Below are 144,179 nucleotides of genomic sequence, written 5' to 3'. Positions count from 1 at the left end.
GTCTTTCTGGTGCCTTTGTGCCATCAGTCAAGATATTTGGTTTTGTTTTTTGAATATTGGTAAGTAGAATTAAACACTAAATATTGCTGGTGGGAGGTGGTAGAGGTGGGGATCCAAAAATAATTCTCAATTCATCCCTGCCTTCATTCACTGAAGAGGAGATAGGAAGAATAGTTATAATAATCATCATCATAATACAGTAGCAAGAGCCACTCTTCTCCTTTTCAGGGGGCCATAAGGCCAAAATTATTTTCACAGTAACACTACGCTACTGTTTGCCTTTAAACTGTGCTGATACTTGCGTTGATTATGCCAAAGCAAGGGTGATGTAGCACAAATTAAGACCATGGAAACAAAGTATACTGATGATAATTGTATTCTTCACCAATATTCATGTGCAGGGGGAAGAAAGTCAGTTTCATTTAAGAAAGTCCTTGGTGAAGCAGTAAAAATATTAATTTCATTAAATCTCAACCCTTGAGTACAAGTCTTTTTAATATTCTCTGTGATGAAATGGGAAGAACATTTAAAGCCCTTCTGCCGCTTTCCAAAGCATGACAATTGTCTCAAGGAAAAGCGATTGTGTGATTGTTCAAGGACCGCCATTTTTACCTGAAAGAATAAGGGATGGAGTATGGATTTTCAAAGTTGGCTATTTGGCAGATACTGGCTTGAATATAAATGAAGGGAGCTTGTGGCCTCAAGGAAAACAACTGACAATATTTATGGCCAATAATAAAATTAAAGCTTTCAAGCGACAGTGCCTTGACAGCTCCCCAATACTTCAAGAATGTTCTGATGAGACTGATGATGATGCTAATAAATGTAGGGTTTTGGTATTTTATAGTGAAATGTGTCAAAGATTGAAAGACATGCATAACTCTGAAAAATAATATTTTTCAATGCATGCCCATACAGGACTTTATGTACTTGTGGATGAGTGAAAGATCCATTTAAGTGGAAATTAGACCACTGGATTTTAACTCAGCAGAGTACAAAACATTGACTTCTGATTCCATATGCAACTGACCTTTAAGAAACTACTACTTGTTGCATTCCAGGTAGTACCAAAAAATATCTACAGTTATATGAAAAGGCCATTCAAATGCTTTTCCCTATTTCAGTTACCTTTTTGTGTGAGTCAGAACCTTTATTCATCTATATTTCAACAAAAGGCAGATTGAATGTGGAAGCAAATATGAGAGTCCAACAGCCTTCTATTAAGTCAGATTTTAAAAAGATTTGTTAGATTGGAAAATACAATTATTTTTCATTAAAATGTTAACTGTTATCAATTTGTAACAAGCTTATTATTTTAGAAATCAATTAATATATAAACTTTTATAATAGTCTCAGTTTTGATTTTCTTATATGGCAAATATTAATACATACATAGAGCCCACAAAAATCAAAGCTTTTGGAGGATCTTCGTAATTTTTGAGAGCCTAAAAGGGTCTGAGAATAAAAAGTTTGAGAACTGCTGATCTAAGGAAATAAACAATTATATGAATTGCCCTTGAGTGTGTAAATTGGCACAACTTTTCTGCAGGGCAATTTACATGATGAAAGCTATTAAAATTTGGGTAACCGTGACCGACAATTTCCACCTCTAGTAGTTAATCTTTAGCAAAGAGTTGTAGATTGGCACAGGTATTTATTTATTAGAATTTTCATCATCGTATATTCTATAAGACCAAACAGCATCTGTAAATATCCAGGAGATTGTTTAAATAAATTTTAGTATCCCCTTAAGATGGGATATTATGCAACCAAAAAACATGTTAAAATATGTAAAAGAATAATAGATGGAATTAAAAATGTTAGGAATACATTAAATTTAAAAATAATACAAACAGTATCTATCAAATAAATTACTTTGAAAATCTAAAATGAAAACTCTCTCCTTCCTCGTATATTTATGTGCTATATTTCTCTTCCTGCATATCTGGAAATGTTAGAAACAAATTTGTGGGGGCTGGTGGGTAATGGTTTATTCCTAGTGTTTTCTAGAATCTTTTGTATTTTCCTAACATTCTACAGAAAAAAAGCATTAATTTTATCAGAAAAAAATGTTTATGAAATGTGGTGGATGAATGATGGCTTTTGGGTTTTTATTTCTTTTATTTCAGTATTTTATTCCTGAGCTTTGATAGAAGAAACTACGGAGAACATGTGAGCCTAAGGGGAGAGGAAGAAGTACTGGGCAGTAGTGGGGCACTGGGGAAATCATGTGGTAGAGGGGAGGCTAAGCGGATCAGCTCTTATTAATGACCAGCTCGTTTTATTAGGTACAGGGTTCAAAATATGAAATTGCCTTTTTTGTAGGTCAAAAATGGTTGAATATCAGCAACTCAACCTGAATAACCCATTTGCTATAATAGACATTATTATGCCCATTATACAGTTGAGGAAATGAAGATCAAGGTTAAATAGCTCGCTGTCAATAACAGAATTCCATGCTTTTTCTAAAACAGATTTTCCTTTCTTCAAAGTTTTCTTTAGACCAGCTTTAGGGGGAGATCTTCTAAATAGGTATATGGGACATCTTCACAGGCCAGAAGATTACAAATAATTTCTTCCTAGAAAATCTCTGTCTACCTATCTAATATGGTGGAAGACCCCTGGGTGCACAAGGTGATTAAAAACTGTTTGACCTACTCTTAATCAATAATTAGTTTAGCTATTAGTAGAGTCAATCAAAACAAAACATCTCACTATAATACATGTATTATAAATAAAAACCAGATACATTTTCAAGAATCCATCACCCATTCTTTTCCAAAAATGACTTTGAGACACTGCTTGGATGGGAAAAAATTGGAATAATCTAAGAAGTTCAACATCTACACCCCCTTCCCAAAAAACCCAGCTAAAATAAAGCAACAAGACCTAAAAATGTCAACCATAGTTGTGTAATAGAACCAAACAGGAGCCCTATTTAAATAAAGAGGAAAAAAAAATATTAAAAGGAAAAGAAAGCTGGAGGGAAAGACTAAAAGGAGAAATACTGCTTAAAAAATCAACCCAGAATAGATTCAAGCCCTTCAGAAAAGTCTAAAAGACAAAAATCAAGAATAGGCAAATGCTACTTTAATATGAGAAGGTATAATTCAGAAAAAAATTTGAAAATTCAGAAGCATACTGTAAGTGCTAAGTTGAAGAAGACCCAGAGTAGAGGTGACCTTACGAAAGGAGAAGCCAAATGAGGCTGGATTAAGCTGCCCTGAGAGCCCCTGGGTAATTATATTTGGACATAACTTATCCTAGGCATAATCAGGAAAAGCAGGGGCTGAAAATAAACCAGGGCAGATATAGATGAGTGGAAGTAAATGAAGGGGAGGTATATTTGTTTTCTTTTTCTATTTTTTTTTATTATTTTTTAGAATATAATTTATTGTCACGTTAGCTAACAGTATATACAGTGTGCTCTTGGTTTGGGGAGTAGATTCCCATTCTTTGTTGCTCACGTGCAGTACCCAGTGCTCCTCCCAACAAGTGCCCTCCTCAACGCCCATCAACCCTCAGTTTGTTCTCTGTATTTAAAAGTCTTATGGTTTGCCTACCTTCCTCTCTGTTTGTAACTATTTTTCCCCTCCCCTTCCCCCAGGGTGTTCTGTTAAGTTTCTCAAGTTCCACATATGAGTGAAAACATATGATATCTGGTTTTCTCTGACTGATTTTATTTCACCCAGCATAATGCCCTCCAGTTCCATCCACATTGCTGCAAATGGCAGGATTTCACTCTTTCTCATTGCCAAGTAGTATTCCATTGTATATATAAACTACATCTTCTTTATCTATTCATCTGTTGATGGACATTTAGGCTCTTTCCATAATTTGGCTACTGTTGAAAGTTCTGCTCTAAACATTGGGGCACCTGTGTCCCTACGAATCTGCACTCCTGTATCCTTTAGATAAATTCCTAGTAGTGCTATTGCTGGGTCGTAGGGTAATTCTACTTTTAATTATTTTAAGGAACCTCCACACTGTTTTCCAGAGCAGCTATACCAGTTTGCATTCCCACCAGCAGTGCAAGAGGATTCCCGTTTCTCCACACCCTCGTCAGCATCTGTTGTTTCCTGAGTTGTTAATTTTAGCCCCTCTGACTGGTGTGGTTTTGATTTTTATTTCCCTGATGATGAATGATGTTGAGCATCTTTCCATGTGTCTGTTGGCCATCTGGATATCTTCTTTGGAAAAGTATCTATTCATGTCTTCTTCCCATTTAAGGGAAGGTATATTTGATTCATGCCAGCATCCAAAATATGGAGCCAGCTTTGTTCTATCAATGTGAAATATCAATAGAGACATTCTTTGTTTGGGATATGGTAGATCTGACCATTCTCAAGAATTAAGGAATTCTTAAGGGAGAAAATCTCTCCAGGAATTCCAATGCATGATGTGGGTTTACCATGCTCTCCAATGGAAGCTTTTTATCTACTTGAAGAACAGCATCTCATGGAATAAACATTTAGTCAAGAACTGATCTGGTCTCCCAGTACCATTTTATGAACATGTAAATTCAAATTCAAAGAGGTGAAGTGACTTTCCCAAAAATTGTGAATGATTCCAAATTAAAATTCAACTCAGTTCTCCTGAGTGTCAGCTCATTTTTTGTTTATGTGTTTTCATTGAGTGGCATGTGGGCAAGCCTGCCTTAAACCAGTGCTTTCTCATTTTAATTTCATTTGTATAAATCAGCTATGATATGAAGGAGGAGTGGGAAAGTTACTAGTAGAGAGCATTGCTGTGGGGTGGCTTGTATAATTCTATCTAGGAAAGAAAGAAGTTGGAAAAGCTTTAGGGTATGCCCTTAAGATGATCATGAGTATAAAAATAAAAGTTGTAAGGGAGTTACTGATTTATTAAAGCATATGAAAGGGGAATCGTATACCCATGGTAATGCAGACCCCAAATGGAACTCCAAATAATCAATAAAGTGCTCTTCAGGACCCTGCTCAGATGGTACCTACAACTAAGTGTGGGATAGAACACTAATGATGTATGGAATATCTTTATCTTTTGGACACTCAACTAACCTTGATTTGAGCCTTCAGTTTCACAGCTGTGAAATCTAGTACCTTTCTAAAGATTTCTGCAAATTTTTATTCTCATAGAAATGATTCCATGCCAGCTAGTATCCCGAATTTATCCCATTCACTTTTTTTCCATAAGAAACTCAGTCATACTCATGATTTCGTGACGTTAATAACTTTAACGAACACTTACAAGATTTTGGGGGGAAAATCACATTGGGCACCACACAGCCTTCTACCATTTTCCGGCACCACTCGTATTCTCTCCCCCCTTCTTAGAGCCCAGCCTCTAATCACTAGAGTGACCAAATACTTTATTATTACCCAAATCAGAACATTTTGAAGTTAAAAGAGGACACTATTAATAATGCACTAGAATGATAACTATAAGCCTGGACTGTGTAGGAGAAAACAAGATGCAGGTTTTCCTACCAATATGTACCCCTTACCCACTATGAGCAGACATATAGGAAATGCAGTTCTGTCTCCTCGGCTTTGAGGCTTTCCTGATTGGACTGGTAAAGTTTCCCCTGGACCCTAGGGTACTCCAAAGAATAAATTTTTCTCTAACTCATTATAGTTGTTTGATTCGTTAAGTTATTATTAATGGATTATCTCTCCCCTAACTTTGTGCTTCCCATAACACTTTTTTTTTTCTTTTAAAGCAAAACACAATTAACCTCAATATAATCCTTATGCACACATCTATCTTTTCCACTAAACAATAAGATCCTTTTGGGGCAAAGACCATATCAACTTCATTATAGCAAAATATTCTAATTGCCTCCAAATATCTGTTTTCTCCTTTTTTTCCTGTCATACTAGAACCTACGTTTTAGTTAAGCACATGGTTGCCCACAATTAAAACCGTCTTTCTCACCCAGCCACTTTTGTAGCTAGGAATAACCATGTGATAAAAATGTATGCGATGGAATAAGAGGAATAAGAGTCGCTACTTATGCATGCACTTTGGGGGCATCCCCCCCTCCCCCCGCCAATTCATATTCCTGCTAGGTGGCATATAAACTCAATGGTGTAGCAAAGACTGCTATTAGTCACCAATTATATATGTGGTCCTCTACATTTTCCATCCTCTTGTGCCAATAAGGTGGGATTATGTGACCATCTCTTATCATGTGATTGAAGCATGAGTTGTGTCACTTCCAGAAAGAGTCAATTAAGACCCAATATGTTTTTTTCCATTTCTCTTTTTCTACAATAAACTTGGAGGCCACTAGTGCCAGATAAGTAGCAATGAGAAGGGCCACTGGACCCATATGAGGCAATTCAGATTTGGAAAAAATCTGTTACTACAGCACAGGCTGGCGGTATTTCACTAGAGCAGATAATGAACCATCTGAATGCCATGCAGTCAAGTTCAACCTTGGGGGTAACAGAGTCGTGACATAGAAGGATCTGGCCCCCTGACATTGTGGAGATAACATGTCACCTCTGAAGTGTTTACTCCTAAGATTTATGTGGTAAAATAAATATTTATCTGTTTAACCCACCGCTGATTTGGGTCTATTTTGCAGCAGTCTAGTCCATTCTCAATAACATTTTTGCACTTCTCATAGGGTCTTGTATGGCATCCCACTTATCAGACATACTCAATTGAACATTTGGTGAATTGACATGGAATAGACGAGGACACAGTGTGAGAAGATAAAGGGTATCTAGGCAAAAGTATATGGAGGGGCAGTCCACTGACGAGGAAAAGCTCTTTAAGCTTAAACTTGTAGACACGATTTCCTGGCACTGCTGGGCACACCAATTGAGAAATGGAGTCCTAAAACAGAGGTGTCCCTCCGTCATCCCATGGGTCTAATCACACCTACAGATGGGGTTTTTTGGCTTGCACTACGCTTTTTTAAAAATCTGAATTGGTTGCCAATGTTCATAAATAGAGTTTACATGGAAATCTATGTTTCTGACTTCTTTTGGAAAATAAAAAGATCTGGAAAATTGGGGCATATATGGTAACAAATTGGCTGGAACCATCGGTGCCCCTTTTAGTCAGGACATGAGTAATCAGTTCATGATGACTATGACATTGTCTCTTTAACATTGAGGCTATTTGCCAATTGCCATCTTTAGCACAGTGCTTGCTCTCTTGCTTTTTAAAAGCTTGATATGCTTCCATATGCAATCCTACAAATAACTACCTACACTGCAGCACCCGCCCTAGACACTTGCTTTAGAGGCAAGATCCTAGGGCACAAGAGTTGGACAGGAAGAAAAAAAGGAAGTGGGAGACTAGAGAGAGCAAGACTGCCAACAGAGGGACCTCAGGCAACAAGAATTGTGATGGCAGAAGGCATTTATGTGAGCAGGTGTGATGAGAGGACAATGATCCCAGTAGGCATATGACCATCATATTCTCTGCCTGTTCTCGTAGCCCCACCAAAAGATGAAGGGGCCCCCAGGCCCCAGGTCTAATGTAACAACCATATGCTGTTGTGCTCTTTTGAGCCCTGCTCCTAGATCTTGATAGAATTCTTGACAACCTGAATGGTGATTGGTGCTTCTCCAAAGACTTGAAAGATTGAGAGGAAAATAGATAGTCTCTTCGTCTCCCCCCACTCATCTTGGTTTCAATAAGAAATGTGAAGATGGAAGATGAAATACAAGCAGAGACAAAATGAGGTTGTAAATCAAACACTTTTTTACTTCCCTTGTTCAGAAAAGCTTGTTGAGTGCTTAAGAGAGCAAGGGAAAGAGCAAGATGTGGGGAGGGAGGGAGGGAGAGACGGAGGAGACTCGCTTTGAGACAAAGGGAAAAGTTGTATTGTTATATTTCAGTTAATCTCTTGATGTTGGTGGGTGCAGAGCCCCAGATGTTAGAGCTAATGCAATATGCATTAGTCCATCACATTGGGAAATCTCTAGTCCCTGCAACAAGGAATTAATAAATCTAGTAATTGTGTCATGTCAGTAATATAGGCTTGGAAAAAAATTGTGCAAATTGTTTGATAAATGTGCATGCCCAGATAGCATGTGTTTCTGAGGCCTTACACAGAGACTGACCCAAAGGTTGCTCTGGAATTACTTCTCTTCCACTCTGCCCTCTAGGAGGAGCTGGTACGAAACAGAATGGTCATTTATTGAGTGTGGCATTGGCATCTAATTAATAGCATACAAAATCGATTCTTTATGCTTTGTTTCTTATCAAACCCATCCCCAGAACACGAGTTCTCTAAGGCAATTAGAAATAATCACAGGCTTGCCAAAATGTTCTTTTCTATTTTCTAAACATTAAAATAAAAATGTGGTTCAATTTTAGCTGTTAAGGGGCTCAGGTTTTTTGTGTGAATTTTTTTGTTTGTTTGTTTTTAATAAAATGAATGGCCAAGCAGTGGTCTGCAACATCAGGACTCTATATATGTATCCAAAATGATGTATGTGGCATTCTTGTAAAACATTTCTGAATTTCTCTTTTGATTTTTCTGCAGCATGCAGAAAGGTATAAAATTAAAACTGATTGTGTCACATCATCATTAATTCTTGTACCTCTTCAGAGTGCTAAATTCTACACAGAGGTAAAGATGTGAAAGAAGTAAAAGAAATCCAGGAAGTGAAGAAAGTCTGAAAAGAAAGTATTTTGAGGACAGAATCAGATTTACCACAATTACATCAATTTATTTGCTGCTAGAAGATTCTGTGCCACTTATGATGACAAGTTGCGTAGGCTTGAGAAAACCAATGACAACAGAAAGTTATGTCCCTGTGTGTACCCAAGATGATTAATCTCTTGGAGGCTGAGGACACAGCCATTTGATGGTACCACACATCACAATCAACACAAGTGACTATTGACTATATCTGCTTGGATGAATCCTCTGGCAAGACTTTCATGCCAGTCAGAAAGCCACCATGTTCACATTGCTATAAATATGCCTTCTGTCATCAATAAGTTTTGGAAGCAAAAATCCACAGTCTTCTTAACATTAGCTTGACTTCAGTTCTTTTTCTCTAGAATGTGGACCCAAGAGGGCAAAACATTTTTCTCTTTTGTATCAATCCAGATAGTTTTATTTGTAGTAGTTTGTAGGGCACAGTGTTGAGGCCACTTCCAGCTGCAGTGCTATGACTGATTAGCCATGCCTAACATGAGTAAGGAAAATGAGCATTGTCACGTTTTGTCTGGGTGTTTGCCAGCTCTGTCCTAAACTCTCTGCTTTCCACTTTCCAGAGGAATCTGCAGTTAAGTCCTAGCTATCTCCTTCACAAGACTTCCTTTGGTTTGCAACATCTAACTGTGAACCAACAACATTTTCTCATGCAGGATAGAGTTTAGAGCCTCTTCTGCTGGACTGATTTCCTTAGGTCAGGCCCTCATTATTCCATAATTACTGTGCCTTGTTCAAACTACAGTTTTCAGTTTCTCCGATAATGTGAAATGTGTTAATGTATCTTTAAAATTAGCCTAAAAATGAATGAATGAAATCTGAGTCTGGAAAATAATTTTAACTCTAATGTTAAAGCCTGACTAGAGCCGGAAAAAAATGGCAGAAAAGTGGAAAAGGCAAGAAAGTGAGAGAGGAGTTGGCTGAACTTTACATGTTAAGTGACAAGGGAGCCAATAAGGAATTTGACTCTAAGAGTGAAGAGGAATTTTCCAATCTGAAAGATATATTACATTAGTCAGGGCTCTCCAGAGAATATGTGCATGTGTGTGTGTGTGTGTGTGTGTGTGTGTGTACGGGGAGGGGAGGGTGGAGAGGGAGAAGGAGAGACAGGGAGAGAGAAAGAAGGAGAGAGGTAGAAAGGGAGAATGAATATAAGGAATTGGCTCATGCAGTTATAGAGGCTGAGAAGTCCCACGATCTGACATCTGCAAGCAGAATACCATAAAAACTATCGGTGTCATATTCCAGTCTGATCTTGAAGGCTAACAATCAGAAGAACTGATGGTGTAAGTCCTGGTCCAATGGTAGAAGATGACCAATATCTCAGCTCAAGCATTCAAGCAGAGAAAGCAAACTCTCCCTCCCTCTGCTTCCCACAGTGAGAAGGACATCTTTACTCAGTCTGATTCAAATGCTAACTTCTTCTGCAGACATCCTCACACCCAGAAATACCTGTTTGGCCAAATATCTGGGCACCTCACAACCTCGTCATGTTGACACATAAAATTAACCATCACCATATTAAAGGAATAAATTATATGCTGGGGAGGGGAGCCTAGATATAATAGGAGAAAAAGAAATGGAGTAGATCAACAGCCTGGAAGAAGATATATGACTTGGGGTGATTTTAAAACATGTCTGCAAATGACTGGATACTTCCATCCAAAGTTAGAGTCAAATCATTCATCATTGGAAAATGGCTGGCCCTAGCCATGTCATTAAAACTGTCCGGAGCTAGCTTGTGTAAGGGGTTCAGCTAGCTCTCAGTCTCACTTTCAACATGTGTGTTTAGACCCCTGATCCATAAGGTAAGAGATCATGCTAGAGAGATTATGTCAAAAGACTACATGAAGGGGCGACTCAGTTGGTTAAGAGTCCGACTCTTGGTTTCAGCTCAGGTCATGATCTCACAGTTTGTGAGTTTGAGCCCTACATCGGGCTCTATGCTTGTCAGTGTGGAGCCCTCTTGGGATTCTCTTTCTCCCTCTTGCTCTGGCCCTTCGCTGTTTGTGCTCTCTCACCCTCTCTCTCAAAATAAATAAATAAACGTAAAATATAGAGACTATATAAAGATAGAGGAAGAAGGTAAAGAAGCTCCATCTGTTCAGCCCCCACTTGAAAAAGCCACCAGGCAGCCTTAACCTTCAGACATGTGAATGAGCAAGGCTTCAGGTGTCCCAATCACCACTGTATACCTTACAGAGACTCCAAGCAAGAACTGCCAACTGAGCTCAGTCAATTCCAGGCCCATAAGAGATAATAATGACCATCATAACAAATATTGTCATTGTTTTAAGCCGCAAGGTTTTGAAATGCTTTGTTACACTCTTAGGAGTGTAACAGAACTGACCCTTTAAATCAATTTTTGTTCTGAGCATCTTTCTTAACACCAGGGATAAGAGTAGGCCATCTCTAAATGTCTTTGCGATTCTAAAGTGTAGTGGAGAATATAAGCCAAAGTTGAAGCTGATGTGAATGGACAGTATTTGAGGGAAATTTTGGGATTAGGTTAACCCCATATGGTGTCTCTTTTCCTTCCTGTCCTTCAAACTATACACTTCTCTGTCCATAGTTGCCCAGGGAGGAATGGCATGGGGCTGAAACCACGGAAGACTTGGCTCTTTGTCTCCCAAACCCAAGCCTTTCAGAAATCACATGCACTTTTGAGAGATGGAAGAAAGGAAGTAAAGTAACATGCAGTAAGAGGCAGAGGATCTTGGGGAAAAAATACAGGAGCAAGAGAGAGATCAACCATCTCCCCCCTGACACATACACACAAATATAAGGAGATTCCTCTGGACTGAGGTTGGGGTGGAAAGAAAGGAAAAAAAGATCTGAAGCTCATGCAAGCAGGGAGGGCTGTGTGCAGTTCCTTAGCAGCAGCCTGAGGAAGCAGTAAATCTCCAGAGAAGAATGATATGTCTGGACAGTGGGATTCTGGGAGGACTTGAAATAGAGCTTCAAGTCCCAAACATGGCATGAAGCCCCAGAGAATTACCAGGCAGGAAGAACCTGAACATCAAAATAAGTTGACATATAAAAAATGAAGAGATGTGATTTTTCTTGTCTTCCTGAGTCTGTGAAGGGTGATTCATATCCTACACTGGGAGTTAGGAGCGATCAGAGATATTTCAAGAACTGATGAGTTGAGCTTCCAGGATTTGGAGAAGTTTTTGCCTGGTTTGGGAGAGGAGAGAGTAGTTTTCTTATAAGAGAGGGTTATGGGAAAAGTTCATGGGGAATGGCGAAAAGAAAACAGAGCGTGTTTTTGAAGACGGTCAGTCCCCTTGCCAAACCATATAGGTTCAAGTGAAGGCAAAAAAGAAAGGAAGGTGTGTGTGTGTGTGTGTGTGTGTGTGTGTGGTGTGTACACGCATGTGTGCTTCATTATGGAACATGAAAGCACAAGCCACACTAGTCCCCATTTTACAAAGGGCCACACAGTGTGGGGAACTGAGATCTTTTCCCTGTTACATGGATAAAATGACAAACTTTGCTGCAAAAAAGAAGTGGGAGGCAGCAATCCTGAGGGCCAGCGGGTGTTAGCAGCAGTGACAGGTGAGGTGACCCCATCAGCAGCTTTTAGAGCCGTGTACTAAATAAGAGGGCAGAATAGGGCAGAAGATTCAGGAAAGATTCTTCAATTTTTCATATGAAAAATTTCCAAAGATCTCCAGAAACATTTAGAAGCTAGAGTTTTTTAAGGTCTGCACATTGACATAAGATACCAAGGATGTATTATATTTGCCATAAAAATGACATGATATTATCTTTACAATGACAAAGTCTTAGAAAACTCAGGTTCCAAAATCATTTTTTTAAATCTAGAATGCATTCTAAAATGATTCTATGATCTAATTGGTAATAACTAAGCCTCTGATAGACCACTGTGCAAATCTAATTCTATGATTCTGGGTAATTGTGAAATTAAGTTTAGTCAGAAAGCTTCATTTCCCTCTATTTCTTAAGCCATGATCTAAATAAACACTGCCTTTTAGAATTAATCTCTCTTTCCCACATACACTTATAGAAGTGTGATTGTTTCTCTATAGCAGCAATTATCACAATCCGATTTGGGTTACTCTGTTATGTTTGTGGCTGACTCCTCACAAGATCGTGAGCTCTGGAAAGGCAGTGACCTTGCACTTTTCATTATGTACCTCTCACAATTCCCCTTATAGAGCATTGTGTTCAATATTCATTCATTCATTCATTCATTGAAAACAAGTTTATGGAATACTCTGTTGTGCCCTGCGCTGTGCTCAATAAATAGTTCAGGGAATTGAAAATGATAAGCCTCTCATTTGTGGTAATGAAGCCATTTGGAAAGCTAAGGTGTTTCTCCAAAAATATTTTTTAAAGGAAAAGTAGTTATTAAAAAAATCTGTCTGATCACTTTTACATATTTTATTTTGGACACTTGCCTCTAAGTTCCTAAGAGAGATGAACTTAAGATGTTCAGTTTTTGTGTAACTTTGGTATTTGTATAAGAGTAATAATAAATTTGTATATTATTTTGAAGTCATTGCATTTTTATAACTGTCAGTAATTTTTATATGATTCGAATCTTTTCTTCTAAGTTTAGTAGGATTTATCAATAAAGCTGTCTGGGTCGAACATATAAAGAGTTTGGTACCCATCACTTCAGTCCTCACAACAAAAATGCTGAACAAACTAAAAATCAGCAACTGTTCTTGGATCCATCAGAAGACTGAGACCACATGACGAACTGCTGCCCCCAAAACTGAAGGGACAGACAGGGAGAGAGAGAGAATTACAGCCTATTGGGAACAGAAGGCACTGGATCCAGGGACTAATAGGAACATATAAATGGCAATTGATCAGTTGCTGGAGGCTAAGCATGGACTAGCTTAAGAAATAAAACTTCCTAAGAGGCAAATATTAAGGGTCTCTCCACACTTTTAGGAGTTTTACCTTAATAAGCCCCACCAGCTTCTTACAGTGAAGATGAGAGACCAATGTCTGATGCTCTAACAAAGGAAGGGGGAAAGGAACCATTTTTGAAAGATGCCCAGATCATTCTGTTCTCTTTTAACAAAGACCTTCCTTCAAACAAAGCTATTTTACCAGACCCCAACGGATAGGGGGCAAAGGAAGTGCCCAGAACAATCCCTCCAATTTCTCAGATGGGAGGAAGAAATGCACAATTCCAGGGCCATCAAGCCTTTGTATCACAGCAAAGGGAAAGGAAAAGCCGACAAGTACTTGTAAAGACCACGGGCCAGGGGCACAGGCCTACTAAAGACCGAGATCTAATAGGGTCACAGAACACTCTCCCTTCGCACCTTACTGTCACCACAACAGGACTCCTTTATCATAACAGCGAAGGAGAGCAGAAAGAACTACAATGCTCAGGGTTTTTTTTTTTTTATTAAGTTTACATATTTATTTTGAAAGAGAAAGAGAGAGAGAACAGGTAGAGGCACAAGAGAGGTAGAGAGAGAATCCCAAGCAGGCTCCACACTGTCAGCGCAGAGCCTGATGCAAGTTTCAGACCTATGAACCGTGAGATCATGACCTGAGCCAAAATCAAGAGTTGGACACTTAACTGACTTAGCCACCCCGGTGCCCCTTCAATGCTCAGATTCTATTTAAAAAGGAGTCTTTAAAGAAATCCGAAGGCAACATAGGACACAAAAACAAGGACACCAGAGAAAATTTAACCTCTGACACTTGCAGAAGCAGCAAACAGTAAAGGCAGTCTAGCTTCTAGCCAGATAAATATGATACCTGACACCAAAGGTCTGTTTGCCTCAGCTTTTTAACCAATACATCACGTCCAGCTTTCAATAAAAAGTTGCAAGATAGAAGTTTAAAAAGGTAAAACAAAACAAAACAGAAACACAATCTCAAGACACAATGCAAGCATCAGAACAAGACTCAGAAATGACAGATTTGGAAATCATCAGACCAGGAATTTAATATTACTGTGATTAATATACTAAGGCCTCTAATGGAAGAGTTAACAATGTAGGAGAACAGATAAGTTATGTAAGCAGGGAGATGGAAATTCCAAGAAAGAATCAAAACTGCTAGAAATTGAAAAAAAAAAAAAGCAACAGAAATGAAGAATGCCTTTGATGGTTCATTTAGTAGACAGAAAATAGCTGAGGAAAGAATCAGTTACATGGTGTAAGATTTGAAGTTGTGTTAATAGAAACTTCCCAAACTAAGACAAAGACAAAAAAAACTATCTAGAAAGACAAAGTAGTCTTTAAAAAAGGGAACAGATATCCAAGAATGTGGAGAAAATTACAAAGGTTGTAAGACACTACCAGAAGGGAGAGAAAAATAAAAAGAACAGAAAATATATCTGAAGCAATAGTGACTGAGAATTTCCCAAAATTAGTAACAAACACCAAACCTCTGATCAAGGATCAGAGAGCACCAAGCAGGATAAATAGTAAATACACACACACACACACACACACACACACACACACACACACACTCTACACCTAGGTATATTAGATTCAAGCTGCAGAACACAAAAACAAAAACAAGCAAATAAAAAGTTTTAATAGATAAATAAGTAAACATTAAAAAAGGGGTACCTATTGGCTCAGTTGTTTAAGCATCAATGCTCAGGTCATGATCTTCCAGTTCATGGGATCAAGTCCCTTATCAGGCTCTGCACTGGTGGTGTGGAGCCTGCTTGCGATTCTCTCTCTCTCTCTTTCTCTCTCTTTCTCTCTCTCTCTCTCTCTCAAAATAAACGTTTAAAAAATAGTTTTGAAATCAGAGAGAAAAAAATCTTTACTTACAGAAGAAAAGGTGTAAGAATTATATCAGATTTCTTTTCAGAAACCATGCAAACAGAAGGAGAGTAAATGAAATATGCAGTGTTGGGGGGAAAAAACCTATCTGCCTAGATTTCTATATCCAGTGAAATTATCCTTCAAAAATGAAGAAAAAAATAAAGACATTCTCAAACAAACAAAACTTGGGGGAATCTGTTGCCAGATACAGACTTGCCTTGTAGAAAACGTTTAAAATAAAAAGCGTTCTTCAGAGAGATGAAAAATGACACAGGCAAGAAAATTCAATCTACATGGAGAAAGAAAGGGCATTAGAATAGGAATAAATGGAAATAAAAGAAATGACTGTATTTTGATAATTGATCTAAAAGGCAACTGCTCAAAATAATAGTGGCAATAATGCATTGGATGCTTAAAGCCTGTGGATAAGCGAAATGAGTAACAGCAGTGCTCTAAGGAATTGGAGGGAGTGTCCTGTTAGACAGTACCTGCAGTACTTGTGACGTGATCTCGTGTCATTCAAACATGGGCTTCGATTAGTAAACGTACATTGCCAGACTCTAGGGCAACCATTAAGCATTTTTTTAAAATGTGTGATTGGTATGCTAAGGAAAGAGAGACAATGAAATCATATAAAAAGCTAAATTAGGAGCGCCTGGCTGGCTCGGTCGGAAAAGCACGAGACCCGATCTTTGGGTGGTGAGTTTCACGATAGGTGTAGAGATTCCTTTGAAAAAAAAAGCTGAATTAAAATCAGAGGAGGTAGAAAACAATACGAAGATAATAAAGTAACAAAGAAAGAGTGATTAGTAAAAAGTGGTAAAAACAGGGTAGTCAGTTCATCCCACTGTATGAATAATCATTTTAAATGTGAATGGTCTAAATTCACCAGTTAAAAGACAGAATCTGTTAGTTAGCATGTATTACAAACAAAAACCAGACTCGGCTCAACAAGAAACCTATTTTAACTACAAAGTAATAGATTAAAAGTAAAGGGATGAAGGGGCCTCAGGCAGCTGGGTGACCTGGGTCAGCAGGGTGCCCCAGGCGGGGCGTCGGGAGTGGCCTCTCTTCCTGTGCACAGTGCTAGGGAGCCTGCTATGGCACCTGCTGTGCCGCCCGCTGCCCCTGGTAGAGAGCGCCTGTGCACCCGAGCTCAGAAGGGCCCTCCTGGACCCGGAGAGGACTCAGGGGAGCAGACAGGTTGCAGCACTGACTCACTGGGGTGGGGATATGATCCAGTGCTTTGAGAAGCTGGTGGGGGGGGTGAAGATCCCGCAGGCGCCAGAAAGCATCCCTGTTGAGCTCTACCACGACTCACAGAGGAAGACCTTCTAGCCAGCCCTCATCGGCTACTGCCCCCCTGGCGGCCATGGTCTGGCAAGGCTCCAGGGAAATCTGCACCAACTTGGCTGAGGCTCCTGACACCTTCGCAGACTTCAACATTCACTTCGGGGCACAACCTGAAGAATTGGCACAGGAAGACTGATGGGTGAAGCTCCCAGAAACAGCCTGGACTGGTCCACGAAGCTGTGGGAATGTCATTGATGCCAGTACCTCATGGAGGGGACCCAGAGAGAAAGTCTCTGTGATTCCGGAGCAGTGAGCTGGTAGACTGGGTAAAAGAAGGCCACCACAGCAACATCTACCCAGCTTGAGCCCTAAAGGTGCCCTCTGCCATCCTAGCAGCCACCTAGGACCAACTACCTCTGTTGACAAAACCTTGAGCCCATGCTCATGTTCTGCCCGTCTGTCCCAAACCATGTCCCTGTCTACCTTTTGCCCCACCCTTGCCCAGGGTGGTTTGAACCACCAACATCATGTGCCTTTCAACATCCTAAGTGAGCAAGGAATTGGACCAAATCCTTTCTGTACCAAAGTGCCAGACAACCTTTGAGGTATCTCCAAAAGTGATTGTATGACCACCCTTCCCCCCAAAGGGGGATTCATGGTCCTATGGGAAAAAAAAGTACTAATGAAAAAAGATATACCATGCTGTTAATCAAAAGCTGAAGTGCCTACCTCAATGGCAGATGAAGCAGACTTCAGAAGCAAGGATAATTTTCAGGGATAAAGAGTCATACCTAATGAAAAAGGGGTCAATTCTAAAAGACTTAACAATCCTTAATCAAAATATATGAGGCAAAAACTAATAGAATTTTAAGGAGCAATAGACAAATCCATTATAGTTGAAGACTTCAAAACTCTTTAATCAGTAATTGACAGATCCAGCAAGCAAAGGAAAACTCAATATTGTGGGTTTTTTTATGTTTTTTATTTATTTCTGAGAGAGAGAGAGAGACAGCATGAGCAGGGGAGGGTCAGAGAGAGAGAGGGCGACACAGAGTCTGAAACAGGCTCCAGGCTTTGAGCTAGCTGTCAGCACAGAGCCCGACTCGGGGCTCAAACCCACGAACCATGAGATCATGACCTGAGGTGAACTCAGGCGCTTAACCGACTGAGCCACCCAGACACCCCTCAATATTGTTAATGTATCACGTTTTCCCAATTTGATTTAAAAATTCAGTGCAATCTCAAACAAAAGCCCAGTAAATCATTTTGTGAATATTGACAAATGATTGTACAGTTTACAGTAAAAGGTAAAAGACACAGAATAACCAACACAATATTGAAGAGGAACAAAGTTAGCAGACTGATACTACCTGACTTCAAGACTTACTATCAAGCTACAGTAACTAAGTATGGTATTGGCAGAATAATACACAGATTAACATAACAGAATAGAAAACCCAGAAATAGATCCACAAAAGTATGGCCAATGATCTGACAAGAAATAAAAGCAATTCAACTGGAAAAGGATAATCTTTTTAACAAATGGCACTGGAACAAATGGATGTCTGTATGAAAACTAATATGGTACAGGGGTGCCTGGTGGCGCAGTCCATTAAGTGGACAACTCTTGATTTTGGCTCAGGTCCAGATCCCAGGACTGTGGGATCGGGCCCTGCATTGGGTTCCATGCTGAGAATGGAGCCTGCTTAAGATTCTCTCCCTCTCCCTCTGCCTCTTTCCTGCTTGCTCATGCATACTCTCTCTCTCTCTCTCTCTCTCAAATATAGAATAGAATAGAATAGAATAGAAAGAATAGAATAGAATAGAATAGAAAGAATAGAATAGAACAGAATAGAATAGAATAGAAACAAAAAAGAAAACAATGACACAGACGTTACACCTTTCCAAAAATGAACACAAAATGAATCATAGACCTAAATGTAAGGTAAAAATTTATAAAACTTCTAGGAGATAACACAGGAAAAAATCTACATTGGCTTTGAAGATGAATTCTTAGATATAACACCGAAAGCACAATCCATGAAAAAAAAAGTTGATGTCAACTTTCATTTAAGTGAAAATGTTCTGCTTTGTGAAAGACACTGCTAAGAAAACAAAAAGGCAAGACACACATTGGGGGAAAAAAAACACTTGTGAAACCTACAACCAATGAAGATTTTGTATCCAAAATCCACAAACGACTCTTAAAACTGAGCCATAAGAAAACAAACAACCCCGTTAAAACATGGGCAAAAGATCTGAATAGACACTTCACCCAAAAAAGATATACTGATGTAAAATAAACCTATGAAAAGATGTACAACATCACGTGTCATTTAGGAATTGCAAATTAAAACACCAATGAGAGGAGTCTCTGGGTGGCTCAGTCGATTAAGCAAAAGACTTTTGATTTGGGCTCAAGTTATGATCTCCTGGTTAGTGAGATACAGCCCTGTGGCAGGCTGGGCACTAACAGTGCAGAGCATACTTGGGATTCTCTCTCTCTCCTCTCTCTTTGTCCCAAAGAAAGAGCGTGTGATCTCTCTCTGAAAATAAACTTTTTAAAAAAATAAATAAAACAACAATGAGATACCATTACACAGCTATTAGAATGCTAAAATCCAAACACAGACAACAAGAAATGCCAGCAAGAATATGGAGCACAGAAATGCTCTTGGGAATGCAAAATGACATAGCCACTTTGGAAGAAAGTTCAATAGTTTCTTACCAAGGTAAACGTAGACTTACCAAAGAATCCAGCTAATGCACTCTCAGGCATTGATCCAAATGGGTTGAAAACACATGTGCACAAAAATCTGTACACGAATGTTCACAGCAGCCTTATGCAAAATTGCCATAACTGGAAACAATAAAGTCCTTTAAGAGATGACTGGATAAACAAACTGTGGTATACCCACATAAAGGGATAGTATTCAGCATATAAACAAATAAGCTCTCAAGCCACCAAAAGATACGGAGAAAATGTAAATGCACACTGCCAAGTGGAAGGAGTGAGTCTGCAAAGGCTACACACTGTAGGATTCCAATTATATGACATTCTGGGAGAGGCAATACTAGGAACACAATGAAAAGATTATTGTTTGCCCAAGGTTGTGGTGGGGAGAGACAAATAGGTAGAGCATAGGAGATTTGTAGGATACTGAAAGTACTCTAAATGGTATTATAATGACCGATCACTGGTTGCCAGGGTTTCCAGGGGATAAAAGAACAAATACGGGGAACACAGGAGATATTTAGGACAGTGATTCTATTCGGCATGATATGGTAATAGTGGATGCATGAGACTACGCATTTGCCAAAAATGTGAAATGCAGTCTTTTTATTTTTTTTATTTTTGAGAGACAGAGAGAGCACATGCGCCCATGAGCAGAGAAGACGTGGTGAGGGAAAGAGAGAGAGAATCGTGGGCAGGCCACACTCAGCGCGGAGCCCAACACAAGGCTCAATCCCATGACCCTGGGATCATGACCTGCGTCATGAGTCAAGAGTCAGAGGCTCAGCTGACTGAGCCACCCTGGCGTCCTGTGAAATGTATCCTTATCTCTTTGAGCAGACTTACCAAAGACTTTGTATTTATTGGTCTTTCCCAAGAATTAGCTTTTGGTTTAATGACCTGGCTTATACTTTTTTTTTACATGGTTAATTTTCCCTTTTCTCTCTTAATTTCTTCCCTTTACTTTTTTCATATTTTATTGTTATTTTTTCTACCTTCTTTAAATGAATTCATAATGCATTTCTTTATGGCTTCATAAAAATTATATTTAATATTAGACATTTTCAACTGAGTACCACTTTACAGGATATGGCCACACGCATATGTGTGTGTGGACACACACACACACATTGCTCTCATTATTTATTTCTAGATATTTATAATTTCCTGTTGGATTTCCTCTATAATCATAGTTATTTAGAATAGGCATAATTGTATTGTTTGTTTCCAGAAAACATGGCTTGCATGACTTTGGAATCAAGAAACTTGTTGAAATATACTTTAAGGCCTATTAGAGGGTTAATGTTGGGGAATGTTTCATTGAATTTTGAAGGAAATATAAATTATTTTTGCATGTATAAAACCTATAATCTATTTCAATTACTTTTTGAACTTCTATTAGTTTTAGTTTAATATGTATCAAAGTTATACTTTTGGGTGCCTTGAGGTTTGTAACTCAATATTTTTCTGATGAATTCTACTTTTAACCAACACAATTTTATCTCACTTAATGCTTTCACCTGAAATTCTATTTTCTCTGGTATTATAATTGGCATGTGCCTACTTTTAGTAGTTGTGAAATATATATTTTCTTGTCCCCTTTTAAAATTGTAATGGCAATATTGAAAACAAACACGGTCTCAGAGAGCTAATTACAAAACAACTTTTTCTTTCTCTCTATGCCTTTAAATCTGTTTTAAGGTGTCACTTTGAGACAAAGACTAGGCACACCATCTAGATTTTTATTTTTCTTCAGTAGTAAAATCTTTGATACTTCAAACCTCAAATACAGTCTGAGTTTAATAACTTAAATGTTCATTCCTGTGTAAAAGACAACTTTTAACCTCCTTAAGTTACCTCTCATCCAATTCAGTCCATGGGTTGGCAGGAAGCCTACCATGAGAGGGTGGGCTTTTCTTACTTTTTCATTCATTCATGCTCATGCTCCCCTACCTTGCTATTGATGGTCTCTCACTTGAAGTGGAGAAAACAGAGGCAAGGAAGTGGGGAATTTCTGACTTAACTAATATTGTTGTAGTGATCTGCCAATAGAACTCTGCCGGCTCAGAAGATGTTTGAATCTGCTTCTTTCTCTTCTAGAGCATGGTTGTGACCCTCAGGTACACGTTCTTTGATGTGGGCAAATCCAGCTCTGTTCTACCTGGTCACTTCCCCTTTCTTGGATCTATAGGCCTTCAGTGATATCTACAGTCTCTCTGTATCTGATCTGTCATCCCTCCAGGGTCCTTTTGGATAGAACCTAAGATTATTCCATGCTTGCTCTCTCTTTCACATGGCTCACAGTTAGAGCTGCAGGACACACTTCTGCATCCTCTTCTCTGATATAGGCTATACTACAAACCCTGCCCCTTTACTCTGTTCTGAAAGCATTTAACAAACCATTACATCTTGTCTTTTAGGTTTCTTAGAGTGGACGGACACACTGTGTCCCCTAAATTCTCAGAGGTCCACCTAGTAAGTTCTTCAAGTCATTGTCGAAGTCTTTTCCTTTTGTGGGGTGAGGTTCTCCAAAATTTCTCTACTTACTTCATCTCTAAATCCAACCCTTTATTTCTTTTTTATGAACAGAAGATGTAAGGGTTATATACCTGGATTTTGGTCACCTCCTTTGAAAATTTCATTTCGACCCAGAACCTCATCTTGGGACGTCTTAGTGATTTATCTTAAACTATTTTAGCATCTTGTTACATGATCTTTCCACATCATTTACTTTTAGGTATGTGTATGCCAGGGTTTTTACACAAAAAATTGCACTAGTCAACTCTGCTCCAATGTTTTCTAATATACATTGTTTTTGATGAGACGTGTGATGCCAATTAGAGTTCCATTTCTTTGTACAAAGTCTGTCTTTATCTTTCCAGAAACTTTACATGTTCTCATCAGCCTCCTCAATGTTTTTAAAATTTCATCCATGAAGTAAAATTACTGCATTTATTTTGCTTAACATGAAGTATATCTCAAAGGCTGAAAAATCATTTCTTTCTTTCTTTGGAATTACTTTCTACCTTTGGTTTCCTTAATAATTTCCTCTCCTCCATTCTTCCTTTTCCTTTTATTAGAATTTCAAAATTTAGATGGAATTTAAATTTATGGATTTATGGATTCTTGAAATTTATGGATTTTTATTCCATGAAAAATTAAACACACACACACACACACACACACACACACACACATAATCATATGTCATTTTAGGAGTCTTTTTGGGAGGGTTACCTTGTTGAATTACCCTGATTCATAAATACCTCTCCAACTATGATATTAGAATGCGAGTGGAATGTACTCCTGGACAGAGAGTGCCTGGAATTGGTGTTCTAATTGTGGAAGGTTCTACAGCCTTCCTGAAAGTTGCCATATACCTGGATATTCATCAGCTTCTCCCAGTCATTTGCTATTTTAACTTATCTTGCTGAATCAGGTCAGAAGGGAATAGGTAAGCTGCCCGTGTGTTCAGAACATATTTTCTCAATTTGTCATGCTCACCATTCTTCTTGTGTCCCCTCCTCCTACTGAATTCTTAGCTTTGAACTTCTATAAAACAACTGCCCAAGCTTCTCTATATGTCATGACCTTCAGTTACTGCCATGCATCTAATTCTATCTCCTTTCCATTTGTTCAGGAATTTCTTCATATTTCTGCTTCACTGAACACTTAAAAAATTTTTAATACAGTAAATATTTCTTTTAAAACTATCTTTATTATTTTCAGAAATGTTGAGCAGGAGGAAAGTTAGCTACCTGCTGTTTGCTATTTTAACCCAGTTTTCCCTGAACACATTCAAGTAGATGGTCTTTTAAGATGGATATTTGAGGCACCAAGTTCAAGACCAACACATTTCATTATTTTTAGTCCTGGAGTCTGACTGTAACACAATAAGCAAGATGGCCAAAAACAGAGAAGGCCAGCATTTGAAATTGACTTTGGCTGAGCCTGGGATGTTATGCTTGCTATTATTTCTTTTTGTCCAGAATAACTAAATAATTGCTTTCATAAAGTGGATAGTTAGTCCCTTTTAAAAATACATCAATTGAGTATTGAAAAGCCATGATATTTAAGGGATAAATTGTTCAATTGCATATGAGTAGTTGCATCAGCAAGTTGCATCCACAAAAAAAATTCTGATCTTCAAGAGGAATCATAAAAATCAAAATCATTTTGAGAACCCTCAGATGTTATTTTTCTCTACCAAGTGATTATACTTTTCAAAACATAATTTAAGCATTTAATGGTCAAAATAAAAAACACTATTCTAAGGCTAACTGGTTTGTTCTTTTGATGATTTGACCTTATATTGTTTAATAAAAATTTTTTCTAGGTACAGTAAAAATACACCAAATGATTATGTGCCACTGTCTGGGAGGATAACTTGGTGCACTGGGGTGAAAAGCAAATATCTATAAGTTAACATACCAGGCCTTGCATGGGTTGACTTTTATTGAGTCAGTAAAGATGGTAGAATTTCACCTTCCTTTCTTTCCCCATCATCATTAGGACAGAAGGAAGAAGAGATAAAATGAATAAAGTCTAACTCTCTTTTGTCCCAAATAGTGGGATTGATAATACAGATTTATGACTAGAACCAAAAGGTAGGCTTTTCTGTAAAAGACTTCATGACGGAATCAACCTTAGATTGTATCAGAATACTTGTAGGTGGGTGATGGTTCACACATTTCTAGAATAGAGAAAGGGAATGAAAGAGGGCAAATAATAAATGGGTAAACATATTCAGGGTATGTTTTTAGAGATTGTTTATTTCAGAGACCTTTAGCCAGTGGTCCACATACTATTAGTAAGAGACTTCTGAAAGTTTGCTACCTACTTCGATTTACATCCAAAATTTTCTAGATATATATGCATAGGTAGCTTTCATCAGACCCTCAAAAGCTATGCCAGAGTTCCCAGATCTATAGTTTTGCTGACATCAATGATCAATGACCAAGAATCTATAAGTCTGTAGAAATGTGACCAAAGACTGAACTACATTGGTCCCCAAGGGCCCTAGGCTTTTTGACATCAAGGCCATGCATTGCCTTGTTTTCCACTTTAAACCATTGTCTGACTCTAAAGATTTTCTGTTCCAAATCTATAAACATAAAACAATGTAAGTGATACTGTCCTGCCTATCTTTAAATGTAATATTTGATACCAAAACCTTAGATTTAGTAAGAGAATAAATCCTAGAAGGGAGAGGAAATAATCTCTGCACTAGCATTGTCTGTTTTCTATTTTACCTTGAAGGTTTTTATATTAACATTGCTTTTATAATTTTTCTAACGCTAAAAAAATGCTCTTGAAAAGTGCACCATCTGTGCTTTGTCTGATTAGCTGGTCCAAATGGAATGGATGTCAAATTCTGAGTTCCTTTTATTTTTATGAAAATAAAAAGAAGCTTCACTTCTAACTCAGCTTTATGAGTGAATCAATGAGAAGTCATCTACTGCATAATCTTCTCCCTAGAAAGTGATAAATATTTACAGTATATAATGAGATTTCATGTCAAAAATTGATGGTATTTATTGTGTTTTAATAAAAGCAGATTTGGAAACATTAGTTTTATTAAACAAAAAACAGAATATTGTTTTAAAAATTGCCATTTTCATATTTGCTTTTTCTGTGGAGACCTTATATACAAAGGCAGATTTTTAGCTAACTATATTACTATGGAAATCAGCTCCAACTGAATAGAAATAGTACAAAATAATGAAAACACTAATACATCTTTACACATTGTATTATTCATCTATCAATTACTTTCCCTTTTGTGGGGCTCACTCTTCCAGGTTTGGCTGTTTAACAGTCATATTTTTTTCTAATATTTATTCTCAATTTCGTTCCTCAAACTTGATCCCAAGAATTAACTAAAAAAGAATATTTAAAAGGTCATGTTGTCCTTTCCTGTGCAAATCTGGGAGATAAGGCTGTTACGAGCGCATTTTCTAATTTTTTAAGTAAATGTTAAGGGGAACATTTGGTTCTCTTCTGAAAAGCTTTTCACAAACAGGTCAAATATGTTACAGGTGGCAGAACCACAGATGCTCCTTTGCACCTTGTCTGGGTCCCCTAGCTCCTGAGGAAGTGGGTTCAAAAAGATTATCTCCCACCTTGGTTAGAGGATCATCTAACATTTTGAGTTTTAGAAGCTAAGAGCTCTCCTCCAGTGAAAAGTTTCTTAGAGATTGTTCTGGAGAAGGTAAAGTTTCCTACAGCCAGTGATGAAAATAGATGGCCACAAGTGACTCTCCATCAGAGATAATAACTCAAATGCTTTTCAGCATCTGGTATAACATAAGAGATGGTTGGTAACCACTGCACACTGGAAAGTACAGGCTCACACAGATACTAAGGTTTTCATTGTAAAACAATAGTGTGCTGGCCAGAAAAACAAAACAAAACAAAACAAAACACATCTGTGTGTTAAATTTGGCCAGTGGGATGCGAGATTTTGATCCCCAAGCTATACAATATGACAAAGTTTAGGGGAATGATTCTCTCCCTTCCTCTCTACACTTATTCATTTGTCGGCTGGTTGTAGTCTGATGTACTTCCCTTCCTCATCAGTGTTTTCCTGGCTATTATGTTTATCCTTTCACTGGGGAGTACTTTTTTCTAAATAGCTGATACATTCATGTGATTCAAAATGAAAAGAATATATAAAGTGATGTACTGTGGAAGCCTTGCTCCCACCCATGCTTGTGTGTCCAGTGCCCATCCTGATTCCCATCCCCTCACAGACAACTTCTGTTACTGGTTTTCGTGTTTCCACCAATGCCATCATCTTTGTATGTAAGCTAAATAAGCACACAAATACACATACTTTTATGCCTTCGACTATAGACAAAATGTTGCATGTTATACCTACATTTTTCTCCTTTTAAAGCCAATCACTTAAAAATCACTTTTGCTTTAAAGACAAGCATATTAATACATGCAAATATAAGCACGCACGCACACACACAGCATCTATCTACCCTGATGACCTTTATATAGATCTATACATAGTGTTTCCTGCTTCCTTTTAACAGCTGCGTTATATTCCATGGAAAGGAGATATATAGAGATATAGATATATAGATAATTTATTTAATCAGTCCAATACTGGTGGATATTCAAGTAATTTCCAAATCTTGTATATTAGAAAAATTGCTGCATGTCCTATTTTGCATGAATAACAATCTGCATTATTTTGCAAGTGTACAAACACATCTTTGAAATATGTAATAGAAATGAGATGGCTGGGTCAAAGGCAAATGTATTTACAGTTTTAACAGATATGGCCAATCACCCTGAGAAACCATACTGGTTTGAGTCAACATCCTTTCTTACCATACCTAGTCTCACCACCTCTGCAAATGAAGGTCCCATCGAAATCTGGAATATTTGCCAATTTAATGGTTAAAAAATGATATTCTAGTGTAGTTTTAATGTGTGTTTTTTATCAGATTGAGCATCTTCTTACGTGTTTTCAAGTCTTTTACATTTGCTTCTTTATGAAATATCTATATATCTTTGCCTCAGGTTTTAATAAGGTTATTAATGTTGTTCGCAATTTCTAGTGCATTATAAATTGGGGATATTAGTCCTTCATCTGTAAAGTCACTCAGATATTTATGTACATAAGTCACACTTTATTATTTATCTTTTATTGTTTCTCATGGTGATTTCATTTTCCAAGAACAGGTCTTTTTGTTGCTGTTGTTGTTAACACAATTGAATTTATCAACTTTTTTTTTTATGGCTTCTGGATTTTGAGTCAGAGAAAGGACTTCCTCATGCCAAGGTTATAATGGAATTAACCTATGTTTTCTTCTAGTGTTTTTATTATTTCATATTTTTACATCCAAATCTCCGATTCTTTTTGAATTTGCTATATATCACATATATAGTCTACTTTAAGGGACATTTCACTCAATTTTCATAGATTAAAGATCCCATCTTTATTATATAATGCATTTGTGCATGCACTTGGCTCTATTTCTGGAATTCTATCCAACTGGTTTGTTTTTCTATTATTCATAAATGCCAGAGTGTTTTCATATACAAAAAGGCTTAGTCCACAACTAGTGCTTTCCCATACAAAAATTCTCCTTGGTTATTCTGGTTTTTATTTTCTCCAAATGAACTTTATCAGCTCTTCTAGGTTTTCTTTAATGGATAGTTTTATTGGGATCATAGAAAATTAATTCATATGGGAAGATTGGATATATTTATGATATAGAGTAACCTACCAAGAATATAGTCTCTTTTTCCATTTCTTCAGGGTTTTGTGTATGTGTCCTTCAAGAGCCTTTTAATATGTCCTTTATATATATGCTACATATTTCTTGTGAATATTTCACTTTCTATTAATATTTCTTTGGTATATAAGTTTTTTCTTCTTTTATATAATCTTTATAAATTACATAAGAAAGCAATTTATTTCCACTATATGTAAAATGTGGCTTTGGAGCTGAGATAGATACAGGCAAAAATAGGTAGATATACAGACATAGGGTTATCATGTTAAGGAAGCTTACATCTATTCTTACGTGTTTATGGTTTTTCAATCCAAAATGAATGTTGACCTTTATCAAATGCCTTTGCAGAGGCTTAGTTATGATCATATTATTTTTCACCTTAAACGTATCAACATGATGAAGGCTATTAATAGATGCCCTAATATAAAATCATCATTGCCTCTTTTCAATGGAACCCAGTTCTTCTCTGGTATATAGTTTAATTGTTCCATTAGCTAATGTTTTATTTAGAATGTTAACATTGATGTGCATAAGTGAGCTTGTTCTTTGTCATTCTTTTATTAACATTTTTTTTTTAATGTTTTATTTATTTTTGAGAGAGAGACAGAGACAGTATGAGCAGGGGAGGGTCAGAGAGAGAAGGAGACACAGAATCTAAAACAGGCTCCAGGCTCTGAGCTAGCTGTCAGCACAGAGCCCCACACGGGGCTCGAACAAACGAACTGTGAGATCATGACCTGAGCCGAAGTCGGACGCTTAACCGACTGAGCCACCCAGGCACCCCCATTCTTTTTTGTACAATATTTTTTAGACTTTGATATCTGTATTTATTACAAAGCAACTCAGATTTTTTTTAAAGCTCTGGAAAAGTTTAAATATTATTAACTTATCTTCTCATTAAGTCTCAGTAGACTTCTTTTATGAACTTATTTGAGTCTGGTATATTTGAAAGTGGTTCTCCTCTATGGAATCAGTCCGTTTAAACTCTCTATTTCACCCTGAGATAAGTTTTGGAATATTTTGTATTCCTGAAAATAAAACATTTTGTACAGATTTCCAAATTTATTTAGATATTGCAGCAAAATGATTTTACTGAGCTTTAAATTTCCTGTTTCTCAGAATATTCTCCCTCTCTTTTAATACTTCTTACCTTTGCTATTAATGTTCTCTCTCTGTGATGAGATTAACAATTGATTAGTTTTTTCAATAGAAGCTTATAAATAAAAGCTAAAGAAATTTTTAAAGTAAATCTTAAAAAAATAAAATTTACTATTTTTCTATTTTCTAATGAATTAATTCATATTGTCATAGTAATGCCACATAGCAAAAAAGCACAAAATCTCCATGGCACTGTCACTGTTGAACTCTAATGTTGGCTGGGGCAGTTACTTTCCAGGCCTTGGTGGTTGAAGAAGCTATGTGCCATGTGCTGGATTGCTTGTGCATCTCTCTTCTAGGTTTCTCTCGTCTTCCTCCAGACCCTACAGGCTGCTTGATGCACGTTATTCTCAAGGCAATTGCAGATGCGCAAGAGTTTTACATTGTTGCACATGCGCGCTGCAAGCCTAGACTGCATCCCATCTACGGCACCCCGTCTGCCAAAGAAATCCACATGGCAGAGCACAAAGGCAAGAGGCAGCAGATCCTAGAGAGAGAGCTGAAAATGGACCAATACTCAGTCTACCAAACTTCCTCTACTTTTCGTAGGTTAATTTCATTCTCTGTCCTCTAAATTTTGAATTGGGTATCTCTTCATGACTCCATTTTTTTTTGTAAGCAAGCTTTATTTCCATTGACACTTCACTTGACATAATTTCAAAGTAGGTCTGTGCTCTAAGATGAGCCAAAGAGCAGAAATCCTAAATCTCAAAAAAGATTTTTTTCACACTGTTCTGAGTAGGGCGTTTTACTCCTTGATACCTTACCTATAGATACAGAAAGAAGAGATAACATCAACACACAAGAATCCAACTGTATGAAACTATAACAATATGCTCTTGGGTTATATACCACCCACCTCATTAAGGTTGTAATGATAATGACTGATTTTTTTCTCCTGGAAAGTTCAAACAAAGTTCAATGTCATTTGTTCTGTATTTGGTTTGGGTTTTTTGTCGTTGTTTGTTTTTTATTTTTTTAAGTAAAATATCACAATGTGTGGGAATGCTGCAGTTATTTCTCTTAATACACTAAAAAGAGTGGAAGCTTTTAAATTCTTCATGAGTCCAAGCTGAGACATGACTAGTACTGACAGGATCCATTCAACACACTAATTCCAAGGTTATCCACCATCGGCAAACTGGCACCGGCGACTAAGGCCACAGGCATGAATTTTCCAGAGCAGGAATCTTGTTTCCGTAATTTCAGCTAAGGTCCAGGTGTAACTAGGAAGACCCAAATGTTCCTCAGATCCCGAGACAGCTGATCAGCACCCAGTTCTGCTAAACCAATGAAAAGAAACCCACCAGCCATTGACGGGACACCACCTGCCTTTGCATAGCCAACGATCTCACCAGAAGCAACCCGTGACCCAGAGCCAAAGCCCATCCAATGCAAGGGCACTAGTGGGATGGAGTCCTTCTGCCTTGCTCTTTCACTCAGACCAGGCAGAAGAGTACACCAGGCATGCATCGAGCGGCTTCCCCGAAGCTCTGCACTGGTCCACAAGGGTGTACAAGCCCCTTGACCCCATTTTTTACTGAGGCAAGTGTTTCAGGATGATGAATTTTCCTCTAAACCCCATTTTACTACATCCCATAGATTCTAAAGTGTTTTTATTACCTTTTTTTATTAGACATATGATGCAATTTCATTTTTTATTTCCTCTTCAACCTAGACTTTAAGAAAATGCTATTACAAATTCCAGGTAAAAGGGACTTTCTGTTGTCCAGTTTCATTGTATGGTGATTAGAGAAGAAAGGACCTAAGACTCCTATTTATTTTTTTACAAAAATTTTTATAGTTTATTTTTATTTTTGAGACAGAGAGAGACAGAGCATGAGCAGGGGAGGGTCAGAGAGAGAGGGAGACACAGAATGTGAAGCAGGCTCCAGACTCTGAGCTGGCTGTTAGCACAGAGTCCGACGCGGGGCTTGAACCCACGAACTGCGAGATCATGACCTGAGCCAAAGGCGGACACTCAACCAACTGAGACCCCCAGGGGCCCCCCCTATTTATTTTTAATTCAGAATAGATTTAGGATTTTCTGGTGGCCCAATATATAGCCAATTGTCCCAAATATTACAAGGTGTATTCAAAAGTAATAAAGTACAAAATTACCTTATAAATTAGCTCTACCTTATTATTTATGTTATTTCAATATTCAATATACTTAATTATTTTCATCCACTCGATCTGACATGGACCAAGAGAGGTGAATTCATGTCTCCCACTAGTGTTTTTATGTCTATTTCTGCTTTTATCACCTGTAATTTATGCTTTATGAATGTTTGGTGCACAGATATTCATAAAGGTAATATGTCCATTGTGAGTTACATACGTGTGCACTATTAGGTTTTCTTTCTTAATACTGTTTGTCTGGAGTCTCTGGTTTATTTTTATTTGCTGGTCTGCCCTTCTTAATTCTTTTCTTTTTAGCCTTACTAAAGTACCTTGTTTTAGAGGAGTCTGTGTCATAGAGCAAGGAATTAGGTTGTATAATCCAGCCTGGAGATTCATTACTTTTAAAAACTAAAGTAAGCCTAAAAACAACAACTACTGCTACTACTACTACTAAATTAAGCCTTTAAAAAATAAAATAAAATTTTTAAAAAGCTAAGCCTTTTAACAGATGACTTATTGATATAAAAATTATGTTTCGCCTTTGTTCCATCGTATTATTGATTGCATTTTCTGTATCATTTTAAAGATGTTCTTTCATTATAAACTCTATTTCTTTTGTTTTTTGTGTATTGTTTGTCTACTATTCAAGTTCTGCGTTTTTTTCCTTTAGTTGTTAGCTTTATATTAATTTTATATTAGACCCTTAGTCATGTACTTCTTTTAACTACGTCTCTAAGTTCCCTACTATAAATAATGACTAAAAATTAGGATACTTCTTCCTTTTCCCTCTCTTCTTAGTAACTTTAGTTACTAAGAGTGTTTGTTTTAAATAAATTAAGTGAGGCCATAAATATATCTACTTTCTGATCTCACCTATCCAATTTTTGTTAGTTATATCATTTCCACATAATGAAGACATGTAACATTTATATTTCATTCTGACATCTCAATCTCCATACTTTTTTCTATGGGTAAATATATTCAGTATCTATTCCCTGCCCTTTTGACACCGTTTACCTAGTTACTTCTTCATTGGCCGAAATTCATTGTCTAATAATTCCTTCCAGAAGGACTCAATGGCACAATATTCTCTGAGCTCTTGAGTGGTCAGAACTGTTCATAGAAGAGACTTTATATATCAAATAAAATGTGGTTGGTTAAACAATCTTTGGCTTACACTCTTAAGTATCTTATTGCTTCTTATATTGAATGTTAACAAGAAGAAATACAGAGCTAGTAGTTTGTTTTAGGAGTTTCTGTTTTCTTCCTGGATATTGCTGCAGTGGTGGCTCCTTCCTTCTTCATTTTTAGAGTCCAAGTTGAAGTCCTGAAGTTAACCATCCTGGATCCGCTTTCCTGGTTTACAGGTATTCATTTTTAAAATGCTAACCTTGGGGTTCCTGGGTGTCTCAGTCAGTTAAGCATCTGACTTCGGCTCAGGTCTGATCTTATGGTTCATCAGTTCAAGCCCAGCATTGGGCTCGGTGCTAGCAGTGCAGAGCCTTCCTGGGATTCTCTCTCTCTCTCTCTCTCTCCCTCCCTCTTTCCCTGCCCCTCCCCGACTTGCGCTTTCTTTCTCTCTCTCAAAATAAATAAATAAACTTTAAAAACATGTTAAACTTTACTCAAGCCCTGTGATCCTAGAAAACAGAAAGTTTAAAAAAATTCTAGGAACTTGCTTATTGGAAAGAACTACCATTCTGTGCATGACTTAGGTATGACTCAGATTCCTCCTTATCTACCTGTGACCTGGCAACACAGACCTCCAAAAGTCCCATTCTTTGCTCATAAATTATTAGCTCTACTGTTTTGTCCTCACTGATCAGTGATGAATAAAACGCCTGCTAACTAAACTCTGGTTAATTTTCTCTCCCTCCCCCAGGTATCTGAACTTTGACCTATCTTCTGCCTTAGTCAGCACACAACTCCCTTAAATGGCCTGGATGACAATAGAGTGGGTCAGAGTAAAATATCCTGATTTATTGGCTGCTCATAGATATTTCTGCTCCTTCACAGGGACTCTTAAGTCTTGCTTTCATCCTAGGTGCCACTCATGAAAATTTGCATGGTTGTCATTTACATTCAAATCCTCAAATTGTCTGGTATTCGATTATGTCCCCTGGGATGAAACACAGAAGCAGATGAAGCCTAGAGAAAGCATAGTGAAGAACCGAGGGCCCCTTTGCTGTGGTCCATCTTTATCCAATTTCCCTGTGTACTCTCTACTCGTTCTTTGCCATTCTCCCACTTCATGAAAACGTTATCTCTGCTCGATGGCAAGAAAAACTGAATCTGACTGATATTTGAATTTTTTTAATCTCAAACCTGAGATTTTTGAAAAGCAAAAGACTTTTGAAAAGCAAAACTTCTTGCTTTCTCCAGCTTTACTGCATCCTCCTCCTTTCAACTAATCAGTTCTAAATGAGGAGTTTTACCATGCCTGCATGTGAGGTAAGGAAGGAGGAATAAAGGAGAAAAGGACAGAATAGAATCTCACTTGGATGTGAGTTGGGAACTGGTTTTATTCATATAATAGAAGTGTCTTGAGTCATCTACAGTCATGGCAAACAACTCTCAAGTGAGTCTAGGGGGCGGTGTCTCCCAGGGACATCCTGGGGCACCTCAAGTTCAGGTTTTATAGGCAGTAGGGTGTGGGGTGAACCCATCCCAGATCTTCTACTGAAAACATCTGGCCAGATGATTACCAGTTATTTTCTTCCTGTCATTCTTTTTTATTTTCTTCCAATACCCAGGATACAACTTACTAGCCACTCAGTTGTTTTCTGTTCATAATTTATTTTCCACCCAGAATTGCACAGTTCTCTTCTTTTATGACAGAAAATGTTTTTCCTCTCCAAGTCTCTGTTTCTTCATCTATAAAATGGAGATCATCATATGTCCTTCATAGATGTCATACGTACGACCCTATCATGAGAATATGCTGAGACTGAAGATCTGATCCCAACGTGAAAATCAGAAATGACCATATAGGTATCAGTTATAATCGTTGACAATATGTGTAATTCCCATTTAATAGAAATATTTGTAAATGAATCTGAAGAAACCTAAAAATTACAAAGAAGAAACCCACTGGGAATGGTAGTTTTCCTGAAGCCCCTAATATGCCGCCCTTCCTTCCCTGGAGTGGTACACGCCATGTTCCTGAATGCTGTCCCAAACAGGTACTCATCCAGCCTCACTTTGCAATCCAGTTATCATTACAACAATAGGATTAGGCTCAGCTGGCTGAAGTAGTTAGGGCTGCAATGTCTGTGTTCCGCAAAGCAATACTATCAAATGACTAACAGCTCAATGAGCAGCAGGGCTAAGGATAGCATCTGTACTTTGGGCCTGCCCCCTAAAGTCCAATCCACACTGGGAAATTCCTACCTCAGAGAGGGCCTGCTTCTTCTTGTCCTGGCTCTTCAGAAAGAGCAATCAGTGAGTGAAGGGGTTACTTTGTTGTGGTTTCTGTAAGTTTATCTTCAGCAGGAGCTGAGGAAAGGGGAAGGGAAGCTTGGACACCTGCATGAGGTTTCTGTCTGATCCTGGGTGAGGGATCAGATACCTCCCTGGCTATTTGATGTCCGTCACTGTGGCAAATCACTGACTCATTTGGTCCAACTGGCTGACGGAGCCCTGTGTTGTCAGGGAACCCAGTTCAGGGCTGTCTAGTCTGAGAGCAAAACAAAACACATCTTTAAATCAAAGGACAGAAGGAGAGCTGCAGTTATCGGCTGATTTTTTAAAATAAGGTTTTTCCTGCAAGCAGGTGGAAGGATGTACCTTACAAGGCTCCTCTGATTGGCTCTCAGCCAGTTGCGTGCATTTTTCACAGCTGGCATCAAGATAAACTAATTTTTTTACTAAATTGACCCCTATTACTTTCATTTTCATAGCTTGCAACCAATTGATGGGATACAATTTAATATAATGCAATTAATGTTGCAGCATCCTCCATAACAAAGCATCAAAAAAAAAAAATGAGATGAAATCTTGAAGTGCCCACCAGTACGGGTGGGGGAATGGATATTGGAAATATAGAAGACAACATGATGGTAAAGAAGAAAAAGAGCTCTAAGAAATATAAGAATTTCCACTGCCTATGCTGAAAAAGAGATTAGGAAAAATAAGACAACAAATGATCAATAATTACTTCACCAAGATGCTTCTAAACACTCAAGAAACCTTCCCAAAGGAGGTAACATGTGAGTTGGGTCATGAAGGAAGGAGGACCCCAAGCCGGGAAGGCACAGGAGGAAGCCTGAGCAGGAGCAGAGGTCTGTGAAGGAGCAGACATGGCCCCATGATCTGACGCCTTCCTTCACCACCACAGCCTGTCCCCACCACAGACCTACCACGTGCCATATTCAGTCATTCCTTTATATCAGTTTGGACCCATATATTTCCATTTAACTCAATAGATTATAATTTCTAGCAGTATTTATGTTGATGCTCAAATCGTTCCTGATTTTGGACATGAGTAGCCCCTTCAGTCTGGTCTTGGCATCCTTCTGTCAGATCTCCAACATTCTTTGAGTACTTGCTGACTTTCTCGAACAACTCATTTTGTATTTTTTTAGCCTAAGCACTGTAATCAATCTTTCCTCCAGGGAGCCCTGGTACTTTTTGGTGGAGAATGATATTTAGGAGGCCATAACTGAGTACTAGCTGTGGTCACTGCTATTAGTATTTCATTGCTTTCAACTTCTCTCTGTGTTCAGAGTTAGGAAAAACAACAAAAATTACAAATACACACACACACACACACATTTATTTCTGTGTCTACCTATTTATATATTAAAAACAATGAATTTGCCTGGTAATTCTAATTCCACTTCAACACTCCTGTGTTCATTCTAGCTGTCTCCCTTCCCTAATTATAACTGCAGCAGAGGAAAATCTGGCCCTATTATCACCATATATTTACGTATTTGCTCAGAGAACACACCATTATTTCAGAATTGTTTGTCCATACCACTGTGAAAATCTTTCCTACTACGTGGACTTCAATATTCTTTTTTTAGAGTAAAATTTATAATCAGTAAATATGCACATGTTAAGCGTACAATTCAATAAATTTTGGCAAATGCCTGCATCTATGTAACTCACAGTTATTAAGATAGAAGTTTCACCATTATAGAAAGGTCTCTGGCCTCTTCTGGGTAAATCCCTTGCCCCATGAGGTTAGGGTTTTCTATTCTTGAATTTCATACATATGAAATCATATAATGTTCATTCTCTCGTATCTGGCTTCATTTGCTCAGTAAGAAGATTTATCCATGTTGTCAGAGTCAAGAATTTTTCACTTTTATTGGTCAATATTCTTTCATTGTATGAATATATCAAAATTATTTACCTACACTTTGATAGGCACTTGGGTTGTTTCTAATTTTGAATCTGAATAAAGCTTCTATGAACATTTATCATAAAGTCTTATGTGGACACATATTCTCCTTTCTTTCGGATTAATCCCTAGAAGTGACATTAGTAGATCAAAGGGAAGATATATGTTCAACTTAAAAACAAAAACTAACAGGTTGTCAAGCTGATTGTACTATATTACACTCCATCATCAATGTGTGAAAATTCTGGTTGCTCCATATTCTTGACAACATTTAGTGTTACTGTTCTTTTTAAATTTAACCAGTCTGCTAATAAAGATGGAGTAGTACCTTTTTGTGATTTACTTGCACCTTCCTGCTAACTAATGACATTGAATTTTTTTTTTCATTTACTTCTTGGCCACATATATTTCTTCCTCTGTGAAGTCTGTGTTCAGATCTTTTTTCATTGAATTGTCTATCGTTCTTTCTCCTGCCAGTTGTATGTTTTGCAAATGATTTCTCCTGGAATACCTTCATCTTATGAAGATACTTTCATAGGTTTTCTTTTATAAACTTTGTAAGTTTAGATCCATCTCAAATTAACATTCCGTATGATGCGGAGGTTAAAGTTCATTTATTTCCATGTGGATATCAGGTTGCTCAAGTACCATTTATTGAAATCTTTCAGTGCTATTATGAAAAATCAATTGACTGTGCAAGTGTGGGTGTATTTATGGACTCTTTGTTCTGTTTTACTGAACTTCCTTTTTATAAATACTCCACTGTCTTTATTTGGCTTTTTTAATATCTATTTATTTTTGAGAGAGAGAGAAACAGAGACAGAGCATGAGTGGAGGGAGGAGCAGAGAGAGAGGGAGACACAGAATCTGTCAGCAAAGAGCCCAATGTGGGACTAGAACTCACAGTGAGATTATGACTGAGCCAAAATCAGATGCTTAAATGACTGAGCTGCCCAGGTCTCCCATCCCACTGTCTTTAAATGTAGCTTCATAACAAGTAAGTCTTGAAGTCAGGGAAGTCCTTCTATATTATATTATTTTTCATTCTCAAGATTGTTTTGACTATTCTAGGTTATTTGCACTTCCATATAAATTTTGGAACAGATTATCAATTTATAATATAAAAAATTTGGGGATTATGATTTGGCCTGTTTTGAATCTGTACTAAAACTTGAGGAGAATTGATATCTTGACAACATTAAGTCTTTTATCCATTAANGGGTGCTATTTTATTTTATATTTTTTATTTTTAAATATTTTTTTATTTTTTATTTTATCTTTTCTATAAATTTGTCTATGTTTTTTGTTTATTCATTTATTTTTGAGAGTGAGAACACACAAGCAGAGGAAGAGCAGAGAGAGACAGGGAGACACAGAACCTGAAGCAGGCTCTAGACTCTGAGCCATCAGCACAGAACCCAATGCGGGGCTCGAACTTATGAACCATAGATCATGACCTAAGCCACGCAGGTGCCCTGGACTTTTTATTTTTTTAAATAATCTCTACACCCAACATGGAGCTTGAATTTACAACCCTGAGATCAAGAGTCGTATACTCCACCACCTAAGCCAGAAAGGCATCCTGGACTTGGTGCTATAATAAGTGCATCTTTAAAATTTTTTTCCAAATCTCTGTTCTTAGTATGTTAGCTATGTATACTGTGAGCCTGCTAAATTCACTGTTAGGTCTAGTAGATATTTTGTACATTACTTAGGATTCACTACACAATTATGTCATCTGCAAATATTGACAGTTTTAATTTTTCCTTTTAGTCTCTATGCTCCCTGCCTTATTGCACTTTATTAAACTTCTACTACAATATAGAATAGAAGTGATGAGAGAGAATGTCGTAGCCTTGATCGTTTTCTTAAAGAGACAGTAAAACCTCTTAAAGAGAAAATTGTGGGGGCACCTGGGGGCTCAGTTGATTGAGCTTACGACTTCGGCTCTTCTTGCACTACCTCTCAAAAACAAATGAACATTAAAAAAAAATGTTTAAGAGAGAACGTGGAACTTCTCCTAAATTTTCCTGCAATCTTTGAACAGAACTCATGCTAGTTGCCTCTGTACTGTTCTAATATTAGTATATATGTTGCCAAAACAAGCATATATTTCTTCTGTAAGTCTGTGGCTTCCTTGAGGGCAGAACTTATGACTGAGACATCTTTCTAATTCAGGCACCCAGCATAATGCTTGAAACATGAAAGAATTCCAAAAAAGCATTAAAAAAACAAAGTTAATTAAAAAGAAAAAAGATTGCTTTAAGGGATAACTCGAAGAACACCATAGGACCTTATTTCCCAGACCTTGTTCCACCCAATACTAGTTCTGAGTGAAGATACCATGTGTTATTTAGAAAAAGAAAGAATTTTTTGACAAATACATTTGGGGGATTCTAGATTAGATAAGGAATCAGATTTGTCTATGTAATGGAGTAAATACTGTACAAAATTCTATGATATCCTGTGTAACTAAGTTCCTTTATAATCCCCATTTCTAACAATGAGTAGAAAATAATAATGTAAATTTTCCGGTTACAGATGACTCAGTCTTTTCCAGTTTGAGATCTTCTCACTTAGGTAAATGTTCACTCAGTTTAAAGTTTAAACTCTCCTTCAAGCAATTCTTCTCCTCCTGATGGTCTTGCACAATTTCCTTCTCAAAACAATGTCCAGGATTGGGGTAAATGATTTCTGAGCTTTCTCTTGTTGAATTCTGGTTGAGGTCTAGCCTGTTTCACCTAACTCTGGGTAATGACCTTTTTTCTGACTCCGTCTACTTCTTAGGTATAACTTACTGCTTGTTCTCTCAGCAAAATCAAAATCTTGAGAACCTCATCCTCATCCTCACTTACGGATATCATGGGTCTCCCTGGTTTCCATTGGCACTCTAAATCCTCTGCCGTTCCGCTACAACTTCTTTCTCCATTACTGTGTTCCATATGAGATCAACTTGCCATTGACTTTGGTGACCCATAACAGTTCCAGTCTCATTTCTCAACTATTTTCAGTTACCTCCACGGGAGCATGGAAGAAAATTTTCATTCCTTCCATGTCAGATATCTGTCAAGGGAAATTTAATTGGCAAAATTCCCTGCTGTTTTCTGCCTACATATGTGTACAGTGTTTGCTTCCCACGTTGGTACAAGAGGATCTAGGAAGTCAGTGTCCTTTCAGTTACAATTGGTAAAGGGAATGCATACACCCTAGGGTTTCAACTTCTCTTACAACTTGCCTGAGGTTTTTACCTCTCTTTTCTGGCATCCTTTGGATAAAGACCCATGGAGGTGGGGGCCCTCGATCTCTGACAGATCCAAGGTGCTTCCTTATCCTCTACCAATCCCTTCCAAATATCTCCTCTCCCCTTCATGAAAAGTATCATGATCTTTTCTCAGCCTCGTAGGCATTCTTCATACGCTGTGGTTTTCTGATTAACCTCTCAACAGTTTTTTGGTAAAATTTAATGATCTGTGATTCCATTAAGCTTGGATTTTGATATGCATAAGATCTTTTGGAATTTATAAATCCATTCTCCGTCAGTAAAGCTGGGATTTCAAGAAATTTTCTAGTCATGGTGTTCGCCACCCCTTTTGGAAGTTGAATATTGAATATTAACTCTTTCTATCCTGTAATTATTCTAATTTTGCTGAAGGCACTAAGTACTTGAAATTAAACAGCATGCTGATCATGGTTCGTGCAGAAGAGAAAAGGACATTATGATCATCACATTACTCAGGACTTCTCAAAAGCTTTTAATGTGCAGATTTTCTGACCCTACAAGCATGAAGGGTGTGGTCTATCAAATTCCCAATGTATTTGAACACAGATCATTTTCCTTTAAAGAACATCTGCCAGACCACTATTCCATTGGAAATACTGTGAGGAGTAAAAGGAACATGCACAACAAAGGCCAAGAGATTACTTCATTTGTCCAGAAGAGAAGTGATGAGGGTCTGAACTGGAGAAATGGCATTAGCCATGAGCCTGGAAAGGTTCCATAAGTATTTAGAAAATGAAATTACATGACCTGGTGAGAATATTTCTGGTAATGAAATAAAATTCGACATATTTCTACCTAACAATATGCTTTGTAAATTTTTAAATTTCACAAAAGCACCTGGATGACAACCAAAAGCATATCTATATGAAAGTAGATGTTTATGAAGTAGATGTGGAAAAGAAACATATTTCCTTTGGGTTGAATCTTTAAGGGAAATTTTCCTAAGGTGCCCAATTATGTGTACTCTGCCCAACTTAGTCCAGGAAATGTATTAGAAATTTGCTTTTTGACTTACTAAGACCTTTAAAAACACACCTACCAATGGAATAAGAAAGTTTGAAAAAAAAAATAACCAAATCAGTAGAGTGAAATTCTAGATCTAAAGCAGTTTCAATATTTTAAGCACCAAATATTTCTTAAATGGTTTTTTAAATTTAATTTATTTTTTGAGAGAAAGAGAGCGAGAAGCAAGGGAGGGGCACAGAGAGAGGGAGAGAGAGAATCCCAAGCAGGTTCCATGCAGTCAGCACAGAGCCTGACACAAGGGATGAGCTCACAAACCATGAGATCATGGCCTGACCCAAAATCGAGAGTTGGACACTTAACTGACTGAGCCACCCAGGTGCCCCAGAATCAAATACATTTTTTAACAACATGTTGGAATATCCTTCGTGAGCCTCCACTGATTTATACTTTTCACTAAGCTTAGTGTGATGTGTTTATTGTAATGTAATTTGAACATAAGAGGGAAAAAAAGACATATTTAGTCATAAACCATATTAATTAATATTACTATATATGATATAAAACACTGCAGATATTTCTGGCTTAATAGAATAGAACTGAATCATAAGAATAGAATTGGTGATTTCTTAACTGAAGACAAAGCCATATTGCTATGCTTCTTTTTAGCAAGGACAGTGACAATTAGAGAGAAATTGCTAATAAATGTTCCAGAAAAATTGGCCTATTCCTCCATAGCTTTCATTTAGCTAGAAAAAAAATTGTATGATAAAAATAATGATAAAGGAAATAAATTAGGGAATATGGCAGATTGCTGGGGGAAAAAATGAACATATTTATTTCCTTCTTTCTCTTATTCATGCCCCTCCCCCATGTGACCTTGCAGCTACTTGAATCAAAAGGTGAACTCTGCCTTCCCTCCATTTGCATCTGATCTGACCTTGTGACTTGTTTTGAATAACAAAACCCAATGGAAGTAACATCGTGACAGTTGCAAGCCTAGGCACTCCTCCTCTCTAGACAGGAAGTCTTCTCAGCCTCCCTGTGAGTAAATCTGAGCAAGCCGCTGGAGGATGAAAGGCCACATGGACCAAGTTGGAGCCACCCTAAATCAGCCAGCTCTGGTAATTAGCTGCAGGCATATGACTGAGAATAGCTGAGACCAGAAGAACTACTGAGATAGGCCCAGCCCAAACTACTGCTCCATAGAATTGTAGATGAAACAAATGGTTGCTGTTTTAAGCCACTAAGTTTTGGGGTGGGTTGTTATCCAGTGACTAATTCAGTGGTTCATGTTGTTTCTCTCCTGAACTATTTTAATCGCCTCTCTGTATTCTACCTTCTACTGTATTCCTACCCTCAGTCTACCCACATATTACTATCAACTTAATTTCCTAAACACTATTCTTACTCTATTACTTTTTACTCAAAAAATGTTCAGTGGCTCCCGCTTACGCATGTAATAGTCTCAACAACTTTAATCTGGCTATTCCATCCCTTTCATGATCTCTCCACAACTTAAGATTTGAATCTAAGTTTCTGCTGCTTTTCTCCATTCACCCTCAATTTGGTCCAGATGAGTTATAATGTCTTAACTCATCGATGAGACACCATTCTGATTGAATCTATTCAATCAGAATGGTCCATCATTCATTTAACACTCATCTTCCTCCATAGCCTAATGGATGGGAATTTCTTTCTCGAAAATTGACTCTAAGATAATTCAGGATATTCTAGAAACTAAAATACAAACAGATAATGTGACTGAGATTTGAGGCAAGCGTCCTCATTGTTTTCCACGTGTCTTATATTTCCTGCCTCTTGTCCCAGTCTAGAACAATTCCCTCTGCCTATATACTGCAGGTCTGCATATTAAAATTCTACCTATCTAAAAATCTATTCAAATGTCCCCCCCCCCCCTTAGAAATCCTTGAAAACCTTTCTCTTCACTGAGCCAAATGTAATCACTCCTACATGAACTCCCTGAGAAAATGACTAGAACCGCTCATGGCACTTGTCACTTCCTACTCTGTCCTGGGAACTTTTCTTCACTGCTTTGGATTGTCTTCAGGTTGAGGGAATTCAGCATTTATTGAATATCTCACCCCCTCTTTTTGCAATGCTAACCCAAAGTTGTAAGTGCAATGTCTATCGGGTATTACACTACATATTTGTTAAGCAAATAACTCAATGAAAAACACACATATAACCAACCTCAGGTTTCTAACACTTCATTATTATTCTGTCACTAAGTAACCATGTGGCCTTAGTCGGTTTACTTAACCTCCTTAGGGTTGAGGTCTCAAAGGACATAACCGATGAGATAATGCATGTGTGAATACTCTGTAAAAACTGTAAACTGTAAGGTCAGTTCGAACTATTAGCATTGTTTCCTATTCTGAGAAATGAGGCAGTTGAACCTGATCTGTTTTTTTTTTTCAAATGACCCATACCAGCAGCATGCCACAATGATATGCTTGCAAGTTGTTGCTTTTTCTTTAAGTGTGTTGGCTCAAAGTGTGAAGTGGCTTAAAAACCAGTTACAGAACCTGCCTCTTAGAAAGTTTCTCTTGGTATCTGAGGCACCAGTGGATATCCCTACTGCGGTTATTCCAGACAGCTTTTCACCATGTGGACATGTCGAGTGAGACTAGAAGTATTACGAACCAGTGCCAATCAGGCCTCTTCCCGGCATTCTGAGATCCAACGGTCCATTCTCACGAAGAAGAAGATAGGGTTTATTATGGCAATATAAGTCACCCGAGAGTTTAGTTCAAAACTTTTTTTATTACCTAAAACTTTTATTAATAAAAGTAGATTTAAAACATATTAAGAGTTCAATATTTTAAAGAATCACCTCTCAGAAATAGGCATGCAGTGATTGGTGTTGGCTGTAATGGTACATCATAAATAACATGAGGACTATAGAGTCTTGGGCCCCACATCTCTATATTGTGATGGATTTTCCAGTTCAGTTCAATAGAGTTCAATTCAATTCACTTTGATTCAATTTACATTTGTTTCAATTCAAGGTAGCATTAGGATATTGTGGAAGGAAGGTCGGCTGTATTTCAGATCTTAGAATTCACAGACTTCAACATCCACTACCATTTGTATGACATTTGGCAACTGACCCAATCTCTTTAAACCATAATTTCCTCATCTGAAAAGGGGATAATATTTGCCACCTCATAATAGATATAAAGTCCCAAGCACAATGATTGTATCGCCCTCCTCCTCCTTCAATTCATGTCAGTTCAATTTGACTTAATTCAACAAACATCAACTATTTATCAGCTACAATGCTGAGACATAGAAAGGAATTATCGTATCATCATTGCAAATGTGGGCTTCTGAGAAAGCTACGCAATTCAAAAGTTTATCCCTGGGAAAAGGCGTGTAATTTGATTAAGGAATGAGGTTGTAATGGACAATGATACAGATGTATTTAGTATAGAACACAAAGTGAAGGGATATTTGCAGATTCCACGGCTAGGAACACATTCAGGTCTTCAGAAATCTCAGTAAGAGACATCTCACTGTGGCAGGTACTAGGACCTTAACCAAGACTTTCCAATTCCAATAATGAGTGGACAGGAGATGTTAGAAAGTTTTCTATCAGCTCTGAGTGTCAGCACATTCCCTCACTTAGGAATTGAATTCCTCCTAAGCATTGATTAAGCTTATAGCATATTATAAATAATTTATAACATTAATATATATAACTCATTCTCCTGACTTTTGATTACAATATGCAAGGAATTTGAAAATGTTTCAGGGTGTTTTCAACAGAATATATTATGATATTATAATACGCAATCCCCAAAATCTCCGCAGCTAAACATATAGGGTTTATTACTTGCTCCTGCAAAATCTGTTATTTGCTGGGTGGTGCTCCCAGGCAGCTGTCCTCCATGTGATGATTCAGTGATCCAGGCTGTTGGTCTGTCATCTCAACAAACAGCTTCCATGTTTTCCACTCAAGGAGAGACGGAAGAGACTGAAAGATTGTGTAGGGGCTTGTTGCCTGCCTCCATCTCAGAGGGACACATGTCACTTCTGCTTATGTTTCATTGGCCATTATTAGTCACATATCCCTGACTTACTGCAAAAGGACTGGGAAACCCTGACTCTCATATGCTCAGAAAGAAAAGAATGACCAGATATTGATGCTTACTTTTGAATTTAGTGAGAAGATCACAAAGGAAAGCTTGACGTTTTCTCTGTGAAAATTTGGTGTTTTGGTCTACTTTACTTCCCCCCAAAATGAGTAAGTCTCCTTGAATTTTAGGAAGATAGTCTTCTCCCATAACCATGTCAGTGAACATGGCCTGAATGGAAGGCATGAGTAAATCTAAGTATTGCAAGGATGGACTTTCCTGGATCCCCTTTGTGGCCCACTTATTTCTGTCCAGCCAGACATCTTTCTCCAGCCACTGCTGCAATCACCAGTCCCACATGGGCTTTGATCAGCTCCACTCAGGTGCAACCTCACTTTGGGGCTGTGTCATGGACTGCCCACCATGCCCTGGATTTTCTGATGCTGCAACATAGGATCCCTACAGAATCCCACTCAGAATCCAGAAGTATGGATGAATGAAAGGATTAATTGACAGATCATTCCCTCTTGCACTCCCCAGGCAGATAAGTCTTAGACACATTTCATTAGGCTCCTCAGAAAGTCCCCTGGGTTAAGCACTGTCACATAGTAGTGGCCAATGTGTTCGTGCGTCCCTGTCTTACTGTTTCCTCTTATTGCATTAGGGGGAACCTGGGCAAAAATGGAGTATAACAGGACAATTTTTAAAACTTGAAACTCCTCTGCACTCCATAATGCTTAATGTGGTAGACTGGTAAGGAGAGGGTCTGGTATTGTGATTTAGAAGAAGAAATAGATATTTGGTCTTCATCCCCATTTCTGGCACAGAGTTCCTAAAATCCTTGGAATTTCCTATGTAACAAGAGCAGAAGGTGAGGTTGGAGCATGGACTTTATGCTAATGAGGTGACTTTTGGACCCTACCCAAGGATGAGGGTTGGTTGCCAGAACCAACCATGTGATTAGAGTTTAGGAATTTTCGGTTCCACTGCCCACAGAATAGGGCTGGAGGTTGAATCAATTGCCAATGGCCAATGATATAATCAATCATGCCTGTATATTGAATCTTCTGTAAAACTCCAAAGGACAGGTTGGAGAAGCGTCCTGGTTGAACACCAGGAGACTGAGGGAGAGTTGCATTCTCATAAAAGTCATGAAAGCTCCGTGTCCTTTCCCCATACCTTGTCCTCTGCATCTCTTCCAGCTAGGTGTTCCTGAGTTATATCCTTTCATTATAAACTGGTAATCTAGTAAGTAAAATGTTTCTCAGAGTTCTGTGAGCTCCTCTAGTAAAGTAATCAAACCCAAGGAGGGATGTTATTAGAATCTCCAATTTGTAGCCAGTTGGTCAAAAGCACAGGTAACAACCTAGGCTTGCAACCGGCATCTGAAATTGGGGAGAGGATACTTTTCTAGGACCCTTTAACCTGTGGGGTTTTATGCTATCTCCAGGCAGACAGTGTCAGAATTGAGTTGAATTCAGTTTAAACTGTAGGACACCAAGATGGTGTTGGGGAGATGCTAAGGTGGTGTGGGAGCAATTAACTCCCCCATGTTGGAACTGGTACCAGAACCATTTTAGTGGGCATTTTGTAAAAGATTATTGAAGCCCTGAAAAGAAAAGAGTGAAATGCCTTTCCCCTTGGCGTTCAAGGTTATTACAACTTGATGCATCAAGGCGGCCCAAGCAAGGTTGGTCAGCAACAGAAGACACTCAAGATCTCCAGAGTGAATCTGATCATAGGGGGAGAGGTGGGTCTTGGCTGTTGACTTAGGCCAGGAGCTAGCACAATGTGAAGGTGAGGTTGGAGCGTGGACTTTGTGAACTTGCTTGACACAGTCTAGCTGTGCATTTGAGGGCAATGCAGGCAACTATAAAAATGAGATCCCAGCTGTAGCAGTATGGGCCATGAGAGATGAGGGTTGCCCTGGGGAAAGGCACTTCTGCTCCCTGCCTTTTCTGTAGACCGCTGCTGAGCAGCAATATCAGGGTCAGTAAACATTGGTCATCAGATAATGGGCAGGATTTCCTGAGGCATGTGCTGTGTGTAACAGCAGATTCTGCAGTTCTTGCTGCCAGACTTTCTTGAAAGTAGCCTTGGGCCTAAGAACGGAGCAGAATATATCACCAGTAATATCAGAGTTGTGGCTGTGTGGATGGAAGAAGCATCCTTACCCCAAGGGAGGGAATTCACAGGAGTCCAGAGCGCTGGAACTAGATGAAGGTAGAACCGATCCAGGAAGAAGAGAGGTGTGTTTGTTATGACCCAGGTGCTATGGATTCCTGACAGGTTTCTCATCCTTCTGGTCACTCAAAGATGGAGACTGAATTGATTTCTGTGATAGCTTTGTGAGAGTTCAGATTTCTTGACTTTGGGCTACTGTGATTTTGTGCTGTGCTAATTTAGCTAAGTTGGACCCACATTCTCCAGAACCCCCCTCGCTTTACAGCTCCAGACTGCTGGTGGCCACCAGAAAATTCTGCACAAAGCTGGGAAGTGGAAGTGCAGATGCAGTTGTGATTATGCGAGAGGGCGGGCAGCAGGGCCAGCAGGAGTTGCAGCTCACGCACTTGTCACAGGTGCCGGCTCGCCTGGCTGGTGTGCGGCAGCGAGTCGGCCCGTTCTCCACCACCTCCTACCAGGTCTCCTCTTTTGGCTTCTCTGACTCCTACCCAAGACCCTGTCGACTCCTGTGAGAATGTGCTGGCAGCCTCTTCTGCAGGTGACACATCCACAAAGTCAGAGCTTAGGAGCGGCGTGACACCTCCCTGGGTTCCGCCTTGTCCACGTGAATTCCAACTTGCACTTGCCCTCCCCCGTTTCACAACCAGCCTTGCTTTTCCCCTGTCATCCCTGCTCGTGCCAGGCCCGGAACCAGATGCAATAGCCCTACATGAACTCTCTTACCAGTAACCAGGATTGTACATGGTAAAATTCCTATGACAGGCGCCTTATTGGATATCACTCCTGGTCAATTTGCCTCTGATCAAACACTGCCTGGCACCATGGCCAACATAAAGATTTCTGTTTTACAACTTTGGGCCAGAGGTGTGTCCACCTGTTCTGGACTGATTCCACTTGTGCTATGTACAATATAGGAAGAAAGGGGAAGACTGGGGTGGGAACAGCGGTCTGCAAGAGAGTTCTCCCGAAAATGTCCCCCGTTTTAACACCACAACACAGCTGAAGTCACACCATTAACTCTGTTCAGGGAAGGAGGAAGGGAAGAAAATGAACGAAGCAGGCAAAGGGGAGACAAGAGAGTAAGGGCAACAGCAAATCCCTCAAACTGCCCGTTATCAGGTGAGAATCAACACCCAACATTGCTAGATTCCATTTTCCTAACAAGCTGGAAATTCAAATTCTTATTCCAAATTTCCCAATTTTAAATGTCTGCAACAACAACAAAACCAAAAGCGGATGATTTTTTAAAGTCAATGTTTAAAGCTAACAAATCCTATCTATACGTCAGAGTTAGCCCACGGTAAGGGTGAATTCCAGAGCCAGATTTCCTGATTTCAAATCCATGTTCTACCACTTAACTACATACGGAACCTTGGTCAAGTTACTTCTAGACGTCGGTGTTTAAAGTATAAAAGAAGACCAATAACATTAATCTCACAGGATATCTATGAGGATCAAATGAGTTACTAATACATTTCTTTGTTTCTAAGCCATTACTGAATGTATGCTGAACCAATATTTTATGTGTCCCCAAGAAAGAAAAGATGGCTGCTAATTAACCTGTGATGTAGTAACTTCTTATAACTTAGAACTGTTGTTTTAGAATTATTGAAGGAGTTCTTTCAGAGTTCTTCTGACATAGATTTTTTTTTTTATCACTTATCATATATATAAAGGAAATATAAGTGAAATAATCAGGTTTGGTATTCTTAAAACCTCTACATTAGGAAGCTGACAACTAAGAATTAGCTTTCAACTTTGTGCTTTTCTACAAAGTGTCACCCTTGCTGCTATTAAGAACGTCGGTGATGTCGCACCTCTTAAAAGAGTTCTCCACCATCGTCTCCAGGAGCCTCTTCCAAGTCGCTGACACCCACAGAAGAGGTTTGATCTTACCAGAAGATGTCAAATGGAGAATTGTCAGACAACAGAAAGACTTGTGTTATTTTTTTGATGGTCCTTAAGTTGAAGATTGTTGCTAAACATTCAAAGGACTTCAGTTTTCAATCATTTACCAGGAACAACAACAATAAAAAAAATTGTGCGCCTACATAACTGCCGCTTGGCTGAGAGCGACTGTCAAAGTAGCACAGACGGTAAGACATTTACCTACATATTAAAACCTAAAAAAAAGGTATATTAAATATCGTCCACTAGAATCTTTGCAAAGCTATTTATAGAAGAGTATTTGGTAAGTAAAGGTAAGTAAAATCTAAATACAGGGGAAAAGCTAATATTATTACTTAAGTCTCAGTTCTATCATGAATTATCTGTATGGCCTTCCTTAAGACATTAATCTTTGCATCTGTAAAATAGGTATAATCTGAACTGTATTGATTGAATGTGACGGTACCTAAGTGAATGGGCAGTCATGCGTATAAGGTCATGTTTATATCAATTCAGTGGATCAGAGTCTCTGAAGGTTGGAAGAGACAAACTTGGAGAAAGAAAGGAGCACAAAACGGCTCACTGATTGGGTCTCTTTGGGAAGGGCAGACTGAAAAATACAGTTCCTTGGAAAAATAACAATAAAAAACCCATAATATTGGGGGTTTTTAAGTAATCTCTAAGCCCAACATGGGGCTTGATCTCACCACCACAAGATCAACAGTCTCATGCTCTACCAACTTAGCCTGTAAGGAACCCCTACCCATCATACTGATTTTGACCATAAATGTAACCTGTTGAAGGCAAGAACAAACAGGAAAACTTCATCTGGGCGGAGAGGAAACAGCAGAGACAACACTTGCCTATGTCAGACATTCCGATTCGGAGGTCTTAGGTAGCTTGAATCCAAATTGTTCCATGTGACCTAGGATGTCTGGCCACAGCAAGTTCCCTGCAAGAGCCACTGTTTATCATGCTGACGTTCTGGAACCCCATTTGTCCACTGCACCTGAATCCCAAAGTCCCTCCTCTGAGGGAAAAACAGTATCGCCTCAGCTTATTTTTCCTAAATTATATGAGTTCTGCCCCTTCCCCACCCTAAGTCCCTGGATGTATCAGGACTTGGGGAATGAGTCAGTGCCAGAGAGAAATCGGTCAGAGGAAGGGCCACCCCTCTTCTATCCCACCTTCCATGGTTACAGATGCTTCCTCAAGCTGCACGGGGCATTGTATATTTCATTTACAATGATTGTACAACAGCTGTATAATCGATGTTGTTGAAGATAGGAGTGTTGCTCAGAGTGCAGGATAAATGTCCACAGTGAGCTGCAAATGTGAATAAGAATGGCCCTGCCTGCATAGTAATTGGTATTATTATCAGAATGAATGGGAAAGCCACATATGGATGGATGGGTGGGCCTTTGAAAGGGTGCAGCATGAGAGACTAACGGTAGCGCTTATTTTCTCTTATCTATGTCTGTTCTCTCAAATAACCAGCCAGAGGAGATGGAGGAAAGGGGATAAGAAGTGGGAATGTAGTGGGGAAAGACGGAAGCTCTTTATCTGTTATTCCATAGCATGCCTGCTTTTCTCTGTCACTGCCCGCTCTTATTAACTGCAGCCAAGTAGATCACATATCCCTTTCCCTCCCCGCCAAAAAAATTCTGTTACAAAAGGATAGAGGCATAGGCTCAGGTGAAAGGGGTAGGGGTGAGAGGAGACATGGGGAAGAGAAACACTTCAGGTTAATTGGAGCTGAGAATATAAAATACTCGTCTTAAAGTGTGTGCTTCAGTTATGAGAAGGAAAGTGTCGAGATCATAATGTTTTCTGTGCAGGATTCAACACAGCATGGGTGTTTTAAAACAAGCGGTAATCATTTCTCATGGAGAAATTATAAGCTGCGGCTCCAGGCTCAGGACAAGCACATGGGAGACTCGTCCTTTTCATTTCTCCAGGGAGACACTAGGAGACACTTGGTAGTTAGCGGCTGAGTCCCTTGAACCAAATGGCAGAGTTACTGATGGAGAGAATTATGCAGTTCAATGTGCTCAGTGCTTTATTCATGTAGAAAGCAATGACACAGAATTCTTCTAGAATTCGGAAAAGTAGGAGAGAAGAAATTTTGGTTTGCAAAATCAAACTGCCTGGCTTCTAAAGAGATTGGGAAGCAAAGTGATCAACTTTGTAATCAGGGAATAGCACAACATTGTTTACAAGGATGTCTTTGGCAAAGCTGGCTGTGTTCGTTCTTTTAAAGACAAGACCTTCTGAGCCTGATGCAACAGCTTCTGTGGGGTTAGACAGTGCTTCGCTTTGCTTGCTCTCGTCCTGGATTCACCCATGTGGGATCTGAATCTCTATGAGTCCTCTGTTTAAAGATTCATTTTTACTAGAAATAATTTCTCTAAAGTAATAAACAATACACTGTATAATATCAAGTTAAAAATTCTTAGGAATAAATGCAGGGGAATTAGTTACAATTATTCACATAGTTTTTCAAAATGGTAGCACATGAGAAGAAAGAAGGGTCCCTCTCATCCTTTTTTTGAAGACCCATCTTTGTTTACTGCATCCCCAAGTATTAAGAGATTGCATGAACCATTTGCATAGGATAACTAACATATACCACATCATTTGCACGTCTGCAAGTACACGTGAGTAACCGTAATTACACGTGACACCAATTACTCTATTACTTTGTATTAAATTATAATGGAAAATTCCACTAGAGAATTGAAGCCTAATTGCATCTTAATTTGCATAATTTTGCATATTAATTACATCTCAGATGAATAATAAATTTCAGCAGATTTTTAATTTATGCATAGACACAAAAACAAGTGGAGAAATAATTTAGAAAAAAAATACCAGCAACTATTACTTAGGGCATTCAACTAATTTTGCTTAGTTTAGCAAAACAAAACTTGGTTTGTTTAATATAGCATCTTTAGGCTGATTGCTGTTTATTGCACAATATGTCAGTCTTGAAACATAGGTGCAGACATGGCTTTTCTTAATAAAAAAAGTGTTCAATTATAGCGTTTCAAGTTTGGGATTTTATATTTTGATAAAACTGTCTTGGGGATAACATCGTTTAGTTGGAAATATCTATAATTGTGATGTATTTTATTGAGGTTTAATTTCTGTTGCAGTTATTTTAAATGCAAGGTAGTATGAAAAACAGAATGTAAAGATATCTTGGTGAAGGAGATCGCTAATAAAATATGCCAACACTTTCTAATTTTGAGCCCATTATGAAGTCACCCAAGATTCTTTTAGCAATTTTGCATGAACGATTCAGAGTGAGAAATTCCAGGCAGTTTTGTTTTGCAGAGTATAACAGTTTAGAAGGATGGCTTTTAGAGATTACTACTATTTTCTAATTGTTTTCTTTGTTTTTCCTTGCCCGCATAGTAAACAGTAATAATTCCTGACTGCTAGAGACCTTGGTTTTAAATTTAGTACACCCTTCCTTCAGATTTATCAAATAAACAGAGGCTTTATTTCTCTGAACTAATTCATGCATTTTAGTTACATAGCCATATCTAGGCTCACAGTCATTAGCAAACACCGATTTTGTGTTCCTCAAATGACAGTATGTAACGGAAAATTCATTTCATCTTGCCTAAACCCAAGCCTTAATGCTTTATACCTGCTGCCGCTGTTCGAGGGGGAAACCCTGAATTCTGCCTCCACTAGGTCTAATACTGTGATCATTTGCCAAATTATACAAAAGAAGAGGATGACAACGTCCTAATAAATCAGGAAACTGTCAAGATTAATAATCTCAGCCGTCATCTGTTTTCGTGTAAAAGCCCTACTGGCATCAAATATTCTCCAGTTTGTTTTGAAGGATCTGTTGGTGCAGAGACTGTACCTGTGCCAGCCCGGCGCACGTGAACTCTAAGAGGCCAGTCTATATGTCTTTTATCACATTAATCTGGATTTCACAACTGTGCTGGTTCAAAAGGCTGTAAGCAGGAATTCTTTACCACATACGTTCCCCTTCTCTGGTTACCGATCACTGTTATTATTTGGTATCTAATACACAGCGCTTTGAGCTAAAGGTTTGGATTTGCCTTTGTGTCCCTGTATTTCAATATTTTCTGTTTGCATCCAAAAAAGTTTGCCTTGTTCTTAGTAAAAATAAAGACTAGTCAGTGCTTTCTCTTTTTACATGAATTTCTATCAGGTGCTTGACTCTGGTCTTGGGTTTCTGTTAACCAGGTTACTGTCCTGGGGGGTACCTTTGATTATTTGAATGTTTAAAAGATGAAATGCTTCAGCTATCAAAAATAGAACTGCGTGGATGATTGTATCTGTCCCTTTACTTTTTTGTTCAATCCTTTTGACCAGGTTCTAATATGAAAGAGATGTGAGCTGGATGAATCCCTCAAAAGACCCAATCCTTCCAACATTTAAACAATGGTTCCCTCTTGTGGCAACACTTGAGTACTGCTATTTAAGAGTGGGGGTGCTAAAAACCTCTTGCGGCATTAAAACAGATTACTATGAAACAGACAGTATTAATCTGCTTGCAGATAATATTTGGAGTCCTTCTCAGATCCCCCAGAACCTATTGTTGCCTATTTTCAGTCAGGTACAAGTTTTGGAATTTACTGAGAAAGAACAGCCAAGCAGCCTGATGCTTATTACAGGCAGTATTGGGGGGGGAAACCCACAACTTCCTTTTGAGGTATACTGCTCATATTTTAGGACAGTTTTGAGGGTGTTAATGTGAATGGTGGGAAAAAAGACAGTTTAGTCTTTCACTGAAAGCTTTCGAAAAGGATTTAGAACTTCACTATTCACTATTCATTATCTCCAGAGGGAACGTTGCTAGTGTAGAGTTAAATCTAGGCTATGCTTGCTTTTTCGGGCATTTTATTCTCAAAGTTCATCTGAGAGGGGAAAAATCTGACACTTAACCAGTTGTTCAAAGAGTCTTTCCAAGCACCTTTGATATATGCTTTCAAAGATTTATTTTGAGTCAAATTTCCCCAGAGGCCACCATCTTACACTCTCCAAATTACTGTGATAAAGAGAATTCTTCTGACACAGCAACTATAAACAGCTCACAAATGCTTTCTTTCAGTGTTAAGCTATGTTCAGAACAGCAACAGCCAAGAGATGTCCCTTAAGTAGATTTTTGTCTCAAGATCATGTTTAATGTAAAAGTAAAGTGTTGTTAGTAACAGAGACGAGAGGCTGTTCTTGGGTCAGATGACCATGAGTGTCTACAAAGGGTCGCAGCCATCCCCGTAAGATGGATGCGATGTTTTTTTAGTACACTTCGAAGTGGCGAGTAATAAAAACGCCATCTCTCAATTCTACTGTAAGGATCCTTTTTTAAAGAATGAAAGCATTCGTATTTGTCAGGCCATCTTCGAGCCACGGTCCTTGTCGTTCACCACAGAGTTTATTTACAGAGAAGTTGAACATGCGAACTGAAGGCTCAGGATGGAAACGTTCACTAGTGCTGGGTGTCCCGGGGAGGGGATCCAAAGGGAGCCAGTTGCCGAGAAGCAAGAGCACAGAGATCACGGAACGACTAAGAACATGTGACTGACTCTTCAGATTCCAAGTGAATGCCTCCTTCCCTCCCCTCCCCTCCCCCCGCCTACCCCAGGCGGAGCCACCAAGCGTCCAGTCTCTTGCCTTCATTGCTGAGGCAGCGCGGACACCACAGGCCACCTCTGCCCATTTTACTGACGGCCCTCCATTTTGTGCAGAGGTGCACAGGCAGCTCATTTTCAACTCTCCGCCGGCAATGTGAGTCACATAAGCGGCTCACAGAAGAGGAAGATTATATATTCAGGAAATTGGATTAGCCGCAATCTAATTTGTAGCTGGAACTCCAAAATTGAAAAGGACTTTTTTTTTTCAAATAGTGACCCCCCTTTTTTTTTGTAAATTGTGTTTCCCCCAGTGACTCCCTTTGCTTCCCCTTTCTGTCCTCGCTGGGGAGGGAAGTGCCCCATTTACACCTCCTTTGCCATGCTCCCCCAGGTCTGGTGTGCATCTCCCCGGGGAGTTAGTGCCTGGTTTCCTTTCTCTAGACTTTTTTCCTTTGCCTTTTTGTTCACTCTAATAGTATAAAACTGAATCAAATAATGACCATGAAAAGCTCACCCTACAAATGCACAATTATTAGCTCTTGTGGATATATATTTTTAACTCGCCATCAGCTGGTTTTTATAAAATATGTACCTTCGAACTCTTCTCTCTCACTGTGCTTGTTACTGTCTTTATCTCTGTTTCTCTCTGAGATTAGCAGTGTAATTCATCAGCACAGGATAAATACAAGATAACAACCCATTTGGCGTTTCACCTTCCATCTCTTAGAGGAACACTTAGGTCCTATTAAGTTTGCAGGACAAGTAAGGACATAGAGGGAACTGTACCATAGAGGCACCTAGATTCTAGATTTAAAGTTCCAAGACAATTTTCAAATATACTATTCAAGATTTGAGGCTGATGTACATTTTCCACCTTTTTAAAATTTTGCCAAAGAAGTTGTTTTAAATCTGAAAATAACCATATATTCTAACTATCATTTATAAAAGAAAAGATGCCTTAACAACAAAGGAATACGTAGAAAGAACATAATCTCAAAAACTAAAAAGGGCATCCCTTTCATTGGCTACATTTAGCTTTACAAAACAATCACTCCACTTTCCTTAGTTTTCTTCTTTATGCTTTCATCAATTAGATCAGTTAAACATCAATTTGCAATAGGGCTAGTCAGTCCATGGACCAGCATCTGGGACCCACCAGTTTGCCCACTTTGTTCCTGGTCAATGTCACCTCCTCAAGTGATTTCCCCTTCTTTTGCCACATCGCAATGAACAACTTTGCCATCCATGCTCTCATGATGTACTGTTTTATTTTCACCGTTTTATTTTAAATTTGGTTGGTTTTTAACTTGTCTCCATCTGCAGACTGTAAACACCTTGAGGTCAGAAATTCCTCTAATTAACCATTTTCTAAGAAGCACTCCATAAATTTCAGTGGCCACATAAACCCAGATCTAAAAGAAAATGATAAATGGTTTATGCAAGAGTTGATGTTCCCTCCTAAAGACCAACAACTCCTTATAAGCACGTAGAAAAAGGGCCAGAAATGTTAGAGGGGAGGGGGGAGCCAAAACGAAACAAAAAGAAATATTAGAAGGTGGAATTGATCACACCTGCACATGATAGCAATGAGGGCAAAGTGCCCAAGAAGATGGGAATTTCCCAAATTGTTCTTTGTTCAACCACCAAATCACATATGTATATATATGTATGTCAGAAAGTTTCTAGAACCTTCTTCTAATGAAGACCACAACCTAGGATTTAGATACAGGGAGGAAAGGGGTACTTCTTACTAGTCTTGTTCTTGGCCAAACACTTCTGTTTTTCAGATTCTCTTTGGCGAACTTGATTCCTGATGGCTGGGGTTCAGAGGTCCTGGGGGATCACGAACCTGTGATTTTGTAGAGTTGGAAAGTCTTTAGGAAATGATCTGTCACAACCTTCCCAATGTATGGAAGAGGAACTGAGACACAGAAGGACAAAACAAACTGGTCTTCTGACTTCCCAGCCGGTGTTTTTCCCACTCAAACTATTAGATTGACAGAAGGGAAAATCATGTGGCAATTTGTGCTTTTTAAAAGAGAATTTTTAGAGGTAATCTAATTATTTTTATATTGCATTAAGAAAGGCAGAAGGGAAGGAAGAGCAAGCCGCCAAAATCAGCAAGGTGAACTCTATAGAAAACCTGGTTTTCATCAGCTGGTCACAGCCTTGGGAGCCAGACGAGGGCCCAGAGGAAAATCCAGGGCTGATCCATTCTTGGCAGAAAACGGTTTTTTTGGGTAAGCCGCCCACTAGCCTTTTTTTCCCTCCCATCTTCTGGATAAAAATGAGTGTTTAAAAACTGTGCTAAAATTTTCAAAAACACCTTAAAAAGATTCCATTACTTAAAGTGATTTGGATAATTGTGTTCAATGGTAGCCATTATTTAAAAATATAATTAGTTGCTGAACTCAGAGAAGGAGGGAAATTTCTGCAGGTGTTTCTCATTATTTGCTATGCATACAAAATATCTGCATAAATTACCATTATTATTCCAATGTATACTAAGAGACAATAAAGCATTAGCAAGCAAAGAAGAACGCTGTTGACCCACAGACTGTGCGAGAGGCCTGGATCTGCCGTAATAGTGTGCTGGCCTTCGGAGCTATTGTTGAACATGTGCAACTGCATTCAGGATTGAAAGAAACAATTTTGCACCTGTAACAATATTACATATGGAACGTAACTCCATCAGAAAGATATTGAAAATGGAGGAGGGGGCAGGGAGAAACAGTCACAGAACAATGTGAAGGGAGCAGCATATGCTCTAATTGTCTCAGAAGGTTTACACGCACTGTAGGTGGGTATTGGGGATATTTTTGTGTGTCCATAGCCCCCCTAGAACACACAGATGAGGTTTTGTTTTAAGTGTGTGGTGCACTTCACACACTTCCTTTATGATATTTCTAGAGTCTGACAGCAATGTCATGATCAGCACGGGTCCAATAGAACTTTCTGTGCAGGAAGTTCTGCATCATAGAACTGTTCTACCTTTGCACAGTCTGATACCAGTAGCCATGTTTGGCTACCGGACACAGAAGATGTGATCAGTGCAACTAAGGAACTGATTTTTACACATTTAATAAATTTACATTTAAATAACCACATGTGGTTAGTGGCTGCTGAATTGGACAGCACAGGACAACTTAATTTCATTGAGTTGTCTTTGTCAATAAAGATAATAACTAATATCTTTTGAGTACTTATTACATACCAGGAACTAGGCTAAATATTATCTCATTTAATTACCACAACAAGTCTCTGAGGTCAGTACTATCACGGCTGAAGAGACTCAAGTCCATAGAAATTAAATTACTTATCTTGAAGTCACCAGACTAGCATGTAAAGGAGTCAGAATATAATAGAGACAGTCTGACTCCAGATTTTTCCCTATCGAACTGTTAAGGTGGCCTCAAGAAACATGCTGTTGAATTCACTCTACGTATTCACTGAATGGATGATAGAGGGAATGTGTCACACTGGAGGTAAAGATTAACCAGTGATCAATCCAGTTCATAACACTGACAAGATGGAAGCCCAAAGCAATTGTGTTCAAACACGTGTTAGCAAGCTTACAACCAAGGCCACTGAGATACATATGTATATGCTGAGTGGCCCAAACCGCATATCACATAGTGAGCACTCATAAAATGAAAAATATGCCTCTTCTGGGGAAATCTGATATGTCAACTGAGGAGGAAAACACGAAAGACAAGTCGGGGCCTGATCATTTGCTGACAAAGAGCAAACGAAAACACTAACTGGGAAATGAAGGTAAGTTACTGACAGCTGATACCTAATTCTGGTTTTTATTTATCATCCTTGCTTTGCATGAGTCACACTACCCCGATAGAGCCCAGCCTCTTGGAGTTAAAGAATTTACAAACCTCCTCATGCTTAAAACCCATGCAAGAAAGGAATAATCCTAAGAGGTTGCTCAAGGTAATAAGGAAAACAGGAAATTGGTGCAGCTAATTTTATCACTGTCATCTCGCAGGGGCCATTAACAAAAGCCTATGTGGAGTCGTGCTACCATAGTCTTTGTGCTATTCATGAAACCTTCCTGGGGGTATACACATCGACACATCTTTTGACTAAATAAGTAGACCCCTCTGGACTAGAGGGGTCCAGAACATAGAAGAAAAGTTTCACTTCTTAACTGTGTACTGGGCATTTTGTACATCTTATGTAGGTAAAATTACTCCCTTGGAACTTCAGAGAGGTTAGGTAACTTACCCCAAATCACACAGCTAGTGAGTCAGAAATTCCAAATTTGAACTCAAATCTATCAAATTTGAAAAACTGGCACTCTCTTTACTACTCTGACCTGCTGCCCACCATCATACACTAAGGTCTGTGATCCTGGCGTGAAATTCTGAATAGAATCCAGTCTTGTTTTTGATGTTCAATACAACCAGAGCTTAAAGACACAAACCAAATTCATCAGACTTGCATAATGACATGTCTTAGAATTCTGACTAATTCTGTTCCCTCCAATTAAATGAGACTCCACACTCTTTATTCCTACCCCTTGCCTTGTGACATCTCCCACAAAACTTTCCAATTTCCTAATGTTTCACAGTAATTTTACTGCTCACCTGCCACACCTTCATCTTGGGAACACGGTTGGTTAGCCCACCCACGGATTCCCGTAGCCATTCTTCTGTTTATTACACCCACAGCACTGTATTATGATTATTTGTTTAAATGCCCACATCCTCTACTCTGCTACTCAAAGGTGTGTTCTATCACAGTCCCTTTATGTGTTTTCAGTAACTGAGAAAGTTCCCGCACACAATAGGTGCTTAAATATGTGTTGAGTAGAACCAAACAGTAAGCTCACACAAACACCGTCCAAGATATATGGTTTTTTCTTCATTGATGATTCTATTGAATAAGCCATAACAATTCTATTGCTATAGCCATGACAATATCTTCATGATCGCATTTACATATTATTTTATAACTATTTCCTCTGACTCTGTTTCCCCAAAGAACTGAGATCCTGTTAAAGGTAGTATCTTATTTATATCGGTATAGCTCATATGTTAAGAGCACAGACTCTGGAGCCACTCAGCCTATTGAGTCCCAAGTGCCCCACCCCATCCTCCTTACCAGCCTTATGATGAATTGTACTTGGGTATTAATCTATAAGGGTCACTGAGTGACACGTGGAGAGGTCGATGCCGTTGAAAGAAACCAGGGTTACGGCGTACCACAAAGGGCCACAAAAAGGAACCACCCCATCCAGCCAGGAAGCAGAAGCAGGAATGAGAGTGGAAGCCTAGATCAGAGCTTTGACTTGGGTTTCTGCGGGAGAGGCAAGGCAGAGCAGAATAAATAGTTTAAGATTGGCTACTTTGAATAATTCCAGTAGGTTTGGGGCTCTCAGACTGCCTGGTCTCTGCCCTGGGATGATTCAGGACTGTGGAAATATTGGTTTGATGTGTGTTATTTAGAGAAGGAGGTGTTTGAGAGGATGGACTTGGGACGGGTTGGTTTGCATAGGAAAGGCGGTTCTACCTATAAGAGCCTTTGCTGTCATAAGAGCTGGCTTTCCCTAGGAAGCCCAGTCTCTCCCTAGCCAACAGGACTTTTTAAGGTATACAAGCATGGTAAGACTTAGGGAAAACAAACAAACAAGCAAACACATGATTAATACAGTGCGAGACTTTGGCAGGCTGCTCACTCTGTCTCCCTCATCTGTAAAATGGGGATAATAACACAGCATTGTAGGACTGTAGCAAAAAGTTAATGAAGTGTGTGACATATAGGACACGCTATAAGAATCAACAACGTTTGTCATGATAGCACCTCTCACATCCCTCCCACAAAGCAGGAGGTGCTTGAAGAGTCCTGAATGAATGAATGCGCGAATGAGCGAGGAAGGAAGTTCCCATGATTATGCACCTTTATGTCAGGCAACCAATATTTTCTATTTTGTAGAAACAGAAAATGAATCTGTGGGTAAAACTGGCACCGGAGCGGAAAGATGAATCAAATCTAGAGAAAGAATATGGTTCCCAGCCACTAAAGTGTGGCTGCCGCTTTCTTATAGTGCTTCTTTTAGTCCATCGATCTCTGTCTCAATATTTAAGGCAGGCATTTGTCTTTCAGGTTTCTTTTGGCATCACTGCAGTCGTCAAATGAAACATAATTTCTCCCATCCATAACCCAGTGAAGTTTAGTTGGACTTGGTACCACTACGCTCACTCCCAATTTTAAAAAGAAAATTTGCATCTTTAGACATCAGCAGCATCAGACGACCTAAGAAAAAAGTATGCATTAAGCTTCTAAATAGACTTTTCCTTTATTATCTGTATATAGCTTCTATCTAATGCAGAACGAAGCTACAGCATCCATCTCTTTCAACTGTCATTAAAATTCAATGGAATCCAATGAACTCTCCTTGTTATAAGCAGAGAATCTGGTATCAGCCTTTACTTCTAATGAACCTGGCATCTCGGATGCATAGACATTTAGAGTCAGACAACTGGATAATATTGAACCTAACCCCTCGATTTCCAAAGCAGAAAACAGATTCAAACGGCCCATCTGCCATTTCTTGTCAACAATCCTGGAAAAGGGGATCATTTCTATGTGTTTAGGACACCGAGAATAAGGTCTTGTTTTCTCAAATCAGCATTGTGGCGTGATGAGTGCAAACATTTTACTAGTATTCATACAAGAAACTTACCTTTGGTGAACAACGAGGCATGGAAATGTCCATCTAATGTACCCTTGATGTCAAAAGCATAGCGGAAATAACCCATATTATAACTTGAATAAGTAACCGATCCTCCTATGCAAAGATGTCAATAGCTATATTGGAAATAGTATTGGGTGGAGCCATGGGAGGCCCCAATTCGCTAACCTCTAGCTTGTGACTTTGTATAAATTATTATACAGGGTCTCTGTTTTCTTATCGGTAAAATGAGGACGTTAAGCCGGATGTTCAAGATCTCACATGTCGTCGTTTGATGAGAGAGATTACACTCAAACTTTAAGGTACTAATTACCGACGGGTCACTTACAGCAAGTCTGAATGTCAACACCATTTCACACAGACCCGGTATAGAGTGAAGCAGACCACGTGATAACCTCCTATTCACATTCTTTATACATTTATCATTTTTTGAAATCTTTTAAGGCTACTTCCTAAAACAAGAAGGCCAATTTAAAAATGACTTGAGTTACAGGTCTTTATATAGCATTCATTTCTACACACTTCAAGTGGGAAATGTTCGCTATTTAATTAGTCAGGTTCATGATTTAGTTTGTAAACTCAGAGACCATATCTAGGTTTTACATAATATTGATTACATGATCTGGGCTCATTAAAGGATAATAATTTAAAAATCACTTTTAAGCAGTAGCTTTCTCTAGCTAATTTCCTTTTCATATGAGTGCTTCATATTTTAATATATAACCCTTTCCTCCTATTTATTTATTTATTTATTTATTTATTTATTTATCTTTGCTCTAGAAAGCCAGGGAGAATTAATCTAGAATGATGACAAAATTAATGGAAATTTAAATGAAAGTGTAATCTTCTTGGAATTTCATTTTTGATGACATAATAATAGGCTTATATAGCACCTTTCATCTATGGACCTCTAAGTACTTTACAAACATTAGTTAATTCGCACAACAATCCTGTGAGGTTGGCAATTATAATCAGCCCCATTATGTAAATCAGGGAAGTGCAATGCAGAAAGGTTAAGTTCCTCAGGCAATGCGAAAACCCGTGGCAGAGCCGGCTTCAGACCACAAGCTTTCATCACATCCAAAGGGATGTCTAATTTTGTCACCTTTTCCGTGTTCCACACTAGATGTGAAAGAACTAATAAGGTAGGGCAAGGCAGAGGGGAACTTGACCTGAAATCCAAAAAGAAATGATAGTGTTGTGAATTCCCCCAGCCGTGTGACACTCCCGCCAGAAGACTGTGTGATATCCATTCATTCATCAGCAACATTTGAGGGAAAAAAAAATATGAACCCAAATCCTAATGTGCACATTGTTTATAACCCCAGAAATTTTTTACTGAATGTTTATTAGTCTTACATTGGTTGTTTTGTATGTTACCTTATTTAATCTTCATAACAACCTAGGCAATTAGTTAAGCGTTGCCGTGTAACGAAGTACCCTAAAAGTCAGTGGATTCAAAACGTATTATTCTTGCTCACAGATCTGTGGGTCAGCTGACAGTTGGTGCTAGAGGTTGGCCTTGGCCTCAAGCTACAGGTGGGGTCCAGGTCCACTCCATGAGCCTCTCCTCCCCTTCAGAGAGTAGGGTCTCTTACAGCATGTTTCTCTTATGGCCGGTGTACTTTAAACTGTTATTGCATCATACTTACAGATAACCCATCGGTGTAGACAAGTCACATGGTCAAGCTCAAAGCCAAATTATAGTGAAGTTCCTCCCGCCCTACACGAGGCCAGTCAAATTGCTTAACTACACCCAGTATCAGCGGAGTAGGAAAGTTGATTCTTCCCATTGAGGTGGTGGAAAAGTGTGAATATTTTTTAATAATCATCTAACCTCCACTGTAGTTATTCTTGTTCCCAATTCACAGACAAAAGAGGAAGCTGCAGCCAGGGAAAGCTTAGGAGTGTACATTTCCGTATTTCTCCCACCCTCTGCTCCTGCTGCTGCCTCCCCTCAACACCAAGTGTATTACAGGCTGCTTTCTCTGCCCTCAGATCCTCCACTCACAAGTGGTATAGAGCCACCTTCTCTCCTCTTCACTGGAGACTGATGATGATTTAAATTACGGGGCCACGGACCTCTCCATCTCTGTTATGGCTTAAGCAGGGACTAAATAGCCCTTTTTGATTCCATGCCTACAGTTCCTCATGGGACCAAGAAGCACTGAGGCCCTCCTCTTCCCTTCATCACCAGTGCATTTAAGCCATTAAACCATCCTGCAGCATTTGAAAGAATGCTGCAGACAATTCACAGAAAGCACCCTTTAGCTTTTGGATATATGAATTAATCATTCCAGCTAACTAGATACAGAGTTCACCTAAGGTTTCTGACCTCCTCAAGATAAATATTAAATGTATCCGCCTACTGAGTAGAAACAAAGCAAATTACAAACAGTCCCTGAGTCAAAGATCTGAGAAGGGATAAGAAGTTCAAATAGATCAGATCATGAGGCCAGGCAAGAATTTTATCACTGGTGTGAATATTGCACGTTCTCCACGCACAGTTGTCTCCTGCCAACACAAGCAGGAACACCAGGCAGTGTGAATGGGTGGGTTCAAGTCCCCTACTTTTGTGGGCTGCCACATCTCTGAACTCTCTTTATAGGCTCAAACGATCATGAACACAAGAGATTGTCTACTTTATAAGTGTGTGTCTACGGGTTGAAAAGGAGCTGGTAGCACTTAATATCGGTGAAACTATGCAATAGATAGAAGCTGCAACATTTTTTTTGTTGGATTTGGAACACTGATGTTCCAAATGTTTGGATCCATTGGATCCATTGATGGATCCAATGTTTCCATCTCAAATTCCATTTTGCAGAGCACAAGGATTCCCTGGCAGGGCTATAGGAGCAGCTGCCGGAGAAAACAGAGAGGCAGAGGTACGGTGCCCTTGGCCTCCTCTTACTCTACTGAAGCAGCTGCATTTTTATCTGCTTTATCAATTGAACCCCATGTACGATTACATTTGAATAAAAGCATTCTGCTGCTTTAAAAAAAATGGTTGGAAAACATTGGTTTTGATCACATCTTCCTCTGCTATAACATCCATTTTTTCTACACCCAAGAACACTCTTGAACACGGCCTTAACATTTATTTATTTATTTAATTTTTGGCCCTTAGTGTGCGGCAAAGAATGGGATTATCTTTGCCATGTTTTGGCCTTTTTTCCACAACATGCCCCATTTTATTTTGATTGCTTTAATCTTTTCGTTCTCTTCTCCTTATGTTCAGCCTCAAAATTGCTATTTTACTCCTAGCCTAGGGACAGGCATGTTTGATACCATTTCAAATAAATAATCTAGCTGGAGATTGGAGAGGAAAACAATGTGATCTCTCAGGTCTAGGAATGGTTGTGTTTCATTTAATTTATGCAAAGCCTTCTGTAGCACACTCCCTATAGAGTTTCCTTTGGAAGCCTGACCACTACCTTTCAGGGTAGTGAAGTTCTGTAGAGCACGCGGTCAGGATCAGCAGAACCCAAAGGGCTCTTTCCAATCACTTCCACTCCCCATCTCTTTTTTCTATGTGTCATGTACAGATGAGCAGAGAGACTGCAGATACACACAGGCTGCTCCCTGAAAACCAGAGCTCTTTTGTATCTATTTATACGTGGGTATGGTGGGATCCCCTGGACAGGCACAGCGGCTTCCCTGAGATTGCCACAGCCTTCGCTTTTAACACAATATTCCAAGCGTCCCTTGTTCTTACCATAATGAATACTCCCTCACATTGTACCGTCCCTCTGCTTCCTGGCTCTCTGACCTGTGCCATCACCGTTCCAGAGAAGGAGAACCGAATGTAATCTTCACTTATGTCAGATAATCCCTTGTCTTCTTTGGCACCATCCTTGATGGAAAATCTCTAACTCGTTTAGGCTATGGTGGCTTTTGATTTCATGAAAACATCCTTGCTGACCTGTCTTAAATGGTCTTTAAATTTGCAATCATGTTGAAATAAAATTCGTGATGGTTCCAAGTCCCATTTTAGGGTTGTTGAGAAAAACAAATTGGAATATCTCATTGTGAACCTTTGCTAGTGTTCAAAACAGGGGACTAGGGCGCCTGAGTGGCTCTGTCGGTTAAGCGTTGGACCCTTGATTTTGGCTCAGGTCACAATCTCACAGTTCGTAGGTTCCCTGTGTCAGGCTCAGAGCTGACAGTGGTGGTCTGCCTGGGATTCTCTCTCTCTCTCTCTCTTTGCCCTTCCCCTGCTTGAACTCTCTCTCTCTCTCAAAATAAATAAATAAATAAAAAAGCAGGGGACTATGTTGACCTTTAAATAAAGCATATTTACCTTCTATGTGACACAGAGATAAGATAGTTGAGATCCTATTAATATTTCAAGTTCTTCCTCTGGAACCACAGTATGGGTTTACGTCCAAATCCTGATTCTGAAAATACCACTTAACTCCTTGTCCTAGATGCCATCATGCCTCATCCACATCTGCACCCATATGTGATTTGTGTACCTAGGGTAAACTTTTAACTGCTAGCCCTTGAAAACCTTTGTCTAAAGGCTTTCTTAACTGACCAGATACCTATCCACAATTATGACAGGCTGAGAGCACAAAGAATTAATGCCCTTCTGGGAACACCCCCAAACTATGACCGATGGGACTTTGAGGCAAAACACTCCAGCTCCATCACCCTTCAGGTGGGATAACTCTGAGAGGCGTATGTTCTACACGGGCTTCCATAGACCCCCCCTGTGGGCTGAAGCTGCAGTAGCCCGCAGTGGTAGGTGATGTCAGAGCCCACCATTTTTCTGTTTTCTTCCCCTGCCTGGCTCATTCCCCAAATTTCCTACTGGCATCTCCTGGATTCACCTCCAAAATAAACTATTCACACTCAGATCTTTGTCTCAGGGTTTGCTTCTGGAGTAACTCAAACTAAAATACTACTATAAGCCTCAAATCTGTCATCCGTAAAAGAGAAGAAACAGTGACTCCCTCATGGCCTTGTAAAGATTAAGTGAAACAGTGTCTACATTAATCTTACTATTGTTACCAGCACAGAGTAGCCATTCAAGAAACTGTAGGTATCCATAGGAACCCCCCCCGCCCCCATGCCTCTGTCACCTGATTTCCTATCACTTTGCCCTCTACTCGCTCCAACCAGGGCACAGGGGTCTTCTTCTCCCTTACACGTGCCAAGCATGCTCCTGGCCCAGCATCTCTGGTACCCCCAGTGTCCTCTTCCAAATATCTATATGGTTTTCTCTATCATTTCCTTCAGACCTTGCTCAAACATGATCTAATCAAGAGAAGAGCTCCCTGACCATCGTCTATGAGGTAGAACTTCCTATATCAGCTCAATAACCCCCTGACCCCATCTTACCATTCTCCGGTATAGTAAGCACTTTCTACTGAAACAGAAACTGCGGAATGTCTGCTTTGTTCCTGGTATTTGTCCAGCATCTGTAACAGGGCCGGCCACCTAGAAAATGCAAAATACTTGTTGAATGAATGAATGAATGAATGAATGAATGAATCTTCACAAAATCCTAAATTTAATAAGTCTCTTAAAAATATTCTTATATTGGGCCACCTGGGTGGCTCAGTCAATTGAACATCTGACTCTTGGTTGCAGCTCAGGTCATGATCCAGGATCATGGGATTGAGCCTGCATCAGGCTTTATGCTGAGTGTAGAGGTGGTTTGAGATTCTCTTTCTCTGTCCTTCTGCCCCTCTCCCCTGCTCATGCTCTTTCTCTCTCTAAAATTAAAAGATAAAGAAGTAAAATATTCTTATATTGAGATATACTGATGAGGGGAATCTTACCAGATTATGACAGTGATATGATGCACTAGCTAATGCAGACTCTTAAGAGCCAATTATTAAATATTCAGCCATTTTGCAGCCTGTGTTAAAGTGTTACAGCTTGATATTGGCCATGATGGAAGTATTTGCACCACAGAGATTGGCAAATCCTATAAATCAAGACTTTTTATTTTTTGGAGAACCAGTTTACCAGGACACCACTGACAACAGCCAAGAGTCTGGTACAAATAAAAGCGCCTTCAGATTGGCTAGAACATAGCTTTAAAGAAAGGATACAGGATAATATTATTGAGCACTAACAGCATCCTTGTCACTGGGTTGGGCTTTATACATGTGTTTTATAAGATTTTTTAAAAGTTTATTTATTTATTTTGGGTGCGCCTGAGTGGCTCAGTCGGTTAAGTGTCCGACTTCAGCTCAGGTCATGATCTCACAGTTCGTGGGTTCAAACCCCGTGTCAGGCTCTGTGCTGACAGCCAACTCAGAGCCTGGAGCCTGTTTCAGATTCTGTGTCTCCCTCTCTCTCTGCCTCTCCCCTGCTCATACTGTCTCTCTCTCTCTCAGAAATAAATAAAAAAAATTTTTTAAAAGTTTATTTATTTTGAGAGAGAGAGAGAGCACAAGCAGGGGAGGGGCAGTGAGAGAGAGGGAAAAAGAGAGAATTCCAAGCAGGCTCTGTGCCATCATTGCAGAGCCTGATGTGGGGCTCAAAGTCACAAGCCATGAGATCATGACCTGAGACAAAATCAAGAGTTGGATGCTCAACCAACTGAGACACCCAGGTGCCCCATAAAGTTAATTTTGTATTTGAATCTCAGTAATCTCAGTTGAATGTGGGAGATGGGGTCATTCTGGGCAGGGGTCCTCTAAAGCACTTGTACCCTCTAACCCTTGGCCAGAACTCAGTCACGTGGTCTCATTCTAAGTATAAGAGAAGCTGGGAAAGGTAGCATTTGTGCAGGCTATGGAAAAAAAAAATATTCAGGTGAACTTCTTGTCTACCACAATATGGCTAAAACATTATCAGAGATTCTACACATAAATTCACTTTATAGGAAATCTCACCCCCCCCAAACTGCTGATAACAGCCTACTTTTGCTAGAAGTTTCTGTTTGCTGCTCAACTTCTTTGATTGGGAAAGGCTGTATTCCTTTCCTAGAGGTTCATTTGTCTGGCCTCCCACATAACACCTTGTGAATCTTAAAAAGGAAATCTGGTGGGAAAGACTCTCCTCCCTAATTAAAAGACAACAAGGGTAAAACTTCCCCATTTTTTCCTCTACTGATGTGACCATGCAGTGTGACCCCCCTGGAATTAGTACCAGCATCTTGGGACAAGGAAGGAAGACACAGCAAAAGTACTGAAGATGGCAGAGCCTGAAGATGGAAGTGATATCGTTCTTGATAACAACGAGGAGCCATTGAATTAATTCTGGAATGCACTACCTTGGGTCTCTTATTACTTGAGATAATAAAGGGTTTTCATAGTGAAATCTTTTTCAGTTACTCTTTACTATTTTTAGGGTACTTATGGTTTGATTCAACAGGCATTTATTGAGTGTCTAATTGGCACAAGGTGTAGCAGTTTCCACAGAAAGACAATTTCCATGCACTTCAAGATCTGCTCCATTATTTTACAGAATGCTGCCAAGGGCCTCTTTCTAAAAGGCAAACACATGCTCTCTCGTGTTGAAATCTGCCCAAAGATTTTACCCTTCAACCTTTCGGTCAGTCAGTTCAGGTTGCTTTAACAGAATACCATCGCCTGGGTGGCTTGTAAAAATCAGATCTGTGAGAAATGTATTTCTCAATCTGAAAAATGGAAGTCCAAGATCAAGGTGCCAACATAGTCCAGTTTTGGTGAAGGCCATCTTCTGAGTTGTAGACAGCTGTTTTCTCATTGCACCCTCACGTGGTGGGAAGAGGAGAAGGGAATTTTGGGGAATCCCTTTTATAAGGGCACTCACCCCATTCAGGAGGGCTTCATCTTTATGATCTGATCACCCCCAAAGGCCCCCCCCCTTCCTATCAAGCATCTCCTGCCTCACTGGGGATATGGATTTCAACAGATGAACTTTGGAGGATGCAAACATCCAATCTGTCATACTTTCAATCACAGGAAGATAGATCATGGTTTTAGAACTGCTAGAGTTTATTCTGCTGTTGCTAGCCAAGTTAGATAAAGGGACAGAGGAGCGGGTCCTTCGCTATACTGATGCCTTAACTCTAAGTTTGTATTTTCTTTTCTGTGCTTTTATTTCATTCTTGTTATTCTCGATCCCTCAGAAAGCTTGTTATACATAACACAGCTATATACTAGTGTCCTACACAATAAGGCGAATAATTCATTCAGATTTTCTTAGGACTTCTCCAGTTTTAGCCCAGAAAGTCCCACATCCCAAGCAAACCAGGAGAGTTAGTCACCCTGCTTAGGGAGTGGAAGCAAGAGGGCTGGGTCTGTGGAGGAGAGTGGGAACCTGATGGTAAAAGCAGATTGAAGTTGAGCTGAGAGTAGTTTTCCAGCTGGGAAGTGACAGACACCAAGAGAATGAAAGTACTTTCCCGGGATCCTGAGAGATGCAGGACAGGCTGCTAGATTTCTCCCTGGGACAGGGAAGTCAAATGGACTATTTGAATCATAGGAAAGCGAGTAACTTCAGAAAATGGAAAAGCAGAGACCTTGGTGTTGGCAGTTTTAAACCATTTCTGCAGTTGTGGTAAAATGCTGCTAAGAAACCCAGGGGTCACCGATAGCATACTATTAGGGCACCCTATGTACTCTCTGCGGATATATCTTGAAAGGCCTCCCTGTGGATGTGACTCTTGACCAAGTGGAATTTGACGTCTTTGAGGCAGATTAATTCTCCAACATCAGTGATGTAAAGTAGCAACTTCCAATGAGTACAATTTATAGTGACTTTCAGTAACTCCAAAAAGAGGTTAGAAACTAGGTAGAATTACGATAATTCTGATTTTAATGACTTCAAGCAATTTTTTTTTACAGGCTTTTCCTCCAAAGCAACTGCTATACCCTCAGAATATGTCTGACTTAAATCTCTCTGCTTCATTTGAATCCCAAGGATAAAATTTTTCCCATAAATCAATTCTGCATAACATGGTATCCAGCAGAAGAGGTGATTCTCCCAGATAAAGACATCCAACATAAAGGGAATGGTGATGATACTGGATAACGTTAGCCATCTGGGTATGGTGTTGGTGCATACCATTCTGACTACACAAATCTCAGGGTCTCTCCTGAGTAAAGCCAGTTTCCAGAATAAACAAGAAAAAAGTTACCTATAGGCACACGTGGAACATTCCTCAAAGCCCCACTGAACTCCATTACCTGGACAGCTTGGTGTCCAGGCAGGAAAATACACCATGCAGCTTCTTCAGTGATAGAGGAAAGAACTTTCTCTAACTTGTCAATAGAGTTCAGTGTTATTGGCTTCATATTCCTGTTATGGGACTGCGATCACGTATTTGCTGTATCTTCTTAGAAATGATATCATTGCTGCTTACTAGGTCAAAAGACCACTAACAGAAGTTTCCACCGGAATAGAGTGGCCCAAATGCATTTTTGAAGTTCATGTTAAGAATCTGGCAGTCAAAAAAATCTTGCAGTGAAGATTCTGTAAGGCAGACACTTGTTCCTTGGTAAAAAAGAAAAAAAATTTTTTTAAATTCTCATGCATTCAGAATTCAATGAATCTAACCTAGATTACAATCGTTACATTGTTTAAAAAATAACAAACTGTCAAATACGAAATGAGGAAGAAACTGAATAAACAGATTCAAGAGCTGAGTGTGTTTCAGGCCTCTGATGGCTTCCACAATCGCAATGAAACATCAAAAGCAGACCCACGGTCAATGGCCAGAAAACTCCCTGTTCTCAATTTCCTGGCTCTGAGATCCTAATGATTCTTGGATGCCATCGCTGGTCTCCTGGTCTTTGACTTCGGCGTCACTTCCCATAGAGCAGTGACATTATGAACACTGTTTGCAAATAAAATAACTAAAACTAAAGTTTCCTCTCCCACTACCAACGCAGCTATGTGGGACTCATGCCATGTGGTTTTATGCAGCTCTCAGAGATTCCTAACAGCAGCAGAGGAGACCTGGTAGTGGGTGGAAGCATGCACTGTGAGGTCAAACCCTAACTGCACTGCCTCCCACTTTGTGATCTTAGGCAAGAGGCCAGGACCCCAAGAGTAGCATCTATACACAGCATCTGCTGCACAACCCAACGGGTTGTCTTCTTCCTTATGCTGTGGTTTACATGTGTACATCTTTTTTCCCGACTCACCTGTGACAGCCTTGAAGTAGAACCTCTCTACCCCTCTGAGAAGAGCCTTCTACAGCAGAATGCACATAGTAGCAGCTTGAAAAATATCTAAATATAAGAGAAAAGATAAAAGACTAAATCATTAGGAGTCGTTAAATTATTCTGTGTTCCTGATCTTCATTGTATTTTATGACATGGAAAACAAGGATGAACATTTCTCAACCAAAATCTATTTATTGAGGCTCAGAATTTTTTTTTAGGCAGAATAGGGGGTGGGTGGGTAGTAAGAACTGCTGTGTTTGAATGTCACCCCTATCTCTTACTAGCTGTGTGATACTAAGCAAGTTCCTAATTTCTCTGTGCTTGTGTTCTCCTCTGCAATATAAGAACAATGGCAGTATCTACGTGATGGATTTATGAAGAGGATTAAGTGAGTTAATAAATAAAAAGTTCTTTGACTTGCGTTTGGTGCATAATAAGCACTTTATAAATGTCTGTTACATAAATAAATGTATAAAATCAGTATGCATCCTAGAAGTGATGTATCCAATCACTGTATCTTCTTCCGTTCCCCCAGCTTACATTAAATCTGTGTTATATCTTATAATTAATGATATCTAAAAATCAAAGAAATATAGTCATTAAGGAAAAGCAAGAGAGGCATCTCAATGAGAAAAATGGCTAAAGAAAATGGAGAGAGAGAGAGAAGAGAGTGAAAGTGGAAAGATACATAGGAGGCAAACTCAAATCCTGCCCACTACTCCAGTTGGTTGCTTCTTGAGAATGTCAGTGATCCGCCTTATGCACTTTGATAAGAGGATGAAGTAGCTGAGAACCATGTCAGGTATAGTTATGCTGTAGACTGAATATGTGTGTGTCCTTAAAATTCCTGTTGTCCTCCTCACCCCCAGTGTGATGATGTTATGAGGTGAGGTCTTTGGGAGGGGATTAGGTCGTGAGGGTGAAGCCCTCATGAATGAGATTAGTGTCCTTATAAATAGGACCCCAGAGAGCTCCCTCTGAGAGGACACAGTGAGAAGATGGCCTGTCTATGAATGAGGAAGGGCGTTCTTATCAGACGATAAACTGCCAGCATGTCAGTCTTGGACTTCCAGACTCCAGAAGTGTGGGAAACAAATGTTTGTTGTCTATAAGCCACCAAGCCTTTGGTATTCTGTTATGAGTCCAAACAGACGGAGACAAATTATTTGGCCCCTGAAGGATTTATTTACTATTCCCCTAGGCTCCTTCTTTCTGGTGTTGGTACTTTTTGTCAGTGGTGGACTACAAGGAAGGCCACGTGCCAACAAGGAGTGTGATAGAACCCAACTGTCTCTCTGTGTTTCTTCTAGAAACCTCAGTACAATTATTAAGGTCACCACATTAAAACAATGGATGGAAACCCTGCAAAAAGTAGGTAATACACCAGGTACAATTCTATTTCATATTAAAATAATCACAATGTTATCCTAAAAAAAAATACATATACAAAAAGAAGCAACTTCTCTTTTGAAAGTTATGATGCCTTTACATTTTGTTTCAGGGTCACATTTAAAATAATCTAGACCTTGCTTCTTAAATTATGTTCTATAGAAAAGTAGTTCCATGGAATGTTTGTTGTTGCTTTGGAGGTATCTTTTACCCTTTTCCTTCCATTGAGTTTTAATAATGAATATCTTTTAAAAAATACTTCTATTAATGCTTTAAAAAAAATCAATGGCAAAATAAGGTAAACATCATTTTCTCCCAAGGGGCATTGCAACAGGTATGCTTTGGAAAAGACATTAAAAGGGCTGACTTAAACAGAGTTTTATTCCCATCAATATGAACAATAATGCAATGCATTTGACATTCTGTACTTTTCCAAAATATCTTCACACGTATAGTAATAAGCGTCCATCACCACAGTCCCTGGGAAACAACAGGAAAGTCATTAGTACCAACGTTTTACAGATGATGAAGCGGAGGCATTGGAGGGCTTGATTATTTTCTCACTGTTATCGCATGCGGTATCTAGGGCATTTGGGATTTACGCCCCCTGACTCCAAGTCTTATTCTCTCAAACATCCTCTTACTCACGAAATACATAGACTGGTAGGTCACGTGATCTCTCTGTAGTTTTGCACCAGCTCCCATCCCCTTGCTGCAACTCCAGTGAGGCGTGACAGCATCTAGGACCCAGTACCCTGGGTCTTGGGTCCAGGGGTAAACCGGGAAGGGCTCTTTCTGAAGAACCCGCAGCCAAGAGAAGCAACCATAAGAGAAGCTGGAGCCAGCTTTTCAGATCGATAGACAAGGAATAGTACAGGGTTGGAAACTACAGCTGTGAAAGCCTGGGTGTTGCTGAGGAGGTGAGGAACAGGAGTTGTGTTGGCCAAAGTTCTCCTGCATTAGTTGGTGCGGCCACATGGCCTGCGGGTAGATCATGGCACGGCTGTCACAGTCAGCTAATGCAGACAAGGGGTATGATTTCTGCTTATCGGCTTCCAGTTCTGGAAGGCTGAGAGGAGCCTGGATGGGGCCAAGAGAAAGAAATCATGGAAATCCTTTGATTTCATTGCATTCTGAGTTTTAAAGGTAAAAGGCGCTCTTGGTGATCGTATTTGGTTCAGCCCAGCATACCAGGATAAGAAAAAAGACTTGGAATTCATTACCGAACACTCTTATTATGTAGGGGAGATACACCTTCTCATCATCCAAGTCTCCAAAGCTGAAAGGAATGTGCAAAGTCAAGTACAAACCGAGGCTTCCTAGGGAAGAGAAGTCTATTCAGCCAAAAGTCGGTTAATCTCATAATGTGTTTTCATGTGCTAAGTGATATTTCACTGCCTAAGTTGTCTGAGCAGCGCACACTGGATTGCCACCAGCCTCCAGAGCTGTGGGAAAAGAAAATGATAGCTTATGTATCTTGGTGGCTTATCAGGGAACATAGAAGAATTAATGTATTTATTCTTTCTTCTGAGATTAAATGTAATTGCTTTAAAAAGATAATCATGCTATTGTTTGAATTGTATGCATTTCTTATGAAGCACTAATACATTTTCCTGTAGTCTGACAAAGTATATGGTCTCTTATCCTCATTTCCCTGTGGATAAATACTTTGTTAATTAATAAAGTATTATATGAGCACTTAGTGTCTGCATTTAACAGTGCAGGGATTTCATTCAGATTATGTTAATAGATTGTTCGCATTATTTCTTGCATTAATTACAACTTCTTTCTGTGGTTTCACCGTAAGAGCATTGTCTCTGTGAATACAGAGGGCTTTTTGGATTATATTCTTGTTTGACTGCTGAAGTAATACTAGGAAAATATTATTATATTGAGAACTACTCACTAGGACTTGGATCAAAAGACAGAAACAGAAATTCAATTATTTCCAAATCTTAGAGGCGACACAATTAGTTAGAGTCTGTCTTAGTTGAATTAAAATCAAGCAATTTGGGAGTTTCTCTGGAAGCCATAATATCTTAGGAACAAATTTATGAAATTGGTATTCTACATCATGTTACCCTAGGCTTAAGAAACCAAAGGATTCCTCCTAGTAATTGCTACGCATGGAATTCAGATGAAGCGAATGTGTGGAGTGGGTATGAGGCTTAGGCCACAGATATGCAGCAAATTTCACTTTATTTTCCTTGAATGGACTTACTTCTGACTCATCCTGCTGCTGGGAAGTTTCCTCACAATCTCATGGCATGCCTCGCCCTCCTCCACCCCTTCCTAGTGTTATACAAAGGTTCCAGGGTCTTAGGTAACCTCAAGAAATGAGGAAGCCTCTCGGTCATCAGCTATCGGTTCATCATGGTTACAACTGAGGCATTAGGGGCCTAGTTGTCAGGGTCACTTCAGGGCTGACTGTTCTCCATCTGTGTGCCAACAATGTGACAGTTTGGAAGGCTGGGGACCTCTGGGTCCACTTCAGACATGCACCTCTGCAGTCATACCTCCAAGAACACCTCCCCTCATCAGTCTCCAGGGAGCCGCACCACCAGGAAACATGCCCATCCCCCACCGTCCTGTTCTCTGCCTCCACCTGCCTCTTTTTTTTTTTTTTTTTCCTTTCTGGGAACCATTTCCTTCCATCCTGCCTATTGCTTTAATACCCATTGACTGACTACTCTCTCTCCAGTTGCCCTCAGAAGCAATCTTAGTGTTATATTTTCTAGGCTTTTCCTAGTCAGGAATACGAGCTTCAGGGAACTGAAAATTTCTGCTAGGTCCAAAAAGCTCTGAGGTCCATTTGCTGAAGAATCAGTTATGTACCCAGAACCCAGAGGAGAGGAAAATGGAGGGCAAACATTATCATCTTGATAACATATCCTAGAACATAACTGATTTTCCAAGGAAGCACAATTTGATTTTTTTCATGTTTATTTATTTTGAGAAAGAGCAAGAGGGATAGCATGCGCCAGCTTGAGTGCAGGAAGGATGGCGGCAGGGGTCAGGGGGGAGCCCCAAGCAGTCTCCATCACGGCAACAGTGAGATCCTGACCTGAGCCCAAATCAAGAGTCAGATGCTTAACCAACTGAGTCACCTAGGCACTCCTGCAGTTTTATTTTTAAAAAGCTAAACTTTAGAAAACACAGTTCTGATGTCATCATTTCATGTAAAAAAAGAAATGGTTTCTAAAAATTGACAAGCTTGAATGCAGAATTTGCAAAGGCTCAAATGTGACGTTCTAGACGACAGTGTGATAAAACGTTCCCATTTGACATTTTATCTAATTGTATTTGTTTACAAAAATGATTAGGTTATTTTCATTTTATATTAGTCCCAGGAAGGGTAACTCCTGATATTAAGAAAGCATATTTTCTTTCTTCCCGTTTTATGCCCACACAGTGTCATCCTTGTCTCCTGTGTCTGCCTGTTCCAGTGCTGCCGTGGACAGTGTCTCAGTTGTGACCACCTCTCATCCCTTGTGTTCACACTTCTCCCATTTCTAGGGCCATCGATTTAGCAAATAAAAATACAGACAGCCATGTGAACTTAGACTGTCTGACAATAAGGCAGAATTCTTTAGTGTTAAGTATGTCCCGTGCAGTATTTGGGACATATTTATACTAAAAATTTCTTTGATGTTGACCTGAATCTCCAAGTTAACAGTTTGGCATTTTATCTGAAAACCCTACACATAGCCCCAGGTCATTCTCTCCTCTTTTTGTCTCCATTCTCTCCTGCCCTCCCCCCAACAGAAGATTGCTCCATTTAAAGAGCCATTGTAGTAAATGTGAAAGAATTTCAAAGAAAGGCCCTTTGGGTGAATACCTCTAAATCTCTGTTAAATTTCTCAACCTGTGCTCCCAAGCCCTAAATGTCTGAGAAACAGGAAACTGGCTTCAAGAGACACAATCTAACAGCTTGAGGATTCCCCCTGTACAGTAAAAATAGAGTCAAGAAAAGTAATTAAAGTTTAGGTCAGAAGAGGGGCGCCTGGCTGGTTTAGTCAGTTGAACGTCTGACTCTTGATTTCAGCTCAGGTCATGGTCTCACGGCTTATGAGTTTGAGCCCTGTCTCGAGCTCTGCACTGACAGTGCAGAGTCTGCTTGGGATTCCCTCTTTCCCTCTCTCACATTCACTCTCTCTCAAAATAAATAAGCTTAAAAAGAAAGTTTAGGTCAGAAGATAGTTTATGTCACATAAGAAAATTTATATCATTTATAATAATCAGGCATTCTGAATGAAGAACCCAAGTAACGCCATTTTGAGATTAAGGCCCCCATTAAGAGCAACCTCGGGCTGCACGTAGCCCCAGTTCCAGGAAAAACTTCAGTTGAAGCCACCCTCCGACCACCCTCAGGTCAGGCAATCAAAAGAAGCTAAAAAAGATAGGAGAAACATTCCTGTGGTCTGAGTCAGGGTCTGGGGACTATAGATAACTACTTTGTATAAGCTAGCCAATCACTCACCACTTGCCTGAACCCCACGTGGGCCCTTTGAACTCACCTCATAATTGGTCATTTTCAAAGGAGTCTCAAAGGTCATGATTGGGTCCTGCCAAAAGTAACAGACACCTCACAGATACTGAATGGTCAAAACTGTTGCCGTGGGTGCTGTACAAATATGATTGGTGCTTATGTGACGATGCTATTCATACAACGTGTGCACTGTAACACCTCCGACCCTTACCCCATAAAAACCCTGCTCACTGTTGTTCGGGGCTCCCCCCTGCTGCCGCTGCCCGGTTGACGGGGGAGCCCCTGCTCGAGCTTGCAATAAAGACCCTTGTGTACTTGCATTGGTGTCGGCTCCTTGGAGGTCTTTGGGGACTCACGATTCGGTCATAACACTGAAGTCATAAAATAAACTAAAAACAATTCCACAGTGCAGTTGAAATGAAAGGAGGGGCACCTGGGTGGCCCAATCTGTTAAGCGTCTGACTTTGGCTCGGGTCAAGATCTCACAGTTCATGGGTTGGATCCCCACTTTGGGCTCTGTGCTGACAGCTCGGAGCCTGGAGCCTGCTTATGATTCTGTGTCCCTCTCTTTCTACCCCTCCCCTGCTTGCACTCTGTCTTTCTCTCTCAACAATAAGTAAACATTTAAAATTTAAAAACAAAAGAAATAAAAGGAGAATTTGGATTTTACTCGATAGTGCTAGAGTTAGGATAGTAGGCTTATTCCTTGAATGGTTCTCTTTAGAAATCCTCCTTTCCAAATACGAAGACCCTTGTTACAAAGCAAGGTTGGCTGGGAGGCAGAGGCCATTGAATTTGTCAGTTGTGCTTTGACAAGCATTTACTGTAGTTGAAGGGAAGGTAAAGTAGGAATGATTGTTCCTACAGGAAAACATTTAAGCTTCTAAGCTGGGCTTCACGAATAAGAGCGCACGGACAAGTAGAGGCTTTTCTTTCATGGCAACATAAGAGCTGTGCAGGATACTGTCGTCTTTCTGGTTCAATAAAGTCTCCAAGATGCTTTCAAGTTGAACATGTTTTTAAGCATTGCAAGGATATTCCATAAATGATTTTTCTTAAGCTGTTGCTTATTAAATCAAATCTGAATCTGGCAAAGTAACAGCATGAGCCAGGGGAAAGCCAGTAGATGATGCATTAATGCAGCCTTGAAAATAATTTTCAAGTCTTACTCAGCAACAAATTTGGTTATGTCCTGCTTCATATGGAATGATTTCATTCCTTTGTTTTCCTAATTAGTTGACTGACCTTCTACAATAGCTATTTAAATCAAACATCAAGTTTATCAAAAGGGTATTCCTTATTATAATTAATTCTAAAGGATAGAAGAATACCACCTTCTTTAGCAAATGCAGAGGGAGGAATTCTAACATTCAATCATATTTATACAGAAAACAAAAAGGCTGTTGATTGAGTAGATCTGGGTTTAAAACTCAGCTCCATTATTTACTAACTTTGTGACTTTGGGTAGATCCATTCAGCTCTCTCAGTCTCATTCTTTAATTGTAGTATGAATAATAATGACTTACATATGACAGTTTAAAAATTAAAAATAATATGTGGAAAGTGCTTTGCAAATAATAATACCTACCATTTAATAAGGTCTATTAAGATATTCCGAGGCTCATGAAAGAATTGCAGCGATCTCTTGAGTAACAGCTCTCAAAGCATGTTGGGAGAACATTAATCCCTACAGATGGGTCTTAAAAAGGGATTCTGTTATCAAATAAGTTTGGAGAATGTGTTCTACAGGAACTACTAGAAATATTTTTTTAGACTCTGAGAAACTCCATAACTAAGAATCTGTTTAACACTGAGGTTTTCAAGCTAAAGAATCTAGTAACCTTTTATTAGGCATCAAGAGGAATTCCAGCCTTGGGTAAATCTTGCATCTTGCCTCAAACAAACAAACAAACAAACACAAAAAAACAAAACAAAAACTAGCAAATTTATGGATATTTGTTCAGCAAAGCATATATTTCTCCCTTATGTTGATCTCAACGTTGATACCTTTCTTTTTCACTAATTTTTAAACATACAGTATTATATCCATTTCAGGTGTAGAATATAGTGATTCAACAATTCCAGATATCACCTGGTGCTCATCACAAGCATACTCTTTAATCCCCATCACCTATTTAACCCATATCCCCCCATCCCGCCCCCCACCTCCCATCTGGTAATCATCAGTTTGTTCTCTATAGCTAAGTGTCTGTTTCCTGTTTTGCTTCTTTTTTTTCCTTGGCTCATTCGTTTCTTAAATTCCATATATGAGGGTAATCGTATAGTATCTTTCTTTGACTGACTTGTTTTGCTTAGCATTATACTCTCTCATTGCAAATGACAAGATTTCTTTCTTTTGTATGGTTGAATAATATTCCACTAATTGAATATTTTATATACATATATACATATATATGTATATACACACCACATCTTCATAATCTATTCATCTATTGATGGACAGGTACATTGCTTCCACAATTTGGCTATTGTAAACAGTGTTGCTATAAACATAGGGGTGCATATATCATTTTAAATTTGTGTTTTTGTGTATTTTGGGGGTACTGCAATTACTGGATTTAGGAGAGTTCTATTTTTAATTTTCAGGAAAAATCCATACTGTTTTCCAGTGGCTGAACCAGTTTGCATTTCCACCAACAGTGCACGAGGGTTCCTATTTCTCCATGTCCTCACCAACACTTATGGTTTGTTGTGTTTTTTATTTTAGCCATTCTGACTGGTATAAGGTGATATCTCATGGTAGTTTTGATTTGCATTTCTCTGATGATGAATGAGATTGTGCATCTTTTCATGTGTCTGTTGGCCATCTGTACATCTTCTTTGGAGAAATGTCTATATGTGTCTTGTATCCATTTTTTAATTGGATTATTTGCTTTTTGGGTGTTGAGTTGTAGAAGGTCTTTATGTATTCTGGACACTAACTGTTTATCAGATTTGTAAATACCTCCCCCACCCCTCAGTAGCCTTTTAGTTTTGTTGATTATTTCATTCACTATGCAGAAACTTTTTATTTTGATGTAATACCAATAGCTTATTTTTGCTTTTATTTCCCTTGCCTCAGGAGACATGTCTAGAAAAATGTTTCTATGGCTAAAGCCAGAAAAATTACTGTCCATGCTCTATTCTAGTATTTCTATGGTTTAAGCTCTTGCATTTAGGTCTCTAATCGATTTTGAATTTATTTTTGTGTGTGGTATAAGAAAGTGGCTCAGTTTCATTCTTTTGCCTATAGTTTTCCCAACATCATTTGTTTAAGAAATTGTCTTTCTTCCATTGCATATTCTTTCCCTTTGCACTAATGTTTAATCTCTAGTTCTAGTTATGAAAAGAAACTTGAATAAAATGTCATTTGTTAAAAATGTACCAATTCATTTCCCTCTGAAAGATTCTTCCTAGGCAACTTTTAAGTTTAACATTTTTGTTGTCTGACCTGATCCTGAACAATTATATTCACAACCAAGAAAACACATCGATCTGCTTCCTTATGAACAGAACGTGCTACTTTCCTGGATGCTGTGAATAAACATGCTAGATCATCTGTGCTTATACCCTTTGAGCCCCTGTCCTTATCATCCCCTCAAATCCCATCAAGATTCTGCCTTCACCCTCTCTCCACCTACACCACCCCAGCATTAAATATAATCCATGCTTTCATTTGTTTTTTCTCTCTTCCCCAACAAGGCTCCCCATTCCCGTGAAAACCTGTCCATAAGCAGCATTTCTATAGATAGCTGTACAGGAAGTGGAAGAACCAGCCCTTTTCCCTGCCTGGGTCCCCCATTCCCTAATCCATTCAGCATCTTCTTGACTACTCTGTTTCCTAAGGCCCCGCCAGAAAGACTCTCACCCGATCTATCCCAACACCAAAACTTCGATCCAGACATTTTTGATAACTCAGAAGCAAACTCTAGGTAATACATATACAGAGCAGTGACCTCTACACGGATGACTTGTCATATAAAACAATGACTTAATCTAGTAGTGGGCTGATAATACAGTCTTCCTCGTGTATTGGCTTCGGTCTTTGGAAGAAGTAGTCTATTGGTAATGACCCAGAAGCAGCCAATTTGCTCCCTTTGAGCATTTTGAGCATTTTCTACCTGGCCATCGTGCAATGAGCCTTGAGATCAATAGCGCCAATCCCACAGGCCTTGTGCAAAGTGCCAGTTGTGAGATGCAGCCAGAGAACTCATTCCGCAGTCTCAGTTCCTAGAACATGGAGCCATCAAACAGCCTGCTGGCTTGGCAGGGGCTGCCGCGGTGATGTCCAAGACCAGGGCCGTGGCAGTGAAAGGGCTGAGGTGTTTTGGCACCAGAGATGGAGAACGGTTTCTCGGCACCTGCCCACAGTATGCTTGCTTCCAGGTGCTGTGACAAACACCTTGGCTTTTTTTATGACTCTCTAAAATTATTCCTCAGCCCGACATAAGACCATAAAGCGAGAGGAATATGGATGAGCTCCCTGAATGGTGAAACATAAGACCCCTATTAGAGCAGAATGCAATGCATCTACTCATAATCAGTCTTTGGTTGTGCTTTCATATTGTTCGCTTCATGAATATAAAAGCTCACTGTAATAAAATTCAAGTGTAGGTTTTCCATCAAGTTTCAGCTTCCTAGAGCAGGAGGCTTTTGAATTAAAAGTCTAATGATAAGAATGAACGTGCATAGCACTATTCCAATACAAGCACTATTCAAAATACTTCACATATTTTTTATGTTTTATTATTCATTTTTGAGAGAGAGAGAGACAGAGTGGGGGGTGGCGGGCAGTACAGAGAGAGAGGGAGACACAGAATCTGAAGCAGGCTCCAGGCTCTGAGCTGTCAGCACAGAGCACGATGCAAGGCTCAAACCCACAAACTGTGAGATCATGACTTGAGCTGAAGTCGGATGTTTAACCGATTGAGACACTGAGGCGCCCCAATACTTCACATATATTTACTAGTTTAACCCTCAAAACAATCCTATGAAGTATATACTATTATTCCCATTTTAAAGATTAGAAATGAGGTTAAGTAACTCTAAATATGGAGACTGAAGCATCATTGACAGTGAGCAGTTACAGGGTCCAGAGCCCCACTGCTGTGAGGAGCAGGAGGCAAGCGGGAAAACAAGACTTGAGGTGGACAGGAGGAGACTGTGACACTGTCACTGACTACATCATAACTTTAACAATGTCACATTTGGCCTCAGCATCTCAATCTATGAGATGAGCATATGCTCATCTTGCCCCAGAGCATTTGAAAATATATTTGAAAACGTCGTGGAAATCTAAGACAACCACTATGAATAACACGAGAGTCAACATGAATAAATACCTGAAAGTTATGGAAATAGAAGAACCAGTTTGAGCCATGATTGCCCAATTCTCTGTGGGGTCCTGTGTCTCCTGCAACTATAGTCAGGTCATGAGTTACAGTGCTCTCTCTGGGACCATTCAAAGGACAGGGCTCTGGGAGTAAACGGAAGAAAGGGAGGTGGTCATATTATATTGAGAATTATTTCTCTAGTGAGGGCCAAATACTAGGTTGAGGCAATGAAATTGTTCATGTTCAACCATTTTTGACATAGAAAAAGGACAATTTCATATGGCCCATCTAATATAAGGCCCTACTGTACGGGGCTCCCAGAAAAAAAGCATGTTTGATTAGAGGGTAAGTCTGTTTAACAAGTCTAGGCTGAAATACTTAGCCCAAACCCATTAACCTACACCAAACCTACAGTAATCCTGAATACATGATAGCGAACTGTATTCATAACTGTGGAAATTGAAGGCCATCTATGTGATCACCATGAGAACAGGTGATGCACCTGGAAACCCACGGGTTTTGTCCCCATGCCCAGTGTTCCACAAAACTTGGTGCAACCACGTTCATCCTTGCCAGCAGGAAATTTTCAATGCAAATCTGCTAGACTCTTGCACAAAAAGCAAAATAAAACAAGACTAACAAAGCCTCTTCCTGGGATTTTTTTTTTGGAAAGACAGTGAGGTAATGTAATGGAACTCTAATACACTTCTACAACTCCTGTTGTAATTTGTGAGGTATCCCTACAAAACCAGATCTGGAGTCACTCCAGCTCATGCTGTCAGTTTGGACTAAGACAGGCAGTACAAATGGGCAGACTGTGTTTTTGATAATGAAATCTAGAAATTCGTTTGGAAGACCCTGAGCAATGTCATCAGTGCTTGTTTGATGCCGCAGTGCCATCAGCATGAAGTGGAACAGCTCTGTTTTAAAATGCCTGGCCAAAAAAAAAAAAAAAAAGCACATGTCTCTGCATCTCAGCAAAAGCAATAAACATCATGTTACTGTAAATTCCATTTTTTATAGCACAGATTAATAATGTATGAGCATGCATTTCTTATTGCCATTCCAATGAATTTCCAGAAGACTTTTAATTCTAAATGGAAAAAAAAGGTGTGTTTATATTTTCCATGCTGTCATGTGTGTGCTGTACATGGAGTAAGAGGTACAGACACATAAAGAGAAAATACAAATTGTGAGTCTTGGAAGAATCATCTTTCTGTCCGCAAGCATTTTTTGGTGTCTCTGGAGAGATCAAAAGTGTCACTGCACATATTTCAGAAAGTAGGAAGAGAACAGAAGCATGATGATATTATATCGTCCTGGGGGTTTCATTACTTACAACAAGTGAATCGTGCAGGTGAGTGCAAGGGAGTGGTCTCTCGGCACTTCTCCAAGAAACCTCTTAGAAATTAAAAAAAAAAAATAGCGTGAGGTTGACTCTGGAATAGCTGACCTAGAAAATGTTATTTATTCACATATCCCTACATACATTCACATAAGTGCATTTTCCGGGGAGCAGTTCACCCATACATGCACCTACGCAGACACACAAACACGCACAAATAGAATACAATAACTAAGACAGTCTTCCTTCAGTCAAGACAAAAGTTCTTACATTGAGAACTTCACTCTTTAGTCTATGAAGTCATTTAGCCTCATACATAGATGACAGATTGGAGATCGTGTTCAGGCAGCCCACCTGAAAACTCCTCTGCTTGCTGTGATTAAGCTTAGCCAGCTACCCCTTCTCGATTTGATCTTTGGACTAAGATCAAATGTAGTTTCGCCAGCTATGCAGTTGGGTAAAGAGTACTTCCTGTTCCTTACCTGGATTGTTGAGTGAGCTCTATAAATTCTACTTGTCTCTGTTTCTGGCTCCCTCTCTTCTTTATCATGCTATCCCAGCTTTTTAATACATCTTATTTTTAGATTTAGATAGCGTCTCCCTTCACCCCCTCCACTACACACACACACGCACACACACACACACACACACAATGTAGGTGGGCCTTTAATTGCATGAAGCCACTAGAATAGTCACATACGTATCTCTAGGGTCCATTCTTCAGAAATTGATTTTACAAAATGACCTTAGAGGGATGTACTAACCCTGCTGTGAGATAATTTGAGTTTTACTTGTGCTCACCTTATGTGGAAGATGGTGATAATTGTGACCTAATATTAATTCCTCAATCTCTTCTTCCTTATTCAGGGTGGCAATGTACCCAGCTAAAAATAGTCTATTACAACTAGAGATGGCCATGGGACATAATTCTAGCCAATAGAAGTGGTTGAGGCTTCCTGGGAAAGCTTAGATTTCCCAGTAGAGGCACCACTCCTTCATGTTTGACCTTCTTTCTTCCAGCAACAAAAGTGAGATGAAGGTGTGGCAGCAACCAGAAGGTAGCAAACATAAATATAAAAAGACTTTGGAACACAAAAATGGAAAATGCCTGGTTTCTTGACATTGTTGCTAAGCAGCTGGAAAAGACTTGGACTACTACCCTTGTATTTTCTATAATTTGATCAAAGTAAAACTTTATATGCTTAAGTGGCTGTAGTCATGTTTCCTGTTATTTGCAGCTTACCCTTTACCTTAAACGGCATACAATATTAGACAGGGTACTCCAGAGAAGAAGAACCAATAAAGATTAATTGTAAGGAATTGGTTCACTTGATTACGGAGGCTGAGAAGTCCCACAGTCTGCTGTCTACAACTCAGAGACTCAGGAGAGCTGATGGTGTAAATCCTAGTCCAAGAGCAGGGAAGGATCAGTGTTTCTGCTCCAACCATCAGACAGTGAGGGGAAATTATTCTCCCTTCCTCTGCCTTTTTGTTCTCATCAACTCCTCAGTGGATTAGATGATACTCACATTTGGGAGTGCAATCTACTTAATCAGTCTACTGATTCAAATGCTAATCTTATCCAGAAACACCCTCACAGACATACCCAGAATAATGGTGAACCAAATATCTGGGTATCCCATGACCCAGTCAAGCTGACATATAAAATTAGCCATCACACATACCTTGCACTGCTAACAATTTTAGGTAATCACGTGTTCTCTGTGGGTTGTTTTAGAGATTAGGTAAGTGCATGATGGAGCAAGATGGTCAAGAGCCAGTGCTTTCAGCTCCCTCCCTTCTGAGCAGGTGAACACTCGGCACAACTGAAGAACATTCCTCTTTATCCCCCCCACCCCGCAGCTTGTCCTTCCGTTCTTTCAGCTCTTCCTTCTTGCCTTTGTACAGTCTTCTTTCTCTCAATGCTTCTATTTTGCCTCAAAAGAATAAGGAGAAAAGTCAGAGAGACTGAACTGGAGGCAGAAATGTCTTAGTTTGGGTTTGTTAGTCTTGTTAGTTTTTGTTAGTTTTAGTTTGGGTTTCTCCAAAGCAGACCTTGGGACAAGGATATGGGATAAGTCCTTTATTTGCGAGGTGATTCTAGAAAACACTTGTGGAGAAGCAGGGAAGGGAGACAGGAAAGGTAAGACAGTAAACGAGGGGTGTGTCATTGTACAGGCAACCAACAGTGGGCAACTGAGACTTAGAGACATGGTGTAACATGCCTCAGTTACCCCAACATGTTCAGATACTAACCCCAGCAAGGTAGCTGGAGTATTTATCTACCAACTGCAGTCACTCATTGTTCGAGGGCTGTTAGGGAACGTTGGTTATTCCCTGACACTTCTACCCTGCGGACCAAACAGCTCTAGGCGAAGAGTTGTAAGGGCTTGTAATGGAAGCTCTTGGGTTGGTATGCTTGTGAATGATAGGTGCTGAGGGGACTTGCTTAATTAATTAATTAATTAATCCTCGCACCATTCAGATGCACTTTTTATGCCCCAATTTAAGGTCACTTTGTTAAATTAATGCTTGTTTGTGTTGATTGATATTCCAGGTGCAAGTTTAAGAAGAAAGAGAGAGAAAGCCTTACACAGTAGGTTTTGTGGAACAAACCACCGTCCTAGTTGCTACAGTTCATCCAAGATCCTAACTAACATACCAGGACTCTACTGCATGCTCCTAAGCTATCAAGGAGAATATATTGCTGCTTTTGAGCCATTTCGATTCGCTGTCATCTGAGACTGTGTATATAACAGTCATTGAAAGATCTGTGTTGTCCTTTCCGGTTACTCTGACAAATACTATAAGGTGGTTTGGAGAAGAACTGGAGAAATCGCTACTATATATCCTCGCTGTGTCTTTGCAGGGTTCTCCCTCAAAGGGATTTGGACTGTCCTTCCATTAAAGGGAAATAATGTCTCAAGGCTTTGAGAACTGCTCAGGTCTGAAAGCTAGGCCAAAACCTGTGATTTTCCATCATAATGGTTCTCATCAGCCTTCTTGTTCACTCACTTTTGATCTTTTGTGATTGTATTAGACAAACAATACTCTTGTGCTGGCTACCCTTCTATCTTACCCCCAGGCACAGCATGCTCTACATGCCACTGCCACACCTTGTAGCAGCTCAAGGCCCTCTGGGCCATATTGGCCTTGCTGCCCACCATGAAATCACATCCATTTTGTCCCTGGTGTTTAGTCCCCTCTGTCCTGGTTCCTTATTATTCCCATTGATACCAGCAAGCTCACTTCCGTACTGCCAAAGAACAGCCACTCTTAAACTTCTCAACGATACCAGTGCCTCACTCCCCAGTGCATTTCTTACCATCTTCATAATGGGGGTGTCCTCTGGACCTTCCCTGGGAATATAGTTACTTGGTTAGTTCACGAGTCTTATATATCTTACTTAATACATCCATTTAACACAACTTTATAAACTTTTAAATTATTACTCAAGTCTGAGCCAAAGTATTCTGACAACTCTGCCTCAGTTATTACCATTGTTTTTGGCTCTAAGGAGCCATCCTTTTATGGAAATCAAACGGATTATGAAGAAATACTTTCAACAACTATATGCCAGCAAATTAGATAGCTTAACTGAAATGGAGCAATTCCTAGAAAGACACAAACAAAGAAAACTAAGTTAAGAACTAGAAAATCTGATTTGACCTAAGACAAGTAAAAATATTAGTAATCAAACAACTTACCACACACACACACACACACACACACAACCCCAAACCAAATGGCTTCACTGGTGAATTCTACCAAACACTTAAAAAGAATTAATACCAATTCTTCACAAACTCTTCCAAAAATTAGAAGGAGAGAACTCATCACATGAGGCCAGTATTACCCTGATACTCAAACCAGAAAAAAATATCACAAGAAAACTAAAGACCGGTTTCTTATAGATACCAGCAGAAAATTCTCCAAAAATACTAATAAATCAAATCCAAAAACATATAAAACAGCTTGATAAAATAGGATTTATCCCAGGAATACAAGGTTGTTTTAACGTCAAAAATAAATTAATGTAATATACTGCATCAACTGAATAAAGAAGAAAATCACATAATCATGTCAATAGATGCAGAGAAAGCAATTGCTAAAATTCATTACTCCTTTAGGATAAAAACACTTAACAAACTAGGAATAGAAGGGAACTTCCTCAACTTGATAAAGGTATCTATGAAATACATTTAACATCATACTTCATACTGAAGGCTGAATATTGAAATACTGACTATTTTCCCCCTAATATCAGGAACCAGGCATAGTTGTCTGATCTAGCCACTTCTATTCAACATTGTACTAGGAGATCTAACCAGGGTAATTAGGCAAGAAAATGAGATAGAATGTGTCCCATGATCAGAAAGGAAGAAGGAATACTATTTTGATTTACAGATAACATGATCTTGTATATAACAAATCCTAAGGTATTCACTAACAAAATATTTAAGATTAATAAGTGAGTCCTACGGGTTGCAGCATACAAGATAAATATACAAAACTAACTATATTTCTAAAAATAAAAAATGTTTAAGAAGGGGGACACCTGGGTGGCTCAGTTGGTTGAGCATCTGACTCTTGATTTCTGCTCAGGTCCGGGATCAAGGCCCATGTTGAGGGTGGCACCACACTCAGCACGGAGCCCATTTAAGATTTGCTCCCTCTCTATTTCTCCCTCTGCCCCTCTTCCTCACTTATACTCTCTCTCCCTCTAAAATTAAAAAAAAAAATTAAAAATCTTAAAAATTAATTGTACTCCTATACAGTAAGCAGTGAGAAAGCAAAATTTAAATAAATAAAAACTATTTATAATAGTGCCCGAAATAAAGTAATTAGGAATAAATTTAACAGAGAAATTAAAAGGAGAAAGTGTAAGACTTACTCTCTGAAGACTATAAAACATGATTGAAGGAAATGAAAGAAGATCTGAATCAATGGACAATCAAGGATCAGAAGACTTGATGGTGTTAGGATGGCAGTGTTCCCCAAATTGATCTACAGATTTGACACAATTACATCGAAATGCCAGCTGACATTGTAGAAATTGACAAGGTGTTCCAAAAATGTTCCAGAAATGCAAAGGACCTAGAATAGCCAAAACAGTCTTACAAAAGAATAAATTTGGAAAACTCATGCCTCCAAATTTTAAAAATTTACTACACAGCTACAATAATAAAGACTGTGTGGTATTGTTATAAAAATATACGTATAAATCAATAAAATAGAAATGAGAGTGTAGAATTAAACCCTAACATTTTTCTTCAACCAAGGTAGCAAGCAAATTCAATGGAGCAAAAAACAGACTTTTAACAAATAATGTTGGTACAACTGGACACACACATGTAAAAACTATAGTTAGACCCCACCTCTCACCAACAAACACTAACTTAATATGGGTAAAAGACCTGAACTCAAGAGCTAAAACTATAAAACCTGTCTAAAAAAAATTTAATCTTAATGACCTTGAATTAGGCATTGCTTTCTTAGATATAACACAAAAAGCACAAACAAAGAAGATAAAATCGATAAACTATACAAATTAAAATGAGAAACATCTGTGCGTCAAGTATACCATTAAGAAATTAAAAAGAGAAACAAGATAGGAGAAAACTTTTGCAAATTTTATATCTGATAATAACAAGAGGATACCATTTCAAACCCACTACAATGGTTGTAATAGAAAAGACAGATAATAACAAGTGTTGGTAAGGATGTGGAGAAAGCAGAACGCTCAGATGCTGCAATGTAATGAAGGTAAAACAGTGCAGAATGTTAGTAGTCAGTCTAGCAATACGTCAAATGATTAAATGTGGAATTACTAGATGATCCAGCAATTTTACTTCTAGATATATACCAAGGAAAAATAAAAACATAGGTCCACACAAAAACAAATAAACAAACAAACCCACTTTGCATATGAATATTTACAACAGCACTATTCACAATAGTAAAAAAAAAAATAGAAACAGCACAAAAGTCCTGAATCAACAAAACATGGTATAGTCATACAATGGAATATTATTTGGCAATAAAAAGAAAGAAAGAATACGGATAAATGCTATAACACAAATCTTGCAACCAGTCACAAATGGCCACATATTGTGTGATTCTATTTATTTGGTGTCCAGAATAGGCAAATCTAGAAAGACAGAAAGGAGATTGGTGATTGCCTAATGGAGGCTTGGGCAGGGAACAATTGGGGATGATGGGTGAGGCTAAGATGATGGGAGAATTGTGGAGGGATGGTATTTGAAAGTTCATTGTGACAACGAATGCACAGCTGTGATTATGCTAAGCCCCAGTAAATTGTACACTTTATTTTTTTTAATGTTTTATTTATTTCTGAGAGAGAGAGAGAGAGAGGAACAGCATGAGCAGAGGTGGGTCAGAGAGAAAGAGAGGGAGATACAGAATCTGAAACAGGCTCCAGGCTCTGAGCTAGCTGTCAGCACAGAGCCCGATGCGGGGCTCGAACCCACGAGCAGTGAGATCATGACCTGAGCTGAAGTCGGACGCTTAACCGACTGAGCCACCCAGGTGCCCCAAATTGTACACTTTAATGAGTGTATTGTATGACATGGTACCATACACGTTTCTTTCTTTTTTGTTTTGTTTTGTTCTGTTTTTTCAGAGAAAGAGAGCAGGAAAAGGGAGAGGGGCAGAAGGAGAGAGAGAGAGAGAGAGAGAGAATCTTAAGCAGTGTTGGCTCCATGCTCAGTGCAGACCCTGAAGCAGGGCTTAATCTCACAACCCTGGGATCATGACCTAAGCAGCAATCCAAAGCCAGATGCTCAACCGACTAAGGCACCCAGGTGCCCCATGCAGTTTCAAAGAGAGTAATCACTACATGTCAGGTTCTCTATAAAAATGAGAAAAGTAGGAACAAATACACAAATACCTAAATCACATATATTTCCTCTGCTCAGTACAGTAACCACTAGCCACATGTGACTATTTAAATTTGCATTGTAGTTCATTAAAATTAACACAATTAAAATTTCAGTCTTTTAATTACGGTTACAGCATTTCATGTCTTCCATACCCACATGAGACTAGCAGTTCCATATTTCATTGTCCATATCTAGCACATACCCATAATTTCAGGAAATTCTACTGAACAACATTGGTATCTCTAATCTACATATCATAACTTTATTGTTACATGAGCCAAAGGCATTATCTACTGGTTTTCTATGATTTTTCCTAATAATAGATGTTATTTTTTTAATGTTCTTACCTTGAGAAAAAACTAACCCACATTGGCCCATTGCTGCCAGCTCCAATCTCCTCACCAAAAAGTCCAGGATCCCGGATGCGTATTTTCAGTAGCACTCCGGGTTGTGTGAGACTAAAGGTTGAGAAAGATGAGAGTCTCGGCATATTAAGGTCTATCTTACTGGTATGTAAATATTGGGTATTAATTTAGAAACAAAGGTGGTTTTGACAGTGAAGTGCTAATACTTCAACCCCATCTGAGGGGAAACACACAACTGACTGAATCAAAGGCATTCAAAAAGGAGGGGTATTTCCATTGCCGTGTCACTCAAGAAGAAGAAGAAAAGGGTGAAAGAAAGTATTCTATTGATATGTGTTGTCATCTGGGTTTGCTTTTCCATAGTCATCTGTGTGTGCGTTTGATTGTATTTTATGTCACCCTGGTGAACAATACCGCAATATGTCAAGACCATTAGAATTCAACTACAAAGGAGGCAAGCAAAGAGTTCTGGTTTTCATGTCGATCAGTATCATCTGCTTAGATTTGGAGGCCTTAAAATTAACTCAAGCAATATAAAAAAAAATACATCAGACACAATGCCGAACAGGCAGTCTCACAAAAGACTTCCTTTATAGCTCATCAGAGTAAATTTCTTGTCAAAATACTCCCTGCGCTAAGTAAAGGTTATCTATTCATATGAACACCTGACTTATGAAATCAATCAGGGCACAATAAGAAAGATGCTTGCTTTTTGCATGCATTCAAGTTGTTGCTTCCATTAACTTAACTTCCTAAAAATATATTTCGTTTTTTTTTTCAGTCTGCTCTGCATAACTCATTAACATCATAATCGCCAGCAATAATTGCCTGAAGTGAGTAAAGAAAATCACGAAAGATGAAGAGTTGAATTACCACTTAATGAAAGAAGAAAAAAAAGAAGACAATTTAAATCAACAGTCTACGATACAACCGCCACTCCCTTCCTTGAGAAAATGTATAGTAATTGTGTTTCGTGGAGCTTGTTGTGTTTATAAATGAGGATTCTCAGACAGTAAATTCTCAGAATGATTCTAAGGGCTTAATTGATGATGTGAATCAGATGAACTTAAGAATATTTGCTCAGCAAGCAAAAGATGCATTTTTATAACAAGTTGCAAAATAATACTATTTAAAATATTTCCAAATTATCTTTATGGTAATTAGAAGTCCTGGCCAAAACGAAGTGTTCCTCTTGGTCCTCAAAATGTGTGGAGGGGGAGGGCACTTGTGGGGATGAGCACTGGGTGTTATATGTAAACCAACTTGACAATAAACTATTTTTAAAAAATGTGTGGAATCGATTAGAAGTGTTAAATGTATTTGGGGACTTAATGGGTATCCATTTAAACCAATGCTTCTCAACTATAGTTCATGTTGACTCCCAGGAAACATGTGGCAACGCCTGGAGAAATCTGGAGTTGTCACAACTTGGAGTATGTTACTAGCATCTAGGGCAGCTCACAACAAAGAATTGTCTGGTCAAAAATATCAATAGTACCGAAGTGGAGAAATCCTGTTTGTTCATACCAATAAAAGGACCTAAAAGGTTATAAAAAGTACCAAGTAGAATAAAGGGATGATGTCTCTAGCGACAAAAAGAACAATAAGAAGTCTGACCAAAGCTAAAAAAATGAATGCAGTAGTTTACAAAACAGTAATGTATTTTACAGTGTGGTGAGCAAGCCGGAGCTAGGGAACGGGAGATGGGAGATAGTAACACATTACTCCAGCTGCCCTTACTGGCCGACCATCAACTCATGGTAATTTAAGGCTGATGAGTGTCAGATAATCAGCAGGCTTCGTTGTGATAAAATGTAATTATGATTGATCATTTTTAGAGTTATTTCTTGAATCTGTAAACATATGACTCACTATAAGAAGCAGGTTAAGTGAGTTGACAAATTCAGGTAAGTATATGTGTGAGAGGATATTAAAGGGGAATTTGGGGAGATACCTTAAAACAGTGTTTTCCTGGGGCATCTGGGGCGCTCAGTCAGTTAAGCATCCGACTTCGGCTCAGGTCATGATCTTGCAGTCTGTGGGTTCGAGCCCTGTGCCAAGATCTGTGCTGACAGTCAGGGCCTGGAGCTTGCTTCGGATTATGTGTGTATGTGTGTTGTCTCTATCTGTCCCTTACCCACTCATGCTCTGTCTTTCTTTCTCTCAAAAATAAGTAAACAGGGGCGCCTGGGTGGCTTAGTCGGTTAAGCGTCCGACTTTCGCTTAGGTCATGATCTCGCGGTTCGTGGGTTCGAGCCCTGCGTCAGGCTCTGTGCTGACAGCTCAGAGCCTGGAGCCTGCTTTGGATTCTGTGTCTCCCTCTCTCTCTGACCCTCCCACGCTCACGCTGTCTCTCTCTCTCTCCTAGAAATAAATAAAACATTTAAAAAAAATAAGTAAACATTTTTTAAAAATTAAAAAAAACAACAGCAAGTGTTTTCCAAACATTAGCATACACCAGAATCACCCAGAAGGTTTGCTAAAACAGACTTCTGGCTCCAGCTCTACAATTTCTGATCAGTAGGTCTAGAGTGAGCTCTAAGAATTGGCACTTTTACTGAGCTCCCCGCCCCCAGGGATGCTGAAAATGCTGGCCTGGGACCATTCTGGCAGTCACTACCGTCATTTACTGGATACTGTACCCAAAAATGAAGTGCAAGACAACTATGATGAAAATTATTTAAAGGAGGTGACTAAAAGCTCCTCCCCCACAAGCATCTGGAAGTTTAAAGATGAGGGAAGTAGAGGGCTTTAGAGAGACTTCTAAAATGTGTTCTGTGAATCCCACCCCCTAATGGGTGGTAGAATCAGGCTGGAGAGTGTGGGCACTTCCCATCATGACTCTGGGGAGAAAGCTTCAATCCAACCACTTACAGAAGTATCTTCCATACAGTTTGCAAACACAGAGTGGATCTCTCTCTCTCTCTCTCTTTCTCTCTCTCTTCCTCCTCCTCCTGCCCTGAGAAATCTAAATAGCAATAGAGACTGGCTGGCTAGCTGATCTGAAGGCAGGGACTATGCAAAGTGGCTACTGGATGGAATTAGCCTCCCCTGCTAAAGTCTGTCAGGGAAAAAGTCCGATGAGTGTCCCCCCAATCCTTCCCCCCCCCCAACCTGTACATCACATATGGATAAGAGCCTTCACATGGGTCTTCATAAATTGTGACCAAGAGGGCAGCGTGCCACAGAAAGGTACCACTGGAGGCTGGAAGGAAGTAAGATGTCAGCCATTTTCCTTCATCAAGGTGAGGACAGGCAGAAAATTTCCTCCAAAAATGAGGGGGGTGAGATATCTCCAACAACCCAGCTAAGTGCCTCCAGAAAGTTCATTTTAAATGTCTGCCAGGGACACCTGGGTCGCTCAGTTGGTTAAGGGTCCAACTCTTGGTTTCAGCTCAGGTCATAGTCTCACAGTTTGTGAGTTCAAGCCTCTTGGGCTCTGCACTGACAAGTGCAGAGTCTGCTTGGAATTCTCTCTCCCCTTGTCTCTCTCTGTCTCTGCTCACTACCCCTCCCCCATGCATTCTCACGCTCTCTCTCTCAAAATAAATAAATAAACTTAAAAAAAAATAAATGCCTGCCAAATCTCACAAATATCGAAATTAGGGAAGTAGAACCCTACTTGTTAGGTAGGAACTTTTCCCTTTAGGGCATCTCCCTCTCTCCCTCCAACTCTGAGAAGGATCAGAAGCACAGTTTGTCAAGTAGAGAATGTATAGAATACAGAGAAGATGCCACCTACACCCTTATCCCCAACTCCTGCCTTCCTGTCCACAGGAGGCCTGAGCAACTGGAGGAGGAGGTATTTTTAACTACGTAAGAGAGTCAACTTTTCAGTGACTAAACTGAGACCGTGTTTGTGATTTTAATTGACTAAAGAATTGCCAGCTTTATTGGAAAAGGACCAGAAAAATCAAGGGCCTGCACGAGATTTGATCGAAAGGTAGGGGAAGACTTTGCCTCCCAGGGGAGATTTAAAGGAGAAAGGCAAGCTAAAATTAAGGCTGCTGTTGCTCTATCATGTCCCCACGAGTGCTGTGTCTTCAGTAACGGTTATAAACACCGTATTTATCATACCTTCCCAAGGTCTCTCAGTGAGATTCCTGCTACATCCATGTCTGACCCACTGCTCCACATTTGTCCTCAGCTTCTTCTTTTGATAGAAGAGATCAAGGTTTATTTCATAAAGCACGGGTAGTTTTCAGCCAAAGAGTGTCTGATGAAGGGCTGTTTGAGTCCAGGAGCACCATGTTACACTCCACAACAGGTGAACAGTCCAAAGAATTTACCTGAGGTGTGTTTGACGGGGGTTTGAAATCTTTTAATAATCCTGATATTTGGATGAGCAACTGAGTAAATCATTTGGAGATTCAGTTTTAAGTTATACGGGAAATTGCAGAGCAAAAGGCACAGAGTATATGAGAATCCTAATGGATCCATGTTATCAACTGGTTACACCTTGAGTATTTGGGATTTCATTGTTATGAGCTGTGATAGGGCCCCTGATTTCTTTGTCCTCCCACCATATTGATGTCATGGATTGAGACACCATGCTGATTCGTCAAAACTAGCCAATGGTCCTCATCTCTACAGAATTATAGTAATCCGTGTTGGTTAGTATGTGCTGAGTAGGACATTTTTGTCAACTGTGGGTGTGATCTTTCAGAAAAGGAATTTGGCAACTGAATAATCAGGGTTCTACCAGAGAAACAGAGCCAGTACCATCTCTATCTCTGACATATGTGTGTGTGTGCATGACACGTATGGATGTCTGCGTGCATATAACACACATACATATGTGTACGAGACATACCTGCATATTACTTATGACATATACGCTCTGTGCAAATACCTATGAATACACAAACAGCTGACTTGAGTGACTGTGGGGACTGGGTAGACAAATCTGAAATCCATAGAGGAAGGTCAGACTAGAAACCTAGGGGAGGTGCCAAAGCTAGAGCCCACAGCCGGAATGTTTTCTTCTTCTGGGAAGTCGCAATTCTGCTGTAAGGCTTTTCAACTAATTGAATCAGGCCCACCCAGATGATTGAGGATAATCTCCTTTACTTAATATCAACTAATTGTAGATGTTAATCATATCTACAAAATACTTCCACAGCAACACCTACGTTAGAGTTTGATTGAGTAACTGGGCACCAGAGCCCCACTAGGTTACACACGAAACCGGCTACCGCAGCAACATTATCGAGAGGTGTAAATAGCTTCCTACCATTTGACCCAGGATTCTAGCTCCTGAAATATGTCCTAAAGGAAATAAGCAGGGATGTGTGCAACCTTTTATATGTATTAGTGGCTGACTCCAATTACTATCATGAACCAAAGCTCTGTCCCACGAGTCAAAGATGCATATGCCTGACCCCAGCAAGCAGCTAATCTGGCACATTGAAGCCAAGGTTATTATTTAATCATTGACTAATAAGTTGCGTTTTTAATGAAAAGCGGAAAAGGGTTAAAAGGTGTTAAGACTGCATATTGTGGCTATTTACCTCTTCCCACTGTAACATTTCTCAAAGATTCTAGAGTACATTTTACACTCTGAAAAATAAACATTTTATATATTTTTAAATAACTGCAAGAGACATTTAAAGCACCAACAAAAGCAAAAACAACATTGTAATTAAACTAAGTACAGCACTCTGAAAATGACAACATAATTTGTAGGCATCACAGTGTTATGATTTTAATGCCTAACACACCACACAATGCCTAATATTAGGGAATCAAAACTGGGTCTTAGAGAATTGAGCTCAGACCCCTGAGTTCCACTATAGGATGAACCAGTGACAACCAGAGCAGACAGTACAATGAAGAGAACTTTCTGGTAATTAGTGAAGCTTGCAGAGAGTCTACTGCTCCTTTACCCTGGGGCCCACCAGGTCAAAGGCAACAGCAAAAAAATATAAANTGGTGTGCTCATTAATGATAACATCTTTAGGCCCTTTGCATTAATCTAGAGGGAGCAAAACTCTTCTACAAACCAATTTCCTCACATCTGCTAACATCAAGAGAGTTTATGATTGGTCATAACCCAGGATATTCATTGGATCAGGTCATATATATAAAGGAAGAGGGTGGCTACCAATTAATTGTATGAGCCCAGCTCCCACCCTTTATCTTGACCTTCCAACCTCACCCTTAGAGAAAAACTGGTCTAAGGGACAAGTCATTTGTCTTTTGAACTTCCTTTTATATTCCCTGTGGCAGGCGGAGTAAATTCTAGTCCTTCTTGGGTTGAGTACTCACTTGTCCTGTCTCTCTCTCTCTCTCTTTTCAGATTTTTCTGATCACATCTGTCACAGATTTTTAGGTTTGAAGTTGAGAGTAGGGAAGAGAGAGGTTAGAAGGTTCCTCTTAGACCCTAAGCTTTAGCCCCATTCTCTGGTTTAGCTTTTATGAGATAGCCTGCAATATGGTGTTGAATATTCACCCATAACCCTTAAGAAGGCTTAACACTGGATCTTTTCCTTACCTTTTATTAGTCTTATATGTCCATGAGATTCTGGTGGTGACCTCACGTCACCACCATTTCAAGACTGGGTAGAACAACAGACCCTTCCTCTATGAATTCCAGCTCTTCCTAATGACCTTAATGTTCTATTCTAAATTTCAAGGTGAAGCTTCTCTGTTCATAATCTTGGCTTTTCTGAGTTACCGTTTCAGGAAGCTGTTCAAATCAAGCCCTGGTATCCAATAAGGGGTCTCTTCCGGCCATATTTTAGTGTTTACTTCCTTCATTCCTTCACGGTTTTGGTGAGGAATACCAAATACCCTGCTTCTTTATCTATGGTAGGCAGAATTATAAGAGATCCCCAAGACTTCTGATCTTTAGTGTAAAAGTCCTATATAATCCCTTCCCCTTGTGCATGGGTGGGTCCAGTGAATATGATGGATGCCACTGCATAAGTAGTTTGCATTATATGCCAACAAGTCTGAGATTTTTAGCTATAAATCACACCTCACTGATTTCAGGAACATCAAAAGTGAAATTATCTTCAGTGAGCCTGGCCTAATCTAGACCTTTCAAAAGAGAATCTAAGAGTAAGAGAAAAGCAGCAGCAGACAGGCTCCCTGTTAGCCTTGAAGCAGCAAACTGTCACTCTGTAAAGAGGCTATGTGGCAGAGAAGGCTGGGTGGCCTCCAGCAAATAAGGGACCTCAGACCCTCAAATGTAAGGAACTAAATACTGCTGACAATCCCATAGACTTTGAAAAGAGACCAAAGCTCTAGAAAGGGATGCTTCTCAGTCAACACCTGGATTGCCTGATACCCCGAGCAAAAGACCATTGTAGCTGTGCCTGGACTCCTGACCCACAGAAATGGTGAGATAACAACGCATGTTGTCCTAAGTTGCTAAATTTGTGATATTCTGTGACACGGCAATAGAAAACTCATATGCATCCCCAGGTTGTTGTTTTTACTACAAGTGTGACTGAAGACTGAAGTCCTGAAGATTGCACATGCAATTGCAGGGTCAGCCAGAAGTTCTCTTAGCACCCTCTTCTCCAGCAAAACACACACAGACGCATCCCCCATTTCTAAACTGCCAGCATCTCTTCTGCTTTGCGAGGAGATGAAGCTCATTTCAAGCTCCTGCACCAGACTGATACCTGCCGACCACCTATGGAAACTTTTCTCTGAGTCCCAAGATAAAACGACGGTGTCCTTGGGGACTCGCAGGCTCAGCTGCTGAAGTTGTTTCCATTAATTACAGCACAAAGAAACCTCTTGAATACAGTATTGTGAAGTTTGTTTTGAAAATCATACTGCTTTTGAAAATTACCATTCATTATGCTTCGTAGCCAAATTATTTTACTTAGGAGCAAAAATGCGGTTTTTCTACCAGCTGAAGGGTTCCTCCACAATGAAGCCAGAGAATTATTCCTTGAGCAAGCCTGCCTCTCCTGCAGCTAAAGTCTTCTTGCATTTTTTAGGGGAGAAATGGACAAACCGCATGTAAATGGAAAAGTAAATCTGTGAAAGCAAGAGCAACCTCCCTTTCAATTCATTTCTATGAGTATCTTTTTCTTGTTTTGCTTGGAAAATGGGAAACAATATCATGATCTGTATTTTGGGGGTAATAACTATATAATTCATCACTTCAAATTCTAAATCTTTCTCTCTGATCTGTAATACCTCATAGCCTCTATAATAAAACAATCAAATCAACTCAATGTGTCTCCAATATACCATACTCTTGTGACATTCTTGTTCGAAGTCATTTTTTGGCTCCTTGACACTGTAGTTTCTTGATATATGCAACACCATATTTATAGCTAGGAATTGTATTTGCTGGAGAGTGCAATGATTTGTATAGTGATTTGTGATGTGTGTCCCTGAAAGCAACCATACAGAAATAAACTGCATTATAAAAACCACATTTGATGCCTCAATCAAGCCCATTCATTATAATTTTGAAAAATCCAACATGCACAGGTCTGAGTGACTACTTTGCATTTATCAGCAGTTTTGCATCCTCATGGATTAGTGATTTATAAGTTTCTAATTATTTTCTAGGCCAAATTGAATACCAATAATCAAAGAAGGACTACTTAGTTTTTAATTATTAAAGTAAAATACCTTGTCTGCTTACAAGGAAATGAAATCACTTTTTTGATCAGAACCCTTGCATGGGTACATAAGCACTGAAGTAGGTTATTTATTGAAGATGGTTAAGCTTGTTGTACATATAAATGAAACAGATAACTCCTTTCCCTTTTTTGCTTTCTTTTTCTACTATCGTGGGATAAGAAATGAGGAAGTACCATGATTCCCCTTTGCAACTCTGATCATTGCCTTAGGTATTTCAGGCCTCACCAGGCGTCTTGAGCTGTGTTTAGGGGACAATAATTTTGAAATGGCCAACACAGCCAAGTTTTTGAGAATAGAAAACATAAACTTATCTTATTCCTTCTTCATATTTTCCTCATTCCCAAATACAGACCATTGTGATATTGTTTCTCTTTCTTTTGCCATGCCTATGAGATTGTAGGCTCCATGAAGTTGAAATGGTGACTTTCCTATTCACTGTTATATTCCCACAGTTTAGCAGAGAGTTGGACATACAGTAGGGCCCTTACAAATATTTGTGCAGTACATGATTATCTCTAAGCATTTAGAAATTTGTGTTTCTCTAAAATCAGAAATGGATTAGATAAACCATGCTAAGACTGAAATTTCCACCACATCCTTAACCAATCTTTGAGCACTAAGCTATGCTAATCCAGGGATGACCCACAGGAAGCCAGGTTTAACAATAAAAATAACCATACATTTTTTAAAAAAAACTTAGCAGAGATAGCCATCACCGCACTGTAGGGAATATAGACTCTATATGAATAGTTTAGAAAATATCATTAAACAAGTAAACAAGTTAAAAAAAAAAAAACCACCTAACATTTACAATCCCTGTGAGAGGTGGAAATCAGAATCTAAAGTCTACAATATATTACCTAAAATGCTCAGTTTTCAACAACAACAAAAATAAAAGGCTTGCAAATAAATAAGAATATGTAACCAATATACAGAAAGATACGATCTCTGTTTCAATAGAAACTCTATCGAGGGGCCCAGTCGCTGGACTTAGCAGATAAGGAAAAGTAGGTATTATACATGTCCAAAAGCAAAAGGAAACCATGTTCTATTAATTAGAGGACAGTATGATAACAGTGGATCAACAAGTATAGAATATCAAAAAAGAGAAGGGAATTATACAAATTAACCAAGTAGAATTTCAGGTATGGAACAATAATTGATATGAAAAATCCCTAAAGTAGCTCAATAGAAGATTGGAGCTAGCAGAAGAAACAATCAGCAAACCTGAAGTGGATCAATAAAAATAATCCAAGCTGAAGAACAGAAAGAAAAAAGAATGGAGAACACAATGAATAAAGCCTCAGATACATGGAACAGCATAAAATATATTAACATATATGTAAAGGAGTCTCAGAAAGAGAGGAAAAGGGGCAGAAAAAGAAATGAAGCAATCATGGCTAAACATTTTCAAAATTCTGTTACCAGAAAAGAAAAAAGCATTAATCTACATATACAGAAATGAACTTCAAGTAGGATAAATACAAAGAGACCCACACCTAGACGTATCATAGACAAAGTCAAAGGGGAAATCTTAAATCGGCTAACACATACACATTCACACCACCCCCCACTCATCACAAACAAGAAAACCACATTAAAATTACCAGATGACAGGAAAAAATGAAGCAGTGTAGTGACATTGAGAGTACTTAAAAAGTAAGACTATCAATCCGTAACTATAACAAGAAAAACTATCATTCAAAAATGAAGGCAAAATTAAGGCATCTCCAGATACAAACAAAGACTGAAAAAATTCATTGCTAATCAATATGCATGACAAGAAATATGAAAGGAAGTCCTTCAGACCGAAAGAAATGATACCATATGGTAACCTGAATCCACACAAAGAAAGAAAGAACACCAGTAAATATAATTATGTAAGAAAATATCAAAAAAATTAAAATATACTTACATATAAGTAAACATATAGGATAGACATATATTTTCTCTTTTCTCTACGGACTTAAAAAGGAATTGCATGAAACTATTACTATAAAACTATTATTGGGTTTATATAAAGATGTAGATAGATGACAATATCAGCATAAAGGAATAGGAAGGGAATAAATCTGTGTTGAAAAAGTTTCTATATCTCACTGGATTTGAGGCATAGGACGGGGACTAGAAACGAAAGAGTCTCCATGAGCTGGAAAATGGTCACTCAGGGACCAAACTAGGGCAGTGGCAGTCAACTGGAGACTATTTGAGCAGGATAAAGAGATAAAATTACCAAATTTCGTAAAGGATTAGAACAAAGAGATAGGCAAATGGGAGGAAGTATAGGTTAAAGGAAATTTAAATAAGGCAGAAAGGGAAGAAGGAGTACCCATGAACATAATTGGAATAGCGATGCTTTATTGTAGATTCTTTAGATTGTGTTCCAGCCTGAGAATTAACTAACAGCCAGGTCTGTGAGGAATGGAAGACAAGGCAGGTTAGTTTTGGTAAGCCTGAACTCTCCATCTCATTCCATCTTAGTTATGACAGTGGGAAACCATATCTGAGTAAGACATGAGGGTGGTGAGTCGCAGCAAGGAGAGGAATAAACACAAAAGATGCCAGGCTGGAGTGGCATTACATGAAAGCTCTTTGTATTTCAAAATATTGTGCATCACTGGCACTATTAATGAGAATGATTCTACTTCAACTCAGTGTCAGTTAATGTCTTAAGAAAAACCCAATAAATAGTGTGATGGTTTGATGATGAATTAAAAAAAAAAAACTGGTAACGTTTCAGATTTGATAAAGACACGGGAAGGAAATGAGGAGAAAAGATGAAGAAATGCAATTCAATTGGCGTTTGAGAAGAACCCAGGCTTCCATCTGGGTGTACATATCACCTTCACCTTTGACTTTGCTCTGTTCTGTCCTTCTCTATAGGCTGAGTGATAACCTCAGGTTTCCTCTCAGTATTAACGATTATTTGGATAGATTCCTGAATTTATGAGAACATTTTAAAACCTCAGAGTACATTTTTATTAGATCAAAGAGAGAAATGATAAATTTTCTCCTATATTCCTGAAATTTTGATTGGATCCCTGGACCTCTGATGCCCAGACACATAAGTTAGTTAAGCTACTGGAACCCAGAAGTCCTGATTCTTCCTTTGGTTTGCAATTTCTCACCGCACACACAGTTGGATTTGTGTGAATTACGTCAAGCAATTTTTTTAGATTAGAGAAATTCAAAGAATAGGTAATTATTATGGAGTCTGGAAATTAGTTAATGCTAGGATTAATAAAAATGGCAAGCAGTATCTCCACAGAATTAATAATTTAAGAAAATTCCTTTTCCTGTTTCTGTGTCTTCTTATCTCCTACCATCTCTCTTCCTATTCCTTCCCTCTTCTTTGTTTATATGGGAAAATACTGCCTTTTGGAAAGTTGCTCTGATTATCATTAAGAGCAGAAGTCATTATGAAGACCTGCTCAAACAGCTATGATGTGAAGCCTCTCTTGTTAAAACACATAACCCCAAAAAGGAAATATTGGCTGAGAAAGAAAAGAGCTCAGCATGGACTGTGGCCATTGACATGATGAAAATCAGCAAACACTCTGGAGATTTTGTGACTCACTCATTGGAGGAGACCCTATTTCTCAACAGACAGTAGACCTTGTCTACCTAAGGTCCAAATCTGCCTACAGTAACCATAGTTTTTGTGTTATAATTTGTAATGCGTTACCTTACTGAAACAGTGTGAACGACCCAGAGTACTGAAGTGGGAAGAAGTAAGCTAGCTTATGTTGAAGAGCTATTTTGTGCCATTATATTATGTAATTGAATCCTTTCTATTATTCTGTAAGTAAGACACAATTATCTACATTCTGTGGCTGTGACCAAGGCTCACAAAATTTAAATGACTTTCTCAGGATCATACATATAAGCCCAGAATAGATTAAGGAGCAGGATACATGGTCAATTGCATATGGAATCAATCTGTATCCAGTACTAAAACATTACCTAAGTACGTGGAAAAATTTTTTGACAGCTAATCCAAGTATTCACATTAAATTCCTTACCATCACTTGGGTAATATAATTAGTCCTATAGGACTGAAGGAGAGAAAAGCAACAACAAGGGTATGAAACTCTTCATGGGTAATGATCTCATCCTTGTGGAGTAAATGCTGACCACACAGTAAAAGAATATTTTTTAAAGTAGGGCTGCATTGTCAAGTTTTCTAAGGACCTTACTTGTCTCAATCAAGGGCTGCATTATTAGTTTTCTAAAAACCTCACCTGTCTCAACCAAGCCCAGTGACCGAGTGCCACAAAGCAGGTGTCCCAGGATGCACACTCGGAAATGGAGTTAGCAGTCAGACAACTTATAAGGGCATCTTTTCAGGACCAAAACCTACAAAAAGGGAAAAAAGATGGGCTGAGGGGTAAGCTATAATGCAGATTCAACTATGGCCTTGGCCAACCCCTGGGGGAGTTCTGCAATTCAGCCCTCCATAGTTGTTCTGATCCGAGGGGAGATGGCCAGGTCTTTACAGATTTCTGTCAGTCAGCCATTGGATGATACCGGTCAGCTGCCCCAGGAAGGAGTGTGACCTTGGGCAAAGGGTTACCAGGAGTAATTTCTGGAGATAGCTGACAGCTGAAATCTCTCATCTGGCAAACTCCCAGCCACTGGGAAGAAATGTCCCTCATTCCTGAAGAGATTTCTGGATGGGTCATCACAGTAGCAGCTACATGTAACCTGTTGATGGTTAGGCCAGTCTTCAAATTCAGGCCTATCCGGCTCTAAGCACATGTTTTGTCTCTTACGTTAGCATACCTGTCCAAATGCACAAGGAACACTGTTCATGACTACCAAAGTTTTAACCTCTCTAACTAGGCTTCAGAGTATCTTAAAGAGCAAAACATGCTCCCAGTTGCTCAAAACAATGTTTGGTTCAACTGCAATAATTGTGAATTTGATGTGGGAAGGGACATTCTCCGGTGTGATATTTTCCCCAGTCTCCCAATATAGTGACGTAATTCAGAGAAACCACCTTGGGATGCAGACACAAGAACAGGTACAGCAAGGCTCTGTTATAGGCAGGCCACTCTGGAGCCTTTCTTGACCCCTGGAAAGTTGCTCTGCAGGGAGGAGAGTTGGGTCCCTAGTAAACTCCCCCTGGCCTTTGCTTCCCATCCTGAAAAACGGGTTCGCAACTTTGCAAAGAAATATGGTCAATGTTGCTGACCAGAGGCTTCTGTTTTCCTCCAAGAGGCGCTAGATATCTGGAGATCCACTGCAGGGAAACCAGAGTCAGTGAACTTGGCCTTCTCCTGGCCAGTGAGGAGTGAGCTGAAAGGAAGGAGTCAGACACTATCCAAATCATAAGTGGAGTTTTAGTTTGGGTTTGTTTACAAGCAGAACCTGAGACAAGGACTTGACTAAGTGCAGGCAGAGGTTTTTTTCTTGCTGGAGAGGGTGGGGTGGGCAGGAAGGATGCAAGTTATCACACTAAGCGAGAGAGAAAGGTAAGGAGGAGGAGGTAGGGAGCGAGCTTTAAAAGGTTTCTGTTAGAGCTGGTTATTGCCCTCAGTAATTAGGACTCAATCCCGTGAAGCCCTCTTGAGAAAGCTTTGCAGAATGCACCTCAGAATAACCCCATCGAAGAATGGGTGCCGGGGGGATTTTTCTAGTGGTTCCAATCTCTTGCATATAATGGTCTCCCCTGAGGAAATGAATCTCCCCACACCTCCAGGGCAAGCTCCCTTGGTTTTAGAGAAAGCGCTGAATAAGCACCATGGAAAACCCAGGTGGGACACTGTCAGCATGCACAGAAACTGTCCTCCACAACCGCTGCTGACCTTGGACATGGACCGAGGGGATGTTGTGTGGGACTCAAAGGTGTCCCTACAGACAGGGATTGTCTAGGTAGATATCTGGATGGATGGCTGAGAGATTAGCTCCCATAAAACCAAGAATGAAAAGGTGGTCACCTTGGCTGTCAACTCTAATCTTGAATGTTTCTGCTCTCCATGCTCATGGGACCTTCCTCCTGCTCACATTTAAAAAAAAAAATATGTGCATCCTTAGGAATTGTTTCTCTAGAGCATTTGTGGTCTTCTTGCTTCTGGTTCTGGCTCAATCCTCTAAGATGCAGGAGTAATTTACCTACATCAGGCCTCTCTTCTCATCCCTGGTACATATCAGCTCTTGCTAAGAGGAGCAAGTGTTAGGAGATTACATGAGTAAACAATGTTTGTGAGGCTGGGGTGGTTTCTTCAAACTACAAATGTTTTAAATTTTTGGCTTCATAGGTGTTTCGTAAAAAGAGTGAGTTACCAATAAAGATTTCACTTTAGTGACCTTTTATTTTGTCCAAAGTCCGTTGTGGGTATTGGGAAGGGTTTCCAGAGTTAGCCTTCACTGCTAACTAGCTTTGTTGCTTCTTTGGGTTTCTGTATGCCGTATCCCTAAATTCTGTGGTTTCACTATGTGTCATGAAGTGGTCTCCTGTTTCGTTTTTTTTTTTTTTTTCCCAATCACTCAGACAGGTGAGATGTGACATTCCATTTCATTTTGATTCATTGAATATGATTCAAAAAATGGTGGAGAGAGCTAAACTTGAAAAGCAGCCTTTTCACTACGAACCAATTGGCTTTCTTCCTACTATTTGAAAAACTATGATAATACTCATGTCTTCAGATATTTCTCCCTTACCATTTTTGGCTACTTTACTGCACCAAACCCTGAAACACAGTTTTTCAGCACAGAAAGCAAGGCTGCCTTCCTTGGCCGATGTCTAGAGAAGAAAATTTAACATGGAGGTAGGTTTTAGGCTTGCTTTCTTATTACCTCTTAAACGTATGATTCTGATGCAGACCCTCAAACTCAAATGCTGACTATCTCTGGTTATTCAATAAAGGATACAATGTATTTTAAAAAACAGTGATCTAGATTCCTGTGTATGTCATAACTCTCTTAATTCTCACAGTATTCTCTGTAACTGCTATTGTTAGTCCAATCGGCAGATGGGGAAACTGAGGTACATAGCCATTAGGTAACACTTCCACAGTCTGCCAAGCTCCCGAGTTGGGGACCCAGGATTCAAACCCAGGAGTCTGACTTTAAAAACCCATGCTGTTTATCACCATCTTACACTGCCTCTTACCTAAGTCTCTCTATGAAAGTCTTTGGCATGAGTTCACCGATACCTTGTCAAGTCATAAGGGACTTAAGGACACCACCATTATTTAGATAAACTATGTAAATTTGTTTGAAAGTCAGCAGTAAAGCAAGAAATTTTCTGCTGAATCTAATATCTGTACACATGATCTAATTTTAGCTGTTGTGATTTCTGCCACAGATCAGAGCCCAAGGATGTGTGCATGTATTTTCCTAAGATACTACAAAGTCCCCCAACTGTGAGGGCTGCAGCTTGCAGATATTTTTAGTTATAGAGAAATGTGAATAAGACAAGAGAAACCAACAGAATAGTAATTCTGTTAGCGATATTTGACCTGTTTTTGTCTTAAAATCACTGGCAAATCCCCCAATATAGCTAGCACTGACAGCGTATGGGCATGTGTGCAAACCACAATTCTGTTGATTCTTTCCCCTGCCACAACCACACACCCCCCCCTGCCGTCTCAGGATGTAATGAAGACCATTGCACACTAGATGGCAGCCTTGCCACGTGAGCCCCCGGCCTAGGAACAGAGTCTGAGAAGTAAAAACCATTCTTGTTTCAAGGCAGAATGTTTTAAGATGTGAATGCGGGGTTAATAACGAATCTACTTCTCTGATTCCAGGATTAGAGGCCAAACTCAGTAGAAGAAAGGACTAACATGGAGGTGAGAGAATTGTCCTCTGCTCCGTAGTTCGACAAGAGCAATTGGAGTTGTCTTAGAGACCGTTTTTCCCTTGTGAGGTTAGGACAGGTCACTTTGTGCTCCCAGTGCAGTTGAAAAGCTTCTTCGCAGATCCTTCAGAAAAATGCAAAAGTGCATTCATAATTATACACTGAACTTGATGAATTCTAGTAGCTCTTAAATTCCATGATTCATTTATCACTGCATACTGACATGATTATTGATAAAATGTATGCTAGATATTGTGTAACTTCTTTTCTTCAAAATGTCCATTTGTTTCTCCCAAAACACAAAAGATTTGATGGATAGAGGCACCTGGCTGACTCAGTCCGTAGAGCATCCAAGTCTTGATCTCAGAGTTTTAATTTTGAGCCCCATGTTGGGTGTAGAGATTATTTAAAAATAAAATATGTCAAAAACAGATTTGACGGATGAATTGAAAGTTAGTAGTCTTGATATTATTATATATGGTTCTTTAGAGTCATTTAACTTAATATCTCCTTTCTGTTCATCCCAAAAATGCCTCCACTGATCTTTATTCCTGTTGAACTCAGTCCAAGCAAACAGTCTCCGCTCAAGTCCTCCAGCTCACGTGTCCTCCTCCAGGCTGGATGACAGCTGAAGGGACTGGAAGGGAGAAAGGAACTCCCTAACTCACAGAGCCAGTATGGACATAGTCTTGCCATCCTGCAGGGAAACCTTGACCACGCTGCGCTGCAGACGCAGAGACTACTTGAGGTGTATTAGCCATTAAAAAGGCTTTTGTGGGTTGGCTTGGGAACCAACAACCACATACGTGCTTGTTAGAAACAAATTCATGGAGGAGTGCAAACTGTTCCAATGAATGGCCTACAAGGAGCTCCTAGATTAGGGCCTAAAAATAATATTTATCTTTTTCATTTTCTGTTGACCTCCTACAGTTTTAATTAGATCTCCCAAGTCAGATGGCTGCTGACGTTCCAATTTATCTTGCTACAACCATTTATTAACGAAGCAATTATTATGACATGCACAGGCTCAGTAGGACAGTACTGTCTTATGATTATCTTCTTGAAGATAAAAACAAAAAGCTTTCCATAAAACCCTGCTTGGGGGCACAATCTGGGTGAGCATTTTGTACAGTGTGGAATAAAGACCACTGATTCTGAAAAATCATCATCAAACCCTACACAGATCTAACAAACTCTTAATCCATATCCATGTTTGGAACTCATCTCAATAATTTGAGATTCTTTAATCATATCATGGTTATATCTGCCTTCTTTTCCTTCCTTCATTCCTTCCTTTCTTCCCCCTTCCCTCTTTCCTTTACCAAAAATACTATAAGTCAGTCACTGCATCAGGACCCTAGTAAGGATACATGTAACATGGTATAAGGAACTCCTCATCTAATATCTAGTGCGTAATTTGGAACCACAAATAAACACTGTCTATAGACTGAAGTAACCTTTCAAGATCTGCAACATTTCCTAGCTGTGATCATGTGCATGACCACATTCAACTCTCAGAACAACTTTTGGCTTGAGGAAACAGATGCAGAGAAGTCGAGGGCCTTGTTCAAGAGAATGTGTGAAGAATTCTAAAACCAGGATTTAAATTCAGTTCTATTGCACTGATGTCCAGTATACTTTTACTGATGACCATCACAGATTAATGCATACACATTTTCTCAGTTTTAAAACTAAGCCTCACCTACTATCCCCTAAGTGCCTAAGCCAGAAGTCTTGGTAAATTGTGACAAAACCTGGTAGGGTAACTGGCTGCTCATAGCCGTGACTCCATTATCTGTGTGTTTAGTTTATACAAAATTTCCATAATATTTGAAAAGAATTCATAACCAAAATAATTGCTTTTCTTTTTTACCTATATGAGAGAACCTATAAAAGAATAAACCAGTCTATAGAACTATTTATATTTGCTCTTGATTGTACAAAAAGTCATCAAGAACAAAACTGAGAACCAAAATTAGCCCTATTAGGTTCTACCTACTCCCATTTATCGTCAAACTCATTGAGCCCCAAAACTGGATATGCCAATGGATCAAGCTACGGCCAAGGCCGAATATACTTCCCGAGGCAGAGGCAAAACAGTGTCAGCTGCCTTAGACCTATTATGTGGGGACATTGGGAAGAAAGGCCTACACTCCAGGATATAAACCAAAACCCTTAATAACCTAACTTAACAAGAATGGATTCCGGGTCTGTGGTAATTTTAATATGAATGTGTTTGAAGGTCAAGCTTTGCCAGTAATCATGAAAGATGAAGAATATGATGAGTAAGAAGGATTTCTGTTCTAGAGATGAAAATAGACAGGGCTCTCCGGGGCCCACACTAAAGAGCAATGGATGAAGTGTGGGTCATTCTGATAAATTTCACCAACTAGATGCTCTCTATCTTCACAATGTTTCAGTGACCCTTGTCTGCTGGCCCTCCTCCCCCGCCAGAGGAAGTTTAGAGGTACTTATGTCAATCAGTACAGTGGAGACTTCATAAAAATGCCCAGTACTTAGTACCATATTAGTGTCCTCTCCCAGCCTCCTTTATCGACACTCAGTTCTTGATCCAAACGTAAAAATAAAATGTCCCAACACTCCTTGCTGCCCAAATTTCTACCCTAATGGCCCAACTCCAAGAAATGAAATTCTGCTTTGAGCCTCTACTCTGGTCATTCTGGTTTCACGGTGCCTGCTCCCCTTCCAGGACGAGTCGGTCTGTCTTCTTTTCCAAGAGGCTGCATACTCTCTCCACACTCTCCAGCCCACAGATGACAATTTATAGCTAAAGTGACCCTGTATTAATCATCTAGATCAGTACACACTTAATGGGGCACCTGTGTGGCTCAGCTGGTTAAGTGTCTGACTCTCAGTTTTGGCTCAGGTCATGATCTCACAGTTCATGAGTCCGAGCCTCTGTGCTGGCAGCCTGCTTGGGATTCTCTCTCTCTCTCTGTCTCCCACTCTTGTTGGCTCTGCCTCTCTTAAAATAATAATAATAATAATAAAGACTGAAAAGCGACACTATTACTTAGTATGTTGGAAACTTAGTATGTTGGAAATCAAGAGAGTTCTGGTCCACCAGGACTCACTACCCATTGCCAACCTGGCTTGAGAATGAGACTATGGCCTGGAATCCATGGCTAATATGTATATATTCCCTGCTCTATGTCTAGTAAGAGGGGCCACCTGACTCACTCTGATGCATATTGTGCTCTTTGCACATGTGTCAGAATTACCGGGTCACTCTCATATGGCTATTCCTGAAGTTAGTCTTCCTCAGTCTGTGGGACATACTTCCTATGTTATCCCATTTGAGTACATCTTCAACTTAAGACAATGTCTGTTATGATACATGAGAGAATGCCCCCAGGGAAAAAAATGCACTTAATTAACTTTACCTTTATTTTATTTTGTGGGCACCTTGTGACTGGCAAGTATCTACATATTCAATGGACATTTACTGAGTGTCTACTGTGGGAAAGACATTTAAAAGAAAGCAGGATAGGGGCGCCTGGGTGGCTTAGTCGGTTAAGCGTCTGACTTTCGCTTGGGTCATGATCTCGCGGTTCGTGGGTTCGAGCCCCGCGTCAGGCTCTGTGCTGACTGCCAGCTCAGAGCCTGGAGCCTGTTTCAGTCTGTGACTCCCTCTCTCTCTGACCCTCCCCTGCTCATGCTGTCTCTCTCTCTCTCTCCTAGAAATAAATAAAAAAAAAACATTAAAAAAAAATAAAAGAAAGCAGGATATCAAGATAAACCACTAAGAAAAGAAGGAATTTTAAAAAACAATTACAAAGTGTTAAGTGTCATTAAAGAAATTCAGGTGAGGGGCATCTGCCTTTATAGAGGGGCTAAAACTCAAGATTCAGCTAAACAGGCCATTAGCTGTGTATCTTCCTTTCCCAACAGGAAATACACAGTGCACTCATGTTTAGAGTAATTTTAGACTAACAAGAGGACTAATACAAAGTCATGTGCAGGAAAGCATGTGAAATGCATGCAGGAACCTGGTGGTAACAGCAGGTACCACTTCTGCATGTTACCGCAGGACAGGGTTAATTAAGGTGGCGGTTTCTCATGCAGCACAGTGAAGGACACTCAAGACAGCAGAATGCCAAAGGGAAATAGAATTTATTACTCACAGGTCCCGGAGAGGAAACTCTCCCCTACTTTGAAGGGCCAACAGGAAGTTGAGTGATGCAGGGACTCAACCTACAGGCAGGGAATGAAAGGAAGAATACTGTGGGCCAGTCTTTACTGGGATTCAAGATATTAGCCAAGTGGGATTCCCACGCTCTTGGGGGAACTGGTTAGTTGAAAGGTAGCAGGTGGTCCCTGAGGCCTGTGTGTCTGGTGGGAACTGAAGTATTTTGGTACCAGCTGTCCCATATTCTTGACAGGTAAGAGCAGAACTTGGAAGTGGACAAATGAAGTCAGAATGTGGGCCTTCTCTACGTAGGCAGTGAAGTGAGAAGTTCGGTTTTGTTTAACTGAACTGGTTAAAGGCCCATGAAATGGATGCTGCAGCAGCACAAAGAATACCTAACAGAAGATTATGACCAATCCCACTTCTAGATGGCAAGGAATGAGAAGAGATGGCAGTATTAAATATTAAATGCATTTGATTTGAAGCCCAGGAGAGAGAGATGTGTAAAGTGGTCCATCTTGAGAACAGCAATATCTGGGGCTAAAGGTACTGAGCCATCTTCTCAGAGAGGAAGCCAGATGAATAATTCTTCTGACCTCTCTATTCGCTCTCCCTCTGAACTCCTTCTGGGGTCCCCAGTTGGCCTGGAGGGCACAGAAGCCTAATGCAGTTCAGCAGTTCAGCATCCACAGGGAAGAAAGCATAGTGTAGGTAGGAGAAGGTAGATTTGGGGATGAAGAGACCAATAGAAGATATCTACCATACCAGCAGAAAACAGTTGTCCTAATTAATACCGCTGCCTAACAAATGATCCGAAACCTACTTGAGTCATACAATACCTCAGAGTCTGAAATACAAACACATTCCTGACATCTCACAGGAGATGAAGTTGGAAATTCAAAAAGTCATGGGAGCACAGCTTGTCTCTGCTCCATGATGTCTGGAGTATCAGCTGGTAAGACTTTGAGGGATGACTTAATATCTGGGGGCCAGAATCATTTGTTCATTTATCCACAAATCTAGTAGTTTAGTTTGTCAATTGGCCAAGCCCTTAGCTGGGGCTGTCAGTCAGAATACCTGTGCATGTAGCATGCAGTCTGGGCTCTAGCACACCATGGTGGCTGGATTCCAAGAGCAAATGTCCCAAAAGAGAATCAGGTAGAAGCTGTGTCAACTTTCATAAATTAGCTTCAGATTTCACACAGCACCACTTATACTATAGTCACAAATCTGCCAAAATTCAAGGGGAGAGAACATAAATCTCACTTCTCCACGAAAGGGCTAAGATGGGAAAGAATGTGGCCATCCCTGGAAAATGAAATGGGCTATGCTAGGGCAATAAAACTCCCAATCTTACTTTCAATTTCATCATGTATATGCCTTATATACTTTTTGAAATAATCACTGAATTAATATAATTGATTTATTATATTCTTTAGACATTGTGTTTTTGGTTGTGCTCTGTGGAAACAAGCAATACATTGGCANAAGATGGATTTAACTCATATATATATATATATATATATATATATAATTCCATATTAAATGATTAGTATAACTTAATTATAAATCTTGACTCTCCTTCCATTATTTGGATGTATTGAAAACCTCTAAAGTAGTGTCACATGTCTATTTAGACACTGAAAATATGATTACAGGCAATCATTAGTTTTATATAGTAAGAACACACATTTGAGAAGCTTTATGTTAAACTGGACATTTTTTTCTAAATGGTTGTGGTAAGGGAATAAAATTTTGTATTTATGCATGAAGTCCAAGATGAAACACATAATTATGTGGTGGTGAAATCTAATTAAAATATAGGGAATTTGCATCATAAGCTGGATGTATTCTATATCTCTCAAAGTAACCCATCACTTATTCCATGCACTGTTCTATTTTGAAGGGAAAGAATGCTCTTTTGGGGTTTGAAGTAAGTCTTGTTATAAGGAGGACTCAAAATATTAAAATACAGGCAAAGTTACACTCTACATTGTCTTCTTGAACACCAGTAAAAGATAGTTCTCTTAAGGAGAACAACCCATGACCAAGGCTGAAAGATAAGAAAGGCCTGACGAAAACTTTTAAACAAAGAAATGTAGCTCAGTGGTATAGAGTAAAAATAAGCAGGCAAAGCAAGAGACATAAGTGAATGTGATAGAAGATTTGGTTATATGATCAGAGAAATATCAGTGTTTTCCTGAAAAGAGTTTCTTGATATCCATTGGTTGGAACTCGGCAAATAAGTAATTATTAAGTATTACCATAAAACTCAAGAAAAAATACAATCTGGACAGGCCTATATCCATTAAAAATTGAATCAATAATTAACACTCTTCCAAATTAAAAATCACCTGGCCCAAGTGGGTTCACTCGTGAATTCTTAAGGAAGAAATTATACCAATTCTCTACAATCTCTTTCAGAAGAGAGAAGCAGAAGGAATGTTAGCTAATTCATTCTCTGAGGCCAGAATTACCCCAATATGAAAACCAGACAAAGACATTACAAGAAAAGAAAACTATAGACCAATACTTCTCATAAACACAGATGGAAAAATCCTCAACAAAATAATAGCAAATCAAATCCTGCAATATATGAAAAGAATTATATCTCATTACCAAATAGGGTTTATTTCAGGTATGCAAGGCTGATTCAACATTCAAAAATTAGTTAATGCAATCTACCACATCAACATACTAAGGAAGAAAAACTACACGATCATATCCAAAGATGCAGAAAAGCATTTGACAAAATCTAATACCCAATCATGATAAAACAAAAACAAACAAACAAAAAAAACCTCTCAGCAAAATAGGAATAGAGGGTAAGTTTCTCAACTTGATAAAAGAAAGGATACCTACAAAAAATCTAGGGGTAAAGTCATGCTTAATGATGATTAATGATGAGAAACTCAAAGCTTTCCTGTTAAGACTAGAAACAAGGCAAGGATGACTCGTCCCCTCATTGCTTTACCACATAGTACTGGGAGTCCTAGCAAATGCAATGAGAACAAAAGAAAATAAAAGTATACATATTGAGAAAGAATAAATAAAACTGCCTTTACTTGCAGATGACATAATTGTCTCGTAGAGAATCCAAAATCTTCAACAAAAGAACTCCCGGACCTTATAAGCAATTACAACAAGGTTGCAGTGTACGAAGCTAATGTACAAAAGTCTTTCACTTTCCTATATACCAGCAATGAACAAGTGGAATTTGAAATTGAAAACTCAATAGCATTTATGTGAGTGTCCCTCAAAATGAAACACTTAGATATATTTCTAACAAAATATGTACAACATCTTTATGAGGAAAATTGAAATTCTGATGAGACAAATTAAAGAAGAATTAAGTAAGTAGAGGGATATTTCATGCTCATGCACAGGGAGGCTCAATATTTTCAAGATGTCCATTCCAAATAAGGTCTTTAGATTTTATGCAATCCCAATCGAAATCTTGGCAAGTTATTTTGTGGGTATCAACCAATTGATTATAAAGTTGCCAACATGAAATTGAAGGAGGAAAATAAAGTCAGAAGACTGACACTATCCAACTTCAATATTTACTAGAGATTTACAGTAATCAAGATAATGTAATGTGGTGGTGGCAAAAGAACAAATAGATCAATCCAGAAACAGACCCACATAATATTATCAAGCGGTGTCTGACAAAGGAACAAAGACGATTAAATAGGGAAAAAATAGTCTTTTTAATAAATGGTGCTGGAACTCCTGGACACCCACATGCAGAAAAGAAAGAGTGTATAGACACAAACCTTACAGCCTTCACAAAATTTAACTCAGAATGGGTCATAGGCCCAAACGTAAGACGCAAAATTATAAAACTCCTAGAAGATGACATAGGAGGAAATCGAGGTGATCTTGGGCATGGTAATGACTCTTTAGATACAACATCAAAGACACAACCCATGAAATAAATAATGGATAAGCCACACTTCATTAAAATGAAAAACTTCTGCTTTACAAATGACACCATCAAGAGAATGGGAAGACGAGCCCCTGACTAGGAGAAAATATTTGCAAAAAAACGTAACTGACAAAGCAGTGTTGTCCAAAATATGCAAAGAACTATTAAAAGTCAACAGTAAGAAGACAAGCAACGAATTAAAAAAATTGGGAAATATCTGGACACCTCACCACATGAAATACACACACCACAAATAAAAATATGAAAAGATGCTCAACATCAAATGTTATTAAGGATTTGTAATTAAAACAATGAAATACCACTACACTTCTATTAGAATGGTCCCAATCCAGAACTCTGACAACACCAAATACTGGCAAGGATGTGGAGCAACAGGAATTTTTGCTCACTGCTGACGGAAATGTTAAATGGCAGAGCCACTTTGGAAGACAGTTTGGCAGTTTCCTTACAAAACAAAATAGACTCTTCTGATCCAGCAATTGCACTTCTTGGCATTTACCCAAATGAGTTGAATACTTAGGGCTATACAAAAGTATAGTATACAAAAGTGTCTGTGGGAGCTTTATTCATAATTGCCACAAATTGGAAGCAACCAGGATATCCTTCAGTGAGTGAGTGAATAAATAAATTGTGGTACATCCGGGTAATGGAATATTATTCAGTGTTGAAAAGAAATGTTATCAAGCCATGAGAAGACATGGAAGAACATTAAATACATATTACTAATGAAAGAAGGCAATCTACATACTGTGTGATTCCAACTATACAACATCTTTGAAAAGGCAAAACCACAGATCAGTGGTTACTAGGAGTTAAGACGGAGGAAAGAAAAAACAGGCAGAGCATGGGATTTTTTAGGGAGAGAAACTATTCTATATATTACATGGTGGATACATGCTATTATAAATTTGTCAAAACCCACAGAATATCCAACACCAAGAGTGAGCCCTAAAATAGATATAGACTTGGGGTGATAATGATGTGTCAAAATAGGTTCATCAATTATAATAAATGTACCACACAGGTGGGAGATGTTGCTAGTGAGGAGGCTGTGTGTGAGTGGGGGCAGGGAGGGTATGCAATTATACCCTTCTGCTCAGTGTTGCTGTGCACCTTAAACTGCTCTAAAAATAAGTGCTGTTTGACAAATGAAGAAGCATGTAGTCCAATGCCAATAATAATATGATCTCGCTAGAATATTTATGCTATTGTGTGTTAAAGGGAAATTGTGCCGCAGTGAATGGGTTCACCACTGTTAGAGTCCTAGCTATTGAACCCAATGCATCTGACCTCGGTTTTGCTGGTAGTAGGGTACCCTAAACCGAGGGTCTACATGGGGCTTTCTGTAACTATTTCTGATTTAGAATTGGAGGAAGGGTGGATATGTAGCTTGGGCAAAGCCAACTCCTCTGAGGCTTTATTTTCTAAGTGGCATTTTCCAAGTATGCCAGAGAGACCCCAATTCATTGAGACCTTCCTGTGTTTGTACTTGAACAACGGGGCATCATTTGAAAGGAGCTCCGCCAGGGGGCGCCTGGGTGGCTCAGTGGGTTAAGCAACCAACTCTGATTTCAGCTCAGGTCATGATCTCACGGTTCATGAGTTCAAGCCCTGCATTGGGCTTCACACTAACAGTTTAGAGCTTGCTTGGGAATCTCTCTCTCTCTCTCTCTCTCTCTGCCCCTCCAGTGTACGTACTGTCTCTCTCAAAATAAAATAAACTTAAAAAAAAGAAAGGAGCTCTGTCACAAAATGGAAAACACACAACAAAACAACACTTTCATGGGTATATTATATTCCCTCTTGAAGTCACCAAGGGCATGCATAATTTAATTGGTAAATAAAAAAAATACAGCTTAACATTGGGCATTTGAAACTCAACTTTCTGTTGCCTTGAAAAACTGTCTCCTGATGTAGGTGGTACTTTACAGGAAGAAAGACCCTTGAAAGAAAAAGAACATAATAAAATTCTTACAAATTGCATTTTTAGTGTATAAAAAATAGCTTAGATTTCATGTGTCATCACTTATGACTTTGAAAAAATCATTTTAGAGCAAAGGCATTTCATATGCAGATACTACATTTTAAATATTTCTATCAAATCCTGTGACACACATAAGTAACTTATAAGAAATGTATCAAAACAGAAAACACAGGGGCACCTGGTTAGTTCAAAAGGGTAAGCGTCCACTTCCTCTCAGATCAGGATCTCACAATTCGTGGGTTTGAGCCCCACGTGGGTTCAAGCCCCACACTGGGCTCTGTGCTGACAGCTCAGAGCCTGAAGCCTGCTTCAGAATCTGTCCCCTTCTCTCTCTGTCTCCCCCGCCTGCTGCTCCCCAATATAAATAAACATTAAAAAAAATATTGCCACCAATATCATTGATACTAAGAAAAAATCCTGATTTGGAATTTGGCTCCGTGAGCCACACAGTATTGTCCTTTTCAGCTGGTACATTTAATAGCCCTGATTGTCACTGGAAAATTGCTTCCTTTTGAATAACTACAGAATGAGCTTGAGTCTTTTCAATCTGGATTCAGGAAGATGCTAATGTATTCTCTTAAGCTCCAGAGGAATATATTTTCCTGGGGTCCAAATAATCAGGCTTCCCTTTTACCGACCATAATTTTATGAAGATTTTTTCCTCCAGCTAACCCTTGCTGACTGTGAGTCCTCTTTCTTAGGAGTAACTCAAGCCACCTCTTACCCTCATTCTGACACAAAGAAAGAGGCAATCTAATGTGGGTTAAAGGTATACAACTAAAAGCAAAGGGAGGAGAAATCACCTTTGTTCGTTTCTCCTCAAGTGGAACCCCCATGTTGGCACAATTCTAGAATCATCTCCCACCTACCTGGGCACCACCCCTATCAGTTGTTCTGACTGTTCTAGTCTGGTCTGCCCATGAAAGGCAACCCCAAATGCTGAGAACTTTACTGTTATTTTATTTTATTTTTTTTATAATTAAAAGAAGTCATTCAGCCTCATCAAAACCTCTGATTCCTCCCCTTCTGACACACTTCTCCTGTGCCCATAGCAATAGACTCCAGTAAAAGATCCATATCACACTACAGTTAATGAAGTACGCTGACATATCAGCTTCTGGCCTGGGGCCCAATATCTCCATTTATCCTTTGCAGAAGGAGAGCTCAGGGTCTGAGGGGTTATAAAGTTTATATCAAAGCCATACAAGCACACGAGAAACAAATCTCAGGGCCAGTCCAGGAGACTAGGCCCACCAACTGCTTGTTCCTGGCTATCAAACTGAGCATGCGTTAGTTTCACCAGAGGACTTGTTACAACACAGATCTGGGGTGCCTGGCTGACTCAGTCAGTAGAGCATGAGACCCTTGATCTTGAGATTGTGAGTTCAAGTCCCAGGTTGGGCATAGAGTTTACTTTAAAAAAAAAAAAAAAAAAGACAAAACCCCCAAATAGAACACAGTCTTTAAGGGTTGCAGCCAGAGTTCCAGGGTCAGCGGGGATGGGATGGAACCAAGCTTTTGCATTTCAAGCAAATTCCCAGGTGATGCTGCTGCTGCTGATCTGGTGACTGCACTTCAAGAACCACTGCTCTAGAATATTCTGCAAGCACTCGCACGCGTTATAGGCATTCCCATCATTCCAGATCTAGAGAAATTCCATAAAATAAAAACAAATGCATAACAAAAAGAAGAGGGGAGAGAATCTTTAGGCTTGCTACCTTCCCCTCTTCTAATTCCTCACTACAGAGTCCAGAGTTTGTCATCAATAATGTCGTACCATAATGTCCTGAGAGTTAAGTGGTCGTAGCCCAAGCCTGTGGGGAGAGAGGGGAGAGTGGATGGGCTTTGTGTTGATAAAATACATTTCGAGGATATGATCATTTTGGTCTTTTCTGCTGATTTCATCACATGCTGTTCTCTCAGCAGGCTTTTGGCATCCGGACTCTACAGAAAACTCCAACTTGACTCAAAAGAGTGAGGTAAGTTTTTATTTTTAGCAAGAAATATTCACCATTGCTTAATGTGTTTGGTTTTGCTTTAGATTTAACCATGGATTAATTTTGAAAGGTACTGAAGCCAAAAGAAGAAGAAATAGTCCTGTTTGTTGGGCGGGAGTACTGTCTTATTAGAAGGCAGGGAAGTTAGCTAGCTGAAATCCCAAACATTTTTCAGAGCAAAAAATAGTATGAGTGTAGGGAGTTACTTGGGTTTAAATTCTAGAACAGCCTAATAATAATGAGCACTTACTATGTGCCCAACACAGCTTAACATAGAGCTACACATATTAATTTCTGTAAGACTCTCAGCAATTCTAAGAACCAGGTGCTGTAAGTACATCCATTTTAGAGATGAGGACATGGAAGTCAAATGAGATTAAGTGACCTACCTAAGATTACATAGATGATTAAGAGGCGGGATTTGTACCAACATACATATAACTCTGCATTCTGTGCTTGGGCTCTGAGTCATGATCTCTTCACCCAGTGACCCAGGCTTTCTGGCATGAATTCACACGGAATGAAGAGATGGAGCCTGGGTTTGATGCTATGCCAGGAATGTGCTGGCAAAACGCGAAAACTTTCCACCTTGCCTGCATTGCTTACCTGTGGCAACCAATAGTCTGGGACCAAGGCAGGTAATCTCAGATTTTAGACATCCCTGTCTCCTCATAGTTTGTCTATGTAAACTGTCCTAACACCAGCAGCAACGATAAATTAGTGACTAGTAACAGCAAAATAACACCAAGTGAAATAACAGGACTCAGATTCAGGGATAATTAAGAAGAAAACAGTTTTGTTCCACCTGACAGGTCTTAGTTGAGTTAGTATGTCTGCCAGGTATCTGTCACTTCTTCTTTGAAAAAAATGACAATATAGACGGCTGGTGTTTGTCACAGAATGAGTCATTTGTGACAATAATTGATTTCCAATAGAACACAATTCACCCTCATAGATTTTTTTCCCTTAATCTATCAAACTGGTTAGCGCCTCCACTTTTCTTTTAATTGTCTAAAAACCTAAAATTGGGAAAGAGGAGAGGGAAGAGCGGAGGGTGTCACTACTGAGTGTGACCTTTCACCTCCACCTCGGTTTCTAGGTAAGCAAAGACCTGAGCCTGAGATGAAATGACATTAGCCCAAGTTGTGTCCTCTTTGTTTGTTTCTTTGGAAACAGACCCAGTTGTCAAATTTTTCAAAAGGTTCCCAGTTCTCAGTTCAGTGTTGAGGAAACAAACAACTTTAATTGGCATACCAATTTCCGTTTACAAGGAATTTTACATATTATCCTGTTTGATTCCTATAACAATTCATGAGCTCATTCAGGCAGTTATTTTAATCCTCATTTTCCAAATACAGAAACTGATACTCAGAGAAACTCATGTCGAAAAGCTTATATTTAATAAGTGACAACGTTTAAACCTGAACCCCAGCCTACAAACTATAACATTTTAGTTCCTTTTCTTTTTCCACTATAGTATACTACCTGAATGTAGAACGCCTTATCGTATTTGTTCTTTTAATTGAACACATCCCATATGCACTTTTTAAAGGAAAAAATAAAGTGTTTTTTTCTAAGCAAGCTATTAACAGTGTTGGAGGAATATAACAATAAAAGTTCTATTTTGAAATTTGGAAAGCAATTTCAATGCAAACATTTTAATTTTGAAAGGGCTTAAAAATTATAGAATATTTTACAAATGTTATTTTCAAATATTAATTTCTTGATTTGGCTAATTTTCCACTTTAAAGATGTAATTAAAAATAAAACATAAATGTCAAATGATAGTTCAAAAAAGAGATGAGGAAACCTTGCAAATGGCTGATACACCTTATCAGTGAATAGCTGGGAAAGGCCAGAGACTCCGTGTTGATGGCACAAATGCAGATGGACTTAATTTCTTGGAAAAGATGAACAAGTGAGACCCCTCAAAACATATAACAGTATTTCCCCCAAGGAAATAAGGCAACATCGCTCTGTTTGAGTAATGAGCCCAAATATATGACATTTAACACAATACCAAAAAAAAAAAAAAGAGTAATGTTACCTATTTCTGTGGAGAAGTATAAAGTATTCCAATTATAGTAAAGGGAAAAGAAAATGTCTAAAGAAATATCATCACAATATCATGAGAAAGGTGAGAGGCACGGGCGGCAAAGAAAGGGGGAAAAGGAAGAGGAGATGAAAGCCAGAGTAGAGAAGGAAGCAAGAGAGGAGAGAAGGAATGATAAAAGAGAAGCGAGAAAAAAGGAAGGAAGGAGAAAAGCTTTTATAAAGGCAATCAAAAATCCAGTGTGGAAGCAAACAAAAGAAGCAAATTAAAAGGCTGGAAAACAGTCCCTGAAATGTAATGTTTTACATTATAGCAGAATTTAAAAGTGAAGTAAACCAAGCACTAACGAAACAATATAAAATTTAAGAAGTATTACAGCTAAGAAAATAAACATTAAAACATCATTAGAGAGTTAAAAAAAAATAGGGGCACCTGAGGAGTTCGGTTGATTAAAGCATTCGTAGTATCAGTGCAGGTCTTGATCTCATGGTTTTGTGTTTGGCTCCTCAGCGTCAGATTCGGCCCTGACAGAACTGAACCTGCTTGGGATTCTGCCCTCCCCTCCCTCTCTCTCTGCCCCTCCCCCACTCTCACGGTGTCTGTCTCTCTCAAAATAAATTTAAAAACAGAGAATTAATAAAATTAGAAATAGCAAATAATAATGGTAATAATAGTTAACATTTTGATAGCCGTGATCATCAGGTGCTATTCTAAACACACACACACATTTATACACACCCCCACCTAGTCCTTAAAATGGTACGAGATATTACACCTAACCTGACACCATAAACAAAAATTAATTTGACACAGAGCAGAGACTTACATGTGAAAGATAAATCAAGAAAGCTTCCAGAGGAAAACATAGCAGACTTTCTTAGTAATTCCAGAGTAGGCAAAGATTTCTGCACCAAAAGCCGTAACTAGAAGAAAGAAACTAACAAGTCAGACTTGTGAAAGTTCAGAATTTCTGTTAGCGGGGGCACCCGGCTGGCTCAGCCAGTAGAACATGGAACTTTCGACCTCCAGGTTGTGAGTTTCAGCCCCACCTTGGCTGTAATTTACTTAAAAAAAAAAAAAAAGTATTTCTATTCATCCTATAGAGAGTGAAAAGGTGAGCCACAAAGTGAGAAAAGACATTGGCCACACTTATATCTGATAAAGGACTTGTGTCAATATCTGATATCTGATAAAGGACTTGTGTCAAAAATATACAAAGAAATGCTAGAAATCAATAAGACAGGCAAACCTGTTTTGGAAAATGGCAACAGAGTTGCAGAGACACTAAATAAAAGAAGAGAGTGTGCAGCAGCGCGCTGGCTCCCCAGTCTGCCTCTGCCTCAGGGTATTTGCACGGAGCAGACCCCCTTTTCAGCCTACGACCACCCGACCACCCCGTGCCGTCTCCTTTCCAGTCGCAGCCTTCGGAGCCGTCCCCGCCTCCCTCTGCCTCCAGGACCAGCCCACGCAGTATTCTGAGCCCAGTGCCTTACTGCCCACCAACCCGAGTTCCCAGATTGCTCAGCCTTCGTCCACAAAGCGGAGGCCCCATCACCAGCCTGGTCAGCTGGCATCTGAGGGGTTCCCACACCTACTCCTCTCTGGGCTTCTATGTCCACCACGACCCAGTGACTCCGGGGGACAGGGGTCACCGCCAGTGGGCGAGGAGCAGCCTGAGAGGCTAGAAGGCTCTCGAAGATGCAAAACTGAGCTTCCACCACCCCGTGCCCTCTCCCAGGAGTGCTGAAGCCTTCGCAATGTGAGTGGGGTAACAGCCGGGACTCCGTGGAGGCCACCCTGGTCCTGGAGAAGAACCTCCGGGGGAGGCGTGCTCTGGGCTCTGCCCGCAGACCCCCAGCTCTGGGACGCCCGGGAGGACCGCCTTCTAGGCAAGGAAGGGAAATTCATCAAGAAGATAGTGCCCACCCAACTCACCTCTCAGGTTAGCATCACTGCAAAAGGCCCACCCTCTAGCAGGACTAGGAGCCCCCGAGCCCAGCTGCCTTTGAGGGGTCCCCTCTGGTATCCCCGTGGTGCCAGGGCTTCTGCCTGCGCCTCTCCCTGCAGCCACTAGGCAGCTTTTTAACTCCCCTGGAACCCTCTCCCAACCTGTGGACCAAGTGGAAACAATAAAGCTTTTTGCAGCATAAATAAATAAATAAATAAATACTTAAAAAATCAATAAATAGACAGGATAGAAAAGAAAGTGAACTGACCAGTAAGTATATGTAAAGATGCTTAACATCGCCAGCCATCAGTGACCTGCAAAATAAAACCTCAATGAAGATGACCCTGTATTCCTACAAAATGTCTAAAACGTTGAGGGTTGATGTTACCCAGTATTGGAAAGCGTGTTGAGCACCTAGGTCACTTCTATATGGTTTGCAGGGAGATGGAAAATCTCCCTACAATCAAATTTAAGGTTCCACTTGAGAATATGTAATTGGCTTTTAAGTAAAAAATATCTGCTTTACAGATAACCTATTCACCCCTGGGAATCTTGTTACATAACGCTCTTCCAAAAACCTGTAAACTTACTTTTTGTTTTTAATTGATTTGTATTTCAAATACACTGAAGAAATTTACATTGTAAAGGAATTCAGAGGTGGACGCCTGTTTCTTTTGTACTATGAATAAACCACATGGTGTGTTTCCTAATTAAACACAGTAACAGCATATAATTGACATGTTCACCGAATCATTAAGACAGCACAGATATGAAGAAAATAGCTAATTATCTTATCCAATACCTCCCCTCTTACACTTCCATCCCTTTGAAGTAATGTGTGTAGAGAGCCTAGTATTTCTCTTCCTACCTTCTTTCCAAACCTAAACACAAGAATTTATAAAAATAAGAGATGCTTATTTTCTGAAAGTGGGATGATGCTGCATACATGTTTCCAAAACCTGTTTTCTTACGGAACAATCTACCTCATAAATAACCGTGGAGGTCAGCACACGCAGATCTAACTCTCTTTGGAGTAAAAGCTTCCATTCTCTAGATGCTGGGAATTTCTGCTGGTGACAGCAATCTCCCCTGGGTACTGACTTCGCATCAGAGAACTGCCTCCCCCAAGGTAATGCCTCTTCCCATTGCCTGCCTGCAGCCAATGATTGACTGATGTGGGAATACAAAGGCCAACCTCTCGGGATGAATCTGAACAGCTGTCTCAGCTCCAGAGCACCCTCATAGCATTGGCTGAGGCCTCAGTGGAAATCTTTTGTGGGTCAGCTTGTCCTTCTGCCCAGTCTTGCCTTCTCTCATCTCCTAACTGGGGTATCTCCCAAGAGCTCTAACCAAAAACCTTCTTCATGCAACTCCCCCCTCCGAGTCCGTTTCAACCTGAACTGAGACAATTGGCGATGTGAGGGAGATGGAGGTAGGTAATGGGGAAGTAAAGGAATAAGACAGTAGAGAGATATTATATAGATTTTTATAATGATTTTTTTTAATGTTTTTTAAAATTTATTTCTCAGAGAGAGAGGCAGCATGAGCAGGGGAGAGTCAAAGGAGGGAGATACAGAATCCGAAACAGGCTCCAGGCTCTGAGCTAGCTGTCAGCACAGAGCCGGACGCGGGGCTCGAACCCATAAACCCTGAGATCATGACCTGAGCCGAAGTTAGATGTTTAACCAACTGAGCCACCCAGGCGCCCCTAGATTTTTACAATGATTTTAGTGCATCATGAATTTGGGCAAGGATTCTTGAAGTGTGGTGCTTGGATCATTAGCACCAGCACACCATCACTTTGAACTGGTTAAAAATACAAATTCGAAGGGCTCACCCCAGAACTCTGGGAGGGTTGGTCAAGGCGTCTGTATTTTAACAACTCTTTCAGGTGGTTCTGATGTCACTGGTGTTTGAGAACCACTGGCATTGGGATTATGATTCAGTCAACACTCAGCACCCAATATGAAAAACAAGAGGACTCATGTATCGTTGATGGCAGAAATGATTATAGGGTAAGAATTATAAAACTGAGCATTCAGGGGCGCCTGGGTGGCTCAGTCGGTTAAGCGTCCGACTTTGGCTCAGGTCATCTCAGAGTTTGTGGGTTCGAGCCCTGCGTCGGGCTCAGCTCAGAGCCTGGAGTCTGCTTCAGATCCTGTGTATCCCTCTCTCTCTCTGCCCCTCCCCCACGTGTATTCTTTCACTCTCAAAAATAAAAAATAAAAATAAAAAATTTTTAAAAACTGAGCATTTAGGCTTTATTCTCCTATTTCTGGGCTTCTATGCAGATTATGTATTTATTGTGGAATCAGTTACTGAAGCATGTTGGAAGTATGCTTCGGACTGTGAACATCGGACTGTGGAGACAGTAATTTTCTTTCCACAGTAAGAGTCAGGTGACTTGGAATAGACTAGAACCGGCCATCCCAGAGCCCTGTGACCACTCCTGATGATCAAATCTCACTTCTTTATTATTTTTTTTTAGTTAAAAAATAAAAACAACTATTTTATTTGTTTTAAGTAACCTTCATACCCAGTATGGGACTTGAACTCTTGACCCTGAGATCAAGGGTCACATGCTGTATCTCCTGAGTCAGCCAGGTGCCTCTAAATCCCACCTCTTTACAGTGAACTCCATGGAAATCCCACTGATTAATTTCTATTAAAAGCTGTCATAACCTGTCCAGGTTAAATACCTCTTAAGGCACAGTGGGTCCTCAGGAACGAACTCAAGAGGAGAGAGGAGTAAATTGGATAAGGAAAGCGCTTAAATAGTGATATTTAGTGTAGCTAGAGGGCTGGCTTCCAAGCAGGGTGGCTGTCAATGCAAATTACCACATTGGACACAGCAGACTAAATCTAGTCATCACCAGATTTAGATTTGCTAAATTTAGGTTACTAAATCTGGTCATCACTAACCAAGAAGGTAGACTTCCATTTACTGGATTGATGTCCCAAGAAGTCCCCCTCAAGGAAACATTGTATGACCACATTTAGAATCCAATAGAGAGTAAATGAAATTTTAAATATATTTTTTAAAGTCGTATTGAGAAGCGCCTGGGTGGCTCAGGCAGGTAAGTGTCCAACTCTTGATTTCAGTTCAGGTCACGATCTTACGGTCCTAAGATTGAGCTCCACATCCGGCTCCATACTGAGCATGGAGCTTGCTTACAATTCTCTCCCTTTCCCTCTGCCCCTCCCTCAAAACAAATGTATTGAAGCAGAAACACAGAAAACGTAAGGACAGGAGGCCTAAACTCTGAATTGAAGATTAGTAAATGCATCATAGATGAAGGAGAATTCACCATACTTGAAAACACAGTCTGAGAGTCAGTAAAATCTGTTTTTACAATCAGCTAAATTAGAGCTAGTGCAGGATAACAATCTCAGTGGCATGAGACTATTTCACATTTCATGTTGCAAAGCTCAATTAAATCACCTGTGTCAGCAGGTCAGCTGGGCCAGGCTTGAGTCTGGTTGGCCCAGATTCTACTCCATATGTCTTATTCTAGGGCTCACGCTGAGGGGCCAGTGGCCACATAAGAAAAGCTCTTTTTCATGGCGACAGGTACAAGAGTACTTGTCCAAGTAGAGGAGCAGATTTCCAGCCTCTGTTTACCATCTCACCCGTTAACCTCCAAAGCAAGTTACACGGTTGAGCTCAGAGTCAAAGATTAAGGAAGAAGACTCTTCCCATAGTGATGGGGAAAACTACCAAAGTATATGTCAGCTGACCTGATTACTGAACGGGATGAAGTATTGGGTTCAATCTCTTAATAATTCAATAATTCAATCTCTTAGTTACTTATGTAGGAAACAGAAACTGTTTTCCCATCAGCAAATGGCAGTAACAGTAGCAAATTCACAGTGTTATAAGGGATTTAATAAATTGCTGGGTGATCATAATGGACAAAAAGAAAAGAAAAAAGAAAATTATCTGTCATTTGCTTATTACTAAATACTTATTCCAGCCACAGTGATAGATCCTAGAAAGAGGTGTTTATAGACAGCTATGATTATAGAGAGCTATTGCTTAAATCAGGGTCTGAGAGAGGAGACCAAGAATAAAAATATAAAGCCCAATGTATGTACAGTTTGTGAAAATTTATCTATCTATATACCCATGATATGTACATTTCTGATATATCTCAATAAAAAGTTTTGAAAATACTAAGTGTAACAGGTAAAATGATAGGGGCAAGTAGTGGGTTGGTGATAACACAGAAGACAGAGAGTCCAACTCTGTTTATGTCCTAGGAGACCTCCCAGTGGAAAAGATTCATGAGCATGAGTTTGAAAAGAAAGAGTAGAAAAGATAGAGCTTGCTAAGGTGGTTGGGCTGGAAAGTTAAGCCGACCGCACATATTCTAGGAAGGGAAAACGTCGTCTACAAGGTGGATGAGCTCTCAGTGCTTAATTCCAAGCAGTGTGGGAATTAAGTGTATTTAGAGACCAAGACAGAAGTCGGTCACAGAGCTAAGTCACACAAGAGAGGAGTGATCTGCAGTCATTAAACCAATGACTCCAGACACTTTAGAGAGGAGGCTTGGACATGAGCTAATGTCAGTTCCATCTGCCTGTTAGGGTAGAGCTTATTGTACACTTTCAAGCCCCATTCTCCTTGATCCTAGGACAGAGTAGGGCCTGCCTGATTCTACAAAAAAGTTTTAAAATTTTTCCTCTAGGAAAAAAAGACCAACTACCATAGCTCTAACATGCGGGTTTTAAGACATACACTGTATTTCATGATCCTTGTAAGCAAAACACTTATTTTAGAAAAACCAAATATGTTGAGAAGAGTCCTTATTCTAAAATTAAAGAATCCAGAAATATATAGAAATATTATTAATTTCAAAAACTTAAAAATGCCCTTCATTGTTAAAAATCTTCTTACAAAGGAAATCCCAAGATGAAAACTAGTTTTACCAGAAAATTCTACCCAAACTTCAAGGTACAGATAACTTTAATCTTAAACAATAGATAACTCCCTCTAATTAATTTTATGAGATAGTATAACCTTGATACCCAAATCAGTAAGGACATAATGAAAAGGGAAATTTGCAAATTGATCTCACTCATTAATATGTATGAAAAATCCAAACGAAATATCCTAAACGAAATATTAGCAAGTCAATTCCAACAGGGTAGAGCAAGGCTATATCATGACCAAGTTGAGTTTATCCTGGGTGTGCAAAGTACATTTAAATTACAAAATCAATCAGTGTAATTCACAACATTAACAGGAGAAAGGAGAAAAATGTGGTCATCTGAATAGATGCATAAAAGCACTCAGTATAAGTCAATGTATATTTATGATTAAAACAAATTATTACCAAGTAAAGAATAGCTTCGAACTTGTTTAACCTCATCAAGACAGAGACTGTGGTTTGCCTTTTACTGTCCATTATCTCTTTCTTTCTTAAGGTAAATAATCTTGCAATTTGGGAAAGAACAGCTATGTGGGCTACAATAAAACAACATTTATTAAGTTCCCTTGTAGCTGGTTGTGGTTGTCCACAAAACATAAGGACAAATTCTATGTGACTGAGAAGTCCTCTTAACAGAACTGATTCTGTTTCTCTTTCTTTTTTTACTAACTTCTTCCTTCTTGCTCTTCAGATGGATGCTGTGATGACTGGAGCCCTAGCAGCTATTTGGGGCCATGAAATGACCTTGGAAGGAATGGTGTAAGGAACGGTGGAGGAAAAGATCAAAGAGCTACATTCCTCGTGCTTTTATGTAGCTTTTATGTAGCTGCTGTGCCCATCCTTGGACTGTGTACTTCTGTACTATTTTAAATAACTGAATAGATCCCCCTATAAACTAATCTTGTTTTAGATTTTCTAAAAACAAATTGTGGTGAATATAATCTGGATACAACTTTAATATAGAATTTGCCAAAAAGAAAACTCAGGAATAAGCATCATACTTCACAGTTAAACATTAGAAGTATTTATTTTAGGTGCACCTGGGTGGGTTAGTTGGTTAAGTGTCTGACTCTTGATTTTGGCTCAGGTCATGATCTCAGGGTTCATGAGTGTGAGTTCCACATCAGGGCTGCTGTCAGTATAGAACTTGCCTGGGANATGTAGCTTTTATGTAGCTGCTGTGCCCATCCTTGGACTGTGTACTTCTGTACTATTTTAAATAACTGAATAGATCCCCCTATAAACTAATCTTGTTTTAGATTTTCTAAAAACAAATTGTGGTGAATATAATCTGGATACAACTTTAATATAGAATTTGCCAAAAAGAAAACTCAGGAATAAGCATCATACTTCACAGTTAAACATTAGAAGTATTTATTTTAGGTGCACCTGGGTGGGTTAGTTGGTTAAGTGTCTGACTCTTGATTTTGGCTCAGGTCATGATCTCAGGGTTCATGAGTGTGAGTTCCACATTAGGGCTGCTGTCAGTATAGAACTTGCCTGGGATTCTCTCTCTCTCTCTTTGCTCCTCCCCTGCTCATGGTTGGGCTCTGTCTCTCTCTCTCTCTCAAAATAAATAAATAAACTTTAAGAAAATAAAAGTATTGAGGCGCCTGGGTGGCTCAGTTGGTTAAGCGTCCGACTTTGGCTAGATAGTGATCTCACGGTTTGTGGGTTCGAACCCTGCATCGGGCTCTATGTTGACAGCTCAGAGCCTGGAGCCTGCTTCGGATTCTGTGTCTCCCTCTCTCTCTGCCCCTTCCTTGCTCATTTTCTGTCTCTCTCTGTCTCAAAAATAAATTTAAAAAAACTATTTAAAAAAAATTTTTTTAATGTAATACGATAGGAATACAATAGGAAAAAATACTCAACCAAAAAATAGGCAAAATTACTGAACTGGCTTTCACGAAAGAGAAAATGTGAATGACAACAAACATGAAATCATGGTAATCTTTCTAATAAGAATCAAGGAAATGCAAATTAAGCTACAATGAAACATACTTTTACCTGCACAATTGGCAGAAAATTATCTGACAATACTAACTATTGGTGAGGCTGTGGTGTAATGGGTCACCATTTTTACTGCTTTGTAGGGTAGGATTAACTTCAGACATGATGCCGAGCTCTGTTTTCCCATGCTCAGTGTGTGTGTGTGTGTGTGTGTGTGTGTGTGTTACAGATTGTTGATGGCAAGCAAGGATGACATCGTCATAGAATTGATTACATTCTTATGGATCCCTTGGCCCTACAACAGTAAACCTCGATATATGGTCTCAGACAAGAGAATCAATCGGCAGGACCTGGGAACTTGTTAGATGTTAAAATTCTCGGATTCCACTGCCAAACTTCTCAATCCGAAACTCCAGGGTGTGGACCAGTAATCTAGAACCTTCGCCCCACTTCCTTTAGCTCTCTGCCTGCCAAGAATGGCCCCAAATATCACACCTCTTGTGACCCCTTCTCCAAACCCAAAACCCCGTTTGCTAAGCAGAACAGAAGTGCCCCGAATTCCTCTGTCCTCTGTGCTTCAGGGCAGTTTAGACATATGTACAAGTCTCCATTGTAGCACATACCACATTTTCTAAAATAGCAGTTTTCCACCCACTCCCACCCACTTCTATTTCAACTTAGTTGCATCTTATGTGCCAGCTGCGGTCCAAGGTGTAATAGAGGAGCATTCCTTCAGTGACAGCGTTGGCCGGGCAGTCATGCATGTTGAAGTGAGTCACTGAGAAAGACAGCATCAATGACACAGTCCTGAAATGTTCATAGATGTCTCTTTCTCCATCCTCAAGTCTCAAGAGAAACACAACCCAATAAAGTAGTTATTAAGAAAAGAAAGAAGTTGATGAGCTGGAGGAGATTAAAAAGCAGATCAGTGATCGGAATGAATGCTGAATCATTGGCCTCTTGCTGGGTTTAGACGACTCTGCCATTTCTTAATTAAGCAGTCTTTTGCTGTCACCATTCTGAAGGCTTCAGACATCAGTGCTTCTCATATATTGGGTGGCATAGCTTCACCTTTTAAAGGAAACCTGTGGTTAGAATCTTCTGAACCAGTTACGGGAGTTTGAGATATACTTGCAAACAGGCTCACAGTGTCCCGTTGGAATGGCTTCTTGATTATAAATGAGGTACTTTGGGAGACTATGGAATTCCTTTATAGCTAACTGAGTATAATTAGAAAATTACTGCTCAGGCAGACTATAAACAATTTTTAAAAGTAAGTACTAAGGGTGTAAATTCTGGGAGCATTCAGCTCACTTTCAATTCTGTGTTGGTAAATCAGAGCTGGATACTTGGAGCTGTATCTGAAATCTCTGCAAATCAATTAATTCCTGTTTTTGTTTTGTATTGGGATCGGCTCCATGAAATGCTTTTCATACAACTGGGCTTTTGCGTGATAGCCAAGGAGCTAGATTTTCCTTGCAGATAATGTATTTGAAAAATCGAGTCAATTGTTTTCATGGCTCTTCTCTCCTGGTATTTTCAAGACAATGAAATGCTTTCTTATCATCGACTCCCATGACTTTGAAGTTTATTGATAACGAAAATAAGCAAGAAGTCCTAATTGATAATGGACAATAAGGGAATGAAACTTTAAGGTATTCCTAAAATATTTATCATGTATCACATAATTTAGTTATGCTATTGTACACCACTCCAAATAATAGAAATAAGTGTCTCTCAGTGCTTCTATTTTTCTACTTATGGTTTTTATTAAATATTTTGTAAATGGATAACGAAAGGATATCTTTCCATCATGCTCTTTTAACAAGTACTAATAATCATCATTAACAAAATAAAAATAATGCATGTCTCTTTTGGATAATTAGAAATTAAAACACAAGCATATAATAAGATACAATCACACACAATCCTATTATTAAGGAAAAATCTATTATTAATACTATTGTGAGGACTTTTCTAGTCATTATCTCTTTTTTTAAATGTTTATTTATTTATTTTGAGAGAGAGAGCATGAGAGTGGGGTGGGGCAGAGAGAGAGAGAGGGAGACACAGAATCTGAAGCAAGCTCCAGGCTTCGAGCTGTCAGCAGAGTCTGATGCGGGTTCCCAACTCACAGATGTGAGATCATGACCTGAGCCAAAGTTGGAAGCTCCACCTACTGAGCCACCCAACACCCACTCCCCAATCGCCATTTTAAGATGCAGTCAATACAATATATCGTGAATGGGTTCGCTTCTGATTTCTCCTTCATTTTTAAATCTTTGAAATCTGATTGATATTTTACATACAGCACATCTTAATTCTGATTAGCTCCATGTCAAATGTTGGATAGTCACAGGTGGCTAGTACCTGCCACACGGGATGGTGTAGCTCTGGATGGCCTCTCACGCTTTCCTTAGCTGCAGTAGATCTCAAACAAACACAACAATTAAACTAGTGTTCAAAGGCATATGGTTTTCTTTACATGGCCCCCCTTGCACCATTTTATTCCTTTCTCCTATCTATCATGTTTTCCCACAAGATTCTAAGAGAAGTTTCACATAAAAATTCCCAATAGTCTAGAGTGTCAGCTCCTTAAAGACCCCACCCAATCCTATCCCTGCTGCTCCCACCCACATTCCCATCACCAGCAGCCTAGGGCTCTGGAACTTTGGTCCTGAACCTCCTGCTTTAGCCATTTTGCGCCCTGTTCTAAAGAAATTCCTCTGTCTCTGGGCCTCATTCTCCTGCCTCATTTCTTGGAGGTCATGCTTCTAGGGGTATTTTCTGGTCACTCTATTCATTTGCACTTGCCCACATGTGCAGCCCGTCTTCAAACTGGGTTCTGGGAATCACTGAGTTCCCAAGCAATATAAAGGCACGTAGATATTTTTAAGAGAGCCAATCTCCAAATTCTCAACTTCCATATACTCGTCTAAAATGAACCAGCTTGAGGGGCACCTGGGTGGCTCAGTCAGTTAAGCGTCAGACTCTTGATCTTGGCTCAGATCCTGATCTCATGGTCTGTGAGACTGAGCCTCCCGCCCCCATCCTGCTCTGCAGGGACAGTGTGCAGCCTGTTTAGGATTCTGTCTCTCCCTCTCTCTCTCTGCCCTTCTCCCTCTTGTTTTCTCTCCCCCCCTCCTCTGTCAAAATAAATAAATAAACATTTAAAAAATAAATAAAATGAACCAGCCCGAGAATACTTCACAAGTTCTCCTTTCTTCCTTTTGTTTTTACAAGTATCCCTCAGCACACCTTTCACTAATGCATCGCATCTCTCTGTCCTTGTGCTCAAGTCAGAGTGATTTCTAAATGTCAGTGCAGGTGTCCAGAAAGTGAATTACTATAGGGAAAAGGTAGCAAACATTTTTCAGGTTAGGTGCTTTCTAATTCTCCACTTTTCACAATATATCTAAGTGAATTATCAGCTTACAGGTTATTAAAAATAATTCTTGGTGGTTGATCAAAAGTAATTTTTATTGTATAACTTGGAAGAGCTGTCACAGAATTCAAGGTCATTGCTAGTAACATAACTCTTTTCATTCTCATCTATTTACTTATGCAAACATGTTTTCTCAGTATTTACATCAGAAAAAGACATTAAATAGGAATAAAGCTGATGCTAAATGTTGGGTTTAAAAAAAAAAAAAAGTAAGCAGAGGGGCCTTCAGGGTGGCTCAGTCGGTTGAGCATCCGACTTTGCCTCAGATCACGATCTCATGGTTCGTGGGTTTGAGCCCCACGTTGGGCTCTGTGCTGACAGCTAGCTCAGAGCCTGAAGCCTGCTTCAGATTTTGTGTCTCCTTCTCTCTCTGACCCTCCTCTGCTCTGGCTGTCTCTATTTCTCTCTCAAAAATAAATAAAACATTAAAAAAATTTTTTTAAATAAATAAAAAGGTAGGTAGAATCTACCCCACATTCTTATCCATCTCCTTAAGAAATGCAATAAAATTTCCTTTTATGCTCATTATTTATTAACATTTGTAATACATCTGTGTCATTTTTATTAGCTATCTATTAATAATATCTATAAAGATACCTCAATCGAACTTTATTGTGGTAAGAAATGAAATATTTAAATTTCAATTTATATGCACTGTTTTGTTACAGAGAATTTTGATAGTGTGATCAATTCAAGCCTTTTAATATAAAGACAAATTTTAGGATAAAATCCTATGAAGGAAATAGAATGGAAATAAGAGTTTAAGGAGGTAAAAAGAAATATGTAAAAATTTCCTACTGTTGAAATTTCATTAATACACACACATATGTATATGTATGCATATATATACATATATATACACATATATATACACATATACACACACACATATATATGATTTATTTTTAAGTAATTTCTATTTCCAACATGGGGCTCAAACTCACAACCTCAAGATCAGGAGTTACATGCTCTTCCAACTGAGTCTGCCAGGCACTCCTGATTTGTTACATTTAAAAGAGAGGTGTTGAAATCCTGCCATTTGCATCCACTTGGATGGGACTGGAGGGTATCATGCTAAGTGAAATAAGTCAGAGAAAAACAGATTATCACATGATTTCATTCATGTGGAATTTGAGAAACTTAACAGGTGATCATAGGGGAAGGGAAGGAAAAAATAGGATAAAAACAGAGAGGGAGGCAAACCATAAGAGCCTCTTAAGTACAGAGAACAAACTGGGGGTTGATGGGGGTGGGAGGGTGGGGAAAATGGGGGATGGGCATTGAGGAGGGCACTTGTTGGGAGCAGCACTGGGGGTTGTATGGAAGTGATGAATCACTGGGTTCTACTTTTGAAGCCATGACTATACTGTAGGTTAACTAACTTGAGAATAAATTTTTTAAGAATAGGGGAAAAAATTAAAGAGAGGTGTCAAAATTTCACTCTGCTAGAGATTACATCTTTTGTACTTACTTAAATGTGTGATGAAATTTCTTTAAATATTAAGTTAAAATGGGCCAGCTTCTTTTAAAAACTCAGTACACTTGGACTCCCTAGAATTCCCTCAGCTCCCTGCATCCGGCCTTTGGAGAGATTCTATCAGCCAGACCTTTAAACTTTATGCACCTCGGAACGTCTACTGCATGGAGTGATACTATATTTTCCTGACTGTGCTGTAAGGTTAAACTGTGATAACCAATCTAAAGGTATTTTGTAAGGGCGCCTAGGTGGCTCATTCGGTTAAGTATCCGACTTCGGCTCATGATCTCACTGTTTGTGAGTTCAAGCCCCATGTCTGGCTCTGTGCTGACAGCTCAGGGCCTGGATGGAACCTGCTTGACTTCTGTATCTCCCTCTCTCTCTACCCCTCCCCTGCTTGCTCTCTGTCTCTCTCTCTTAAAAACAAACATTGAAAAAAAAATTAAAAGTACTTTATAAACTATGAAGTGCTGAGTAGATGTTTGCTACTAATAAGTATTGTCACCCATGAAATTCCTGCAAACAAAGACATATCTTGATCATCTGCTCTGTGACAGGAACTCTCTCATGTTCAGCAGATACAATGATGAAATAAAAGGGGAGGTTTGTTTTTTATAAACCTTAATTTTGGTAGGACTGGCAGAATACACAAATAAATGAACAAAACAAGATGCCTGAAGGCAGCCATAAGTGTTAAACGGTGCTGCTAGTGTTTGAAAGAGCATTACCTTCATTACACAGAACATCTCTTTCTAAATGTTCTAGGACAGGCAAAGATACCATAGTAGGTTGTACAGTCTCTTCTCAACTGTCTCCTACCAGGCCCCACTGTGTCTACTGTGTTCCAGCCACGGTGATCTTTTCACTCAATCTTAATCACTCCAGGCAGCTCCTGACTTGTGGTATCTGTCTTTTCTCTGGAAGGCTCTTTTCTGACTCAGAGAAGTAACAGCACAGAGTACTCCCCAACCTCTTTACATTCTCCTCACATTTAATTCTTAAATTAATTAATTTAATTCTCAATAAAGCCTACCCTGACGTTCTAACCAACTTGCAAACTCTCCTCTCTCCTCCAACCCCACATCACCAATCTACTTTGCTCTATTTTACCCCCACAGGACTTAATACATTCTAACACACTGTACCATTTATGTATTTATACCTAGGTCTGCTCCTTCTAGAATGTAAGCCCCAAAAAGGGAAAAGTCTCTGGAATTCTGACTCACAGTCCAATCATTAGCAACAGTTGAATTTAATTGCAATGTTCCCCCATAGGGTGCTAATTGTTTTATTTTTGCTATCTCACTTAATCTTAAAATCAACCACATGAGGTGCATTCTGTTTTTGTTTCATTTATCTTTTGCTATATAATAAGCCACTTCCAAAACTAAGTGGATTGATACACAACAATTGATCATTTCTCACTGTTCAGTGGGTCAGAAATTCAGGCCTTTTTCAGCTAGATGGTTCTCTTTCCACACAGGATCACTCACTCATCCGGCTTAGCTGGTGGATGGCTGGGCTGGAAGATTCTTGAAGACTCTCCCTCAGATTTCTGGGGTCTCCGTGCTCCTCTCTGTGGCTTCTCTGCTTCTACCTGATTTCTTCTCGTCTTAATAGTCTCATCTGAGTTTCATTTTAGCATGTCAGCTGGCTTTCCTGAGCAGAGGTTCCAGACTTATCTTAAGGTTTATTACAGGCACTGGCATAGAATAATTTCCTCTACAACCTTGTAAAAGGAATTCACAAGGCAGCCTACGTTCAAGGGGATGGGAAACAGAATCTACCTCTCCGTGGATGGAGCAACATGGGCACGGGGAGAGAGAAAAATGATGGCATCCCACTTTGGAGACTATCTGCTGCAACTGCTCTTATTTGTCAGGCGAGTAAGTTGGAGTGCAGAGAGATCAGGTTGACAAATTAACAAATGGCAGAGATGTGATTCAATGCAGACTATCAGGGACTCCAAAGCCTGCCTAATCGTTAAGCACTCTGCTTTACAGCCTCTACAAGAGAGGCTTTCACACTGACAGAGGAGGTCGGGCCCTTCCAGGACAGATTCTTGGAGGGCTGGAAAGGAGGTCTACTCTGCTGCTTGGAGACGAAGGCAGTCAGGGCTCCAGGATCCAACCCCTGTCTCCATCAGAAGGGTCCAACCTCAGATATTTGTACCCAATGAACTTCCACAAAATTTGATTTGAAGAAGGGAGTCCACAGATTTACAACACAATGTATACAAAACAGGTTTCTGATTCAAAAATGAGTTTATATCTCTGCAAGTTAAGATCTGTAACATAGTCAAAAAAACTGTTAAGTTTGTTTTTATGCTTGTTGTTATCATTATTTTGTATATAAGATAAATTTTAAAGAGATAACTTTGCCATTTCAAATAGGTATTTTGTGTATAAGCTGAGGGTAATTTCTATACAGTGATCTTGAAATACTATTTTCGAAATATACTGTTTTTTTGGAAGGTTCCCTTCCAGCTCTTTTGAAATGTTAAGGGGAACTATACATTTCTTCTGTGTACTTTGCAAAGATATAATTTGGGGAATAATTTTCCATACATTTGGTGAGCATGTTACATTACAATTTTGTGCAAACCTGGCACAATGTTATTATAAATTCTAATAATTCTGATTCTTCATTATACTGCAAGTGCTGAGGGAGGGGCAAATGGTGAGTCGTCAGGCTTCTAAGCATCATCCAGAGAAATGCTTCTTTTTTTACTTTTATACATTGCATTTACGCACAAGATTCTATTCAAAGAAAGTTTATCAGCTGTGAAAGAAAAATACATCTTCAAAGCTGTCTCTCTAAATGAACTCAAATCCATGAAGTTCAGCTACAAAATTTATGGTTTTCTAGTTGCCACGTAATGCATTTGCCAAAATCTATACTAAATATATTCCTGGGTGGTTAAGGAATTTAATAATTTTGTGAAAGTTTTTGGCAATGATGTCATTAATTGGAAATAGATAATATTAGAAAGAATGAAATACTTCTCTCCATATGCTGCTGCTGATCTGGTATAAATATTTTGCCCTGGTATAATTATCTCATTCAAAACCTGTTGAAGGTAGTTAGGACGCCCACAATTTTCTCTAGACAAGTTCTTAATTTTCCAGAAGATTGTTCTAGATAAGAAATGAATTGACTCTCCATCCAAGAAATTAGTGGACAAGAATAACTGGGTTATAACCAAGATCCACTAAAGAACAGGAATGATCATAGTCTTTCAATAGCCACAGCTCACACTTATTTCAAAAGCCATTCCTCTTTCTTGACTAGTTTAATTTTGTTTGCATCCAAACCTTATTTTCAATTTGTGATTTTAATGAATACTTTTTTCTTGAGACAATTTACTTTTATTCCTAAAGTAGCACCCTGAGAAGCCAGTGGTCACTCGAATTCCTCCTGAACTGAAAAAGAAGCACAATAGATACTCATCCAACATAGTGAGAGCTGGAAATCACTAGGCACTGTCAGATCACTAAAGAAAACAGTAAGTTGCTCTAGATCCATTTTGGCAGGAAGTTCATGCACTTGGATCTAGAAAATACTTAGCATTTTATATCATCAAAATAAATCATTTCCCTCAGTCCAGAAATGGTGTCTAGAAATGTTAGAACAAACAGATACCAAGGTTATAACACAGAGAAACTTTAGTACCAAGGCAAATCAAATACAGAGCTAGCTGCAAGAAATATAGTTTAGAAACCATGCATACTCTGGGTTCACAAACTTGGAAATGACTGTTAAAATGAACAAGAATGGAGCAATGATAAAAACATGAAAACCAGTTAGCAGGCCATTATAAGAATCCAAATGAAAAATGGAAATGAACTAAGTTAGTAACAAATAGGATAGAGAGGGAAGGATGAATAAAGAGATACAGTGTATAAAGAGAAAAGATGATGTCAGGTGACCAAATATCTTGATTTATGCCGGACTGAGAGGTATTCTGAGATGTAGGACTTTCAGTTTTATTTATTTCTTTCTAAATTTCTTTTAACGTTTATTTATTTCAGAGAGAGGGAGACAGAGAGTGAGTGGGGAAAAGGCAGAGAGAGGGAGACACAGAATCTGAGGTAGGCTCCAGGCTCTGAGCTGTCAGCACAGAGCCTACTTAGAGCCCGCCGCAGGGCTCGAACTAACGAGCTTCGAGATCGTGACCTGAGCTGAAGTCAGATGCTTAACTGACTGAGCCACCCAGGTGCCCTGGGCTTTCAGTTTTAAAACCAGCATATTCTTGGGCAAACTGTTCAATTTTTAGAGGCTCGAGGGGCTTCCCAGAACATGGGGCTTTTAGTGTTGAAACTGAGAAAGTCCCAGACAAAGAAGGACAAATTAGTCACCTTACTCAACTTTCCTTCATTTTCTTATAATAACCCAACTTCTTCTTGCCTTGACATCATAACTTTACCTTCCACTGATGACATTGAATCTATTTCTCCAGAACAATCAATTATATCTGGGACACTTTGGACAAGTCTATTCTAAATGCCACAAGAACATCTTGAAATGCATCAGAGAGGGAAAACATACTATGCGGATGAACAATGATAGGCAATACCACTGACTTCCACCAAAATCAGTGCAAACCAGAAAACAATGGTCTGACATTTGGTTAATTAAAAAAAGAAGAAGAAAGAAGTTTCAGGCAAACATAAACTGAAAAAATTTATTACTGGTACTATAAGAAATGCTAAAGGAGGTTCTCTGGGCACAGGACAAATGATTGGATATCCATGAAGGGGAAAAAATTGAATCTTGACTTTAGGCATAAACAAATATGAATTCCAGGTAGATTTTTAAAAATAATGTAAAATCTGGGCGCCTGGGTGGCTTAGTCGGTTAAGCGTCCGACTTTCGCTTAGGTCATGATCTCGCGGTTCGTGGGTTCAAGCCCCGCGTCAGACTCTGTGCCGACTGCCAGCTCGGAGCCTGGAGCCTATTTCAGAGTCTGTATCTCCCTCTCTCTCTGACCCTCTCCTGCTCACGCTGTCTCTCTCTCTCCTAGAAATAAATAAAAATATTTTTAAAAATGTAAAATCTATGGAGTAAAGGGTCTAAAAGATAATACAGAAGAATGTGTCCTGACCTCATGGTATGTAATATTTGTCAGTTTGATCGATTACCATACATTAAAATTAAAAACTTATGTTTCTTAAAATTCATTAAGTGAATGAAAAGGGAAGCCACAGAATGGGAGAAGCAAGCCATACTATACTTAACTGAGAAATTATTTGTATTCATGGTCTGTAGAAATTTCTACCCAATTAAGGGAAAAATGACACCTGGTAGGCAATGGACAACAGATTTAAGCAAGTACTTTACAAAACAAAGATATCCAAATGGCCAAAATCATTTAAAAAGATGTTCAAGTCATTAGTAATCAGTGAAATACAATTTAAAAGCAAATAAGATACCATCACAGTGTGTGAAACACCACCAAAAAAGACTGATAGAACCAAGTGTTTACAAGAATATGGAACAATGGAATTCTCATAAATTGCTGGTGGGATTGTAAAAGGCATAACCACCACTTTGGGAAAATGAGATTAAACATATCTACTCCATGATGCAATCATTGTAAGGAATATGCCCAAGGGAAATGAGTTACATATATCCATGAAAAGACATATGAGAATATACATTATAGACTGAGTAATAACAGCCCAGGACAGGAAACAACATAATGTTTATCAACAGTAGAAATGGTAAGTAACTCATGGTAAAGTCATATATTACAATAATATACAGCAATGAAATGAATGAAATATGGTTATAGGCAGCAGCATCGATGAGTCTCATTACCAAAATTTTAATGAAAAAAAAAAAAAACAGAAAGGAAAGAGTATCTACCATATGATTCCATTTATATGAAGTTCAACATCAGGCAAAATTAATCCCTGGTGGTAAAATCCAGACAGAGGTTATGTTTATGGAGGAGAGTAGGGTAGTGACTGGGAGGGGCAGGTGGGGTGCTGACCATTTCTTGATTCGTGTGGTGATTCTCAGCTTATTCACACTGTGATAATTCCTCCCACTGTATACTAATGGTTTGTGAACTTTTCTGCATGTATGTTGGAATTTAATAATATTTTAAGTTAATAAAAATAAAATACAACACAGTAAAGCATACTGAGCTCCAAACTTGAGTAAGATGAATGGCCATAAAATTGGCAACTGTTAATTGTCAATTCGATCTGAGTTTTTTCTGGAAATCAACGTTCTGTATTCAATGAGTGAGGGTGGCGTGGGCTAGGTTCTCCATCAAGAGCCCTGTGGAGCCTGAAGTGTGAGTCAGTTCAGGTGACATTGGCCTTTGAGTGAGCAGTGCCCAGCAGGTGGCTTTCCTTTGCCCTTTTTTAGCAGTTTTTCCCTGTTTACTTTCTGCTCTCTTCCTGCTGAGAGGTCTCTGGTATTAACAACAAATAAATGGGCAGCTGTAGCCTACACAAAAGGATGCCTTAGCTAACCCCTTTGTGATGAATCATCTAATTTTTTATTAATTCTTGTCCTTTTGATTTCAAGAGAAGGCAGAGGGCACTGCCTAGGATCTATCCTACCACTGATAAATACGATTTGTTCTTTACATGCCCATAATTGAAGGGATTAATTTTTTTCTAAAGCATGTAATTATCACTATAGTTATTCTCATTTGTGCAGCATCTTACATGAGATTTTTATAGGGGTACCTGGGTGGCTTAGTCGGTTGAGCGTCTGACTTCGGCTTAGGTCATGATCTCACGGTTCATGGGTTTGAGCCCCACATCGGGCTCTGTGCTGACAGCTAGCTCAGAGCCTGGAAGCCTGTTTCCCACATTGTGCCTCCCTCTCTCTCTGACCCTCCCCTACTCACACTGTCTCTCTCTCTCTCTCTCTCTCTCTCAAAAATAAATAAAAGATTAAAAAAATTAAAAAAAGATTTTATATATGTTCTTGCATTTAATCTTCATTATTAATCACGTCGAGAAGGTGGGGCAAGCATGACTATCTCCCTGTGATTCAAGGAGAAACTGAGGTTCAGATATGTCTTGGAAAAGAAACACTTGATTTTAAAGGAGTAGGGAAAGGTGAAGCTTTCCCTGTCTTGAGTTTGGGTTTCCTCACATGCACATCCTGAGCCATAGATCTAAGTGTAAAGAGGTTATTTGGGAGGAGAAGGAAACACCCGGAAGGGGAGTGGAGAAGTGAGACAGGGAAGGAAAAGCAATCAATTATCCATGTGTTACCAGCTTATTTACCACTCGGCTATTGGGATGTATACATTTTTTTTCTCAATTCTATATAAAATAGTAATGATTCTTAAAATGGATAATGGGTTATCCTATCCACTTCCTAGTGGAAGGCAGTGTGAGGACACAGAAGTCGATTGCTTGGTGATCTTATGAACACCTGACTCAGAGCTCACCTGAATCAAGCTGAAAAATTGAACTTCATAGTTAAATAATTACCTATAGTGTTTAGGCAAGTTTCAGGCTTTTAATTTTTTAACTTACAATAAAAGGATTCTAACTGATATGAAATACATCATCTCATCTAAATCATGATCTATTGTAAGAATCATTATTATTTTATATACTACTGAAAAAAATGTACACAATTAAACGACAGACTGGTGCTTTACACCCCTTAAGTTATAAAATTTTTCTTAACTTTTTGAAAGATCTCTGTTAGACTTTTTCCAATCATGTAAGCTTGGGAGGCATTCATCAGGGCATATATATGATATAAGCTAGTTAAAACGTGTTCCCATTCAGTATTCAACTCTTCTCAAATCATCTCAGCCATTATCATTACCCATATGTTCCTACCAGAATTCATCCTTGGGGACACAGCATTTTTTATATGCCCAGCAGTTGTCTCTACAATTTTTCTCTAAGTCCTACACGTCCGTTCTACAAATTTTGATGCTTACCGTTTCTTGTCTATGAAAGACAATACTATAGCATATATATTAGAAACAAAACCTCACATATCATCCACCACCGATTTCTTCCTTTCCTGGTTCTCAGGAAGCATTCGGTTGCAGCTTTGCAAGAAAATGCAGAAGGGGCTTATTCTTCCAGTGGAAAAGTTTGCCTTGCAAATAACAAATTTATGTCCCCATTACTTTCTTCTGTTGCCTTTCTAGGCACGTGATAACTTTCCACCTTTAAATTGCAGTGACATTTCTTAAAAACTGCGATGGAACTCTGTACACACAGTACGTATCAATACTGTCTCAGTTGATGTCTAACAAGTAACAAGCTGTGACTAAGTTTTGGGCACGCACACGAGCAACGAAAACTACGCCATGAGTGCTGAAAGCCATTGTTAAGATGTCATAGATTGCATAACACGTGACAGTTTCAAAGATATTCAGAGTAAACACATAAAAAATCTGATTCTTAAGAAAAGAAGAAATATGTTAACACGTATTTAGTAACGCAGAATCAACTCCTCCCTGTTATTCTAGTTTTCCTTTCAATATGGTTATGGCTTATTTCAATGAAGATGTTTTCTCCTTCCACTTCATTATCATAGTTAGAATTCTTTTACGTTTTTGTTGTTTATATATTTCTTTATTTTTTAAAATTCTTTGAGGGGCGCCTGGGCAGCTCAGTCGGTTAAGCATCCGACTTCAGCTCAGGTCATGTTCTCGCACTTCTGTGGGTTCGAGCCCCACGTCAGGCTCTGTGCTGACAGCCAGCTCAGAGCCTGGAGCCTGTTTCAGATTCTATGTCTCCCTCTCTCTCTCTCTCTCTGCCACTACCCTGCTCATGCTCTCTCTCTCTGTCTCTCTCAAAAGTGAATAAACATTAAAAAAAATTTTACGGGTGCCTGTGTGGCTCAGTT

This window comes from Crocuta crocuta, unplaced genomic scaffold (assembly GCF_008692635.1).
Source record: "Crocuta crocuta isolate KB4526 unplaced genomic scaffold, BGI_CrCroc_1.0 scaffold279, whole genome shotgun sequence".
In the NCBI taxonomy this organism is placed as follows: domain Eukaryota; kingdom Metazoa; phylum Chordata; class Mammalia; order Carnivora; family Hyaenidae; genus Crocuta; species Crocuta crocuta.
This window is presented reverse-complemented; position numbering follows the sequence as displayed.